Source organism: Lissotriton vulgaris, chromosome 1_1, assembly GCF_964263255.1.
Source record: "Lissotriton vulgaris chromosome 1_1, aLisVul1.2, whole genome shotgun sequence".
Classification (NCBI taxonomy): domain Eukaryota; kingdom Metazoa; phylum Chordata; class Amphibia; order Caudata; family Salamandridae; genus Lissotriton; species Lissotriton vulgaris.
The window spans coordinates 14,170,929-14,315,107 of NC_141685.1; the positions used below are offsets into that span (position 1 = coordinate 14,170,929).

Genomic DNA, 144,179 nt, shown 5'->3' on the forward strand with positions numbered 1-144,179 from the left:
ACCAGGGGCTGCAGCATGCATTGTGCCACCCCTTGCCTGGCCTCCATATTTGACACAACTGGCTGATCACTCAGCTGGGGTAAGTTGGTGTAATCACCTCTTACTTAGATATAGTATCCCTATATCTAACCTCAAACTGGACACATATGTTCCTATCAGCCACTCCTATGGAAGGCCTCATCAATCCTGGAGGCAGAGTGCTTGGAAATATGTGAGATGGTGCTCTAGCATGAGCTGAGCCTGTCTGCAGCTGTCGGGAACCACTCCCTAAGCTGTTCCGGGATATTGCCATGCCATATACTCTTAAGTGCATTATAATCCTCGCGGTTATATGCTAACTTTGGTTTGGCTTTATCAAAACATGTCGAGTAAGGTGTCATACGATTTGGAATACTATCCCCTCGACAGTTCTGTCGACTGGGATAGCATTCCATCCTTCTAGAGGGCCACGACATGTGTGTAGCCTTAATCCTGGTTAAAGTTAACCAGAGCCTCAGCATCACAAAATGGATGCTGCCACCACAGACACAAGTCTGACCTCCTGCTGCTGGGAGTCCTTCCAGCGAGGGAGGCTTGGACAAAGGGTTTCCTGCCTTGGGAGTTGCGAGCACCACCCCAGACAGGATTTTGTGTATTGGGTAGGACAGGGCTGAATAGATTGAGACATGCCGGGGCACACAAGGTGTCCCCGTGCATAAGCCAGTCCAAACCGGTCCTGGGACTTTCCAGACCCAGGCCTGGCGAGGAGCTGGACAAAGGAAAGGGGGTGTAACTGCCCCCCTTCCTGGTCCCACCCAGAGGAGGGACCTAGCAGGTGATCCACCCCTCAGATTGGGAATAAGAGTGGGAGCAGTGCCAGAGCACCTCAGATCATCCTGAAATCAACTTTACACAAAGAAGACGACTGGACTTCGACATTCTGCTGCACAGAAGACTGAAGAGAATCTCCCTTGTGGCCTAGGAGTGGCCACCCTGTGAACACAGGTACCAACCAGCAAATCAACATCTGCTTTGCCGCCGCCTCCCGCCAGAGCCCAAGCCCAGAGCCTGACAATATCCAGACTCCCAGTTTTCTCACAGCCCGATCCACAGTCCCTGCAAAGAAGTGACTCGTGGAGGCATCGAGAGACGTGGGACCGGACATCTTACAAGACACCCGAAGAGCTGACTGTGCAGCTTCAGAGGCATCCTCGACATTGTGCTTTGGGGACTCAGAACCCCCACTACCAAGCAGCCCTTGCACTGAAGATCAGCCCCCCAGCATCTCCACGATCTGCGTGGGGCGCTTTTGCATTGTGCCACTCGACGCGCCATCCCGGCCACTAGCCACGTGGTCAGGGACCATCTTGGCAACGAAACTGAAGAACTACACTGCGGGTCTGGTTGCTCCAGACTTGCCCTAGCTCCTGTAAAAAGGAGCACCCGCTCTGACCTTGCTGGTCCGAGTAGGAAGCCTTTTTCAACTTCTGCGTGGCTTGCATTAGCCAAGGCCTGTTTGCTCTGATCAAGTTGCCGACACCGCCAACAGCGAGAAGCCTGCGTGTGACAGCTCGTAACCAACTCCTGGACATCCTCAACCCCCGGTATCCACGTGGCTGCAGAGAGAATCTACACCTCAATGCCTGTTTGCACCCGACATCACCTGGTTCCAATCTGGTTCCACGGTAGTCACTGGCTAGTGACTTTGAACCTTGTCCCCTCTGCTTTCAGGTCATCACATCTTCAGATCCACCCTTGGATCCACCGGAACTCTTCACATCGAGCCGCCTGCAGCATCTCCAGCTCCAAGCACCATCGACCAGCGTGACGAAACCCGACACTACTTCAACCCTATGCACCGGCTTCCTGTGGGTGAGGTAACTCAGCAACGCCGGTGTTCCCACACTGGTAGACACCTCTAGGGCCTGTGTCTCAAGTTTCAGCTTTCTAGGTCACTCGGAAGGTTCCGAACTAACTAACTTTCTAACTTTTACGCACCATAGACTTTGCATTGGTGAGTGCGTGCACTTTAAACACTGCACCCGAGTCCCGCGGGCCTTTCCCGACTTAGTCACTGCTAGTTAGTCCCGAACAACTCCAGCAATTCCCAAGGCCCTAGGCCTGTTTCCCTTTAGATTGGTATCTCTTATACCACTTTCTTAGTATATGGTTTAGGTGGCCCCTAGGGCTCATCCATATTGTGCAACTTTTGTGTATTTTAAACTGTGTTTTGTTTAACGCTTGTGCTTCTGTGCTCATAAAGAGTTCAGGGGATATTTGTAGTTAATAAATATATATATATTTTCAATATATATCTGTGTGGTGTCCTTTCATTTGGTATTCAAGGGGGTTGTGTATGGTAATAGTGCTGGCTTCACATGCCTTTCAGAGTTTAGCCTAAGACTGCTTTGTCCACGTTACCACTAGTATAACTGGTCTATAAGGTTGACTTACAACCGATCATGATAAGGGTTGCTTGGCATGGTAAAAAGTGATCACTAGAATTAGTGAGCATTCTATACCAGGCCAACTTCTCGCACGCGGGAACACCAGCTTCCACCACTCAGAAACTTTATTTGCTGTGCGCATCAGCGAAACCATCAGCCCGATTACTGATTGTACATATTTATATAGGGAGGAGTCACTTTAGTCTGGTGCTCAATTACATGTGCAGATGTGAGTTTGGTGGTGCCTGATAACTGAAAGGCACATATTTGTTAACATACCATTTCATAAATGTCTGATTTCTTATTCCTATTACAGTGCCTTTTACCTTGAGAAGGCCCATCCTAGACCAGTGTGTGGACAAAACACATGCCGACAAATAGAGTACAAAGGGATTGGGACATGGTCTAGGGACACTAACAACAAATCCTACATCAAACCTCATGTTTAACTGATGGAGAGCAAGGAGCGATATAAAGCGATATACTGAGAAAAAAGTGACCTGGAGAATTGCTGCAAACTAAAGTAAATTAAAAAAACTAATAAAGAACTACATAACCACAGCTGTGAGACCTGGAAGCATATTATTTCTCAATATAGCATTTATTTGTGATTACCTTGCAATACTCACATTATCATCTGCGCTAGACGATATGGGACCTCACAGAAGCTCATTTACATACAAAGGGGGGTGACAGCCTTTTCACAAAGCACAACACAACTTGTTTATGTAAAATGCTTGTACACAGAACAGAGTTAAGTCTTGTGTCTCTTCTTCATTTCCTTTAATATATCCTGCACCTTGCTCTCTTCTTTTCTTTCTCTCATTTCAATTCATCTTAAATTACTCAAATTCACTATTGCTTTATCAGCACGGCACAAGTCGGGGGTCGACACAGTTTGATGGGGTCCCAGTTCCACCTAGCTTCTTAGCCTGCAACTGGGAATTTTTACTTAGTTTCTTGCATCTGCAAACACAGGACTCAGAGTGTTTACAACTATCCACCCCACTAGCAGCGTCCCCTTTATTTATTTGTGTGAGTGGCGCAAGCGAGGAACAGAGAACTTGAAAAAATAGCCCTTCTATTGCTTAATACACTGTAAAAGTGAAACACTTTGGTGCTTAGGGGCTGGAGAAAGAACAACGTCAGGAAACAAATGCAAATTAAAAGCACATTGTATTTATTCGTTGAAAACTGTTTAAAAATGTAATTTCCAAGTTCCTAATATCTATTTAAAATATTTACACTTTCAGTCATTTCCGAGTTTAGTTGCAAACTGATAGTGGGAAAACACATGATGTATAAAAACTGAAACCAAAAACATATTTTTATAGTATTTTTTGTTTCTTGCTTTTTGTTTTTAAAACAGGCCATCGACCTTTCACATGAAAATTATTATAAGGGCCTGACATCACTTTTTGTGACGTCACTACATGTGACATCATTGTGATTTGCATATGATAATGGGCTCCTTCACTATTTTCCTTGGTTGTGCCCTGTTTATTGGCATGACATGGGTCTATAGGTATTAAAAATAAACATATAAATTCACAGGTATTCAGCCTATTTCTCTGGTGATGTCACACATCGACATTTAATCGGCTGCTTCTTCCATTTTTAGGTGAATACAAATCACCTGCCGTACCCCCTCCTTCCATTTCTCCTTCTTTTCCTCCCCCTTTCTTTGTCTCTTTCGCTCTCTTTCTCTCCCCCTCTCTATATCCCACACACTCCTGTTAGCTTTAGCTTCATGAATGTCACTGCCACTTCTGGCATTCATACGACAAATCCTTCAGAACATTTGAGGACAAGGGACAATCAGTGTGAAAGATGAGTTGCTGGGAGTGCAACTGATTGTCCTGGCACATATAGGCTTTTGATGTGGGATTTTGCTATTTCACCACATTCTTCAAACAGAGTCTGCTGCTTACAATGGCTCAATTCTGGTAAAAAGAAGAGTTTGGCAAGTCACAAAATTAATAGCGAGAGCCAAGTCGGAGAGGAGCCACGGTTCACACTTAGTTATAAGGCCCGAGGCACAAGCTGAAAACAGTGTGTAAAAGATGCAGCAAACGTTAGTTAAAAACAAGGTATATGCTCTTTTATATCTAAAAATAGGTTATTTCTTGAACACCTGTGCTTCGCTTTAGTTCATTACATATACTGCAGGGGCATTTGTTAATAGTAATACATACATATTAACAATTAAGATTCCCATCTCCAGAGCCCTGACAAAATGTTCACTCTCAGTGTGCTTGGTTTATACGTTTTATCACTAATCCGACAAGTTAGCTGAAAATATAGTTGTTAGTCCAAGTATTGTTCAGTGTTGCTTTTACAGGTAGTGTGGTCAGGTGCAATTGAATGTTTTTCTTTGTATCTCTTCTTCACCAAATTAAAATGAACAATGTTTCTTTTCTTTTAGTCCACATTGTGCTAGCCTCCCACTGTGTATCCTAGTACAACATGAAGCTCTGCTATGTGAACGGAAGTGAACAATCACTGGAAAAAAACACTTTTATAATCCTGCAAATACTGTTATCTGTTTTTCTTCTTTACTGCTAGTCCGGTCTTCTATCATCTGGTATTTAAATGTCCCACATAATTTGAATGTTATCTTTTTCCATAATTCATTCCTCTCACAATAACCTCACTGTTCTGCTCTTGTCTATGTCCTCAGATGGTTCAATATTATGTTTGATGTTCTTAAGTTCTTTCTGAAGTCTCTGCAACTCTAGGATTATTTCCATATGAGTTAAATGAAGGAGTGTATACATGAGGGCTATGTGGGATCGAAAATTGACAAAAGCTCTTCACACTGTCAGTGCCCTTCAATGTTTTCCCCCGTGTGTGCTTGCTGATGACTTTGCAGCTTTGATAATCGACTAAAGCTCTTCCCACATTCATTGCAGTTAAATGGTTTTTCTCCTGTGTGAGTTTGCTGATGATACCTTAATACTGAAGGGAAGCGAAAACTACTGTCACATTCACTACAATGATAGGGTTTTTCCTCCGTGTGTGTTCGCTGATGTGTTTGGAGGCTTGATAAGTGCCTAAAGCACTTTTCACATTCACTGCACTTGAATGGCTTTTCCCCTGTGTGTGTTCGCTGATGATGAATCCTTAATGTTGAGTAACGACTAAAAATGCTTTCACATTCATTGCAACTGTATGGTTTTTCCCCTGTGTGTGTTTGCTGATGTGTTTTTAGATTTTCTAATCTACTACAGCTCTTCCCACATTCACTGCACTGATATGGTTTTTCCCCAGTGTGTGTTCGCTGATGTCTTTGTAGGTGATGTAACTGACTAAAGCTCTTGCCACATTCACTGCATTTAAATGGCTTTTCTCCTGTGTGTGTCCGCTGATGAATTTGTAGGTGTGATGACTTACTAAAGCACTTTGCACATTCACTGCACTTGAATTTTTTTTCTCCTATGTGGGTCAACAGATGACTCTGTGGGTGTGATGACAAAGTAAAACAGTTTGAACATTCACTGTACTTGAATGGCTTTTCCCTTGTGTGTGTTTGTTGATGTCTTCGTAGGTTTGATAACCGACTAAAGCTCTTCTCACATTCACTGCATTCAAATGGATTTTCTCCTGTGTGAGTTCGCTGATGAATCCTTAATGCTAAAGAGTAACTAAATCTACTGTCACATTCACTACAATGATAGGGTTTTTCCCCTGTGTGTGTTCGCTCATGACTTTTTAGGTCTGTTAACCGACTAAAGGACTTTGCACATTCACTGCACTTGAATGGTTTTGGCCCTGTGTGAGTTTGCTGATGAATCCTTAATGATGAAGAGTAACTAAAACTGCTGTCACATTCACTACAATGATAGGGTTTTTCCCCCGTGTGTGTTCGCTGATGACTTTTTAGGTCTGATAACTGACTAAAGCACTTTGCACATTCACTGCACTTGAATGGTTTTTCCCCCGTGTGTGTTCGCTGATGTCTTTTTAGGTATGATAACCGACTAAAGCACTTTGCACATTCACTGCACTTCAATGGTTTTTCCCCTGTGTGAGTTCGCTGATGAATCCTTAATGCTGAAGAGTAACTAAAACTACTGTCACATTCACTACAATCATAGGGTTTTTCCCTTGTGTGTATTCGCTGATGTCTTTGAAGGCTTGATAACTGACTAAAGCTCTTCACACATTCATTGCAATGGTATGGCTTTTCCCCCGTGTGTGTTCGCTGATGACTTTTTAGGTCTGATAATTGACTAAAGCTCTTCACACATTCACTGCACTTGAATGGCTTTTTCCCTGTGTGTGTTTGTTGATGTCTTCGTAGGTGTGATAACCTACTAAAGCTCTTCCCACATTCACTGCACTTGAATGGCTTTTCCCCTGTGTGTGTTCGATTATGTTTTTGAAGGTGTGATAACTGACTAAAGCTCTTTACACATTCACTACACTTGAATGGTTTTTGTCCTGTGTATGTTTGCTGATGAAGCAAGCTCTTGCTGCATGTGTATGATTCTTCTTTCTTGGTTACTGTCTGTGGGTCGGGTATATATTTGTCTACATCCCATGACTGCATTTCCTGATGGGCCGACATGTCTGATAAAGCACTTGTGTTTTTCTCTCACACTTTATATGTGTGCAGTATTTTGCACATGTGATTTCTGTTTTAACAATAAAAATGCAATAGCCACCAAATATTTGCCACACTCCTAATACGTAGAAGGTGTCTTTATAGGCGATTGTGCCTTTAGATTGGATTATGGCTATGCACGCTTGGGGGTAAAGACGTATCTTCCGTCTGGCCGGTGCAAATTGGGACAGTCTGTTGTATTGTAGATAGAAGTACTCCTCTTTCCATTACCCGTCAGTTGTCTGGCTCTGTTCTGTTGTGCTCTTCTCTGGTTACTGTGGTTTGCCTTGAAAGAGTTTACAATTCACCTAGAGCACGGAATGATGGCTCGTCGTCATTTTTGAAAACAGAGCACTGTGGTAATCACATCATACCGATCCCATGATCAGAGCTGGTGTTGGACACTTGTTTATCCAGGAGGCAATTTGTTTATTTTCCTAAGGTCATTTCTTCGTCTTGTGGCGTGGAGGTGCACAGCTCAGCCTCTTGCAATCACTGGACTGCCCTTGATGCTTCATCCGGGATCTGTCAGTATGTGTGCAGGTTCCTCTGTTGCCGACTGCGCTGATGTTTTTTATGAATACTGTAGCTCATTATTTCTGCTATTATTGAATATTTACAGCATTCGCTTCATTATTGATGGTCATTTCACACATTCAAGGCTTGTTTTCTGTTGGATGTAAAGATATCTAAAATTACTAAATTGAAACATAATGGAATGAGAATTCACAATGTTCAACTGGTTGTAAAAGACATTTCGAGGGAGATTTACCAAATCTCCACACAATGCAGCCAAGCCCTCCCCCCGCGAGGCTGCAATGCGTTGTGCGACAGGGAGGGAGCAGGAGAGCACCATATTTTCAAAGATATGGCTCTCTCCTTCCCTTTGCCTTGCGCTGGCACTGATTGCAGCAGTTAAAAAGTAAAGGAGGACCCCGCACAGGCTTATAGGGGACTGGGGGGATAGTGAATCTTAAAAGACAGGGATGTCCCCACGAGAGAACAGTCTTAGACTGAGTTTCACACCTGGTTCTTAAGTTCTAGGGTGAACATTTCATTCTAAAAAGATATTTATGAAGCATGCCATTAATATGGCGGGAGAGGTAAAGTTACAATGATTTGTACTCGACTTCTATCAGTGTATGATAAGACCAACTACTTGCTTATATCCCTAAAGATGCCAAATTCATAAGGAGATGACTGTTATACACCCTTGTTCAAACTGCAGTTATTAAGTACTCCCCACCATGAACACAATATTTGGTTTTAAACAAAGAGAATAAACAAGACAAATGTCAATAATGTAAAAGATAAAATAAAATAAAATTTTTCACACCATGAGTTACTCTGTCAAACATTTATTGTATATACACATTGTTAAAAATTTCATTGTTACACAGTATAAAAATTTTTCAAAAAAACATCATTAAATACATTTGAATAAACACAGTTAAAAACAAAGAATCACAGGTCGACGCAGCGTTTCGGTTTCTTGGATTAGTACCTTCTTCAGGACAGATTCTACATCAAATTTAAAGATTTAAAAAGACAGAGTTACTCTAAGTTGCATTGGTGCAGTCTATTAAGTTTTCACAAGTTTATGCTTAATCACAATTGTGGTTACTACAGTTAATCTTTGGGCATCTCTAGTACAACACAAACATCTATTTTCACACAGGGTTTTCAGTTTACACACTAATACCATTTAAAAATGTCTAAGGTTTTATTTAAACATTATTCGCTCCTTTGAGACATTGAGTTATGCGAACATATTCACCATATTCTTTCTGCTCATACCCTTTGAACAAAACTAATAGTGTTTACCTCTCCCATGGACTTGAGTGGTCCAATGCTTATGGAGCTTAGATGAAACAACTCCTATTCATGCACTAAAGGTATTTGTAAATTTATTGCGTACCTTAAAACCAGTGGAATAAATTCCCCACCGGACAGCGTTTTCTGTTCAAAATCTTGTTGCCCTCTTACTTCTGGGCTTAATAACAGTTTCTGTTTGGTATTTCACCTTGGATAAGAAATAGATATAGGAAAAGGATATTAACACCTCCATTTCTACATGAGGTGTCCACGTATACAGGGTCGAAATATCCCTGACTCCAAATATTGTATGTGAATATTAAAAAATGATATATACCTTTCATTTACACTTGGTATGCTTTGTCTTTGACTACCAGGATTGCAGCAGCCCTGCACCATGCACACACCTTAGCACCAGAGCGCTAGGGTGTGTGTGTGAGTCCAGCATCGGTTTTGTACAGGAAGGACACCCTTCCTGTACAAAATACTATGCCTAGACATGAGAGGAACCTTTTCCCACCTTCTATGCATGTTGCACAGTGCACCATGCATGCAACGTTGGAAAAGGAAGGAGAAATTAAAGCAATTCGCTTTCCTTGCACCTAGTTACTACTGACTCAACGCAGCTGCATGGATACATCACAGCGGGTTAAACACCTCACCAGTTACTACTGCCGCAACACACCTGCATGGATACATCACAGCTGATTAAACAACTCACCCGTTACTATTGCCACAATGCACCTGCCTGGATACATCACAGCGGGTTAAACACCTCACCCGTTACTACTGCCACAAATGGAGCTGCCTGGATACATCACAGCGGGTTAAACACCTCACCTGTTACTACTGCCACAACGCACCTGCATGGAAACATCACTCCACGTTAAACACCTCACCCGTTACTACTGCCACAACGCACCTGCATGGATACATCACTCCACGTTAAACAACTCACCCGTTACTACTGCCACAACGCACCTACATGGATACATCACACCAGGTTAAACACCTCACCCGTAACTACTGCCACAACGCAGCTGCCTGGATACATCACAGCGGGTTAAACGCCTCACCCGCTACTATTGCCACAACACACCTGCATGGATACATCACAGCCGGTTAAACACCTCACCCGTTACTACTGCCACAACGCAGCTGCCTGCATACATCACAGCGGGTTAAACACCTCACCCGTTACTACTGCCACAACGCACCTGCCTGGATACATCACTGCCGGTTAAACACCTCACCCGTTACTACTGCCACAAATGCAGCTGCCTGGATACATCACAGCGGGTTAAACTCCTCACCCATTACTACTGCCACAACGCACCTGCATGGATACATAACTCCAGGTTAAACACCTCACCCGTTACTATTGCCACAACACAGCTGCATGGATACATCACAGCGGGTTAAACACCTCACCTGTTACTTTTGCCACAACGCACCTGCATGGATACATCAATCCAGGTTAAAAACCTCACCCGTTACTATTGCCACAACACAGCTGCATGGATACATCACAGTGGGTTAAACACCTCACCCGTTACTACTGCCACAACGCAGATGCCTGGATACATCACAGCGGGTTAAACACCTCACCGGTTACTTTTGCCACAACGCACCTGCATGGATACATCACTCCATGTTAAACACCTCACCCGTTACTATTGCCACAACACAGCTGCATGGATACATCACAGCAGGTTAAACACCTCACCTGTTACTATTGCCACAGCTGCGTGGACATACAAACATGCTTCATGGCCCTCTGAACCGGACGCACATGGCATCCATTTGCCCAATCTAGGGACCATAAACCCCCCATGCCCATTCTTTCAACAATGTAGATTGTTTCTGTATTTTAGTTAATAACTACCACGTTTTAGTTTAGGCGTTATATCTTTAGGTGTTCACCTTACACATACACGAAAAGAGTGCCTTGGCACTCACCTGCCCACTGCCTGCTGGGTAAAACCCGCGGGCAGAGACGTCTGAGGACCGTGACATGGTGACAGTTCCTTCACATCACCATACTTACATTTCTATCATGATATGCATGGAATAATTAGTTATAATGATCACTGGGGCAGGCACCGACCGCTGTGTCTTCTTCAGTCAATTCTGATTACACAGCTCACCAGCTGTAGGACCACAGCATGCTATATCACAGGAAATTATGAGTTCAATTAAGTGTTGTGTGTCTGAATGGCATATTCTGGTGCTTAAAACTGTCAGCAGAACACCGGATGCATCCATCCCATGTGCAATAACTGAAATAGCTGGTTGCTTAAAAAAATTTCACAGCAGCAGCCACTTTAAAAGCAACTCGGCCAGCACCCTGGTGGCCAGGCCTGGGATCAAAGGCCTGCACAATTCTCTGTTAGAGGCCAGCCAAACCCCCTCACAACAGCTTCCAAGAACACAGCTAGGATTTAAGAACTCCATGACACCACAAACAGTTCAAACACGACTCATCTGGCGAGCCCAAACTCTCCCAACCCATCCTCCATCCCACACAACGAGCCAGCCCTCACATTCATAAAACCTGGGCACCAGACACTGTGTGCTGTAGAAGCCACAGGGAACACAAGACAATTTGGTTCATACACTTGCTCACTCACTTTGGGGCCTTAGGGAAGGGTAGATCATCAACTATTAAGAGTTAACCTTTTTCCGTTTTTACTGCATTTAAAAACAAGCGCACACACCTCACACTAAAAGTGAAAAATCAAGAGGACAGGAGGAGGCAGCAGGGGCAGGGGAGAGAGGAAGGGGCCTGCAGCTGTTTCCCTTGCGGGAGCGAGCAGGAACCATCTATTAATTACAAACAGATGGTTTCAAAGCTCGCTCCCACAAGGGAATCACCAAACGTGCACACGTTGCCTTGAAAGCAATGAAAAGCATGCACGTTTTTGGCAGAAAAAAGAAATTGATTACTAAATGTCTCCTTCTGTGCGCGCTGCGTACGCAAGACAAAAAAATACTTTGGTGTAATGCGTGATAATATCTATGTACAACTTGTTAGCCACTTACATGTTCTGGAAGTGTATTTATTTAATTTCAATGTGATTGTGAGTTAAATATGAATTTTTCCCAGCAGGTGTCGGCACGGAGGAATTATCTAGACGCTAAGGCTCCTGCTGCTGCTCCGTCTTTAGGACTCTCTGCTGTGCTTTCATTTAACATTAGAGGTGAACATTTGCACCGGTCAGCAGTCATGAGTAAAAGGTCGCTACTCACTACATTCATAAGTTTCCTAGAAACATCTTTATGCGAATGTCAACACACACAGGTATGGAAGAGACCACTGTGGCCACACACAAAGGGCCTCTCTTACTTTAGATATTCCCCGAGCTTTGCAGAGAAGGCAGAGAGAGAGCGGAGTACCCTGCAGAATGGATGCACCTCTAAATGAAGACAAGAATAAACCTACAAGCAGCTGATATCATCCAGAGGAGCCACGGAGAGCGGGCGCAGACGACGCATCCTTTGTGCGGGTGTCACCTTCGGATCAGGCCAGGGCAAGGAAGGGCGGCTTGTAGGTGATGCGGGCAGGCAGCTGCAGTGCGACCACCGTGTCTGTTCCTCACCTCCTGGCTGCCAGTGAAACACAGGCACCGGAGCTGCAAATGAATAATGGCACCCTGCTACCACGTGCTCCAGTCATCATTAGAAGCGCGGGAAGTCGACACCTCGCGTCTGCGCAGTGTGTCTTCAAAGTCCAGCTTTCTGTTTGCCTGCAGCCTCTACCCCACCCTTTCACAACTTGTCACATTGATGGACTCACCCCATAGGATGAGTTGGGAAAGGGAGGGGCAACCATCCTCTCCACTCCCTGACTGATGTGGAGCCCCTGCCCTACAGGGCTTCAGCCTGAAGCGCCTGCGCCGAACTTCACCCCCACTCCATCAGGGGTGGAGCCTGATCCTCAAGGCTGTGTCTTTGCAAAGCTGGGGCTGTGAGCTCCTCAGCCCGGCAAATACTGTACACTTGGGACCCGCCCAGTGAAAATTAAATGTCCTGGCACCGCTACCACTATCACATGACAGGCTTGTCTTTATGATCACAGCAACAACAGTCCCGGTCCGTCCCCAATCAAGAGGTGCGTGTAATTTGTTTTTTGAATAAAATTAAAAGACTTTGTTTTCACTTTTTTAAATAGCTGACCCTAGGAGTGAAAGTAAAGGGGGTGGCTCCCCGACACCCTCACACACAAACCAAGTCCAGACTTCATTCCACCCCATACAGCGCCTCTAACTCCGGCCTCAGTCTTGGGCGATATGCACAGGCCCCGAAGAGAGACACTGCTCCCCTGGATAGACCTCTCGGTGCTTCTCCCAGGAGCTCTCGGTGAAGGATTCTCATTAAGGACAGAGGAGCCCAGAGTTCTAATTAAGGACAGAGGAGCCCAGAGTTCATTCCACCCCATACAGCGCCTCTCACTCTGCCCTGAGCCCCGGGGCGCTATGCGCAGGCCCCGAAGAGAGACACTGCTCCCCTGGACCTGCCCAGAGGCTCCCCCCAGGGGCAGGGCTGTGGCTCGGACCGAGGCACTTTAATACCACACACCAGACACGAGGCTCTACACACGAGGTACGTGTTCATCCCTCAGAATAAGGGAAAATACGGAAATGTCCTGATCCATCTTGCATCTTTCAGCCCCTTTAATGTATGGAATAGCGTCACTTGACAAGGTGAATCTATAATCTATAATCATTTTGCATTTTTCACCCCACCCAAGTCCACCCACCCCACCACTCCCCCACGCAGACAGGAGTACGAGTTAATACATCACCTACTTCCCAAAGTTCTTTACATTATTTCATGTAAGGCAATAAACTGCTTCCATCTCAAATTTTGAACTACAATAGATTTTACTAGAAAAGACTATAATAATCCCGTGAAAAAGATTTATCCTAATGTGATTTGTGCAGATTCAATAAGTGCAAATTCTTACTCATCTTCATTCTCCACTTTGAGTTTGAATCCAGACACGGAGAGGGTCCCAGATTTTCATACCTTTATTACGCTGATTCCTCCCTTTTTGCCTATATATGGCTGTTTCTAGACATTGCTAACCACCTACCAAGCCATTGTTGAAAAGTCGGTGCATTGGCATCCACCCAGGCAGCCGCAATACACATTCGTAAAACTGCCATATGAATAAAAATCAGTTCATGCCCTGCCCTACACCGATTAGTCTCAAAAGTCCCGAGCAGGATTACACACTCAGGGGCTGATTCTGATGCGGGTTGGAAATGCTTCCCGACCGAATCGGGTTGGAAATGTTTCTGACCCACTCAAATCGGGAGAGTCCGACCGACCAAGCATCCGGATGCTTCCAGATATGATTTGGTTGGACTCCCATTGACTTCAATGGGAGCACATGTTCCTAACCGCATCAGAATCAGCCCCTGGGTGGGAATGCTTTCCAACCCGCATCAGAATCAGCCCCAAAGTGTTATTTCAGTTTTTAACACTTCTGATAAAAACTTTGTGATCTCTTTATAAAATGTTTGCAAAACCTGACATGATGCAAAAATACGAACACTATCTGCAATACATAGTGCACACCAAGGACAACATGTTCCCTTCCCTCAACCCCATTTCGAGATTTTGTCAGGTGTATAATACAAAAAGAAACACGTTTTATGAAACTGTGCCTATAATCTAGCAGATATCAAAACCGACTGCAATAACTCATGAGCATAAAAAATTTCTCGTCGGACATTCCTACCTTCAACTTTCATTTTTTGGAGGTTTGTCCATATCATCTGGGAGGGCTGCTTACTCTACTTTGGGTTATCCTTTCAATAATTTAAACGTTCCCAAATTTAGACTGTCCCCCTCCTTTCCGTTCAAGAAGATCTCTCATTTGGAGAAATTTTAATAAATCCCGCCAATTCGAAGTCAAATCTTCTTTCAGTTCTTCGAAGGATCGAAGACCAGTGGGGGAAAAGAAACAGCCAATTCTATTTACTCCCGCTCTCTTCCATTTTCCCATACAAGTGTCTCTAAATACTTCTGGGAGTGTAAACTTATTATTTAAGGGTGTGTGAAATGATAATCTACCAATGCCACATGCTCTCCGCATGGCACTGCATTTTTTAAAAACGCTCAAGATGGTCTTGAGCCGGACTGTCTTGCAGTAGATGTCATGCATCTGATGCCACCGACAGCCACTGGTTTCTTTCCCTAATATTAGTTCAAAGGGGAAGGGAATCTTATCCATCTGCCCTTTGTCCATCATCATTCTTTAGCTCACTCCGCCACCCCAATTCAGACATGGCCATATGCAAATCAGTCTGACCCTGTGCCTCATGGGAACAGTCCAGCCTGAACTGCCAAGCCATGTCTTCCCTGGACCGGAAGCAAGCATCCTAGGACCGGTTTCTGGCTAATCAGCCGTCATCAGCCAGGCTATCTTGAATCCAGTGGCAAAGTGAGCACGGGAGTCACGTCTGGGCATACCCTGCCACACTTACGGCCAACAAAGCGATACCAAAAGGGATGATGGAAGGAGTGTTGAACATTGCAAGCACTCAGCCCCAGTCAACTGATCTGGGTTTAATCCATCACCATTCTTTAGCTCACTCCGCCACCCCAGTTCAGACATGGCCATATGCCCGGAAGGCATGCCAAAGGCAAGCCAGTCTGCGCCCATCCATGCATGGACGATGCCCAGTGACAGGAACCCTGGTCCTCTCCACTCCCGCTACTACCTACTGCGTCCCTCCGTGCCCTCAACCCCAGCCACCCTTCCACAAGCTGGTGCCTCACTGCCCATACAACATCGAGGGAGCGTTCTCTTGCAATTCCTGCAAATTATCATGCACTTACCCACACCCAACACTCACCGCATCGGCACCAGCAGCACCCAAAACCCCACTCTCTCGTAAAGGCTGAGTCCAGCGTCCACTTGGGAGAGAGTGAAACCCCTGGTAAGGGCTGAGTCCAGCCTCCACTCGGGAAAGAGTGAAACCCCTGGTAAGGGCAGAGTCCGGCCTCCACTCGGAAGAGAGTGAAACCCCTGGTAATGGGGTGAGTCTGGCCTCCACTCAGGAGAGAGTGAAACCCCTGGTAAGGGCTAAGTCCGGCCTCCACTCGGGAAAGAGTGAAACCCCTGGTAAGGGCAGAGTCCGGCCTCCACTCGGAAGAGAGTGAAACCCCTGGTAATGGGGTGAGTCTGGCCTCCACTCAGGAGAGAGTGAAACCCCTGGTAAGGGCTAAGTCTGGCCTCCACTCAGGAGAGAGTGAAACCCCTGGTAAGGGCTGAGTCCGGCCTTCACTCGGGAGAGAGTGGAGAAGTGTGGCTCAGGGGTTAGAGGCGGCAGACCCGGAAGCTGAGATCGGCCCTGGACCAGGGTTCAATTCCCCGCCTCGGCGGGTCTTGGGCTCAAAAATTCCACGGACTTGATAATTCTCGCTCTGGTGCCTTCTCAACTCACGGGTTCACACTCTGCGACTCTGGGCAATAGCTTGCTTAATCTTCACAACGGCCCCTCGCGGTGGGATGCCTGGCTTTCACCTTGTGGATACCCTGCCGGGGTTATCTCACAGGGGAATACCAGGACGGGTTCCCTAAGCAAGCGCCGGGAAACCCTTTGTGGGTAGCTGTGCGCTATATAAGCTCAAATACATTTACACTTACATGTACCCCTGGTAAGGGCTGAGTCCGGCCTCCACTCGGGACAGAGTGAAACCCCTTGTAAGGGCTGAGTCCGGCCTCCACTCAGAGAGAGTGAAACCCCTGGTAAGGGCTGAGTCCGGCCTCCACTCGGGAAAGAGTGAAACCCCTGGTAAGGGCTGAGTCCGGCCTCTACTCGGGAGAGAGTGAAACCCCTGGTAAGGGCTGAGTCTGGCCTCCACTCGGGAGACAGTGAAACCCCTGATAAGGGCTGAGTCCGGCCTCCACTCGGGAGAGAGTGAAACCCCTGGTAAGGGCTGAGTCCAGCCTCCACTCCGGAGAGAATGAAACCCCTGGTAAGGGCTGAGTTCAGCCTCCACTCGGGAGAGAGTGAAACCCCTGGTAAGGGCTGAGTCCGGTCTCCACTCCGGAGAGAGTGAAACCCCTGGTAAGGGCTGAATCCGGCCTACACTCGGGAGAGAGTGAAACCCCTGGTAAGGGTGAGTCCGGCCTCCACTCAAGAGAGAGTGAAACCCCTGGTAAGGGCTGAGTCCGGCATCCACTCGGGAGAGAGTGAAACACCTGGTAAGGGTTGAGTCCGGCCTGCACTCGGGAGAGAGTGAAACCCCTGGTAGGGGCTGAGTCCGGCCTCCATTTGGGAGAGAGTGAAACCCCTGGTAAGGGCTGAGTTGGCCGGACGTTTTTGCGTTTAAAGCCTCATCATAGTTTTGGTTCTAACTCGAAGGAATAGACTAAATGTAACCTGATTTCTTGTGCTACCAGTCAAGACCATTATTAGTTGAAACAATTCCATGGAAGGCAGCTCCATAGAGAGAACCCCGTTTGGCTGAAGAATAAAGAACATGATTCATGAATTTTATTGTTCAGTTCATACAACTATCTTTCACAGCCAGATGACTTAACCTGGGGCGTTGAACTATTGAAGGAGAGGGAGAGAAATGTTTAATGAAACTCTTTACGGAATGTATCCTTGTAGCAGTGTCTAGAATTGGGTGTAGCTAAGGTGTTAAAAGGTTAGCGTTGAACAAGTGGCTTCACCTGATCCCCTTTATCTTGCAGCCTAATTTTAAGAGAACCAGTATAGAAACAGAAACCCTCAAAAATGCAGAATAGAGAGAGAGAGAGAGTTCTAAGTTCACCAAACAGGGAAAAAAAAACGTATTCTTCAAAAGCAGGGAAAGTTTTACGGGGAATTCAAAACTTAGGTTCCATCTGAATATTATGTATGCTTTCTTTTTGAAATCTCGCTCCTCGCAGCTCCTATCTCCTAAACCCCTTTCCCTTGCCTGGCCACTCCAATACTCTGCGTTAATACAGCATTCAGAGTTGGTGGGGCCTGGGGGTGGATCTCTCGATCTTACTACAGACCCCAAGAAAGAACTGATTGAGAGAAAGACTCACTGTCCTCCACTGCTGAAGAAACCCCCTCAAACCCTTTAACGCTCGCCAAGCACAGGCCGATCCCCCTGCTACCATTCCCGGTTTATGTCCTGGAGAAAATGGTCAACAGACACTTTGTTGAATACCTCAAGGGCCACCAGCTCCTCAAAACCACTCAGTCTGCTTTGAGCCCCGGCCACAGCTTGGAAACTGTCCACATCCCCGCCATGGATGACATCGGCATGACTATGGACACAAGAGACATGGTGATCTCATTCTCCTGGTCCTCTCTGTAGAGTTTGAGACAGTCTCCCACCCCATCCTTATCCAACGCCTCCAGGAGATCAAAATCCAATGAGACGCACTCCGATGGATCTGCTTCTTCCTGACGGGAAGAACCAAGTCAATCATCCTGACACCGTACACATTGCATGCTGGTGACCTCGTCTGCTGAGTTCCACGCAGATCTTCCTGGAGCCCGACCCTCTTCAATGCATACATATTCCCTTTAGCTAGAATCATCCACTCTCATAACATCAACGTTCTCTCCTACACTGACACACAACTGTCTCTCATGGCCAAGACGCCCAGTACCCGGATGAAGTTTTAGTCCTGTTTGACTGGAATTGCCCACTGGATGAAGATCATCTGTCTAAAACACTGACGGACTTAAACCGTGATCTTTGGGAAAAGCACGTCAGCGTGGGACTCCACCTGGGGCTACTATAGACAGGATGAACATCTACCCTCACCACCCATGCCAAGAATCTCAGGATCGTCGTAGACAGCAAACCTTGAGCCGCCAGATCAACGCCGTCGCCTCCACCTGCTTCAACTCCCTTCACATCCTCTGCAAGACCTTAAAGTGCACCCCTGGACAGGCCTCTCCTCCTCTGCACCCCTGGAGAGGCCTCTCCTCCTCTGCACCCCTGGACAGGCCTCATCTCCTCTTACCCTTCTCTAGACAGGCCTCTCCTCCTCTGCACCCCTAGACCGGCCTCACCTCCTCTTCTCCCCCTGGACAGGCCTCTCCTCCTCTGCACCCCTGGACAGGCCTCTCCTTCTCTGCCCCTCCTCTGGACAGGCCTCTCGGTGAAGGATTCTCATTAAGGACAGAGGAGCCCAGAGTTCATTCCACCCCATACAGCGCCTCTGACTCCCCCTGAGCCTCAGGGCACTATGCACAGGCCCCAAGGAGAGACACTGCTCCCCTGGACAGGCTTCACCTCCTCTGCACCTCTGGACAGGCCTCTCCTCCTCTGCACCCCTGGACAGGCCTCTCCTCCTCTGCTCCCCTGGACAGGCCTCACCTCCTTTGCACCCCTGGACAGTCCTCCCCTCCTCGGTACCCCTGGACAGGCCTCGCCCCCTTTGCACCCCTGGACAGGCCTCTCCTCCTCTGCCCCTCCTCTGGACAGGCCTCACCTCCTCTGCACCCCTGAACAGGCCTCTCTTCCTCTGCCCCTTCTCTGGACAGGCCTCTCCTGCTCTGCACCCATAGATAGCCCTCACATCCCCTGCTTCCCTGGACAGGCCTCCCCTCCTCTGCACCCCTGGACAGGCCTCTCCTCCACGGCACCCCAGAGAGGCCTCACCTCCTCTGCCCCTCTTCTGGACAGGCCTCTCCTCCTCTTTACAGGCATCTCCTCCTCGGCCCCTCCTCTGGACAGATCTCTCCTCCTCTGACCCCTGGACAGGCCTCTCCTCCTCTACACCCCTGGACAGGCCTCACCTCCTTTGCACCCCTGGACAGGCCTCACCTCCTCTGCCCCTCCACTGAACAGGCCTCGCCTCCTCTGCACACCTGGATAGGCCTCTCCACCTCTGCACCTTTGGACAGGCCCACCATCCTCTGCACCTCTGGACAGGCCTCTGCCCCTCTGCCCCTCCTCTGGACAGGCCTCTCCTCCTCAGGACAGGCCTCTTCTCCTCTGGACAGGCCTCTCCTCCTCTGCCACTCCCCTGGACAGGCCTCTCCTTCTCTGCCCCTCCTCTGAACAGGCCTCACCTCCTCTGCACCCCTGGACAGGCCTCTCCTCCTCTGCCCCTCCTCTGGACAGGCTTCTCCTCCTCGGCACCCCTGGACAGGCCTCACCTCCTCTGCCCCTCCTCTGGAGAGGCCTCACCTCCTCTGCACCCCTGGACAGGCCTCTCCTCCTCTGCACCCCTGGAGAGGCCTCTCCTCCTCTGCACCCCTGGACAGGCCTCACCTCCTCTTACCCTTCTCAAGACAGGCCTCTCCTCCTCTGCACCCCTAGACCGGCCTCACCTCCTCTTCTCCCCCTGGACAGACCTCTCCTCCTTTGCACCCCTGGACAGGCCTCTCCTTCTCTGCCCCTCCTCTGGACAGGCCTCTCGGTGAAGGATTCTCATTAAGGACAGAGGAGCCCAGAGTTCATTCCACCCCATACAGCGCCTCTGACTCCCCCTAAACCTCAGGGTACTATGCACAGGCCCCAAAGAGAGACACTGCCCCCCTGGACAGGCTTCACCTCCTCTGCACCTCTGGATAGGCCTCTCCTCCTCTGCACCCCTGGACAGGCCTCTCCTCCTCTGCTCCCCTGGACAGGCCTCACCTCCTTTGCACCCCTGGACAGGCGTCTCCTCCTCGGTACCCCTGGACAGGCCTTGCCCCCTTTGCACCCCTGGACAGGCCTCTCCTCCTCTGCCCCTTCTCTGGAAAGGCCTCACCTCCTCTGCACCCCTGAGCAGGCCTCTCTTCCTCTGCCCCTTCTCTGGACAGGCCTCTCCTGCTCTGCAGCCATGGACAGGCCTCACATCCCCTGCTTCCCTGGACAGGCCTCTCCACCTCTGCACCCCTGGACAGGCCTCTCCTCCTCTGCTCTCCTCTGGACAGGCCTCACCTCCTCTGTACCCCTGGACAGGCCTCTCCTCCACGGCACCCCAGAGAGGCCTCACCTCCTCTGCCCCTCTTCTGGACAGGCCTCTCCTCCTCTTGACAGGCATCTCCTCCTCTGCCCCTCCTCTGGACAGATCTCTCCTCCTCTGACACCTGGAGAGGCCTCACCTCCTAAACACACCTGGACAGGCCTCACCTCCTTTGCACCCCTGGACAAGCCTCACTTCCTCTGCCCCTCCACTGAACAGGCCTCGCCTCCTCTGCACACCTGGACAGGCCTCTCCACCTCTGCACCTTTGGACAGGCCCACCCTCCTCTGCACCTCTGGACAGGCCTCTGTCCCTCCTCTGGACAGGCCTCTCCTCCTCTGACACCTGGAGAGGCCTCACCTCCTAAACACACCTGGACAGGCCTCACCTCCTTTGCACCCCTGGACAAGCCTCACTTCCTCTGCCCCTCCACTGAACAGGCCTCGCCTCCTCTGCACACCTGGACAGGCCTCTCCACCTCTGCACCTTTGGACAGGCCCACCCTCCTCTGCACCTCTGGACAGGCCTCTGTCCCTCCTCTGGACAGGCCTCTCCTCCTCTGGACAGGCCTCTCCTCCTCTGCCACTCCCATGGACAGGCCTCTCCTTCTCTGCCCCTCCTCTGGACAGGCCTCACCTCCTCTGCACCCCTGGACAGGCCTCTCCTCCTCTGCCCCTCCTCTGGACAGGCTTCTCCTCCTCTGCACCCCTGGACAGGCCTCACCTCCTCTGCCCCTCCTCTGGACAGGCCTCACCTCCTCTGCACCTCTGGACAGGCCTCTCCACCTCTGCACCCCTGGACAGGCCTCTCCTCCTCTGCTCTCCTCTGGACAGGCCTCACCTCCTCTGCACCCCTGGACAGGCCTCTCCTCCTCTGCCCCTCCTCTGGACAGGCCTCTCCTCCTCGGCACCCCTGGACAGGCCTCACCTCCTTTGCCCCTCCTCTGGACATGGTAGATAGAGTGAGCAACCCAGTAAACCTTTGGGGGCTTGGGTAAAAACGTAGTAAGATAGGTAAAATTGCCTCCAAAGGAGTTTGTTGTACTAACGAAGTTAACTTACTTATGTAAATGAATTGAGTACAGGTAACTTACTTATCCTGCATAAAATTAATTATGAAGACTTCATAAAACATATATTTAACTAAACATAACAATACTTAACATTAAGACAAAAACAAAAACAAATGGACATGTGTATAGGCAAAAAAGTAAATTTTATCAGAATTAGATCATGAAGGGAAAAATACAAAGCATAAATAATCTGCAAAACAGGGATACAGGATAAATATCCCGAAACAAATCAAGAATCTCTGTAAAGCCTGTGAGTGGCCTATCCAAAATAAAGGTTATAGAGAATTTTCCTTTTGGATAAAGCTGGGAGTCGACGTTTCGGTCTATTATGGGTGACTCTTCAAGACCATCATCAGGACAGTAGACAATTAATATTGTAAATCCCTAATAAAAATAGAATAGAACAATGTAACTATTTCATAATAACTCAATTAAATATTCAATATTACACTATACACATATATACAGACAAATAACATATAACCTAGCTAAAAAAGTAGTCATTATCAATTATGACCTATACTAAAATGTTCTACACAACAGTGACAATTACACAATTGTGACAATGATAACTAAACAGAGAAAAAAATTCTATACATAGACGGCAATCACACTTGTTCACAATGTATCTACTCATTTCAATACATAATTAATTTCGCACCCATGATTTGATATAGTTCAAAATAAAGTCAGAAGAATTGACCCAACTGATAGCTGTTTACCACTGATACAGCATTTAGATTTGAGACACAATACTTCATGAGGTGCAGCTAAATGTGGACAATGTGCCTGCAACTCATAGGGCATTATCGTTATCACATACAGATGTGTCGCATGGTTTGATTACTTAGGTTAAGATATTTAGAGCCCATAGCTTTAATTGCTCACATCTATGCTCTACCTAATACTTATACAGGTAATATGCTGTCGACTAATGCATTGAGTCTTCCGACCGCTTTTCATCTCACAGAACTATGGGCTCTAATATCTGACCCACTTTACCTCCATAGATCGTTCTACCTTGACGACCTGAATTCCTTTGGGATTGTCTCTGTCCAGTGGGTGCAGTTCAAATAAGTGAACAATAAAGCCCCAATTGTCAACTTCTTCATAATTCCATAGGTAATTATCTAACCCTGCCCAATGTGTAATTTCTACACGTAATGACAGTAAAGTGGATATTTACTACTGCCATTGCTTAAACATTACAGATCAACCTCTGCCCTGCCATCAATTACCACCACGCGGAGTTAAGGTTATCAACTTAAGGTACCATCTTAACCTAAGTAATCAAACCATGCGACACATCTGTATGTGATATTGATAATGCCCTATGAGTTGCAGGCACATTGTCCACATTTGGCTGCACCTCATGAAGTATTGTGTCTCAAATCTAAATGCTGTATCAGTGGTAAACAGCTATCAGTTGGGTCAATTCTTCTGACTTTATTTTGAACTATATCAAATCATGGGCGCGAAATTAATTATGTATTGAAATGAGTAGATACATTGTGAACAAGTGTGATTGCCATCTATGTATAGAATTTTTTTCTCTGTTTAGTTATCATTGTCACAATTGTGTAATTGTCACTGTTGTGTAGAACATTTTAGTATAGGTCATAATTGATAATGACTACTTTTTTAGCTAGGTTATATGTTATTTGTCTGTATATATGTGTATAGTGTAATATTGAATATTTAATTGAGTTATTATGAAATAGTTACATTGTTCTATTTTATTTTTATTAGGGATTTACAATATTAATTGTCTACTGTCCTGATGATGGTCTTGAAGAGTCACCCATAAGAGACCGAAACGTCGACTCGCAGCTTTATCCAAAAGGAAAATTCTCTATAACCTTTATTTTGGATAGGCCACTCACAGACTTTACAGAGATTCTTGATTTGTTTCATGATATTTATCCTGTATCCCTGTTTTGCAGATTATTTATGCTTTGTATTTTTCCCTTCATGATCTAATTCTTATAAAATTTACTTTTTTGCCTATACACATGTCCATTTGTGTTTGTTTTTGTCTTAATGTTAAGTATTGTTATGTTTAGTTAAATATATGTTTTATGAAGTCTTCATAATTAATTTTATGCAGGATAAGTAAGTTACCTGTACTCAATTCATTTACATAAGTAAGTTAACTTCGTTAGTACAACAAACTCCTTTGGAGGCAATTTTACCTCCTCTGGACAGGCCTCTCAGTGAAGGATTCTCATTAAGGACAGAGGACCCCAGAGTTCATTCCACCCCACCCAGCGCCTCTGACTCCGCCATGAGCCTCGGACACTATGCACAGGCCCTGAGGAGAGAAACTGCTCCCCTGGACAGGCCTCACCTCCTCTGCCCCTCTTCGGGACAGGCCTCTCCTCCTCTGCACACCTTGGACAGGCCTCTCCTTCTCTGCACCCCTGGACAGGCCTCTCCTCCTCTGCACACCAGGACAGGCCTCCCCTCCTCTGTACCCCCTAGACAGGCCTCACCTCCTCTGGCCCCAGGACAGGCCTCACCTCCTCTGCTACACATGGACAGGCCTCACCTCCTCTGCTCCCCTTGCACAGGCCTCTCCTGCTCTGCACCCCTTGACAGGCCTCACCTCCTCTGCTACCCATGGACAGGCCTCTCCTCCTCTGCTCCCCTTGCACAGGCTCACCTCCACTGCTCGCCCTGGACAGGCCTCACCTCCTCTGCTCCCCCGGGACAGGCCTCACCTCCTCTCCTCCCCCTGGACAGGCCTCACCTCCTCTGCACCCTTTGGACAAGCCATACCTCCTCTGAACCCCTGAACAGGCCTCACCCCCTCTGCACCCATAAGTCAGGCCTCACCTCCTCTGCACCCATTGGACAGGCCTCACCTCCTCTGACCCCTGGATAGGCCTCTCCTCCTCTGACCCCTGGACAGGCCTCACCTCCTTTGCAACCCCATTCACCCGAAATGGACATGCCTCACCTCATTTGCACCCTTTGGGCAAGCCTCACCTCCTCTGCACCCCTGAACAGGCCTCACCTCTTCAACCCCTAGTCAGGCCTCACCTCCTCTGCACCCCTCTGGACAGGCCGCACCCTCTCGGCCCCCAAACATGCCTCACCTCCTCGTCTCCCCCTGGACAGGCCTCACCTCCTCTGCACTCTCCGGACAGCCTCACCTCCTCTGAGCCCCCCCCCACACAAGACAGGTCTCACCTCCTCTGCACCCCCTGGACAGGCCTCACCTCCTCTGCACCCCCTAGACAGGCCTCACCTCCTCTGCACCCCTGGACAGGCCTCACCTCCTCTACACACCTCAGGACCGGACAGGCCTCACCTCCTCTGCACACCTCTGGACAGGACAGGTCTCTCTTCCTCTGCACCCCCTGGACAGGCCTCACCTCCTCTGACCCCTGGACAGGCCTCTCCACCTCTGACCCCTAGACAGGTCTCTCCTCCTTTGCCCCTGGACAGGCCTCACCTCCTCTGCACCCCTAGATGTGCCTCACCTCCTCTGCACCTCCTGGAGAGACCTCACCTCCTCTGCTCCCCCTGGACAGGCCTCTCCTCCTCTGCACCCCTGGACAGGCCTCACCTCCTCTCCACCCTTGCACGGGCCTCTCCTCCTCTGCACCTCTGGGCAGGCCTCTCCTCCTTGCCTCCCCTGGACAGGCCTCACCTCCTCTGCACCCTTGGACAGGCCTCACCTCATCTGCACCCCTGGACAGGCCTCTCCTGCTCTGCACCCCTGGACAGGCATCTCCTCCTTGGCACCCCTAGATGTGCCTCACCTCCTCTGCACCTCCTGGAGAGACCTCACCTCCTCTGCTCCCCCTGGACAGGCCTCTCCTCCTCTGCACCCCTGGACAGGCCTCACCTCCTCTCCACCCTTGCACGGGCCTCTCCTCCTCTGCACCTCTGGACAGGCCTCTCCTCCTTGCCTCCCCTGGACAGGCCTCACCTCCTCTGCACCCTTGGACAGGCCTCACCTCATCTGCACCCCTGGACAGGCCTCTCCTGCTCTGCACCCCTGGACAGGCATCTCCTCCTTGGCACCCATGGACAGGCCTCTCCTCCTCTGCCCCTCCTCAGGACAGGCCTCTCAGTGAAGGTTTCTCATTAAGGACAGAGGAGCCCAGAGTTCATTCCACCACATCCAGCACCTCTGACTCCGCCCTGGGGCGCTATGCACAGGCCCCGAAGAGAGACATTGCTCCCCTGGACAGGCCTCACCTCCTCTGCACCTCTGGACAGGCCTCTCCCCCTCTGCACCCCTGGACAGACCTTTCCTCCTCTGCTCCCCTGGACAGGCCTCACCTCCTCCGCACCCCTGGACAGGCCTCTCCTCCTTGGTACCCCTGGACAGGCCTAGCCTCCTCTGCACCCCTGGACAGGCCTCTCCTCCTCTGCCCCTCTTCTGGACAGGCCTCTCCTGCTCTGCACCCATGGACAGGTCTCACCTCCCCTGTTCCCCTGGACTAGCCTTACCTCCTCTGTATCCCTGGACAGGCCTCTCCTCCTCTGGACCCCTGGACAGGCCTCTCCTCCTCTGCCCCTCCTCTGGACAGGCCTCTCCTCCTCTGCCCCTCCTCTGGACAGGCCTCTCCTCCTCACCTCCTCTGGACAGGCCTCTCCTCTTCTCCTCCTCTGGACAGGCCTCTCCTCCTCACCTCCTCTGGACAGGCCTCTCCTCCTCTGCACCTCTGGAGAGGCCTCTCCTCCTCTGCCCCTCCTCTGGACAGGCCTCTCGGTGAAGGATTCTCATTAAGGACAGAGGAGCTCAGAGTTCATTCCTCCCCATCCAGCGCCTCTGACTCCGCCCTGGGCCTCGGGGCGCTATGCACAGGCCCCGAAGAGAGTCACTGCTCCCCTGGACCTGCCCAGAGGCCCCGGATGCAGCCGTGGCTCGAGGCGCTTCAATCCCAGGGTCTCCAGCATTGTTCAAACCCTCCGTTTAAAGCTCACTCCAGATACGAGGCGCTACACACTGATGGGTGTCACTCAAAGTGATGGAATTACAGAAATGTCCTGATTCAGCCCAGGGCTCTGATCGCTTCAATTAATGATCCATCTCCAAAAGAGTGACCTCTGACCCCTCAGTGTCCTCTCTGTGATCTCTGGGGTATTTCTGGCTGGTGCTGATGCTCGTGTCTTGTGCAGCTGACACTGCCCCCACCCCTCCTGTCCCCCACTCCTGGTTTCTGTCCCTCTGGGGTCTCACTGTCTCTTCTTGTGATAATAAATGTTTAATCGGAGGCGCCTCTATTCCCTCCCCACCGCCCCCCCCCGCCTCTTTGACGCTTTATAAAGAGCCTGAAATAAATACAGAATAAACCACCCCCTGGGCACTGCTGCTGCCTCCCCCTGGGGGCCCCTGTAGGAGGTTAGGAGGGGCCCCCCTCTGCTTCTACTAGGAGGGGCCCCTCTGCTTCTGTATGAGGGAGGGGCCCCTCTGCTTCTGTATGAGGGAGGGGCCCCCTGCTTCTGGGAGGGGCCCCTCTGCTTCTGGGAGGGGGCCCTCTGTTCTGTATGAGGGAGGGGCCCTCTGCTTCTGTGTGAGGGAGGGGCCACTCTGCTTCTGGGAGGGCCCCTTTGCTGCTCCTTCTGGGAGGGGCCCTCTTCTGCTCATTCTGGGAGGGGCCACTCTGCTACTACTTGTGGGGGGGGTCTCTACTTCTGTATGAGGGAGGCAGGCTCGGATTGGGAAGGCGGGCACTCGGGCCTTGTGGGCCGTTTTTTTTGAGCCTCTGTAAACTGGCCCAAGAGATTTACAGTCTTCCCTAATCCCCGACAGGCCTCGGTGTGGCGCTCTAGTGTTTCGCGGGTCTCAGCTGAGACCCGGAAACACCTCCTTCTGGCCAGGCGTGGCCAGAAGGGTATAAATAAAAGTCCGGAGGTCGCTCGAGGCTTCCGGTCCAAACGACTAAGCTGGTGGTCTATGTGTGTTATTCTTGGTCCCGAATAGATAGGCCCCAGTTTGCATATGTATGTGACCCTTCCTCCCTTACACTGGCGACGAGGGTGGTGAGCGATTGCCTGCTCGTGGACCCCGAGAGTGGAGTGGCCAGGTTTCACGACCGGTGCCGTTGTGTCTGAGCGGCGGCTGGTTATATGCGGAGCCGAGGAGGGACGTCAGTACCTGGTGCGGTGGCAGCCGCGTCGTCTACGGTGGCCGGAAAGCAGCGTGAGCTGAGCTGCGTGTGGGACCGGCTGACAGATTGCCCTGTGGATGCGGGTGCTGCAGCGGCGGACCGCCGAGGTGTGTAGAAGGCCCAGCAGTGAAGCGGTGTCAGAGCGCATGCGCTGTGTGCGCGACACCAGCTCCGCGTTTGAAGACGCGAGGAGAGGTCTAGCCCGCTGCACTTGTGCGGGAGACCCTGGAGAGAGGCGCCTGAGTGCGCGGGAGCGGCGTGTGTAGCCGGCGCGCTACGAATTGGCTGGGAAAGGTCCCGGTGCCATAAGGGACCCATCAAGCATTGGCAGCTACAAATAAGATAAACAAAAAGGAAAACAAATTACAACAAGGAAAAAAGAAAAAAACAGAAATAAAAGACTATACGGCCCAAACAGGGAGGTGGACAGTATAAACTGCATACAGGGACACTAGTTGATTTGAGCACAAGGCAGGCAGTAAAAGACAATCACTGCACACAAGGAAGGCCACAACAACAGCCATGTCGGTGGTTCAAGACCCTGTGGCACAAAGAGGCACACAACAAGCGGCAGCCCAGGCACAAGTAGCAGGTCCGGCTGGGCCAGCAGCCATGCCAGTCGTCCAACAGTCTCCACACTCACACATCAGCCCTGTTCCGCCGTTTAGTGCGCTGATTGACCCAGGGACAGCAGCGCCCAGGTGGGCGATGTGGCTCAGCAGGTTGAACAATTACTTCACCGCCACCAGGGAAAAAGACAACGAGGTAAAACGGTCACTACTGTTGCATTTTGGTGGGGATGAGCTACACAAGCTGTTCACGCACTTACCTGACACAGGGGCGGCAACGGACTATGATGCAGCCGTAGATGCGTTGAATGCGCACTTTGACCCCCAACTAAACCCCCACTATGAGCGATTCAAATTTCGACAGTCGCGACAAAGCGAAGGTGAAACCATGGACGCTTTCCATGCGCGGTTGAGGGAGCTGATCAGTACATGTCCGGATGACGACCAAACCAAAGAGGTAACGGCGCAACTAATTCAGGACTGTAAAAACAAACACCTCAGGACACTAATATTGAGGCAGCCCAAGATAACATTGGACGAGATACTCATGTTAGCCAGGTCCCATGAACTGTCTGATGCGAGAGCCACAGCAATGGAAGCGGCCATAAACCCAACAGCGAGTGCCGAAGTCACTGTCAAGACAGAAAGAGTGGACGCTGTGCGGAGCGGCAACCGAGGAGGAAGAGGACGATGGCCGACCAGTAACTCCTGAGGAAGTGGGAGAGGACAAGGGGCGGCAGGAAAGAAAATACCCACGAGAGCGGTCAGACAGCTGAACCTGGAAGAAACGCACCAGGCGAAAGGTGAGAGGACACAGAGCCGACACCCGCAGAGGCTGGATGATTCATCAACAGACGATGAAGCCGAATGCTACTATGTCTCGTTTGTAAGCGAGCTCAAGAGGAGACGGAGACCACAGCCGAAGTATCAGATTCAAATAGACGGATCTACGGTAACAGGAGTCATAGACACTGGAGCCACAATCAATGTAATGGGCATTCAACATTACAAAGCATTGCAACCGAGGCCACAACTAGTACCATCGAAGGCTCGAATCTTCACGTATGGCAGCAAAACACCCTTGCCGTTACGTGGGAAAATGACGGTCCAAGTGAGAGCAGAAGATCAGGAACTAACCACCACTTTTCACGTCATCGAAAGAGAGGCAGACCTGCTGATTGGAAGCCACACAGCTGAGGACCTTAAACTAATAGCGTTTGCCAACGCAGTCAAGGTGCTGCACACGGAAGAGCTTCTGCAAATGTTTCCGTCATTGTTCCAAGGGCTTGGGACCATCAAGAGGCCGCCGGTCAAACTACACATTGACAAGGCAATCCAGCCTGTCGCGCTGAGACATCGGTGGATCCCATTTCACCTTCGGGCTACTGTCGAGCAGGAGTTACGAAAACTAGAGGAGCAAGGGGTGATAGAGAAGGTGACAGGGCCGACACCATGGTTATCGCCAATGGTGATTGCCGAGAAGCCCAAGCAACCAGGCCAAATACGCATATGTATTGATATGAGGATGCCAAATTAGGCGATCAAGAGGGAGAGACATCTTAGGCCTACAGTCGATGATATTTTAACAGACCTGAATGGAGCCCAGTGGTTCTCCAAACTGGATTTAAATGCAGGTTACCACCAGTTGAAGTTGGCCGAGGAGAGCCGCTATATAACAACGTTCTCCATGCACCTAGGTTTACGGAGATATAAGAGACTGAATTTCTGAATAACCTCTGCTGCAGAAATCTTCCAGAATACAATTAAAGAGATCTTATCCGGACTACCGGGAGTACTAAATGTCAGCGACAATATATTAATTCACGCAACGACTAGCGAGGAGCATCACAGAAGACTGAAAGCAACGCTCAGGAGGTTGGCAGAGTTCGGGGTTTCCCTCCACAGAGAAAAGTGCCAGTTTTTCAAACAGACAATAGAATTCTTCGGGTATGTGTTTGACTCAGAGGGGGTCAGAGTAGATCCCCGCAAGTCGTCGGCCATCAAAAGTGCTCCAGCCCCTACGACAGCGCCAGAGGTGCGAAGCTTCATGGGGGTGGCACAATACTGTGCGCTGTTCATACCCCAACTGGCAACCATAGCCGAACCCCTGAGAAACCTTACGTAGAAAGAGAGTCCCTGGCGTTGGACCCAGGTGGAAGCGGAGGCGTTTGACAAGGTGAAGACAGCATTGCTAGACAGCACCACAATGGCGTATTTAAACACCTCGAGACAGACTAAAATACTGGTGGACGCGAGTCCGGGAGGCTTAGGGGAGCTCCTGACCCAGGAGGCAGAACGAGGAGTGTGGGTACCGTTGGCGTTTGCCAGTAAAGCCCTTACTGCCACAGAGTCCAGATACTCCCAGATTGAGAGGGAGGCATTAGCGGTGAAGTGGGCCTGTAATCACTTCCACTTATACATAACCGGCCATCTGTTCCGTATGATCACAGATCATCAGCCACTAGTGCCACTGTTCAAGGGCACGGCCCCACATCCCCCGCCGCAGATTGAGAGGTGGGCCATACAAGTCCAACACTACCAAATGGACCTGGTTTACAGACCCGGAGCGAAAAACCCGGCGGATATCCTGTCCAGACATCCACCGAGTGACTCAGAGTCCGGGATGGAGCAGTAGGTGTCTTTGGAGGAGTTCGTGGATATGGTCTCTCAACTGTCCTGCCCCCAGGCTTTATCCGCAGAGATGATTGTAGCCCAATATGAAAATGATGCAGTATTAAGAAGGGTGAATTATTATTATTATTATTATGTGTGAGACGGGACCTGGAGGGTCGGCCGAGGACAAGGGGAGAGGCTTCCGGGGAGAGCCGTCTCCTAGCGATCGTACAGACAAGTAACTTCCCCCCCACAGATGGACACCACACAAAGATAAGGTTTAACGCTCTTTATAAGCAGTTCTTGAAGTAAGGTAGTACGGTACAAGGAGATCAGGACACGAGGGTCCTCTCAATTCTAGTCTCTGGAAGGGGAAGGGGGTAGCGGGACAGTCTTGTTACCAATCTGGTAGTTGAGATGGAATGATGGCTAGCTTACAATCCTCGAGCTCGGTGTTCTAGGAGGTCGGGCCGCGACAGCGCCAGCAGGTCCCGAGGAGGTCGTAGGTAGCAACGGGCCGCGGCAGCGCCAGCAGGTCCCGACGAAGATGGTGGTTGCAAGGGGCCGCGGCAGAGCCAGCAGGTCCCGACGAGATCGTAGGTTGCAAAGGGCCGCGGCAGCGCCAGCAGGTCCCCACGAGGATGAAGGTTGCAGAAGGCCGAGGCAGCGCCAGCAGGCAGGACGACAGTTCACAAGGCAGGGCTGCGGCAGCACCAGCAGTCCGTCAAGGATGAGTTCTTCACAGTGTCTCTCGACTCCAGGATACAACTGCCTTCCTGCTCTGGAGCTGCCCCAGTTATAGGTCTGGCGCCCTTTGATGTCCGGACCCTCGCACTTGGAGGTCGGGAGGTCCGGGATGAGGGAGTCCAGACACCCAGCAGGGGGGTGGATCCAGCGCCCGGGGAGGCTGGGGGCGATCGGCACCTGGCGGGGGAGAGCCATCGACACTCCTCTCTCCCATTGACCTGCCAAGTGGTCCGTTCACCTCCTGGGTGGATGGTGGTGCCGGGATGTCGGGGCCTGGCCAGGCCCAGGGTTGGGGTCGAGCTGAGGCCACGCGGCCTCGTGGTGCAGTGTCCAAGATGGCGGCTGGGCCCGGGCAATGGTGCTGACGGTGGCCCGGGCCAGTGATACAGAGATGTTCGGGGCAGGCGTCCCGTCGGGGACGGGTTGCGGGTTGCTTCTGTGGGTAGCACCTGGAGAGCCGGTGTCCGGGCTCCGTCATGCGGGGAGGGAGCGAGCCCTGCCTGGGGCCTGTCCAACATGCGTCCCCCCCAGCTGAAGGCGGGGAGAGTCACCCATCCTCTTGGGGACTCTCCTCGTCGAGGCGGAAAAAGCGTGACAGGCCATCCGCGTTGGCGTGGTCTTGGCCCGGGCGATGCTCCACAGTGAAGTCCATCCCCTGCAGGGAGATGGACCATCGCAATAGTTTTGGATTCTCCCTCCGCATCTGCATTAACCATTGCAGGGGGCGATGATCTGTTTGTACCCGAAAGTGGGTACCGAAGAGGTAGGGCCGGAGCGTCTTGAGGGCCCACACTACTGCAAAGGCCTCCCGCTCGATGGTACTCCAGCGCTGTTCTCGGGCCAGCAGGCGTCGGCTGATGAAGGCCACTGGTTGGTCGACTCCCTCGGGGTTCAGTTGGGAGAGGACGGCCCCAATGCCATGGTCTGAGGCATCAGTCTGGACGATGAACTCACGGCTGTAGTCGGGGGGCCTGGAGCACAGGGGCGGTGCACATGGCGGCCTTCAGCTTCTCGAAGGCCGCTTGACAGTCTGGGGTCCAGTTGACTGTTTTTGGGTGTTTCTTGGATGTGAGTTCCGTGAGGGGCCCCACAATGCTGCCATAGTCCTTCACAAACCGCCGGTAGTATCCGGTGAGCCCCAAGAAGGCTCGTACCTCGGTTTGTGTGACGGGTGGCTGCCAGGACTGTATGGCAGCGATCTTGAGTTGGAGCGGGGCCACCAGACCGCTCCCCACTTGGTGTCCGAGGTAGGTCACGGACCCTTGGCCGATTTGGCATTTGCTGGCCTTGATGGTGAGGCCGGCTCGTTGAAGGGCCTGCAGGACTTCTCGGAGGTGGCAGAGGTGGTCTGACCAGTGGCGGCTGTATACCGCGATATCGTCCTGGTAGGCGGCGCTGAATTCTTCGAGGCCCGCCAACACCTGATTCACAAGTCTTTGAAAAGTGGCTGGAGCGTTTTTCATACCGAATGGCATCACTGTGAACTGGTAGTGCCCATCCAGGGTGGAGAAAGCGGATCGTTCTTGGGCCCTGGGGGTGAGGCCGATCTGCCAGTAGCCCGCTGTCAGGTCGAAGATGCTTAGATAGCGGGCAGCCCCCATGCGGTCAACCAGTTCATCCGCTCGGGGGATGGGATGAGCGTCGGTTCGGGTGACAGCAATCAACCCCCGATAGTCGACGCAGAACCGGAGCTCGGGGTGGTGCCCGGGGCAGCCGCTTTGGGGACAAGTACGACTGGGCTGGCCCAGGGGCTGTCCGAGGGCTCGATGACTCCGAGGGTGAGCATTTTGGTGACCTCTTCTTGGATGCAGGCACGTACCCGGTCTGGTACTCGGTACGCCCGGTGTCGAATAGGCGGACTGTCCCCGGTGTCCACGACGTGAAGGCACCAGGGGGTGACCCCGGGGGTGAGGGAAAAGAGGTTTGCAAATTGCAGCAGGAGGGTTCGACAGTCTTGGTGCTGCTCCGGGGTCAGTGCATCAGAGAGTCGGACCCCGTCCACTGAACCATCTTTCTCACGGGTCCTCAGTAGGTCAGGGAGGGGCTCGGAGTCTTCTTCCGCCCCACTGTCTGTAGCCATCAGGAGTCTGAGCTCCGAGCGCACGAAGTGTGGTTTGAGTCTGTTGGCATGGAGGACCCGGAGGGGGTTTCGGGGGGACTCCATGTCGATGAGATAGGTGACAGGGCCCTTGCGCTCGACCACCTTGAAGGGTCCTGTCCATTTGTCTTGCAAGGCACATGGCTCGGTGGGGGACATCACCCATACCTGCTGACCAGGCTCGAACTCGATGGAGGAGGCATGTTGATCGTACCATTTCTTCATGTCCTCCTGACTGGCCTCAAGATTGGCTTTAGCGATCTCCCTGAATCGCCTGGTCTGATTGCGGAGGGTCAGGAGGTACTTGTAGACGTCTGGAGGGGTTTTCAGGGGGGCCATTTCCCATTCTTCTTTAACTAGGCTGAGGGGCCCTCGGACAGGGTGTCCGTACAGGAGTTCGAAGGGGCTGAAACCGAGGGACTTCTGGGGGACTTCTCGGTAGGCGAAGAGGAGGCACGGGAGTAGCACGTCCCACTGGCGGCGTAGGGGTTCCTCCAGCCCCATGATCATCCCCTTGAGAGTGCGGTTGAACTGCTCGACCAGTCCGTTTCCTTGCGGGTGATAGGGGGTTGTGAATCGGTAGGTGACTCCGCACTGCTGCCAGAGGGATTTCATATATTTGGAAATAAAGCTTGTGCCCCGGTCGCTGACGACCTCCCGGGGAAAGCCCACCCGCAAGAAGATTCCCATCAAGGCTCGGCCTACCACTGGTGCTGTCACAGTCCGAAGGGGAACGGCCTCGGGATAGAGGGTGGCGTGGTCCACGAGGACCAGGATGAATCGGTGCCCTTGTGCTGTTCGGGGGTCTAGGGGCCCCACAATGTCTATTCCCACCCTTTCGAACGGGGTGGTGACGACGGGGAATGGTTGCAGGGGTGCTTTAAGTTTTCGGCCGCTCTTTCCGCTGGCCTGGCAGGTGGGGCAGGCCCGGCAGTGGTTGGAGACGTCATTTCTCATCTTTGGCCAGTAAAAGTGGGTTACGAGGCGGTTGTAGGTTTTGTCCTGCCCCAGGTGCCCAGCCAGGGGGACATCATGGGCCAAGTTCAAAAGGAAGTCTCTGAAGCGGAGGGGCACCACCAGCACCCGACTGGCCCCCAACTCTGCGATTCTTTGCTCGCTGTATAGTAGGTCATTGTCCCAATAGATCCAGTGGGCCCCTGCGGTGTCTCCCGCGCTCTGGGCGAGGGCTTGCTGTCGGAGTCCCTCGAGGGAGGGACAGGTCTTTTGCTCCTGCTGGAATTGTTCTTGGGTGGGCCCCCCCTCTTGACGCCACTGAGCCAGGTCTGGAAGGTCCTGGGGCTGAGCGGCCTCTTCTTGGGTTTGTTCTGGGGGGACAGGATGGACGGTGTCTTCCTCTGGAGTAATCGGGGGAGGAGGTGCTGGCCATTCGGGTTCTTCGGGCCTGGGGATGGCACGGGCGGCCATGGACATGGTGGTTACGCACGCCCAGTCCGGGAGGCCCAACATCCCCAGGTGTTCTCTTCTTTCAACGGCCGCCCACGGGGAACTCTCGAGATCGTTTCCCAGGAGGCAGTCCACGGGGGCATCATCGTGGACAGTCACTTTTAGCATGCCGGACACTCCTCCCCATTCGAAGGGGACACAGGCCATCCGACACAGGCTCTCAGAATTGTCGGCCGATCGGACGGGGCAAAGAACGTTTGGCAGGATTTGTTCTGGGGTCACCAGGTGACAGCGCACGGCCGTCACACTGGCCCCTGTGTCACGTAGGGCTTCGGCCTTGCGCCCATTTATGCTTACCCACTGGCTGTATTTTCTGGTGTTGGCGGGTAAGGGGACCCGCGGGATCATGTCTTTTCCCCCTAGGCAGGCCAGGACCATGGCGGCAGGTTCCCACTCAGGCTGCTCCTGTTCGTATTCTTCAGGCTCTTCGGAGATCTGCTCCTCTCCTAGGGCGGCGGCCGCGACCTGGCGGGGCCCGGGAGTCGGGTTCTTGGGGCAGTTCGGGTCGCTGGCATAGTGGCCGACTCGCTGGCACAGGTGGCAAGTAACGTTGGCTCGGAACCCTGGGCGCATCAGGGGGTTTCCCCGACCAGCCGGGGGTGGTGTGTTGTTGGCGGGAGTGGCCGGGACGGCATCTCTGCCCCGGCCCTGGCCTCCTCCTCCTCCTCGGGGACGATGGTGACCTTGGTTGGTTCGGTTCTGCTCGTTTGGCCCACTCCGGGCCACTCGGGTGCTCTCCCATCGGTCAGCCTCAGCGGCGAGCTGCCGGGGGTCAGTCAATTTACTGTCGAGGAGGTGCTGCCTGGGCTCGACAAAGCAGTTGTTGGAGAGGTGCTCCCACACAATGAGGTTGAAGAGTTGCTCGTATGTGGTTACGCGGCTACCCTTGATCCATCCCTCGAAGGCTCGGCTGAAATAGTTCACATATTCTCCCCAAGTCGTACCCGGGATCCGGGTGCAGTCGCGGAACCTCTGGCGGTACATCTCGGGCCTGAGCCCATATCGAGTGAGGAGGGCGGCCTTCATGTGGTCATAGGACGTCATCTGATGGTCCGGGAGCTGTAGTAGGGCATCGCGGCCTTCATTGACAAACCTCCCCCATAGACCGGCTCCCCAGTCACTTCGATCGATCCGGTGGGAGGTCATGGCGATCTCATAGGCCTTGAACCACTGTTGCATGTCGTCGTTCCGATAGTATTCTCGGACGACATCTTTGGGGATGTGGACTTTTTGTTCCGTAGCGCCTGGGGTGCGCGGTCGCTCGGGCACCCCTAATTCTTTGTTCTGTTTTCGCATTTCGATTTCTGCTAGTTGGCGCTTGTGTTCGTATGCCAGCTTTTTCTCTTCGAGTTCTCTTTGTCTTTGCTTTTCTTCCCGCTCTTCTCGGAGCCGTAAGTGTTCCAAGTTCATCTTTTGTTCCGCTAGTTTCAGCTCTCCGTCCAACTTGAGCCGTGCCAACTCTAATTCGTGGAGTCTGCTTTTTTCTCGTTCCTGGATCTCTTCCCGGGAGAGACCCGCTCTCCTTTCTTCGGTCGGAGTGGTGTTTGTCTCTGGTGCTTCGACGTTTTGGTCCCGGGGTCTGGCGGCATCCGTTTCTGCCCAAGATTCTAGGGCGTGTTTGAAGTCTTCTTTTGTGCTCAGACCGGTGGTAGCAATGCCTAGTTCTATGCAAAATTGTTTTAGCTCTCGATGGCTGTAATCTTCCAGTTTTTCCATCTGGAATTTCTCTGTGGATCCGCTCTCTTTGGTTGACATCGTGGTTTAGTCGTGGGGTGAGTTACTCTCTGTACGAATACGCGTTGGTTCGGATCGCGCCGCTGGCCACCAATGTTAGACGGGACCTGGAGGGTCGGCCGAGGACAAGGGGAGAGGCTTCCGGGGAGAGCCGTCTCCTAGCGATCGTACAGACAAGTAACTTCCCCCCCACAGATGGACACCACACAAAGATAAGGTTTAACGCTCTTTATAAGCAGTTCTTGAAGTAAGGTAGTACGGTACAAGGAGATCAGGACACGAGGGTCCTCTCAATTCTAGTCTCTGGAAGGGGAAGGGGGTAGCGGGACAGTCTTGTTACCAATCTGGTAGTTGAGATGGAATGATGGCTAGCTCACAATCCTCGAGCTCGGTGTTCTAGGAGGTCGGGCCGCGGCAGCGCCAGCAGGTCCTGAGGAGGTCGTAGGTAGCAACGGGCCGCGGCAGCGCCAGCAGGTCCCGACGAAGATGGTGGTTGCAAGGGGCCGCGGCAGCGCCAGCAGGTCCCGACGAGTTCGTAGGTTGCAAAGGGCCGCGGCAGCGCCAGCAGGTCCCCACGAGGATGAAGGTTGTAGAAGGCCGCGGCAGCGCCAGCAGGCAGGACGACAGTTCACAAGGCAGGGCTGCGGCAGCGCCAGCAGTCCATCAAGGATGAGTTCTTCACAGTGTCTCTCGACTCCAGGATACAACTGCCTTCCTGCTCTGAAGCTGCCCCAGTTATAGGTCTGGCGCCCTTTGATGTCCGGACCCTCGCACTTGGAGGTCGGGAGGTCCGGGATGAGGGAGTCCAGACACCCAGCAGGGGGGTGGAGCCAGCGCCCGGGGAGGCTGGGGGCGATCAGCACTTGGCGGGGGAGAGCCATCGACACTCCTCTCTCCCATTGACCTGCCAAGTGGTCCGTTCACCTCCTGGGTGGATGGTGGTGCCGGGATGTCGGGGCCTGGCCAGGCCCAGGGTTGGGGTCGAGCTGAGGCCATGCGGCCTTGTGGTGCAGTGTCCAAGATGGCGGCTGGGCCCGGGCAATGGTGCTGACGGTGGCCCGGGCCAGTGATACAGAGATGTTCGGGGCAGGCGTCCCGTCGGGGACGGGTTGCGGTTTGCTTCTGTGGGTAGCACCTGGAGAGCCGGTGTCCGGGCTCCGTCATGCGGGGAGGGAGCGAGCCCTGCCTGGGGCCTGTCCAACATGATGTTTCTTATATAGCGCCAGAATCGACCCCCGAAGGGGTATCTCCGCGCTTGCCTTGGGAACCAGTCCTGGCTTTTCCCTGTGAGATAGCCCCTACAGGGCATCCCCAAGGTGAAAGCCAGGCATCCCGCCGCGGGGAGGCCGTTGTGGAGATTAAGCAAGCTTAATGCCCAGAGTTGCAGAGTGTGAACCCATGATTAGGTCAGGCACCGAAGCAAGAATTATCGAGTCCATGGACATTTGAGCTCAAGACCCTGCCGCATCGGGAATCGAACCCTGGTCCTGGGTCTGACCTCTGCTTCAGGGTCTGCCTGCTCTAACCAGTGAGCCACACTTCTCCACATCGCCATAGAGGCGGGGTCGTGGGAAAACTTCCTGTGCAATGTCAGCAGCTGGAGTGACGCGGACTGCACAAGGCTATCTCAGTTCTGGAAGGTACACCATGAGTTCAGTCGGGCTGGGAATGGATTGATATTACGGGGGTCGCGAGTGGTGATCCTGGCCTGCTTGCATGATCTAGCGACGGTGTTAGAAATGGGATCCCTGGCTGGCCAGGGCTTGCGCCAAAGTCAGTCAGAGACCACCACTCCCAAGTCAGGGCAAGGGAGTTACACGCCAAGATAACCCCTGCTCACCCTCTAGGTAATGTGGCGCGAGCAGCAAGGCTAAACTTGGAGGCGATATGAGTTAAGTATTTGCGCACGCACCCCAGCAACAACACCCAAGGCCCACCACAAAGGAAACTCCACACAAGGTTATATATAAAAATAGCCTTTGTATTACACCAAAACACATTAGATAAAACACACACTTTACAATGTGCCAACAGGCACGGGCAGAATTTACAGGGGGTATATACAAGACAGGGCCACATGGACCACTGTCAGGAATCAGCACTTTTAGAACTTAGCATACAAATCACTGTAGCACAAAAGTAGAACATAAAGTACACGACCAGTAACTACTGGTAACCAGGACCTCACTAGCACCACCTGTACAAGGAGAACAACCACCTAAGTATCACAATACATGTAGGGGTGTAAACACATAACACATGATGCATAACATACATTCAGAGGTGTAATGGAGGAAACACATGACGCCTAAACACATTCAGAGGTGCAAATAACACATGATGCATAAAAACATTCAGCGGTGTAGAACCAGGCACATGACGTGTAAAAACACATTCAGAGGTGCAAGCACGAGCAATTGCGCAAAACTCACATTAGTCACCACCTGTGACTGTCCCTAGGCTCTCTGGCCTTGTTGGGGCTAGGACGCCCTGTGTCCCAGTGTCAGGTGGGCCTAAACGTGGCAGTTGCCCACAAAGTGCTGGGCAACTGGTGTAGATAATGAGGGTCAACGCTGGAGCCTCGCAGACTCTGACCAAATCTACTGTCCCCCAAAGAGCCTCACTGGGCTCTACAATACGCAATGCTCCTGAGCCTTATGGAGCTCTAAACACAATGTGGGCCCTGGAGCCTTGGGGCTCCTAAACAAATGCCCCGAGAAACAAAGGTAGGACTAGCAGGAGGGAGGCGGGCACCGGCAATGTGCCCCGACGCCCCCTCTAGCAGTAATTGCCCCTGGAGCCTCTCAGGCTCGTGAAACCATGCCGCAAGTGCCCCTCGAGCCTCTCGGGGCTCTGCACAGAATGCCGCCTTGAGCCTCACAACCACCCAGGGCCTCGTACTGGAGGGGAGGGGCGGGCACCGGCAATGTGCCCGACTGCCCCCTCCCCTTTGCAGGCACTCACCGGTCTCGTGGCAGCTGACTGGAGAGCTCCCGCTCCTCGGGACTCTCCTCGGTCGCAGTCTCCTCTGCCCGGCGGCTCTTCACGGGAGCTCCCGCTCCTCGGGGGCTCCCTTTCCACACTTCTCCCTCTCTCTCTGGGGCTCTCCCTCGCTCTTGGGAGCCCCGGGGGGGAAGACCAGGCGCCGACTCTCCTCGCACCGGAGCGCGGGGTGGCCTCCCGTCTGCTTCCGGTTGTCTCTATGTCCTGCCCCCGGCCTGCCTGACTACCGGGTCGCGCTGCAGCCAATAGCAGTGAGGCGCTGGGGGAATGGAGGCGGGACTTCCGGGTCACCATAAGCATCGCGGTGGCCTGGCAGGGATCCTGGGCTGCGGCGGTGATTTCCACACGGGGTGAGCTCCTGATAATTTAAATAAATCCAGCAAATATGCGGCGTGGGCAGCCGCTAGGGCAGCAAAATGCAGGGTGGGCACCTGCCTTACAGAAAGCGCTCAGAAGCGCTCTAAGACGATGAACAGCGCTCCCCGGCGCTGCTGGACAATAGAGCGCTCCACAGCGCTATAGGCACAGATAAAGCGCTCCCAGGCGCTGGGAGCACAAGCACAGCGCTCCCAGGTGCCCTAAGCAGGGCAGAGTTCCAGGAAAGTCCAGGCAAAGTCCTGCAGGTGGGCAAGGCGCAAGGCTGGGCCCGGAGCCAGCTCACTGGGTCTCCAGGCAGGGAGACAGTCCAAGTGGTGGTCCTCTGGCCCAGCAACAGCAGCAGGCCCCTCAGGCAGGATCCTGGAAGAGAACCACATCTGTGGGGACACAGCCCTATTTTTATACACCACATTCCTTTGTTTAAGGATGCAGGGTGGGGAGAAACCAGTCGCAGCTGGTTTTGGAGCCTCTTGATGGCTCAACTACCCATTTCATTCACTGGCAGGGCTAGGGTCATCAGTTGCACCACAGGGGGTGGAGCCAGCATTGTCTGGGGAAAACCCAGCCTCATTCAGGACACAGGTACACTTCTCCCCAGCCATCAGCATGTTAATCTCCCACTCACCACCGGGCAGACCCATCCAGCCTTCCTGGAGCCAGGCTCACCAGCCAGCTCCAGCCAATCACACGCCAGGCATATTTTACACTAATATGCCAACTCCTAGAAGTGGCATTTGTACACAAGACACACTCATGCCACATACACCATTGCGAAGCATTCACTCTCACGAATTCGCACATACCAAATGCGAGCATGCACACCTCACGCATCAGGAACTACCAGGGACACAGACATTCCACATGCATTCCTATGGGAGGGCGGCCAACCTCACTCCACGCACTCATAGTGCGCACGCACTTTCCACTGGGACACAGTGAAAGTGCGCAGAAACCAAAAATCACTACCACCAGGTCACCATTAAAAGCAAAAAGTTCAGGGGTGAACCTGCCAGAAGAGCCAGTCCAACATAACCCCCTTCCAGCCAAAATGCAGGGGAGACCAATCACCACCGTGGTGGACTTCCCTGCTTGGGGCGATAGAACATGGACGCGGGCCCGCAACTGCAGGGACACCCTCCTGTTCTACGCCACAGTGAACCCATGGGATTCCTTCTCAAAACACTGTCTGGACCAACTGGGCTACCCCACTGGTACTCCCGAGCTGTCCGCGGCCAGGCCCAGGCCCTGGGCCACCCAGATGCCACCGGTCCTTGCCTATTCGCAGAGCGGGGGGTAGTAACCCCTGGCACATAGTAGCCATTCTCCACTCTTCCTGTCTGCAAGACAGGACTAGACTGCCACTGGTTCCCCAGCCTAGGGTCTACACCCTCAGGCAGACCAGGAGTCTCAGGGAAGGCTCTCCTCCCCCTACCTCTTCTCCTAGGGTTCCTCCTCCTCCGGCGAGAGGTACACCTAGCACGCCATTTCAACCCAGGGTTTAACCCCTCAGGCTGCACCGGGGTCAGAGGTGGGCTTTCCCACCCTCTGCACCCCCTTCCAGAGGTCTGCCCTCTCCCAACTGGAGAAGAACCGGTCAGGACACTGGTTACAGTCGTCCTACCCTTCAGGTCAGGCTGATCCTGAACCTGGCCTCCCAACCTCCGGTCTAAAACCTTTGGTGGAATAATTGCCTGGCACTCCAGGACTTCTGGGGATTCACACACCATCCCCCTGAGGCTGACACATGGCCCATGTGTCGTGTGACTGTCTGCCTGGCGCAGATCTCCCGTCTCCTGTCCACCTGACAGTGCGCAGAGATCCCCCAGCACAGAAGTGGTGTCACCATAGTCACAACACGGGATCCTAGCCCAACTGGGTAGTCCCTGACCCACTGGTGCATCCACTGGGAAACTCATCCCCCAATCACTCTTCAATTCGGACTCCTGTGCCCTCCCAACTGGAGTAGCCCTGCCGGACACTGGAACCCCTGGAGCTCTAGTTACAGATGCTCCAGGTTCCCTAGACACTAGGAGATCCTCCTCAAGTGTACTAACAGGACAGCCTAGGTCCCTAACCTGGTGTTCCCTCAAGAAACCACCCAGGTTCTGAGATAGGGCTTCGGGCCTCTGGGGACTCTCAGCCTCCCACTGACTCCTGCTCCACTGAGCCCGGTAGTCAGCCCCTCCACCCCTCTCACTATACTGGGACCTAGCTGGGCTACACTGAGCCTCTTCCACCACGCTGGGCTGGAAAATACCTATACCACTACGGTTGGACTCACTCACTAGGGAATCTAAAGAACCTCTGCCCTCTCCCAGCGGTCTGCTTCATCTGCAAGCTCACATGCCTCAGACAATCCACACCCCAACAGGTGTTGGCGCAACCCTGGTGAACAACAACTGAGCAGGTGCTCTTTGACAATTAGATCAAACAAGACGTCAAAATCATCTTTTGTATGAACCTTTACCCAATCAAACAGTGTCCCACAACATTCCTCCTCAAAATCTTCCCAAGACTGGTGAGACAGCTTCCTACTGCCCCTGAATTTCAACCTTAACTCCTCCTCTTGGGAAACAGGTACCAGACTTGGGGAACTGGGAGTGGGACTTTCTACATTGAGATTTAAAGAGCTGCCACCACTGGACTCAACCCTCCCTGGGGAGCCCAGAAAATTAAAACTGTGTGAAGGGGATAGTCTACCCTCCAGAGCTACTCTGCCTCTGGTGGAGGCCCTCTCAGCCTCCTCTATCCTTTCCTGCGCTAAGACCCTCTCAGTCTCTAACTGTTGCTTTCTAACACCCAGCTGCACCATAGCCTGGGCATGCCCCAGCCTGAGCTTTTCTAAAGCCAGCTGGTGCTCCCTTTCTCTCCTCCTATCCTCCAACTCCTCTGGGGACAGGGAAAGGGATGAGGCGCTGCCTCCTACGCTGGACCCAGCAAGGGACTCCCTATCTATGGGGTCCTCACTATCTGCTGGCGTCCCTGTGCTCTCATTTTCATCCTCCTCCTCAGACTCTTCAGGGCTCCCCTCAGACCCACCACCCTCATGGTGTGAGACCCGGGCCCTCTCCTCACTGTGCTCACGCTCCTAGTCATCCTTCTGCCATTGGATTAGGTTACCCCTAAGTTGGGACTGGGTGTCTGACTCATTCACTGCAATGTCTCTCTCTTCGCAAAACTCTCTCAGCTCATGCATAAACAGACCCCAGACATTAAAAGCAGACTCCTTCTTGGCAGGATGCTCACAGACACGTCAACATAGGGGACTTAACTGTCAGAGCTGAAGCAAGAGTACCAAATTTACAAAGATTCAGTGAGCTCCCTAGAGAACTCACTCTTCACTTGTCTAGTGCCACACACCATTCATTCACACACAACCCCCCCCTCGGACTGGTAAGGCAGTTTCTACCACCCCTGATTCCTCAACCTGACCACATGTGACACAGGTACCAAACTCTGGGCGCGGGGCAGGGGAACAAATGTACTGGACACAATTAAACAATGATACTCTTTTGGAGAAGAAAATAATGGAACTTCAAAAACAATAATCCCCAAAATGTGGTCATCTAAAATGCAGAGTTTTGCAGTGCGGCCAGTTGCCACTGTGGTACAACGCAAACACAAATCCTTATCCTCACCGCTGCGTCCAATGTTAGAAATGGGATCCCTGGCTGGCCAGGGCTTGCGCCAAAGTCAGTTAGAGAACACCACTCCCAAGTCAGGGCAAGGGAGTTACACGCCAAGATAACCCCTGCTCACCCTCTAGGTAACGTGGCACGAGCAGCAAGGCTAAACTTGGAGGCGATATGAGTTAAGTATTTGTGCACGCACCCCAGCAACAACACCCAAGGCCCACCACAAAGGAAACTCCACACAAGGTTATATATAAAAATAGCCTTTGTATTACACCAAATCACATTAGATAAAACACACACTTTACAATGTGCCAACAGGCACGGGCAGAATTTACAGGGGATATGTACAAGACAGGGCCACATGGACCACTGTCAGGAATCAGCACTTTTAGAACTTAGCATACAAATCACTGTAGCACAAAAGTAGAACATAAAGTACACAACCAGTAACTACTGGTAACCAGGACCTCACTAGCACCACCTGTACTAGGAGAACAACCACCTAAGTATCACAATACCTGTAGGGGTGTAAACACATAACACATGATGCATAACATGTCGCGTTCTAATCTAGGACCCTGATCGATACTGTGACCTTATGCCCCTATACAGCAATAATCCCTTTGTACCCCTATATTGGCATAACCGATCAAATGCAATATTCAGAAACTCATCTCTGGACTCACACGAACAGAGCCACATTTCAGAATCGCTTCCTCTGCAACTTCCTTTGCAGCTCATTAGTGCACATGACACAGCAGAAGCCACTATCTAAGATTCCTAGATTACAGTCCGAGTTCTTCAACAAGAGAAAAACTCAGCAACCTGGGAAATCCCCGCTTGCTATGTTTTGATTAGTAATAGAACTCTAATGAGCACTGAGAGATGATCACTTCCTAGTGACATCTTTATTGACGTCTTATGTCCAAAAACTTACGTCAAACCAGGCACAGGTATAAATATTACCAACGTTGCCTTAAGCAAATGCTGATGATACCATCGCTGATGCAGCTGATCCTAACACGGCTGCTACTATCGCTACTGCTATCGCTGCAAACGAGCGAACGAAGGTGTGGTGCACATAGAAGCTGAACAGCTGTCCCCCTGAAGAGCCCAGCAGATGCAAGCTACCCGGGGACGCTGCCCCTCCTCTTCCTTGACTCGCTGAGAGAGACGCTGTCTTTTCTCCTGCCGAGAAATCCAGCTCCAGCGTTTCCAGCCTACTCCTGCGAGTGACTGGGATATCGAGTCCCTGGAAGGAGATACCAGACCTCCAACATTCTATTTCAGAGGTATGGTGTTGACTAAACCCTTAGAGAGAATTCTTGAAGCAAACCTTGGCAAAACCAACTTAACTAAAGCTACTTACTTACTCCCCTCCCAAGTATTAGGCTTAGTCAGGTACACTGGGGTAGGCGTAGTTAGAAGCACCAGTTGAGTACGTTAGCCTAATGTATATATGAATGTATATATGTTTTATTCATTTTAAACCATTGTATGGCTAAGAAACCATATCAATGCTTTTACAGTATTATTTCGCAATCCTCATTTTACTGTACGCACTTTTTAACAAGTCTTGCAATTGTGGCAATACATTTCTCTTGTACGAGAAGAAAGACTGTTCAATAAATAATACCTTTTTATTGAAAACGCCCATCTCTCTATTCTCTGCATATTGGCGAAAGTAATCTGCACTAAACTGACTGAGTAAAATAACTGTCTATTGTTTCACACAACTCTAGAGATTGACTCTTATTCTAAGGAGCAAAGTTGTCATGTTTATGCGGTTGTTGGAAAACTGAATCCCTTCTTGTCTGTACCAGGGAAGCTGATCACTTCCTATTCAGTCAAGAAAGTTTCCAGTGACCTCTGAGCTAGTTGGTAACAAACCCAATTAAGTTTAGCATAGTCAGTGGAGACCTGGAAGATCCGCACTTCTACGTCCATACTACTGTTTATGTTATTCCAATGCGCAGGGCCTATTGGGAAAAGAGGAACTACACTACATGGCGCCCAAACGTTTGGTAAGGCGATAAACTAACGCAAGACGTTAGAGTAACTCAGTCGTGCATTTTTCACACAGACCCCTTTCTCCCGTAAATACTCCAATAGACGTCTGGAGTGGGTGAAAGGTTAAAATCCGCCCGACCTTAGTAGGAAGAGATTCCTATGTAAAGCTCTGATTTATTCAACGTTGAAGGATACAGTGTTCCAAAATATTGTGCCCCTAATCTTTGTCTCCTTGGAGACCTGCTCTGCAAAACCTGCATTTGTAAAATGTCAGTAGAAAACAACGGAGCTGATGCCACAGTAAATGCGACTCAGCAGGGTCCCGACGGGACTACTGAACCGGGTGCGATAATCATCCCGGCACATTTAAGAAAATCTATAACTTTAAAACTTATAGAAAATGGACTGACCACACAAGGTGGCACAGTCGTCTTCGTGATAGAGGCACACGAATATCGGCAGACAGAGGTATTCTATTCATGGATAAAATTTCCAGCGGCAAACGCTGCAACACATGAGTTCCACTATTATAAAATAGAGGATCCACCGGGAGAGTACGCTCCTTTTGAAGAGATTGAAATCCCATTAAAATTCCAAGAGCACTTGCTCTGGTTTAAAGGCGCCCTAAAACACAATGATCATATTACCAGGCTCGGTCCACTAGGTAGACCAGGAGCAACGTGGCCGGTTCTAGCCAGCTACACACCACATCCGGACATTGATAAAATGTCTAGAGAAGAACTTTTAGCACAGCTAAAAACATTAATTAAAATACATAGGCAATTAGTCCAATATGTAATGCGGACTGCTACAGTCCAATCAGCTGTTAATGTACCACAGCTGACCCCTTATTAGGGGAACACTAATAAAATTACACCACAGTACATACAGTCATGTCTTGGTAAAACACCCATAAAACGGGAACAAATTCCTTTCTGGTTAGCGCAGAAAATTACTCAAATAGAGGCAGTATTTCCGAATACTACCCCTATTGAGAAACATAGGATCCCGACCATCTGCCTTCCTATGGGGGTCGCACCACACATGGAGGACTGTGACACTTGGGGTACAGTCTTTGCTTCCATCTACACAAAAACACATGGTGTTCCGTCAATGGCGGTAATACCAGAAGTGCTAAAACAGATTCAAAATGAATACGGTCCAGAACCTGCTTTAACTCTTGGTATGAAATTACTAAAAGACTTCAAGCAGGTCTCGGTGTGGTAAATTAAGTTTACCTAATCATTTTTCTATATAATTATCAATAAAAGACAGCTCATTCAAATGAGAGGCAGAGTCCGTGGAATCTGAGTCATACGGGCTTTAATGGAACATCCTCGAGGATGGGACATCATGTTCCATCACCTCTAAGGTTCAGGAAGGGACATTCTCTCAGTTTATTAACATCACACAATATATATAGTAAAACAGTATAATTGCATTGAATACAGCAGGCGTGACAAGTGAAAAGTAAGAGATAAGAACACATGTGCGTAACAGGAGGCGTGTAAAAAGGCGTACACATGGGCGTGCACTTGACATGTCAGAGAAACGTCACAAGAAACGTCACATGTGGGTGGATGCGTAGAGAAAGTTGCAGGATCAGCAGAAACCCTTGACCTGTATGCGCGCGCAACTAAGCATGACGTGTAACTGGGGAGAACTGGGGGCTTTGACATTTGCACGAGTGGAGGAGACTGGTGTCTGGGATGTCAGAACGACCTGCACCTATAACATATCTGGTATCTCATGTTTGGAGGATGTAGTGTCTGAAGTAAAAGGTCTCTCGGGCATAGGCCATTCAATGCTGAATACTAGTGCATGCTTACATGTCTTGGTGTAATGCGCGGAGCCATGGGCCTACCATGGTAACGGGAGCAGTAAATCACTTGCAAGGAGGACAGGAAGGCCGGGCCCTTTGCTCTGCAGCCGGGAATATGTTTACCTATTTCACTGACTGGAATGTGTTTTCGAGGAGGCTGAGCAGATAACGGTAGGCAAAATATGATTTTGGCAGGCAGTCCAGGTCGAGCCGGGCACCGCTTCGCTGGCAGGAAATAAGGCAGGGGTCAGGGATGCATACAGCTTTCGGAGACAGGAGAGATGAGACAAAGGGGGCCTCGTTTAAGGGCCTAGCTCGTCTGGGCCAGGAAACATGGAGAAAAACGTGTGCGAGATTCAAAAGTGCACCATGTAAAGACGTTGGCACCATAGGCATAGAAGCTTAATTAACAGGATTTATTTGCATGACTGGATAGCTAACATGTTAAGGATGGACGCAAATCCATATGCGTCTTTCTAGCATGAACAGAACAGAAGTTACACAACATACAAGGAACATGGGTGCATGGATAGGGTGCGAGTGGGGGACACATTAGCTACCTGAAAATTCTATTACCTCATTCCCTCCTTGGACCCTACTACACCCTTTAGGATATATCTATATTCATGAGACCATCTATCTGTTCGTAAAGCATAATTTGTTCATCTTTCTTTATTCGGGAACAGGAACGTGTACTTGGACGGGGAATACAAGCTGTGGCGCACAAGCCGCAAATCGCTGGCCCACATTGCAGACAGAGACAACAACTGAATACTATAGCCAATATTATTCCCAGGAATGATAACAATTTCCATCCCCAGGCGGAAATTACACTCCAGAACCATCCGGACCAAGTCCAGGAGCCTGGATTCTGATGTATCAGGTGAGCTATTTCATGAAGCCGAGTTATGGCCTTATACACGGATGGCGCGTTATTAGGAATAAACACGCAACAACTGGATCCGATGACTCTACAAGCCCCGCCCCTATCTGCCAGGATGACGTCAAGGACAAGGCGATTTTGAAGAACAACAAGTCTCATAGCAGACTGTTCCTCGGTCAGGTTACCTAATGCAGAAGTAGTCTCGTTCACTACTGCTTCTAGAGTTCTAGTTAATTTGCGTATCAATTTACTATTCTGGACAGGACCTACAAAGAAAAAGAATCCTTTATTGAAATCGGTATATTGCTCCCATGTTGTTTCAGTCTGGTCGACAATCAGGGTCTTGATCTCCCTCCTATGTCTTATATGTACAAGACGTGGATTTCTGTGATAATCAGGCGGTGCTAGGAAAACAGGTGGCAATAGGAACGCAATATAACACGTCCCATCCCAATCCAATGGCAGACGTACATAGGCTGTCTGACCACATATGAAATAGGAATGGTGGGAAGCTTTGAAAGTAGACTTTCCTTTATCATGGAATTCGACCACAGTATTACAATCACTGTGTCCTAGATGTACTGAACCACTCTTTCTGACGCATAATTCACCTTTCACGGGCAAAACTGTAATAAACGGCAAGTCCGAATTAGTGTCAGACTGCACATTCAGGATCATGAGGTTGAGTGTAAAATTACCTAATCCATACACTTCATTTTCTAGATCGGTCCCTGTCCTTTGGGGAAGACCTTCTTGGTCTGGGAAACATATTCTATTCATGACTGTATTCAGGTTCCCCCATATCCAATTGCCTTGGGAAACCTTGGACGTACTATCTAGGGAGGACATTAGAGTAAACCATGCACCACATGAACCGTTATGTGTGAACGGGTAAGGAAAGAGGGGCAGAGCTCCCTTGTACTTCTGATAAGGTGGGAGTTGGCCGCATACCCAACAATTCGTGGCATTGCTGGTCTGGTGAGAATGATGCAACATACGGATGAATGTATTGTTGCGCATTGCTAATCGATAGGATAATTCATGTGGGGGCAGGTCGCTGAAAGTGTGCTCTGCGGAAACATTAGAGGAAGCGTGTACGTGTGCATTGAAAGGAAAGAAAATACGTAACATTAGACTTAAGCCAATAATCGTAAGACTCAGAAAAAACATAAAAAGTAACGTAATAATGCAATGACTTCGGAGGTTTTTACAGTATTTCTGTTTCTTGATCTCCTGTCTATCTCTCTCGTCATGTGGGTCTATCTTATACATGTCAGAAACCTGTCTAACCGCTTCACCCGAGGGGGACTTAAACAATTAAACGCTGTCTGACTTACTAGACCTCAACTTGGTACGGTACTCCTCTTGGGGAGTCTTCTCTAGCAGGGGGAGTTTAGAGTCAGTCTCTAGAAGTGGGCAGTCCTTGATCGGAATTTCTGGACACAGTCCGTGAACTTTTTTAAAGTGGCTCGAGTGCAGCCAGCCTTTTCTTCCTTCCAGCTTGACTGCAGTCCTCGTTGACATCAATACCAATTTAGGCTGCTTCCATCTGGGTTCCAGCGGACTTTTCCTATCGAAGTTCCTGACGAAGACATGGTCACCCGGGACGACCTCACGCGGTTTCACTTGGGTGTTGTCTGGAAAGGCAGCCGCGACCTGTGAACGACAAGATTGTAGTGCAGACATCAAGGAAGCCAAGTAATCTGTCAGCATAGTACTATCAACATCTGTAATTTTCTTCGGCATAGGCGTACCCCACATATTGGGAGGCCGCCCGAAAACTATTTCGTACGGAGACAATCCTGTCCTAGAATGGGCTACCATTCGCATGTAAAAGAGTGCAACTGGCAAGGCTACGATCCAATCTACACCTTTTTCTGCACATATCTTTGCTAGGCGTGTTTTCAGGGTCTGGTTGTGTCTTTCTACGAGACCTGCTGCTTCAGGATGTCGGACACAGTGAAACTTCCACTGGTAACCTAACAGGAGTGATACCTGTTTCATGAGCTCGGACGAGAATGGCTGTCCATTATCTGAGTACACGACACGGGGCAAGCCGTATCGCGGGAAAAATTCACGAACCAGCTGCTTGGCAGTGGTCGCGGCAGTGTAATCTGGAACTGGATATGCTTCTGTCCATCTGGAAAGGGCACATACAACTACAAGAACATATTTGAATCCACTACATCGGTCCATCTGGATATAATCCATCTGTAGGACTTCAAAAGGATGATCGGGAGGGTGGAAACCACCTTGTTCCACGGGAACACCTTTGCCTGGATTGAACTGACAACAGATCATGCAGGTACGCACTTTCTGTTTCGCTGCTGCTCGTAAATGTTTGTTGAACCAGAGATTCTGTAAACTGTCTAACATGGCTTTCTCTCCTAAGTGTGCTGGACTATGTGCTGTGTTAATGATGATTTGAACCATAGAGTCGGGGAGGAACCATGTGGCTCTTCCCTTCGTCATCCATCCCTGATCTGTTTGGATCCCTCCTTGTTCAGTCCATTTCTTGATTTCGTCTGTGGTGGCATGTGTCTGTATGTCTAGTACGTCTAGAGTGGGATCCTTAACTGTCAGGCAATGTGTCAATGTAGGTACATCAGTCTTTGTCATGTCAGTCGGAGTGTCTGTCTGAGCTGTGAGTTTGGCTGTTCGATCTGCCAGGTCGTTACCCTGGGAAATATTGTCAGTAACTTTAGTATGTGCTTTGCACTTCATAATGGCTATGGCTGTAGGCAAGTGTATTGCTTCTAACAGAGCTTGAATAAGGGGACCATGTTGTATCTTGGTACCGTGAGAAGTTAAAAAACCTCTCTCTTCCCAAAGAACTCCGAAGTCGTGTACGACTCCGAATGCATACTGTGAATCTGTGTATATGTTTACTTTCTTATTCTTGGCTAGTATACAGGCTTGGGTCAGAGCAATGAGCTCTGCGGCTTGAGCAGATAGTGTGTCAATACGATGTGTTTCTATGACTTCAGTTTCAGTGGTCACTGCATATGCGGCCACTAACTCTCCCGTGCTTGTTCTCATACATGAACCATCCACGTAAAGTGTCAGGTCTGGGTCGGTCAATGCAATGTCTGTCAAGTCTTGTCGGGGCTTTGTCACTGTATTGATGACTTCTACACAGTCATGTGGTGTCGGATCAATCGTGTTCGAGGGTAACAATGTGGCAGGATTTAGTATGTTGCAGCGTCTGATTTCTATGTGTGGCTGGAAAAGTGTCAACTCATAACCTGTCAGTCGTGCTATGGTCAAGTGTTGAGTCTGGGTACGGTTCAGAAGAACTTCCACAGAATGTGGAACCTGTACTGTCAGGGGATGTCCTAACACTATTGAATCGCTTTGTCTGATTGCTAGAGCTGTCGCTGCAACTGATTTGAGGCACGCAGGCAAAGCCTGAGCCACTGGATCCAATGTACTAGAAAAATAAGCACAAGGCTTATGGTGTCCTGCTTGATCTTGTGTGAGGACGGATAACGCTGTGCCATCGCGTTCTGTGACAAAAAGTGTAAAAGGTTTACTGTAACATGGTGTCGCTAAAACTGGTGATTGACATAAAGCTTTCTTCAAGTCATTAAAAGCCTGCGTGTGTTCCTGAGTCCAAGGGAGGACAGTCGAAGTCGCTGCCTCCTGAGTTGTCAACTGTATGAGATGTTTGGCTAGAAATGCATACTGGGGAATCCATTGTCTACAGTACGAAGTAAGGCCAATGAAGGCCCGTACTTCCTTTTGTGTCTTGGGCTGTGGCAGATGTGCAATTAACTGGATATGATCTGGTGTCAACTGTCTACCCCTCTTGGACAGCAAGTGCCCAAGGTATACCACTTGCTGGACACAGAATTGGAGCTTCGAAGGGGACACTTTATGCCCCTTTTCGGCCAGAAAATACAAGACTGTCAGTGACGCGCGCTCGCAGTCACGTTCGGTCCGTGCTGTGATCAATAGATCATCGACATACTGCAGTAGAGCAGTGTCAGTAGGCATATGAATACTGTCTAGTTGTCGTTTCAGTGCTTGACTGTAAATACTAGGACTTTCTGTGAACCCTTGAGGTGCACGTGCAAATTTGAAACTTCGGCTATTTAATGAAAATCCGAATAAAAATTGGCTTTCCGGATGTATTGGGACGCTAAAGAAGGCATTCTTAAGATCTATTACAGTAAAGAACACAGCTTCGGAATCAATAGCAGTCAATAGTGATGAAATATCTGGGACCACTGGGTACTGTGGTACTATACATTTATTGAGTTCGCGAAGATCGATCACCAGTCTGTAGACTGGAGGTGCATTCGGGTCAGTTCGTTTAAGAATCGGAATGATTGGAGAATTACATACATTGGAGTCAGTTTCTACAACTACTCCTTGGGCAATGAGTTCGTCAATAATTTTCAGTAAGGCTGCTACAGCCTCAGGAGGTAATTTGTATTGTCGGATTCGGGGCAGTACAACACCTTGCTTGAGTGTGACACGATAGGGAGAAATATGCATACAACCTACATCAGTTGGACCTTGCGCCCATAAATGCTGTGGAACATTTTTCAATCTTGCATCAACATCTCTCAACAGATAATGACCCTTAAAGTCACGTAAGAACAATCTCACTCCTTCCGGGGAGCAACATATAACAGCTCCTAGAGCTTTCAGTGTTTTAATACCAAGCAAATTTTCGGGACATGATTTCGTAAGTAACAAGTCTGTAGTACGGGACAATGGACCAACTACAAGGGGAACTGGCTTTGATACTTAGTTAACAATAGGCTTTCCTGAAAATCCAAGGGAAACATTCTGTGAGCCTGAGAGGGGTGCCCCTGGAACTTCGTCATGACTGATGGTCGTTCTACTTGCCCCTGTGTCAATCAAAAAAATTTCTGTCTTTCCCTAATACCTGACTATGTACATAAGGACCATCTTGATCTACAGGAACCTCGATAAGGGGCAAGCCAACCTCCCTCTCTAGGCTGTTTCATGTGTACTGCTGATAATCAGGGTAATCTGACTGTGCATACTGGTACATTTGCTGAGTGACGTGTTGTGTTGCGGCAATGGGTTGGGGTTGCGGTACAGCCACTGTCTGTTGCTGTGCATTCTGTGGAGGTTGCGTATTCTGTGGAATATTCTGTGGAACGTATTCTGGTCTAGGCGGACGTGGTCTTTCTTTCGTTTTGCCGGTAGCAATATTGTGTTTGAGAACGGCACATTCATTTATGTAGTGACCTGGCTGTTTGCAATAATTGCAGTTCCCTTTAACAGGAGCTGCAGAATGGCTAGTCTGTGTGTTCTGCGTGTTACCCCTCTTCTGACCATCTGCTGGAACAGACTGAGCTACTAGTACTTTCATTTTCATGTCTTTCATACGTCTCTGTTCATGATCGTGTTCCTCTCTAATTCTGTTCTGGTGGTACTGTAACATCTGTAACATTTGGGAAGGCGTATTTGCTTGCCATGTGCTTTCGACTTTCAATACTCTGTTCTTAACCTGGGGTAAGGAATTCTCGACTAATTTGGTTACAAAAAGATGTGGGTATGACTCGCTACTTGTTTTCAGGCCACTATTAATAATGAAACATTTCTCGAATCTGGAATAGAAATCACTAGTGTCTTCGTCTTGTTTCTGTTTGCAGGCTGAGATTGCATCCCAGTCTTCCTTTTTAACCGTCAATAATCTAGGCAAGACTTGTACTAATAATCCTGGTAATGCTTTAGTTTTGTCCCCAAGACCTAAACCTGGGGTACGTCCCTTTTCCTCGTCTTCTAATTCAGTCCAGTTAATCTTTTTATCTCCCACCTCCCATTCTTTCTCTTTCAGTTTCTCGTAAATCCCTGCTGGCAACAATACTTTTAACATTTTAAGAATGTCGGAATACGTGTAATCTCCCATGAGTAACATGTCTTTTAATTCACGGTGGAACCCTGCAGGATCTTTATCGTGACAAGGTACTATTTTCTTCATTTCTAATAATTCCATTTTTGTCAATGGAGTGTATACAAATACGCGTTGAAGCGCACCCCCTGTAGTCTGGACGGGATGAACTTCTCGTAAGGGATTCTGTCTGTCTAGGTGAAAAGGTTGTTTTACTGAGGGTGGAACAGGAACAAAATGTGGAGTCAGGAAAGTTCTGTATTTGTGACGTTGTTCTAGAATGGTATTAATTAAATCGGTACCTAGGCCTCTCCATCTTCTCAGGAGTAAGTCTTGCAATATGTTATACAATGGACCTGGATCGGATTGCTGATTTTCATATAGTGTGATGAGATGTTGGATCATGTATATACCAGCTAGTCGCTGTTCTTCTGGAGTAAGACTCAAAAATGTTTGCGCTACTGAATCATCTTTATATATACTGTCATTTCCAGCCCATTGGACTGCTGACCGTGCTAGTTCCTGATCACGCATGGTACTAAGTTCATGATAACCTATTCTTTCTTTCAGTATTTTATCAGTGTCTTGGAATACATGTTCAAGAGAACATTGCTCCGGTATCGGGGAAAGGAAACGTTTCTTGTTTTCTAAATGAACGGGTCTGTCAAAAGGTCTGTCAGAAAAATACTGTTTAGGGAGTTTCACTCTACCTACATACGCTATGGTATCTGGATTTTCTACTTGATTATCTATTTCTTCCTCTTCTGAGGACTCATTCTTGTCTGACTCGGCTTCCCTTTCAGCCTTCTGTCTGTTATGTATTGTTATTATTTCTTTACGGATCTTTCTGGACATGGCATCTATACAATTCTGTTTATCATGTTTACAATCTGCAATATTCTGACTCCATTTTGTCAGTACATCCATCTCTTCTTTGACAGCACCTGGCCGATCTTGTTCCCTTATCAAACAATTTATCATGAATCGTAATATTAAACCTTGTGTCTCAGCTTTCTGATATGCCATGGCCTCGCGAATACATTCTGGTCTCTCCCCCGTTCTAATAAAATGATATATTTTGTCTAGATGGTTTGTCATTTCTGGTAATAACATCAAATAATCTGTAACACGTCGTAGACATAACGAGGCTAACATCATGTCTCCTTCCTTGCCAGGTACTGGGTCATATCTACAATCGGTAATATACTGTCTAAGGTTTTCGTATGCAACCGCTTTCGGCGTACGTTGCAATGCGAATTCTCTGATTGTCATTCGTTTTATTGGTGGCGGGGTGCGAAGGTGGCCTCCCACGGCACCTCCTGAAGCGGAAATGTGGGCATGAACTGACTGGGCAGTGGCTGCAGATGACGTAGCGGGTAAAGGTGGCAATTGTAGCGGATGTGCACTCTGTGTCGCATCCGTCGCGAAAGGATTATAAGGACCAATAGTAGGTGGGACAGTAACAGTAGCAGTAGCAATAGGGGAAGTAACAGGCGCAGGAAGCGTGACTTGGGAACGTGGAGGGGTCGTGGTTTGGACAGCGGCTTGGACAGACGGAGCAGGCTGCTGTACATTATTAACGGGTGGTACGGGTACATTGGTATATGCGGGAGCTACGCCATCTAAATAGGAAGAAAGGAAAATGTCTGCTGCGGTCTGTTTGTGACGGAGTTTAGTCGGAACCAATGGGGGTGGCAAGTTACGGGGTACTTCCGGGGTCGCCTTGGGCAGGCCCTCGGCCAGAACTGGATACATGCCTGTAATAAGTGCATTTCTTTGGCGGTCTAATTGTTCTAATCTGACCTGTTCTCCTTCTTCTAGTAACTCTTTTTCTCTGGCTTTTTCGGATTCTTCTCTACTTCCCTCTGCTTTTCTGATTTCCTTTTCATTTCGTCTATGCGCTTCTTTACGCCACAATTCTATGGCATCTTTCTGGGATTGTCTAGCTTTCTTTTTCCACAATGCTTCTTCTACTCTCATGATGCAATCAGCATCCCATGTCCCTGAGACAGGCCATCTATGCTTCTCTTCCAGATCCTTAGTGTAGTCCACCCATAAATCTAAATACAGCACGGCATCTAGGCCATGCTTGTGGTACATAAAATATCCTGGAGTGTCCCTAGGAGGGACGGGAACTGCTTCTTCGAGTATCCCTTTCCTAGTTCCTATCTGACGTAATTTCGAGAACAATGGCATGACTGTAGTGATTCGGACGTGAACACAATAAACACAGTAATAAACAGTAAACAATCATTCACCCCACGACATTAAAACACATTAAAACATTTCGGACTGGAATTACCTGGAACACGGAGAACACATATTCTGAAAATCTCGAGATAATACTGAATAACTAGATGCACTGCTGAAACAGTACAGACAATACCGGTCTCATAAAGAGACACGTCGGCCCGTATCCACCTAAGTGAACACGTCAGGACCAGATCTGTGTACCCAGACCTGTCTTGACCGGGGACAAATTAATGAACCCGTCTAGATGCGTTCCCAGCAACGGTACTCACCGGGAAGCAGAAACTGAAGGCCTCGGAAACTGGACTGGACTGGACTGCGTCAGGTGACGTTTCTCCTACGCATGCGCTTCGGAACAGGTGGGCCTCCGGACTCCTCGGACCTTGCTCTCTCGACTAGGCTCTGGTCGGGATCCTCCGCATTTCTCACCGCCTCGTCTGGACGCCGGACCGCAGTCTCCGTCTCCCCCGTGGGCCCGAGGGAAGATAGCAGGAAAACCCGCAAACGTGCACGGTTTCCGTCGCGGCTGTAGAAGGGGTCAAAGTCTGCGTGACTTCACCGGCGAGTGGGGAAGGGGGGGTTCCTGTTCAGGCGCCAAATTATGTGGTAAATTAAGTTTACCTAATCATTTTTCCATATAATTATCAATAAAAGACAGCTCATTCAAATGAGAGGCAGAGTCCGTGGAATCTGAGTCATACGGGCTTTAATGGAACATCCTCGAGGATGGGACATCATGTTCCATCACCTCTAAGGTTCAGGAAGGGACATTCTCTCAGTTTATTAACATCACACATATATATAGTAAAACAGTATAATTGCATTGAATACAGCAGGCGTGACAAGTGAAAAGTAAGAGATAAGAACACATGTGCGTAACAGGAGGCGTGTAAAAAGGCGTACACATGGGCGTGCACTTGACATGTCAGAGAAACGTCACAAGAAACGTCACATGTGTGTGGATGCATAGAGAAAGTTGCAGGATCAGCAGAAACCCTTGACCTGTATGCGCGCGCAACTAAGCATGACGTGTAACTGGGGAGAACTGGGGGCTTTGACATTTGCACGAGTGGAGGAGACTGGTGTCTGGGATGTCAGAACGACCTGTACCTATAACATATCTGGTATCTCATGTTTGGAGGATGTAGTGTCTGAAGTAAAAGGTCTCTCGGGCATAGGCCATTCAATGCTGAATACTAGTGCATGCTTACATGTCTTGGTGCAATGCGCGGAGCCATGGGCCTACCATGGTAACGGGAGCAGTAAATCACTTGCAAGGAGGACAGGAAGGCCGGGCCCTTTGCTCTGCAGCAGGGAATATGTTTACCTATTTCACTGACTGGAATGTGTTTTCGAGGAGGCTGAGCAGATAACGGTAGGCAAAATATGATTTTGGCAGGCAGTCCAGGTCGAGCCGGGCACCGCTTCGCTGGCAGGAAATAAGGCAGGGGTCAGGGATGCATACAGCTTTCGGAGACAGGAGAGATGAGACAAAGGGGGCCTCGTTTAAGGGCCTAGCTCGACTGGGCCAGGAAACATGGAGAAAAACGTGTGCGAGATTCAAAAGTGCACCATGTAAAGACGTTGGCACCATAGGCATAGAAGCTTAATTAACAGGATTTATTTGCATGACTGGATAGCTAACATGTTAAGGATGGACGCAAATCCATATGCGTCTTTCTAGCATGAACAGAACAGAAGTTACACGACATACAAGGAACATGGGTGCATGGATAGGGTGCGAGTGGGGGACACATTAGCTACCTGAAAATTCTATTACCTCATCGGCTGTATTACTAGCCAATATAAAAGGAGAAGCAGCATCTGTGGCGATCCGCCAAAAGTTGAAGGAAACAGATATAACAGATCAACCAATTGAGCTTGCCAGAATCATAGAAAAATGCTATGAAGAACTAGGTAGAGACAGCTTGGGTGGAAAACCAGTAAAGCCCCAACTGCTCGAAAATCCTGAAAAATTATTTATTAAAAATAATTCAAACACTCCTAAAAAGAGCTGGGATGGAAATAAACAATCCACTCCCAAAGAAAAAGTTTTCCAGTCCAGAGGAAGGTCTCCTCGACGGAGGGAAAGAACTCCGACTCGAGAACACCAGTCTCCCCAGAGGGAGCCCTCTGAGAAAAGATATAACCTTAGAAATAGGGATAATGTGAAAAAACCTGATAGATATCAAAGTATTGATACACGTCCCTCTCGATCTTTTTCGCAGAAATCGGAAAGAAGAGGACGGTCAGACCCAGGAGAGCACACCAAGTCCAAAGACAAGGAACCTGCTCAGAGTAAAAAATCTCAATTTCCAAAAAAGAAGGTAGCCAGTATTAGAGTAATCGAACATGCCGAGAATACTGAGGACACAGTTGAGAAACGGGGAGTGGGCACAGACAATGCTAGACAGTGCAGCAGAAATCAGTATAGCTCGCAAGATCCTGATGAGTCATCTGGAGACAGTGGACACGAATGAATACATTCAGGTTGAAACTGCCGACACCAGAGTTAGCGAGCCCCATAAGATATACGAAATAACATTGCGTATAGAGGGTGATAAGACTAGGAAAATAAGGGGTCTATTTTGGGATAAACTCTCAAAAGGCTATGATATTCTGTTAGCTGAAAAAGATTGGCCCCCAGAGTTTGTCAGGGAGTGCCCTCGTGGCGAAGAAATGATTATGCCTGCCTTCTCGAATCACATTCCGATTCACAAAAAATATACTTATGCAAGGAAATGGGCAGTAGCCCAGGCACCAGCATTATATAAAAATCATGTAGGATGGGATGAGGACTCTCCTCCTCACAAAATCCAGTTAAAAAGTCAACCGACTGCACAAAGGCAGTATCCAATTAAGCAAAAAGCTAAAAAACAAGTCAGGGAGATTTTAGATCAACTTGAATACCAGGAGGTGATTGAAACATGCACCTCTCAAATGAACAATCCTTTGTTTCCTGTCTCCAAACCAGACAATTCATATCGTCTAGTTTTGGACTACAGACACCTTAATGCAAGTTGCAAAACATTTGCAGTACAGAACTCGCATAGTGCTGCACTAATGAATAACATAGTTAGGAAAAAATATAAAACGACATTAGACATATCTAATGGTTTCTTTTGTCAAAACATTGCATCAGAAAGCAGATATTTGACCGCTTTCTCAGTAATGGGGTCTCAGAAAAAATTCTGTAGGCTCCCACAGGGGTTCAAGAACAGCCCAGGACTATTCTCAGCAAGAGTAACAGAGTTACTACAAATATATGGTGATGAGGCATTATCTTATGTAGATGATATCTATCTCACAGACGACGACTTGGAGACTCACTTGAAAAGAGTGAACACCATTATACTTGGGTTCGCAGCAGAGGGTTACAAATTCAACCTTAAAAAGTCTCGAATTGCCCATCTGACAGTATTATTTTTAGGATACGAATTATCAAGTGAAGGAAAAAGCCTAGCGGACAACTTCTTAGATAAGTGCGCTGTACTCCAAGCTCCAAAAACGCTGAAGAATTTACAATCGATTCTAGGCTTTCTGAATTTCGGTAGAACTTAAATTCTAAATTACACAGAGAGGGTTAAACCTCTCTATGAACTAATTAAACCTGATTTTAAACAAATCAACTGGACTCAAAAACACACAGAAATTTTGAGATCACTGCAAACAGACATGTTAGCAAAAACAAAATTAGATACATGTGACAACACACACGATCTTGTAATCCGAGTCATCCCAGGAAGATGCGGATTCACGTACATGACCTCTAATGAGGGGGAAAAGGTACCAATTTCAATTAAATCTCACTTGTACACACAAGCAGACCAAACATTCAGTCCCACAGAAAAAACTGTGAAAGCAGTAGAAACTGCATTAGCGAATGAACGAGAACTAGCACATGGCAAAAGGATCAATATCCTCACAGCGGAATCCGCCTTCGAGGCGCTATTCAGCCCAGTAAACCTGCCTACAGTGTCACTGGATCCGCAATGGATACAGTGTGTAGATTCTCTTGGAGCGGAAGATGTGAAATACTATTTCGCCCTGCAATTCAAAAAACTGAATGATTTAGAATATGAAGAAGAATATCCTCTGCCAATCGAACGTCTGCCTCTCCCACAGTACGCCTGTATAATCTATACAGATAGACTTGTACAGCATTTCAACGTAGAGAGCAAATCCTACGATGCAGCCTATGCGATTGTTAAAGGTCGCTGGCTGAGCGGTAAATTCAGACCGAAAATAACAAAAACTGAATCAGTGAAGTACTGTTCGGCTCAGAGAGCTGAAATCAGATGTTTAAAGATTGCGCTTGAAAATGCAGAACGTGAATTCCAGACACTGATCGTGTGCGATTCTCATTTATGCGTCAACTCTTACAATAATAAGTTGCAGAGCTGGATCGAAAATGATTACAAAGATGACACAGGTGCCTCAATAAAGCATAAATTGCTCTGGAAACAGGTAGCTCTTTTACAGAAAGAACTACAAAAGACTCACGTGATATACACTCTGAGTCATCAACGTGATGGCGTTCACGTTGCAGGGAATTCATTGGCTAATACAGCCACAGCGGAAGCAACTAAACCGGCTTCCGTAGCCACAAAAAAGCGTTCAGAAAAATACACATAGACGGGGAAACTATGCTGGCAGTAAAAACGTCCGTAAAAGGCGACTGTGCAGCACTACCCGTGAACTATCCACTCAATTATGCATACGTAATCGATGCAAACTCCGTTCCTTTTGCTTGAATCCCTAGAGTGGGGGATAGGGTGATTCCAAACATGAAACGGAGAGGTTTCCTATTACAGGAAGCACATATGGGGTTGGGTCTGAGACACCAAACAATCAGGGACTCTCTGAGAGAATTGCAATCAGAGTACTGGTGGCCGGAAATGAGTGAAGGTATTCATGAATTTGCAAAAAACTGTGAAGACTGCAATAGAGATCGCAGTGGAGAACCGGCCAGTGTAGTGTCAGAAGCCCTAATAGAAAGCATTAGGCGATCTATCCGCGCTATCAAACAAGAGAAACGCGTCCCATTGTATGTCATCAAGGCTAAATCCACTTAAAAAATGTGGCCCCCAGCGCTCGGCTGACGCCAGAACGGTTATAAAAGATCTGCGAGTCTTTATCGGCACATACGCAATTTCCATGTTCCATTCTGACCAGGGTCCTGCTTTTAGCTCTCAAGTTTATAAGGAGGCAATGGCCAGCATGGGCGTTGGATTGCGGTATTCTTGTCCATCACACCCCGAAGGGAACAGTGTGGTAGAAAGAAAAAAACGGGACATAAAGCAATCTATAACAGCGAAGGTATTAGGTTTGGGTGCTGGGTGGGTCAAACATTTAATAAGTGTCCAGTTAAGCCTAAATAACTTGCCAAGAAATTCTCTAAAAGGTTTCAGCACATACGAACTATTGTTCGGAACTAGAATGTGAATTCAGGACTTAGATAGTCAGGTATCAGTGGTACAAGATAAGAAAACAGACTTGACATCAAAGATCGTTTGGCTGTTTTACAGGACTTGAACGAAACAAGAAAATCCTTAAGCAACATAAAGTTAAAGCAACAGCCAGCTATCACTGATGAGGCACCACCAGCCCCAGCAAGGCCTGTCTGGATTCCAAAGATTGGGGATCTAGTCAGAGAAAAAATAGCGGTGAAGAAGGAATTTGGGCCTTCTTACAGAAAAGCAGTACCTGTCTTAGCAGTCAACGGAACAAGATCAGTAGTACTACCGCCCCTTGCTGGTAAATAGGAGAACAGAGTTATATCAATCGACCTGGTAAAACCACAAGCATGTGGCCTATAATCAACAGTAGGCCCAGTGGACTCCCGAGAAACAACAGAATACCCAAACTTGCAACAATCCAAGAGGTTCAAACTGAAAGACTAATCACATTCGATCAGCCTGCAGTGCACAGAGAGGAACTATGCAATAATGCCATGGAACTCGTGCCTCTTGAGACACAGATTGAAACAGTTCGTCAAGAAACACCAGTCTACAATGATGTGGCATCAGAATGTGCTACCGAAAGACAAATTGAAAGAACAATTCCAACAATTGACAGACCTGCCTCTGGCTATTTCATCAACTTCGATAACTTTTCTGAGGATCAAAACAACCCAGAAGTGATGCCAGAAACAAAAAAGTCTTTTAAAGAAAAAGCAGCAGAACTCTTTCATCAACTCAAGGAAATTTACCTTATTTCTCCATGGTTAGAGTTCTGGTTTGGTCTAGGTGTATTTTTCCTCCTGCTTTGGCTCATCATGGTACTTTGTTTGGGAAAATTCATTGAGGGAAAATATAGTACAATGGACACAGCAAGTCAGAACATCAACTTAGTCCTCAAACCACACAGATCATCCCACGTGAAGAAAAGAGAACTGTCAACAGTAAATGTCCCAGCCATTCCAATACCCGGTGGGGTAGTATGGGAAAAAACTGACTATGAAATCTATGGTCCGGTCGAAATCCTGAAGTATCCTCATCAATTCAAGGTTTCCTTAAGTGACTTTGTAAAACCTAGTACATTCTATGATGATTGGGACTTTGAAAGTATTAATAATATGATGTCTGATTCAGTAATGCCAGCTAGATTCACAGATCATGATTATTTGCAAGGTTCGTCTAGTTATGAACAGATGTTCTGCTTCACACACTATGGTGATCATTATTTGCATAAATCTGCACAGCCTAGAAATGTTTTTAAGTATAACCAATGGGAACATTGTGCTACACCACCTAAAAGCAGTTCTAAAACATTCTATGGGAAATTTCAGTACTTCTCAGGGTTTAACACCAGTGATGCAGAAACGTTTTTTTATAAACTGTTAGATAAAACAGGATTCAAAACAATGCTGCCAAATACTAAATTGATATATTCAGAAGCATTTTATGAAAAAATGATGACATTTGGTTTTGATTATTGGAAAAATAACATTGAAACAAAAACAATCTGGGGTACCAAAGATTGGCAGGTACAAGGCTTAGAAGCACTATTTCGAGCCTGCATGATCCCAGAACAAATTATGTTTTTAAATGAAACAATTCATCAAACAACCTGTCTTGGCCTAGCTAAGATCAAAGACCTTAACAAACCGTCTAATCCAAAGCCAATACCTGATAATGCAACAACAGATATTGAGATAGACGTATCTAAAATTTTACATTTAAACAGAACACATCCTGATTGGAAAAAGTGGTTAATCTGGCCTACTGACACAAACAACTGTCAAGATAGATTCCTGAACAAAACACAGGGGTTAACAATGACCAGACAAGACTCTAGATACTCCCAGAGACAACATCCAGGGATAGTAACAACATACAGTGTAGGGAAGCTGTGCCTTGAATGGCTAGAATCATCCACACTGGCTGAAATTAAGCAACACTTGTCTTTACTTAAAGATGGTGCTGATTTGCGCGATTTTATTATGGGACCACGCAAACAGCGTCAGAAACGCTTCATAGCGGCCAGCATCTATGCTGCGTACAACGAGGCTTGGAAAGTCACACAAATTGAAACAGCTGAAAAAATACGAGAAATTGATCGTATTAATTTGGAAAGATCACTTTCTGTAGTGGACAATGGGTTAATGACTCTGTCCTCCAGAATATATTCGTTGGACAATATTGTATCATCTGCCATAGATATAATAGACAAAGACTTGCTAATGTTACAGCATGGCCAGTCACAATTGCGTTCTATTGTACAATTAGGCTGGATGCTGCAAAATCTTCGTTCAGGCTATGTGCCTTGGCGTTTAATCAACACAACGTCATTGTTTTCTATCTTTAACCTTACTGATAAACAAATCAGCTTGGCACAGAAAGGAGCAGACTATACAATCCAGAGCATCGAAAAACTTGAAAGATTACCTTTGACAATGTCAGAAAGTCCTGTCATTGAATGGATAATACACGGGATTATCACAATTCTGATAACAACTTTCCAATTTAAAAAGTGCCTTGAATACATACCTACTGGCCAGTATGAACGATTGGGTAAAGGATACATTAAGTCAACATGGAAATTACCATATACACACACATGATATAGTAACAGCAACAAAAATGTATTTCTTAGTGGTGAAAACTGTAAACGTTCACTAAGCGGTATACTTTTGTGCCAGGGTATTAATTTACACGGAGCCTGTGAAGGTAATTCAAACAACCTTTCATGCCACCAGCATGTCACACCTGCAACGCAGATAGAGCCTTTCTTTATACAACTCGCAAACGGGAGTTACATTCTCATAACGGATCACAGATGTTGTGGCCTTTTGCCAGGAAAAGCCTATCTCGTAAGCGTAACATCCATGGTCAAATGCTGTATGCAAGCATTGTTTCCAAACGGCCTTGAAGACATTGAGACTCCCATCTGGCCTCGTCTGAATTTCTCTTCTATACGAATTGATACTTTAAGCAGAATGAAGTCTGTGCTTTTGCAGACAACAGTGCCCATCACGTCATCAAAAGAGACGTATGATCTCCTGGTTGCAAGGACGGCTACAGAGATCCATGACCTTTTATCAACAAATTGCCCCGTGCATTTCACAGAAATGCTTAGCCAACTCCTTAACATGTCTAGTGCCACAGGCATCCCAGGCATCCCAGGCATATCTAAGACGATTTTTACGGGACTGCTAACACCATTTCAAGCAATTCTGGGAATCATTCCTAATTTTGTCCACTCAGTCTTTGGCGGCATACCCCTATTTTTGGGACTCGTAGCAGGCATTTTATTTTTGACCCTCCTGCTCCCATATGGCAAGCCAAAGCTCAGACATGACTCCTACAAGGATGGAAGAAACGATCCTAGCAATACGCTACCGGGACAGAATAACTAGAGTCCTTGGATTGGCCAGGCTGAGAGATCTAAACATGATCTGGTTTCTTTCATTCAGACCGATATGGCAATCCTGCATCTTACCTGTGCTTCAATGTATGCTATGCGGAGATAAGTGCGTGTTGGACATCTGTCTTTCACTTCCATCAGCAGTACCAATGGATATCGATACTTTGCTAAGTCCGATAACGGCTCACGCATTGTGTTGTCCCCAGCGGCTACCAATCCTGATGACCGCATTCGTTGAGACTCCTGTGCTACGACTAGGTGGTGACAGTGGAGCAAGAAATAAAAGCAACATCACCCAGGTACGACCCTCTGTGAGCATTGTCGATCCAGACTTTGATGACAGCAATCATACTCACACCTGCCAAGTTACAGCGCTATCGAACTTGGTCGAACTGTCACCTGATTTTGTAGACCAGTGCTTTGAGAGCCTGTCTGATATGATGTTCTCACCCGAACAGAACCAATAACTTTAGAGAAGCATTCCGACACACAGAGTTCCCATGAACTCTGAATTCGGCCTTCAGTTTTGAACAACAAAAACTGCTAAAAAAAGTTGGAACTCTATTCCCCCGTTCAACAACAATTTTTTTGAATTGAACACTTTTTAAAAATATTTACCTTTTTCTGACACGAAATTCTTTGCTTAAAGTAGACCTATTCATAAAGAACAGAAGCTTCTACTTCTATTTTTTATATATCTAGAGACATAATAACTTTACATCAGCCTCTAGCACATTTTACTGCAATGCATTTCTATGTGATGAAATTATCTCGCCTTTCTTTTCTGTATTAAGAGATATTTCATGTGTAATTTTTTCGCAAAATCGTTCATTGATTACATATGCTATAATTTTGAATGATTTCTATGCTTAAAGACGTACAGTACCAAAATTGCCACGTATTACGAATACGCCATTTCAAATGCATATATATATTTTCGGGTGGGTAATTTTACACATGCGTCTTTTGCTATAGTTTTAGTAAATTGATGGACATAAATTCGTGGAGTGGGTGTCGCGTTCTAATCTAGGACCCTGATCGATACTGTGACCTTATGCCTAAGGACCCTAGTCAGGTTGGACATAGACGGGGAGCCAAAGCACCTCGAATAGACCACTGCAAAAGTCTTACCCCATGTCTCACAGTCAACAAGCTCAGGGGCCAAATCCTTCGGCAAACTAAGCGTAAGAATCCGGTGTTTTTCACCAGGAGTCGTATTAGGAAACACAGCCTCCAGCTGGTCGAATTTCTCGGCAAGCAAGAAAGGAAAGTCATCCTTATCCTGGGGCTTCTTGCCCATTACGGAATTCACCATGACAGGACTGATTTTCAAACCAGCCTGACCTGCTTGAAGCTGCACACCCCTAGGGGCCGCGCCTTGAACATTACGACTTGTGTAACGAACAAGTGCCCTAATCACTTCAACCGTGACCTCGTGAAGACGTCGCAGGTCACCTACGTTACAAGTGGCGCGATTAGGGTGAGGAGTAAATCCAGCCAAAGCGGGCCAACTTGTGCCCGGAATGGACAAAGGACCTAACCTCGGAGCCGTTAAAGAATGGGGTAGGGCGCGACCAAACCAAACTCCATGCTGCCAAACATCGATAGGTACTTCCTGTGCCCTGTACGGAGCATAAACCACAGGTACAGCAGAGGGAGTGTACGAATGGAACACTCCAGAATTAGCGTCTACCGCCGGGAATGTCACCCACGAATAAAAGAGTTCGTAAGGGTAAGCATGTTCCGCACTCACCACCATAATTACAGCCAAGCCTTCCAAAGGGACATCATAAGCCCGCAAATGGTCCCGCACCGCAATGCGACTATGCAGCGGAATGTCCACGACTTGAGCCATGACTGCATAGGAACGTGAAAAAACAAAGATTACTTTGTAGCACAACTGGGTAGTAATTCAAGGAAACCGTTTTAGATAGATTCAAGCTTGAAAGGACCTATTTCAAAAATAGGTAGGTTTTTCCGACACCGCCGTTTTTTGTTTCGGAAACGGGAATGAAGGGGTTAAGGTTTGTATACTACTGGAGTGTCATGATATAAGGCCAACAACGTATGGGCGCCATGTAGCAGGGTTTCCGTTCTCCCACAGAACTATGCACAGAGATCTAGGGCCCGATGTAGGTGGCAAATACCGATCGGAAACGGCCAAAATCGGCCGTTTCCGACCGGTATTTGGCACTTTGAGATGTAGGGGGCCAGTATTTACCTATTCGGAATATTTACTGAATCGGTAAAGTTACAGAATCTGTAAAATACCGAATCGGTATTTTTACCGATTCGGTATCTTCCAGATGTAGGTGGGACTCTTCTGAGTCCCACAGGCCTTTCAGATTCGGTATTTTAACACCCAATCCAATTGGGTGTTACAATACCGAATCCAGGTGTGCATGCACATGTGTGCATGCACACCTATGCCATGTGACAGACAGACATGCCCTTAGGGCATGTCTGTGTGCCACATGGCACACAAGCCAATATTGGGGGTGCTAGAGGGTGTCAAAGTGACACCCCCTGCACCCTTGCAGAAATCGGCAATTACCGAATCGGTAAATACCGATTCGGTAATGCCCATTGATTCCTATGGGCTTCAATGCCAATAGGAATCAATGGGCATTACCGATTCGGTATTTACCGAATCGGTAAATACCGATTCCTTCCGATGCGGTAATATTTAAAATAAAATTACCTACATCTGCCCTTCTCTTTTTTCCCACTTCTTAAATACCGATTCGGTATGAATCGGTATTTAGGAAGTGGTAAAAAAGATTTACCTACATCAGGCCCAAAGAACCTTAGTGAATTAGGGTGACCCAAAACTCACCTTAGTATCAGAAATCCCCTTACCGAGCTAGCTACAGTGTCTCATTGGTCATAACGAACTCCCAATGACTTAGACAAACCAGAACATGAACTTTGAATACCTCAGGTATCGTGGAACACATGAACACTCTTTCGCTCTATAATCATTTCAAACCGGAACAGGGAGTAAAAGAACACACGTGCAAGTTTGAAATATTTATTTTTCAATGCAAGGTTCTTAAACGCAGTATCTTATATAATACCAGAATACTTATTATAAAAATCAGAGTTATCAGCATAGTCACTAATCCATAGTAAGCGAACGGTGATAGCATATTATAATGCAAAAATGAATAGAAATCTGTATCACCTATATTTCGCGCACCCTATTTAGCATACTATATTATATCTAAGAAGGTCTCATTTGGGTTTTAGCAGGGCGGGCCCATACCTCTAAATGTCAGTAGGAGAAGATCACATCATCAGCTACCAGCTCTCTGCATGCGAAGCACCATCAAGTGGGATTGTGCATTCTCAGTAACTCTATCTTAAACCCGCGTAGAGCCCAATGTTGGCAGCACCATTATTTGTGTTATGTCTAATGTGGTGCGAGGATCAGGCCTCCCAGCAACCTTGTGTTAGGTTATTCTTAGAGGCTTTAGCTCTCAGTGTGCAGACAGTGTACCAAGTGTACCAAGCACGACTGATATCAGAGCAATAACATATTATTCTCAAATAAATCACATCTTTCGTCTAGGTTGAAAGCTACAATAATAATTATGTGCCGTGTGCAAACTGAAGCCGAAGGAAAATATGTTGTTTAAACATTTAATAAACTCATGCTAACTTAATACAATATATAGAAAAGCAGCAACTATATGACAACATTACATGCACAGAGCCGATGAAACCCAAATCCCAGGCGTGCCATAAACAGAGGGGCAAACCTGGGCCCCAGGACGGGTTAGAGGAGGGGAGCTTACAAAAAGAGCCGCAAGCTAACCAATTCAGCTCCCCCATCGGTTCGGTCTCCCCCTATGGGGCTGAGAAACACAGCAACAACTGCTTCCTTGTTCCCGGTACCGAGGCAGTTCGGGAGCAGGGAGTGGCTGCAGAGGCACAGAGCCGGGCCGGTGACAGGAAATCGAACAATTAGGAAGCACAGTGCGAGGCAACACAGAAAGCAAATGCCAGGCACGGGGAGATACAACATGAACAGCACCATCGCCGAGACTCGAACACTGCTCCCCAATCGAAGTCGGCTGAATGACTCTAAGAAATGCTCTTAGAAAGAAAAACCCAGCAAGCGGGACTCACCCAGAGTGGGGGCCAACCCCAGGAACAAGGCCCCCACTCCACCTTCTCCAAAGCAAGGAACAGCAGGAGCCCATCGAGCGAGGCACGTCTCCCCGGCCAAGCTCGGGAAGACGAGCCTGTGACCCGGAAGCAACTTCCTGGGAACTCCAGCCCCATCCGCAAAGGACCGGTAGGTGCACGAAGTGCACAGCAGAACACCGGCTCCAAGACAGACTGACTCCCAGCAAGCCCGGCAGGCCAGGAGGCAGTCCAGGGAACTCCCCCACCCGCACAGCCAGGCAGCCAGGCGGGGGGAAGAGAGAAGCAACGCCACTCTAGCCCAGCAGGAGCAGCACCAGCACACCATCCAATCTGTCGACAGACAGAAAACAAGCATTTACAATGCAATGGTCTCGGCATTATTAAAGGTAGAGCTATTGGCATTGCTCATGACTTTTTTTTTTTAATCATAAATAAATGGCATTGTCATTTACAATGCCAATAGCTTAATCTCTCGCAAATGCATGACCTATTGCATTTACACCCACACAGAGCCACACACACAAAGCCACCCACACACACATACAGAGCCACCCACACAGAGTCATTCACATGGAGCCACCCTCACACAGACAGAGCCACCCACACATAGAACCACCTACAAAAAAAGCTATCCACACAGAGCCACACACACACACAGAGACACACACACACACAGAGCCCCCCAACACAAACAGAGCCCCCCCCACACACACACACAGAGCCCCCCACACACACACACAGAGCCCCCCACACACACAGAGCCCCACACACACAGAGCCACACACACACAGAGCCTCCCCACACACAGAGCCCCCCCCACACACACAGAGCCCCCCACACACACACAGAGCCCCCCCACACACAGAGCCCCCCCCACACACACAGAGCCCCCCCACACACACAGAGCCCCCCCACACACAGAGAGCCACCCACACACAGAGAGCCCCACACACACACAGAGCCCCCCAACCACACACACACAGAAACCCCCTCCCACACACACACACAGAGCCAGACACACAAACACACAGAGCCCCCCCCACACACGCACAGAGCCCCCCCACACACAGAGCCCCCCCCACACACACAGAGCCCCCCACACACACCGAGCCCCCCACACACACACACACAGAACACCCCCACACACACACACAGCCCACCTCACACACACAGAGCCCCCCCCACACACACAGAGCCCCCCACACACACACAGAGCCCCCCCCACACACAGAGCCCCCCCACACACAGAGCCCCCCACACACACACAGAGCCCCCCACACACACACAGAGCCCCCCCCCCACACACACACAGAGGGTTCAGAGTGGGGAAAGAGGTGGCGTTTTCTTGCTGTGCTGAGAGTTGGGATCAGCCCCGGGATTCTTGAGGGGGCTAGCGAATTGCAGAGACAGTGGAATTTCGACAAAGTCAGAGTGGAAGAGGCATTTAGAAACAGAAATCTGTTCATAATCAAAGGCCGCATAAGAAATACAGAATAACATGTTGTTCAATAAATAAAAAACAAACTGCAAATAAATCCAGCTGATTGAACTCTAAGCATCGACAGAGCGCTAATGATGTTTTGATTGGGAGGGTCAGCAACCCAGAGATATCTTTTTTTTATTTCAGTAATTTTTTATTGAAAATAAAGACATATATGCAAGGTGCAGAGAAAAGGAAAGAAAAACGCGGGGGGGTGGGAGCGGGGAGGCCATGCAAACATTGTCTCTATTGGCCTGTGCCTGTACGTCCATAGTCCATGTTCTCACGCTCGTTTCTTCTTCTGAGGAAACGTCCTGAACAACAGGTTGCACAACTTCCTGTTCAGTCCTTGCATTCAGCCCGACTCGAAGCTCGTTAACCCCGTCACCCTGAGCTGGGAAGGAGGGTACAGAAGAAACACTGCATTGACCAGAGTACCAACAACTTCTGCTCATGATAGGTGGGCCAGACACTGAACCGGAAACCCGAGTGGGTTCGGTGCACCGCCTCTGTCCGACCTACATATGAAAGCATGGCAGACATTCTACACAACGTTTGACTAAAACCAGTGGGTGTGGGAGTGTTGGTTGCAAACGGATTACTGGTCCGAAACCTCTCTGGGCTGTTCAGTGAGGGGAATGCCCGCCTCTAAAGCAGGTGGTGCATCTGCAAGTCGTGAGTTCGAATCCTGGCGAGGCTGACTCAGCCCGCCATTCTTTTGAGTCGATTACTATTAAGCTGGTTAACAGTATGTAATATTCTATGTACTTTATGTGTATTTCATGCTCATGATATTGCATTCCTCCCTATGTATATTCCCTGTGTTCTGTTACTATGGTTCTTGTAGAATGGTGTCATGTTCACTGTGTGCATTCCATGTTGGGAGCACTCTGGCTTTGACCACGACATGACTGGATGGTTGTTGTTATACTGCTAACTCATTAAACAACCTCTACACTACTACTTTGCCTCCCGTGGATTTCTACACAGTAACATATGATTCACATCGTATAGAAACAGCAGACTGGACTGCTGTGTGAGGCGATACATAAAAGGAAATTGTAGTGTTACATAACCATCAGTAGACGGACGGACGGTGGTGTTAGCTAACCCCTGACGCTGTCAACGTTTCAGATCTGGCGATGGAATGCAGACCGTGTACATATGATAAAGGCTTGTGAAGACAGCTTTTGAACAAAAACCGGTTTAGGGCCAGACCTGGGACCCTCCAGGGTTCGTGACGGCAAGGCGGTGTCGTATTACAACAAATGGCTTTGTGGAAGGATTTTGCAAATACACAACACATCACCACATTAGTAGTCTGTCCCAAGCCCTAAATATACGTCACTTCTGAAAATGGGAAACGTGAGGCATTCAATGCAGTGTACCGCCCCTTCGTGGTACTTTAATCAGGTCTCCCAGTGAGCGATTCTCACGAGACATACGAAAGGCTCCTCACAAGAGACAATCCAGCCGTCTTTCAGGAACATTCACCAACTCTCCCAGTTCTCTGGAAAGCCAACTGTGCCCACGGCAGTATCCATGTTAATGAATGGAATTCACCAGCACAGCTACACGTTCAAGCCTCCATTCATACTATGCACACACTAATTCAACCAACCTCAAAACACATTTAACCTGGTTTACAATGGAGTACAGAAAGTGTCTAGGTGGGTAGGAGCAGGCATGTGGACATGCCACCAACAGTGGGCCCGTTTTCTCCGCAGCTGAAGGTCACTGCTCCAGTCTGGTAGTCGGCAACTTCAAAGCAGTTTTCAGACCTTTTTAGCCGTTTTTTTTAGACCTCCCACCGAAGTAGACGCAATTGTTGATGGGACTTAAGACTAATAGCCCAACATCAATACACGCCTAGACGTTTTAAAGTCGTGCGAGTTGAAATGGTGGTGCTGGGACCAATGCACTTAGCTCTGCAGCAAACGGCAGAGTGATTATAAAACAGCATACTGCAGCCAACCATACAGATAGGCCTGCCTTCTAGTTTCGTGCAGGCATCGTGATAAAGAAGTACTTGCCACCCCTTCCTCTGCAGTGGCACTGCCTGTGATAAACACAGGAAACGTGCAATTGGCAGATAGGAGCACCCCATGCGCCATGAGCCTATGAAAGGACCACGTCCGCCTTGGCAGCTCAAAAGGCTGGTGGCGCTAGAGAACAGGCTTTTAATGTAACCAAGAGCAACACAGAGCAGTTAGTGTTGCGGGAAGCCGGGACTCAGCCCATAAGAGTGGACGAACAGCTGGTATGATGGGGCATAAGAGCCGTCTGGGCATGCGGAGGATGGGCATCTTATGCTGGGGGTTAGCTATGAAAGAGTATAGGAGCGGCTGCCCACAACAACAACACACGTGTGACTATAGTATACTATCAAGCGTGCTTGGCACCCCACATGCCATTCAGAAGGAATCATTTACAATTAAGTTAAACATAACCGATTAACTTACGTTGCTCTCCTCGTCACAATATCGAACACGCAGACCGCATCCGCAAACCGCATCTGTTGGATGCACACATGTTAATATATCACATGCGAGCAGGGTGCCTATTAAGTAAATTAAATGTATGGAGATGCCTCGGTCATGTATTCACTCTGAATGCAGGACAGGGGCATCTCCATAAGGTTAACTTACTTAATAGGCACCCTGCTCGCATGCGATATATGATTTATGTACTGGAGGGGGGCCGGTTGCTTAGTCCTTCTCTCCATTTCGTGTTTTCAGGATGCTCATGTTATCATAATTGAGGTTACCCTGTGGTTTACAATTAAGAGGGATTTCCAGAAAACCCACACGGCCCTGTGACAGGCAGACACATTTAACAAGCATTTACAATGCAATGGTCTCGGCATTATTAAAGGTAGAGCTATTGGCGTTGCTCATGACATTTTTTTTAAAAAATCATAAATAAATGGCATTGTCATTTATATTGCCAATAGCTTAATCACTTGCATATGCGAGACCTATTGCATTAGCACCCACACAGAGTAAGTAGTAGAGTAGTAGAGTGAGTAGTTGATAGTGAGTAGGAGAGAGTTATTAGTAAAGAGAGTATTAGAGAGCGAGTAGTAAAAAGTGAGAGTGAGTATTATATAGTGAGAGAGTGAGTAGTAAATAGTCCTAGAGCCACACACATTTACATGCACAGCCACGCTCTTACATATACAAAGAGTATTTTTAGTTTCAGTAGTAAAGAGTGAGTAGTATAGTGACTCATTATGAGTGAGCAATGTTGAGTAGTAGAGAGTGTAGCAGAGTGTGTAGTACAGTATTACAGTAAGTACTATACATTAGATGCTATTTAGTAGAGTGTAACTAGTAGAGTGAGTATTGAGAATATTAGAGAGGGAGTAGTAAAGAGTAGGTAGTAGTGTGTAGTAAGTTGTGTGTAGTAGACATTTTTTTGTAGAGTATTACAGTCAGTACCTCACAGCATTTTTTCTCATTACTAAATCTATTAGGCAGTATTAGAGAGTTGTAGAGTAAGTAGTTAAATATTAGAGTGAGTAGTAGAGAGTGAGTAGTAGAGAGTATTAGTAGAGAGTTATGAGCGGTACTGCCAAGTGAATATAAACAATACAATTAACCGTTGCGACGGAGACTAATGTGTATTAAACAGCCGAATAAAAAAAAAAAAAGCAAAGATAATCAAAAGTAAAAAAAAAAATACTTTATTCGGTTTCAAACATAAACCACAAAAGTATACAAAAAACATGCAAATTGGTCCAAAAAGCAACAGATTATACAATTAAAAAGGACCAAGGATTGGCAATAAACAATACACAAGGTCAAGTTAAAAGTGATATAAATATGTTTTTATGTTAAAAAGCATTTCACAATTAAAATTTAATAACAATCATATCTATACAACCAGTTAAAAAAGAGTTGCGTGCATTATGTTATTACTTTGCCAAATTAATTTTTTTACTTAATCTTGTTACAATTGTCAAAAATTTAGCAATGTTGTAAATTTCCCAAACACTTGGTAATAACTGGAGAAATAACAACGCAGGTTTCACTTGGTAGAACCCTTTTCCCTTTAATAAAGGTACAATAAACTTTTTCCTAAGGGCGGTGCAGTGTTTACAGAAGAACATAAAATGGGCAGTGTCCATAAGGGAAAGCCCGTCACAATTACATAGCCCCAGATCATTTGAGTTTTTCCAGCCAGTGCGGCCACTGATCAGTAGGTGGATTTTATTCAGCCGGAATTTAGTTAGAAGAAATCTGTGGTTTGAGATGTTTACCACTTTTAAGTAGAATTCCAGCTGACACCCTGACGTCACAATCAACTGGTGCGTTCTTACTGTGGGCTTTACCAGTTCCAAACATTCTCTGTCCATCCTTCTGATTTCCAAGAAGGCATTTTTTACCCAATTGACATCACCCTTAACCAGATGGGATGGATTAGTGAACATCTCAGGGCGTCCCAACCTGATTGATAAAAGGTGGACATATTTCAACCAAGGGATATAGTCCCAATGATCCAGTGCTAAGCAATTGGTAAGGATTTTATGGTTTACTGTCAATTCTGGATTCAACCATACAGAAATCCAGTTCAATAAAGGGGCCATAGCAATGCGGTCCTCCAAGTAATCTATACCACATTCCTGGTGCACAATATAACCAGCCGTGGATCTCGGTAAAGACAAGATTGATTTAAGGAAATTGTCCTCTACTACCTGGAGGGTCTTGGCTGGTTTATATCCCCACAGATCTGCCCCGTACATTACAATGGAAATACATTTAGCGTTATACACCTGCAGTACCGCCTCCAAGGGTTTAACCCCTAGTTTACGGGAAAACCCCAAAACCGCAAAAATTGAACGTAAGAAGACTTTTTTCTTCTCCTGCAACTGGGAACATTGATCGAAAACAACCCCCAAGTAGGGAAATCTGGACACCCTTGACAATCTATGCCCATTGCAATGTAGAGCCTTCATGTTTCTCTCTCGCCTGCTTTTGTGGCTCACAACCATTACGTGTGATTTACCATAGTTCACGCTAAGATCTAAGGAAAACATAAAAGTATAAATAGCATTTAATAGGCGTTGGAGACCCACTGCAGTACGAGCCAGCAAGGCAGCGTCATCTGCATATAATAATGCTGGTAAGTGAAGATCCCCAACCATGGGGATATCTTTACTCGATGTATTTAAGGTCATCCCCAAGTCATTGATGTACAGAGTAAATAATAAAGGCGCTAAGATGCACCCTTGTCTAACGCCGTTAGAGATATTGATCTTACCAGTGGTGTTGCCTTTGCGGTCATACCTCACAGAGGCTGTGAGATCCCTGTGGAGGTCAGCCAGGAAGTATACAATATTAGCGTCTATACCAATTCTTAAAAGTTGACCCCAGAGCTTGGACCTATTGACTCGGTCAAACGCCGAGGATAGGCCCATAAACGCTATATATAAGTTGCCTTTCTTGGCTTGTGTGTACTTCCCTCTAAGTAGTTGCAGGTTCAGGCTCTGATCTATGGTACCTCGCCCTTTTCTAAAGCCATACTGAAGGGAAGAAAGAGTGTTAGTTTCTTCTAACAAATCAGTCAGCTTGCACAGTACTACTCTCCCAAGAACCTTTACGGCGGAATCAATAAGGGAAATGGGGCGATAATTTCCCGGGTCACCTCTGTCGCCCTTCTTATAGATCGGCACGATCACTGACTAAGACCATGTCTCCGGAATGCCAATACTCGAAATTCTGTTAAAAACATTGGTTAAGATCCTGGACCAGAATGCTATGTTTGATTTAAAAAGATCGGAAGGAACACCATCCGGTCCGGGGGCCTTGTTACTGGTCATTTTCTCAATTGCATCGGCCACCTCGCATTCCTGAACTATCAGCGTATAGGGGAGCCTCCTGAAGGTGGTCGATGCCTCATCCCCGGAAATCTCACTCTCATAGACTGACTTAAAATGGTGTAGCCACTTGTCCTCCTGAATACCACAATCCAGTTCGTTATTATCAGAATCGGAGAAGTAGGACTGATTCACCACAGCCCAAAACTTTGCACTATTTTTTAGAACGTCAGTAGATGTTAACTCTGCCCATGCGTCCTCTCTGATCTCTCTGCGCGTCTTGGCCACAGCCTCCTTATACTTTTTCCTGAGCGTGGCAACAAGCTGCTTATCCACTGGGCTGGTTTTAAGGGCCAGTTTCAAGTTTTTGTTAGCTGATGAGCAATTATTATTGAACCAGCCTACCCTCGCACCGTGTGTGCTTTTGCCAATGCTGGTCAGGTTAGTAGCAATCTCATGGCACACTTTTTGGTATGCCTCCAATATTTCCCTGTCTCCGGCATCGGGATTCATACATAAATCCAGCTCCACCCCACTACTATTGCGAAGGTTAAGCAGAAACTCACTGGGCACTATCTTTCTCCATCTAATTCTGCGTGCTTGATCTGTGGGCCGGATGTCATTTTTGTCCACCAGATTTGCCTTGGTCACCGGCATTTTAATGACTTTTTTACCATTAACAGAACTGGATTGTGGTCGCTAAAATGTGACCTTAAAACCGAATAACTAATAGTGTGGCTATGGATACTACTACTAATAAAAATAAAATCAATAATTGACCCGCTACCATGTCCCTCAAAAGTGGGGATCTCCTCACCATCCCTACTGGGCGAAGTAATCCCATTTTCTGCCAACAGGGTTTCCAAAAGGGCACCCTGGTCTGAATGTTCAAAGTGGGTTTCTTCCTGGTCTGGGGGGCCCAAAAACACATTAGAAGTACATTTATCCGGGCACTCGTGGAGGTTAAAGTCTCCCAGTAGGAAAATAATGCACTCTGCCTCAAATGACTCTTTAAAGTTTAAAAGAAAGAGGTTGAGCATTTTTAAGTTGCTGGTTGGTTCTATTCTGTCATAAGAGTTATAGAAGTTTACCACCAGAACATTATGCTTGCCTTTACATATGATATGTACTGCCAAACAGTACGGGCTACCCGTAGCTATTTCTTTATATGTTCCTGGTATTCTAGCAGAGATCAACGTGATCAGTCCACCCCGCGCCCGTCCCCGGGTAGAGGGAACTGCCGGACCATGAAAGGTCGTAAAACCGTCTAATGTCAAAGCATTACGTGTGTCCCAAGTTTCCTGTATTGCGATGATATCCATACTACCTACAAGATTCCGCCAAATAGGGTCATCAATTTTATTTTTTAACCCAGCAATATTCCATGTGGCAAGTAGACACTCCCCCGCCCTTCTTGCATTAATGTCTACGGGTATAGAAACAATATTTCCAACATTAATACCAGGGTCATTCACTACAGGCAATGTGCTAGAAGAATTAATCAAGCCTTGTGTGTTGGTGATGATGTTGGCCTCTGGTAATGTAACCCGGGGTGGGGTTACGGGGTCCTTTGCCATGGGTCCCTCTCCATGTCAATCTGGCCATCCTAAATTGGCTAAGCATGCTAATCAATTTGTTCTAGGGTTTTGTTCTTAAAAATAAACAGCTCACACAGCTCTCACAGCCCTCACAGTTCGCATTCTTCACACGGCTCTCACAGCTTACACAGCTCTCACAGCCCACACAGCTCTCACAGCCCACACAGCTCTCACAGCCCACACAGCTCTCACAGCCCACAGTCCACACAGCTCTCACAGCCCACACAGCCCTCATAGCCCACACAGCTCTCACAGCCCACACAGCTCTCACAGCCCACACAGCTCTCACAGCTCACACAGCTCTCACAGCCCACACACCTCTCACAGCCCACACATCTCTCACAGCTCTCACAGCCCACACAGCCCTCACAGCCCTCACAGCCCACACAGCCCTCACAGCCCACACAGCTCTCACAGCCCACACATCTCTCACAGCTCTCACAGCCCACACAGCCCTCACAGCCCACACAGCTCTCACAGCCCACGCATCTCTCACAGCTCTCACAGCCCACACAGCCCTCACAGCCCTCACACCCCACACAGCCCTCACAGCCCACACAGCTCTCACAGCCCACACAGCTCTCACAGCCCACACAGCTCTCGCAGCCCACACAGCCCTCACAGCCCACAGAGCTCTCACAGCCCACACAGCCCACACAGCTCTCACAGCCCACACAGCTCTCACAGCCCACACGGCTCACACAGCCCTCACAGCCCACACAGCTCTCACAGCCCACACAGCCCACACAGCTCTCACAGCCCACACAGCACACACAGCTCTCACAGCCCTCACAGCCCACACAGCTCTCACAGCCCACACAGCTCTCACAGCCCACACAGCTCTCACAGCTCTCACAGCCCACACAGCTCTTACAGCTCTCACAGCCCTCACAGTACACACAGCCCACACAGCCCTCACAGCCCACACAGCTCTCACAGCCCACACAGCTCTCACAGCCCACACAGCTCTCACAGCCCACACAGCTCTCACAGTCCACACAGCTTTCAGAGCCCACACAGCTCTCACAGCCCTCACAGCCTACACAGCTCTCACAGCCCACACAGCTCTCACAGCCCACACAGCTCTCACAGCCCTCACAGCCCACACAGCTCTCACAGCCCACACAGCTCTCACAGCCCACACATCTCTCACAGCCCTCACAGCTCTCACAGCCCTCACAGCTCTCACAGCCCTCACAGCCCACACAGCTCACACAGCCCACACAGCTCTCACAGCCCACACAGCTCACACAGCCCACACAGCTCTCACAGCCCACACAGCTCCCACAGCCCACACAGCTCTCACAGCTCTCACAGCCCACACAGCTCTCACAGCCCTCACAGCCCACACAGCTCTCACAGCCCCCACCCCCCCCCCACACTGCTCTCACAGCCCCATCAGCCCACACAGCTCTCACAGCCCACACAGCTATACACACAGAATAGGGTTTTGTGACATAAATGATGCCCACAAACACCCCAGGGCCAGAAGAAAATCCCCCCAGGAGCCCCCGGACAGAAGAGCCCAGCTCAGCCCCGCAGGGGCCTCAGATAGAGGAGCCCAGCTCAGCCTCAGGGTCCCCGGATAGAAGAGCCCAGCTTAGCCCCAGGGGGCCCCAGATAGAAGTGCCCAGCTCAGCCCCAGGGGCCCCTGGATAGAAGTGCCCAGCTCAGCCCCAGGGGCCCCGGATTCAAGAGGAGCTCAGCCCCCCGTGGCCCCCGGATGGAAGAGCCCAGCTCAGCCCCGGGGCCCCCGGATAGAAGAGCCCAGCTCAGCCCCAGGGGCCCCGGATAGAAGAGCCCAGCTCAGCCCCCAGTGGCCCCCGGATAGAAGAGCCCTGCTCAGCCCCAGAGGCCCCTGAATAGAAGAACCCAGCTCAGACCCCAGGGCCCCCCAGATAGAAGAGCCCAGCTCAGCCCCAGGGCCCCAGATAGAAGAGCCCAGCTCAGCCCCAGGGGCCCCCGGATAGAAGATCCCAGCCCAGCCCCAGGGACCCCCGGATAGAAGAGCCCAGCTCAGCCCCAGGACCCTGGATAGAAGAGCCAGCTCAGCCCCAGGGGCCCCTGGATAGAAGAGCCCAGCTCAGCCCCAGGGGCCCTCGGATAGAAGAGCCCAGTTCAGACCCAGGGCCCTGGATAGAAGAGCCCAGCTCAGCCCCAGGGCCCCCCAGATAGAAGAGCCCAGCTCAGCCCCAGGGACCCCCGGATAGAAGATCCCAGCTCAGCCCCAGGGGCCCCTGGATAGAAGAGCCCAGCTCAGCCCCAGGGCCCTCGGATAGAAGAGCCCAGCTCAGCCCCAGGGCCCCGGATAGAAGTAGCGTAGGAACGAGGCAGAAGTGCGGTGGTGGCGAATTCCGGAACATATCCAGTTCTTGAAAATACCGGCGACATTTTATGCCCGTTCGAGAAATGTTTTAATATACCAAGAGATATACGAAAAAAACAGTGAAATAGCCTGACAAAACTTAAAGAAGACACCCCAAGAGAAGGAGCTCCTAAATCAGGAGAGAGGAAACATCCACAGCTAAGCTTGCAGAACCAAAGTGTGATGCAAAGCAGACCCTATTCTGGAACATCTCCTACATCATTTGGGGATACGGTGTAACTATCCACTTCTTGAAACCCCAGCATGAGAAGTCCTGAGGAAGGTGCCACAGAATCAATTGTACTGCACCGAAACGCGTCGACGCATTGGTTTTTGTTTAAAAGAATCCAGTCAGGGCCGGGTAAAACTTTAGATGGATGTTCAACCTTTTCACTAAAGCTTTACAGTAGTGGTTCAGGCCATTGGATCTGGTTATACTCAGTGGCAGAGATATCTGGGAGCCACATTGACACAAGGGGTTTTGTGATTATATGTAGTTTTGTTTTTGGTCTATCCATTGTCAATATGTTCTAGATATGTCTTTATTGGTTGTGTATTTTATTATTGTGTCTGTATAATATGATTATGCTTGTTTAACACTGTTCTCAATTAACTTTTATTCTTTCAAGGTATTTTTCCTTGGATTTTAAATTGTATTGTAAAATTGTATGAAATTGCTTTGCTTTTTTTATTGCTTTTTTGTATCTTGCTTGACTTTGTGCTTTTAATAAATAATAGATTGTTAACGATTCTATTTCTTTGTGGAAACCCTTTTTTATATTCTTTAACACATATTGCACTGTGTGACCTTCTTCCCTAATTAGATAGGTTAGGAGTCACCGTTTATTGAGCTGACTCCAGGGATCTCCCTTTGACTAACTGTCTCCTTACCCTGTTCCCTGGTGAAAGTGGGGTACCCTCTCCTTTTGAAACCCCGGATAGAAGTACCCAGCTCAGCCCCAGGGGCCCCCGGATAGAAGATCCCAGCTCAGCCCCAGGGGCCCCAGATAGTAGAGTCCAGCTCAGCCCCAGGGGCCCCAGATAGAAGAGCCCAGCTAAGCCCCAAGGCCCCTGGATAGGAGAGCCCAGCTCAGCGCCAGGGCCCCCCAGAGAGAAGAGCCCAGCTCAGCCCCAGGGGCCCCTGGATAGAAGAGCCCAGCTCAGCCCCAGGGTCCCCCGGATAGAAGAGCCCAGCTCAGCCCCCACGGGCCCGGATAGAAGAGCCCAGGTAAGCCCCAGGGCGCCCGGATTGAAGAGACCAGCTCAGCCCCAGGGGCCCGGGATAGAAGAGTCCAGCTCAGCCCCAGGGGCCCCAGATAGAAGAGCCCAGCTCAGACCCAGGGGCCCCGGATAGAAGAGCGCAGCTCAGCCCCAGGGCCCCCGGATAGCAGAGCCCAGCTCAGCCCCAGGGCCCCCCGGATAGAAGAGCCCAGCTCAGCCCCAGGGTCCCCCGGATAGAAGAGTCCAGCTCAGCCCCAGGGGCCCCCAGATAGAAGAGCCCAGTTCAGCCCCAGGGGCCCCGGATAGAAGAGCCTAGCTCAGCCCCAGGGGCCTCTGGATATAGGAGCCCAGCTCAGCCCCAGGGGCCCCCAGATAGAAGAGCCCAGCTCAGCCCCAGGGGCCCCGGATAGAAGAGCCCAGCTCAGCCCCGGGGCCCCTGGATAGAAGAGGCCAGCTCAGCCCCAGGGGCTCCAGATAGAAGAGCCCAGCTTAGCCCCAGGGGCCCCGGATAGACGAGCCCAGCTCAGCCCCAGGGCCCCTGGATAGAAGAGCCCAGCTCAGTCCCAAGGTCCCCCGGATAGAAGAGCCCAGCTCAGACCCAGGGTCCCCTGGATAGAACAGCCCAGCTCAGTCCAAAGGTCCCCCGGATAGAAGAGCCCAGCTCAGCCTCAGGGGCCACCGGATAGAAGAATCCAGCTCAGCCCCAGGGACCCCCGGATAGAAGATCACAGCTCAGCCCCAGTGGGCCCCGGATAGAAGAGCCCAGCTCATCCCCAGGGCCCCGGATAGAGGAGCCCAGCTCAGCCCCAGGGTCCCCGGATAGAAGAGCCCAGCTTAGCCCCAAGAGCCCCCAGATAGAAGTGCCCAGCTCAGCCCCGGGGCCTCAGATAGAAGAGCCCAGCTCAAACCCAGGGGCCCCGGATAGAAGAGCCCAGCTCAGCCCTCCGAGGGCCCCTGGATAGAAGAGCCCTGCTCAGCCCTAGAGGCCCCCGGATAGAAGAACCCAGCTCAGACCCTGGGCCCCGGATAGAAGAGCCCAGCTCAGCCCCAGGGTCCCCGGATAGAAGAGCCCAGCTCAGCCCCAGGGCCCCCCAGATAGAAGAGCCCAGCTCAGCCCCAGGGCCCCAGATAGAAGAGCCCAGCTCAGCCCCAGGGGCCCCAGATAGAAGATCCCAGCTCAGCCCCAGGACCCCCGGATAGAAGATCCCAGCTCAGCCCCAGGGGCCCCTGGATAGAAGAGCCCAGCTCAGCCCCAGGGCCCCGGATAGAAGTACCCAGCTCAGCCCCAGGGGCCCCGGGATAGAAGATCCCAGCTCAGCCCCAGGGGCCCCAGATATTAGAGTCCAGCTCAGCCCCAGGGGCCCCAGATAGAAGAGCCCAGCTAAGCCCCAAGGCCCCCGGATAGAAGAGCCCAGCTCAGCGCCAGGGCCCCCCAGAGAGAAGAGCCCAGCTCAGCCCCAGGGGCCCCTGGATAGAAGAGCCCAGCTCAGCCCCAGGGTCCCCTGGATAGAAGAGCCCAGCTCAGCCCCCACGGGCACGGATAGAAGAGCCCAGCTAAGCCCCAGGGCGCCCGGATAGAAGAGCCCAGCTCAGCCCCAGGGGCCCGGGATAGAAGAGTCCAGCTCAGCCCCAGGGGCCCCAGATAGAAGAGCCCAGCTCAGACCCAGGGGCCCTGGATAGAAGAGCGCAGCTCAGCCCCAGGGCCCCCGGATAGCAGAGCCCAGCTCAGCCCTAGGGCCCCCCGGATAGAAGAGCCCAGCTCAGCCCCAGGGTCCCCTGGATAGAAGAGTCCAGCTCAGCCCCAGGGGCCCCCAGATAGAAGAGCCCAGTTCAGCCCAAGGGGCCCCAGATAGAAGAGCCTAGCTCAGACCCAGGGGCCTCTGGATATAGGAGCCCAGCTCAGCCCCAGGGGCCCCCAGATAGAAGAGCCCAGCTCAGCCCCAGGGGCCCCGGATAGAAGAGCCCAGCTCAGCCCCGGGGCCCCTGGATAGAAGAGCCCAGCTCAGCCCCAGGGGCTCCAGATAGAAGAGCCCAGCTCAGCCCCAGGGGCCCCGGATAGACGAGCCCCGCTCAGCCCCAGGGCCCCTGGATAGAAGAGCCCAGCTCAGTCCCAAGTTCCCCCGGATAGAAGAGCCCAGCTCAGACCCAGGGTCCCCTGGATAGAACAGCCCAGCTCAGTCCAAAGGTCCCCCGGATAGAAGAGCCCAGCTCAGCCTCAGGGGCCACCGGATAGAAGAATCCAGCTCAGCCCCAGGGACCCCCGGATAGAAGATCACAGCTCAGCCCCAGTGGGCCCCGGATAGAAGAGCCCAGCTCATCCCCAGGGCCCCGGATAGAAGAAGCCAGCTCAGCCCCAGGGGCCCCCGGATAGGAGATCCCAGCTCAGCCCCAGGGGCCCCGGATAGAAGAGTCCAGTCCCGCTCAGCCCCAGGGGCCCCAGATAGAAGAGCCCAGCTCAAACCCAGAGCCCCCGGATAGAAGAGAGCACCTAAGCCCCAGGGCCCCCGGATGGAAGAGCCCAGCTCAGCCCCGGGGCCCCTGGATGGAAGAGCCCAGCTCAGCCCCAGGGGCTCCAAATAGAAGAGCGCAGCTCAGCCCCAGTGGCCCCGGATAGACGAGCCCAGCTCAGCCCCAGGGACCCTGGATAGAAGAGCCCAGCTCAGTCCCAAGGTCCCCTGGATAGAAGAGCCCAGCTCAGACCCAGGGTCCCCTGGATAGAACAGCCCAGCTCAGTCCCAGGGGCCACCGGATAGAAGAGCCCAGCTCAGTCCCAAGGTCCCCCGGATAGAAGAGCCCAGCTCAGCCTCAGGGGCCACCGGATAGAAGAATCCAGCTCAGCCCCAGGGACCCCCGGATAGAAGATCACAGCTCAGCCCCAGTGGGCCCCGGATAGAAGAGCCCAGCTCATCCCCAGGGCCCCGGATAGAGGAGCCCAGCTCAGCCCCAGGGTCCCCGGATAGAAGAGCCCAGCTTAGCCCCAGGGGCCCCCAGATAGAAGTGCCCAGCCCAGCCCCGGGGCCTCAGATAGAAGAGCCCAGCTCAAACCCAGGGGCCCCGGATAGAAGAGCCCAGCTCAGCCCTCCGAGGGCCCCTGGATAGAAGAGCCCTGCTCAGCCCTAGAGGCCCCCGGATAGAAGAACCCAGCTCAGACCCTGGGCCCCGGATAGAAGAGCCCAGCTCAGCCCCAGGGTCCCCGGATAGAAGAGCCCAGCTCAGCCCCAGGGCCCCCCAGATAGAAGAGCCCAGCTCAGCCCCAGGGCCCCAGATAGAAGAGCCCAGCTCAGCCCCAGGGGCCCCAGATAGAAGATCCCAGCTCAGCCCCAGGACCCCCGGATAGAAGATCCCAGCTCAGCCCCAGGGGCCCCTGGATAGAAGAGCCCAGCTCAGCCCCAGGGCCCCGGATAGAAGTACCCAGCTCAGCCCCAGGGGCCCCGGAATAGAAGATCCCAGCTCAGCCCCAGGGGCCCCAGATATTAGAGTCCAGCTCAGCCCCAGGGGCCCCATATAGAAGAGCCCAGCTAAGCCCCAAGGACCCCGGATAGAAGAGCCCAGCTCAGCGCCAGGGCCCCCCAGAGAGAAGAGCCCAGCTCAGCCCCAGGGGCCCCTGGATAGAAGAGCCCAGCTCAGCCCCAGGGTCCCCGGGATAGAAGAGCCCAGCTCAGCCCCAGGGCGCCCGGATAGAAGAGCCCAGCTCAGCCCCAGGGGCCCGGGATAGAAGAGTCCAGCTCAGCCCCAGGGGCCCCCGATAGAAGAGCCCAGCTCAGACCCAGGGGCCCTGGATAGAAGAGCGCAGCTCAGCCCCAGGGCCCCCGGATAGCAGAGCCCAGCTCAGCCCTAGGGCCCCCCGGATAGAAGAGCCCAGCTCAGCCCCAGGGTCCCCTGGATAGAAGAGTCCAGCTCAGCCCCAGGGGCCCCCAGATAGAAGAGCCCAGTTCAGCCCAAGGGGCCCCAGATAGAAGAGCCTAGCTCAGACCCAGGGGCCTCTGGATATAGGAGCCCAGCTCAGCCCCAGGGGCCCCCAGATAGAAGAGCCCAGCTCAGCCCCAGGGGCCCCGGATAGAAGAGCCCAGCTCAGCCCCGGTGCCCCTGGATAGAAGAGCCCAGCTCAGCCCCAGGGGCTCCAGATAGAAGAGCCCAGCTCAGCCCCAGGGGCCCCGGATAGACGAGCCCAGCTCAGCCCCAGGGCCCCTGGATAGAAGAGCCCAGCTCAGTCCCAAGGTCCCCCGGATAGAAGAGCCCAGCTCAGACCCAGGGTCCCCTGGATAGAACAGCCCAGCTCAGTCCAAAGGTCCCCCGGATAGAAGAGCCCAGCTCAGCCTCAGGGGCCACCGGATAGAAGAATCCAGCTCAGCCCCAGAGACCCCCGGATAGAAGATCACAGCTCAGCCCCAGTGGGCCCCGGATAGAAGAGCCCAGCTCATCCCCAGGGCCCCGGATAGAAGAAGCCAGCTCAGCCCCAGGGGCCCCCGGATAGGAGATCCCAGCTCAGCCCCAGGGGCCCCGGATAGAAGAGTCCAGTCCAGCTCAGCCCCAGGGGCCCCAGATAGAAGAGCCCAGTTCAAACCCAGAGCCCCCGGATAGAAGAGAGCACCTAAGCCCCAGGGCCCCCGGATGGAAGAGCCCAGCTCAGCCCCGGGGCCCCTGGATGGAAGAGCCCAGCTCAGCCCCAGGGGCTCCAAATAGAAGAGCGCAGCTCAGCCCCAGTGGCCCCGGATAGACGAGCCCAGCTCAGCCCCAGGGACCCTGGATAGAAGAGCCCAGCTCAGTCCCAAGGTCCCCTGGATAGAAGAGCCCAGCTCAGACCCAGGGTCCCCTGGATAGAACAGCCCAGCTCAGTCCCAAGGTCCCCCGGATAGAAGAGCCCAGCTCAGCCTCAGGGGCCACCGGATAGAAGAGCCCAGCTCAGCCCAAGGGACCCCCGGATAGAAGATCGCAGCTCAGCCCCAGGGGCCCCCGGATAGAAGAGCCCAGCTCAGTCCCAGAGCCCCGGATAGAAGAACCCAGCTCAGCCCCAGGGGCCCCCGGATAGGAGATCCCAGCTCAGCCCCAGGGGCCCCGGATAGAAGAGGGCAGCTCAGCCCCAGGGGCCCCAGATAGAAGAGCCCAGCTCAGACCCAGGGCCCCCGGATAGAAGAGCCCACCTAAGCCCCAGGGCCCCCGGATAGAAGAGCCCAGCTCAGACCCAAAAGGGCCCCACGGATTGAAGAGCCCAGCTCAGCCCCAGGGGCCCCTGGATAGAAGAGCCCAGCTCAGCCCCAGGTTCCCCCGGATAGAAGAGCCCAGCTCAGCCCCAGGGGCCCCCAGATAGAAGAGCCCAGCTCAGCCCCAGGGCCCCGGATAGAAGAGCCCAGCTCAGTCCCAGGGGCCCCAGATAGAAGAGCCCAGCTCAGCCCCAGGGCCTCGGATAGAAGAGCCCAGCTCAGCCCCAGGGGCCCCAGATAGAAGAGCCCAGCTCAGCTCCAGGGACCCCCGGATCGAAGATCCCCGCTCAGCCCCAGGGGCACCCGGATAGAAGAGCCCAGCTCAGCCCCAGGGCCTCGGATAGAAGAACCCAGCTCAGCCCCAGGGGCCCCCGGATAGAAAATCCCAGCTCAGCCCCAGGGGCCCCGGATAGAAGAGTCCAGCTCAGCCCCAGGGGTCCCAGATAGAAGAGCCCAGCTCAGACCCAGGGCCCCCGGATAGAAGAGCCCAGCTAAGCCCCAGGGCCCCCGGATAGAAGAGCCCAGCTCAGCCCTAGGGCTCCTTGGATAGAAGAGCCCAGCTCAGCCCTAGGGGCCCCTGGATAGAAGAGTCCAGCTCAGCCACAGGGGCCCCCAGATAGAAGAGCCCAGCTCAGCCCCAGGGCCCCGGATAGAAGAACCCAGCTCAGCCCCAGGGGCCCCAGATAGAAGAGCCCAGCTCAGCCCCAGGGACCCCCGGATAGAAGATCCTAGCTAAGCCCCAGGGCCCCCGGATAGAAGAGTCCAGCTCAGCCCCAGGGTCCCCCGGATAGAAGAGCCCAGCTCAGCCCCAGGGTCCCCCGGATAGAAGAGTCCAGCTCAGCCCCAGGGTCCCCCGGATAGAAGAGCCCAGCTCAGCCCCAGGGTCCCCCGGATAGAATAGCCCAGCTCAAGCCCCAGGGGCCCCGGATAGAAGAGTCCAGCTCAGCCCCAGGGTCCCCAGATAGAAGAGCCCAGCTCAGCCCCAGGGTCCCCCGGATAGAAGAGCCCAGCTCAGCCCCAGGGGCTCCGGATAGAAGAGTCCAGCTTAGCCCCAGGGCCCCCAGATAGAAGAGTCCAGCTCAGCCCCAAGGTCCCCCGGATAGAAGAGCCCAGCTCAGCCCCAGGGTCCCCCGGATAGAAGAGCCCAGCTCAGCCCCAGGGGCCCCAGATAGAAGAGCCCAGCTCAGACCCAAGGGCCCCAGATAGAAGAGCCCAGCTCAGACCCAAGGCCCCCGGATAGAAGAGCCCAGCTCAGCCCCAGGGTCCCCCGGATAGAAGAGCCCAGCTCAGCCCCAGGATCCCCCGGATAGAAGAGCCCAGCTCAGCCCCAGGGTCCCCCAGATAGAAGAGTCCAGCTCAGCCCCAGGGGCCCCCAGATAGAAAAGCCCAGTTCAGCCCCAGGGGCCCCGGATAGAAGAGCCCAGCTCAGCCCCAGGGGCCCCTGGATAGAAGAGCCCAGCTCAGCCCCAGGGTCCTCCAGATAGAAGAGCCCAGCTCAGCCCCAGGGGCCCCGGATAGTAGAGCCCAGCTCAGCCCCAGTGGCCCCAGATAGGGGAGCCAAGCTCAGCCCCAGGGGCCCCGGATAGACGAGCCCATCTCAGCCCCAGGGACCCCCGGATCGAAGATCCCCGCTCAGCCCCAGGGGCACCCGGATAGAAGAGCCCAGCTCAGCCCCAGGGCCTCGGATAGAAGAACCCAGCTCAGCCCCAGGGGCCCCCGAATAGAAGATCCCAGCTCAGCCCCAGGGGCCCCGGATAGAAGAGTCCAGCTCAGCCCCAGGGGTCCCAGATAGAAGAGCCCAGCTCAGACCCAGGGCCCCCGGATAGAAGAGCCCAGCTAAGCCCCAGGGCCCCTGGATAGAAGAGCCCAGCTCAGCCCTAGGGCTCCTTGGATAGAAAAGCCTAGCTCAGCCCCAGGGGCCCCTGGATAGAAGAGTCCAGCTCAGCCACAGGGGCCCCCAGATAGAAGAGCCCAGCTCAGCCCCAGGGCACCGGATAGAAGAACCCAGCTCAGCCCCAGGGGCCCCAGATAGAAGAGCCCAGCTCAGCCCCAGGGACCCCCGGATAGAAGATCCTAGCTAAGCCCCAGGGCCCCCGGATAGAAGAATCTAGCTCAGCCCCAGGGTCCCCAGGATAAAAGAGCCCAGCTCAGCCCCAGGGTCCCCCGGATAAAAGAGTCCAGCTCAGCCCCAGGGTCCCCCGGATAGAAGAGCCAAGCTCAGCCCCAGGGTCCCCCGGATAGAATAGCCCAGCTCAAGCCACAGGGGCCCCGGATAGAAGAGTCCAGCTCAGCCCCAGGATCCCCCGGATAGAAGAGCCCAGCTCAGCCCCAGGGTCCCCCAGATAGAAGAGTCCAGCTCAGCCCCAGGGGCCCCCAGATAGAAGAGCCCAGTTCAGCCCCAGGGGCCCCGGATAAAAGAGCCCAGCTCAGCCCCAGGGTCCTCCAGATAGAAGAGCCCAGCTCAGCCCCAGGGGCCCCGGATAGTAGAGCCCAGCTCGGCCCCAGTGGCCCCAGATAGGGGAGCCTAGCTCAGCCCCGGGGCCCCTGGATGGAAGAGCCCAGCTCAGCCCAGCTCAGCCCCAGGGGCCCCAGATAGACAAGCCCAGCCCAGCCCCAGGGCCCCCGGACAGAAGAGCCAAGCTCAGCCCCAGGGGCCCCGGATAGACGAGCCCAGCTCAGCCTCAGGGGCCACCGGATAGAAGAGCCCAGCTCAGCCCCAGGGGCCCCGGATAGAAGAGCCCAGCTCAGCCCTAGGGGCCCCGGATAGAAGAGCCCAGCTCATCCCCAGGGCCCCGGATAGAAGAAGCCAGCTCAGCCCCAGGGGCCCCCGGATAGGAGATCCCAGCTCAGCCCCAGGGGCCCCGGGATAGAAGATCCCAGCTCAGCCCCAGGGGCCCCAGAGTAGAAGAGCCCAGCTCAGCCCCAGGACCCCTGGATAGAAGAGCCCAGCTCAGCCCGGCTCCTGCAGAGATTCCCTCCAGGATTATTCAGTCTATTTCTACAAACACAGCAGAAGGTGCTGACAATCTCCTACCTGAGCAGAGATCTGAGCAGACGTGTCCAGGCTCCCTTCTCCTCCTGGGGGCCGGGGGGTGGAGCAGATATGGGATCTGAGGGGGTCTGTAGATGAAGGTAACTTCTCACCAGACAGGGCTCCTTTCTCCTTGGCAGCAGGCTGCAGACACCAGGAGAGGTAGGAAGTGATGTCACCCCCGCTGCTGGTGCTGTCTCTGCCGCCGCTGACCCGGAAGAGGAAACCCTTCTCCTTTCATCCCATGTGCAGCTCAGTGGTTTCATCAGCAGGCGAGGAGCGCCCTCTGGTGGCCGCTGATGGAATCGCTACCTCCAGGCTGTAACAGTGAACACATTTCACTCAAACAAGCATTTATACCTGTAAAGACCTAGGATTTCAGATGTCACAGACGTGCATGTTTTTAAGGGTCAGACAGTCCAAGTACAGGGCCTCACACTTGGCTGTTGCTGTAAAAAAGTATTTATAGCTTCACTTCGGATGCGCATCTTCCAAACACTGATGTAAAGGACTTAAGAGTATTTACAGAAAGGTGACAACTGGAAGTGACAGTCTGTATTTCAATGAATATATGAGTATATCGGTCAGTTTTGCAATTAAACTGGGCAGCTTATTTATTTATTTTTAATAATTTATTAGCAGGATTTTCAAATCTACAGCGTGGTACATAGGAAAGTAAACAGAGGAAAATACCATGTAGTTTTATTCACCAGATCAGTGACAATGCTGCATAGGTCATGAGTCTTATTTCCAATTTTCATGTGTCTGTGGCTTATTCCTTATATTTGATATGGTTTTATATCCTCGAACAAGACTGAAATTTAGGTTATATTTAGGTTTTGAGTTTCTGATTTAACCCACTCCGTGCTCGCGCCGACCTTCAACCATCACGAGCACTACCTCGCAGATGCTGCACAAGTCCGTTGGCCGACGCAGCCCCGCCCACTCATCGATTCTCACGCTCTGCGGAAGAATTTGCACTGTAGTTAAGCGGTTAAGAGCACAACTGTTTCCTAAATTATCAAGATAGCGGCCTCTTCCAGGCTTTGTTGTTTTGTTTACAGTAACCACCTCCCTCTTTCAACAAAGATTCACTGACAAAAAAGAAAATAATTTATCTTTGAAACAGTTACTTCCTGAGATAGGGCAACCAAGTATGAACCAGACATTTCTCACACAGTGTGCATTGTGTCTTAAAAATGAATGGGTGTTACTGGTCTGAAGAACAGGGGAGGGGCATTTCACTACTCAAAAATATTGTTCTCCTTCACATAGACCCCTATATCATAATACGCTCGTCATCAATACACCATTGATTAGTGAGGGTGTCAACTCTTTGTAGCATTGTCATGCAAGCAGCCTTGAGTGCCTCGACAGCGACATTAGTTTGGACGTGTATACATCAGAGCCCTCAAGCCTCACTCATCATGAGTGACACTAAGACATTTGGAGGTCGATCTGAAGTCTTACACAAACCTGGCCCATTTTTCCAAACTATGGGGATTAACTAGAACTTCACACATGACTATTCGGCACAGAGCAGACCCTCTGTCCCACATTTTGTTGGCAAAACTTTTCTCATATTTCACCATGAGTACTGCACACAGTTCAGTAGAATGTTAAATTGAATGTCTCTTTTAGCGAGACTTGGTCGTTAATTTGATCACTTTACATGTGTTCTGATCATGTCTGTAAATTCAGTAATGTCTCTTCCTTTGGTATTGTCAAAGTCACATGTTAAGTGACACCACTCCCTGTGTATATTTTTTATACCTCATTTCCCTATTGATTTTTAATACAATGAGCATAAAACAGGGATGGAAGTTTATGGATTCAGCAGAGTCCAAGATACTGCGTAAACTAGAACTTGTGAGAAGACATTGATAACAGGAAAAACAATAAATAAGATAACCCCTCCAGATAGAGGTGATGTGGCCAAAAATATCCTGCAGATGATCAGGGAAGGAGGACAAAGGGGAACACGAGGGGAAGGGACGTGGGAACAGGAGAGAAAAGTCAGGGTGCCAGGCCCCATGGTCACCCCCAAAAAGCCAACTCCCAATATGAAGGCCATAGCCATACAACTCTTACCATTGTGTGTTAAATTCTGGAATATTGACATTTTGTGAAGCAAGGTCAGACAGGCCATTAATTGTGGTACCTTCCCTAGGTTGGTCATCAAGGTATCCCAAATGGAGCCGTAGCAGCACAAAGCACTGTACAGTCCCCTGGAAATGCAAAATGCCACAGGCGAGTGCGCCACACCTTCAGCACCTCCAGCACTTGGAATCGTCTGCCATATCTGCTTTATAGATCCACTCCGGCGTCCAGTGCCAGTGGTGTAGGAACTTGAAATAACTGAATTTCAACCTGACCGCCTGCAGGAAACTGCCTTGGTCTTCCCAAAGGTCGTGCCCGTCCTGTTCAGACAGTGAGAGCCACAGTCTCTGCTCCCACAAACATCATACATTGTGGGCAGTGGTGCTTGAAAAAAGGCTGTCCGCAGCTGTAACATACAATCCCACCATATTGTCCTTGAATCCTTTCCACATCAGGATATGATGCAACATTGGGACAGTCTCAAGATCATAAGGGGAGCCCCTAGCATGTGCCGCAGGCTCTGCATGCGCTGTTGGTACTGTCAGAGACGCGATTGTGGCAGCCCATAATCACGCATGAGAGTACCAAAGGGGGCCAACTCACCCTCCCCTACTATATCGTCCACAGAGCGTATCCCTCTGGCCCTCCACTGTGTAATGAGAGTTCAGATCATACTCGGCTCCAAGCAGCTGCTTGAGAAGAGCAGGGATCAGCAATGCGTTATGCGTCTGAGTCAGATGAAGCGTGAGGTCAGTCAACCAACACTGTTATGCCTCACAGTGGCACTTATAGGCAGCCAAATCATTCATCAAATTGCCTCTCAGGGGCCATCCTTCTCTCTCACAGCACCTGTGCAGAGGAGATGGACCTCCAAGTACTGGCTCAGATACTGGCACCGCCTATGCTTGTCTTCAGGGAGGGGGAGCATGACGGCCGGAAGCTAACGGCCGTGACGGAGCTCCTCCCACCTTTGTGCATGGCGTCTAACTTTCTCAGCGCGCTCGCGGTTTAGCGAGCTCCGATGTTTGCACCGTAGACAAATTACCTGGAGACCCGGAGGTTTTGGAGAGGGTGCACTGTGGCGGGTAACGCTTTTATTTGTGATTGCACTGCAGCACAATCTTAATCCGAGGTAAGGCGGTGAATCTGTCAGCACACCAGCCCTCACGGAAAGCTTTCTCCTTTATGAGATACCCAACGCTCTTCTCCTCTCATGTTCCCGTTTTGTTAGAGTGGGAGGCCTGCTTTGTATGCTGGGGGGGACTCTATTTGACAGATGATCTGTGATATATAAAAACGGCGGGTGCAGTACTCGAGAGTTCAATGGTGTGTAATTTACCTAATTCTCTTTCCCAATTGTTGCCTGAATTAATCACGGCTTTCATACTTCCCGTGATTACTGGATTGAATCTTTCAATACTATCTCTGGGACAGCACACTGCGACAGCACACTGCTCCATTCCTGGATATTTCACTTTTTACTCTTTCCGCGCCCATTGTCACTATGTAATAATGATGTAGGAATACCTTCCTTTAAGAAAATTGTTTCTAAAAAACAAAATAACAGCTGCATCCACTTTCTGGTGTGTACCAGACAGAAGCATGGAAATTTTAGCTTTTTGGCAGCTTTTTGGCAGCTTTCCCTACGCGGTGCTTGTAAGTGAATAAAGGGTCAGGTAGGGTTAGGTGAAAATAAGCTGATATTGATATTGGACACTAGAGAGGGGAAGATACCGTAGGCGGATGGTGACAAGAGAGGGTGGTGCGCCCTTAGAGCCTGCCTGGGTCCGGGAATTGGGCGATGTTAAGTCCTGGAGGTGTAATCTGGGGAGGCCGCAACAAAAAATAGGCAGAAGGATAACCTATTCATTGAGAACAGTAAGCCCGCCCCTTGGCAGAATACAGGTTACTGGGTGCTTTTTGAGGAGCGGGGGTTGTCACCACAAACCTATAACCCTCATTTTGGGGGTTTCAGCACTATTTAGAGACATCACTCTTACTCAGCAGTATAAAGAGAGAGTAGGAGACTTCTATAGCGGCATCGTAGATATTGTACCCTTCGTCCCTACAGTGTCTATCTATTACCCAGGGACTTCTAACAGTGGTGGAAGAGGGGAGCATTGTATGGAGAAAAATAATCAGGACAATACTTGCCTACACCCCAGCCTCTCACTAGATAAGTCAGATAAACCAAGGTCTGTGGTACCTAGGACTATTCCTCCAGCTGGCAGGTATACCCTCCGCAACCGGGCTTCTAACTTAGTGCCAGGTATCTCTAGACCATCGACCCCGCCCCCGGTAACTCTTATCACAGCAATATCACAGAAAAGAAAAGTGAGAGGGAAAGGTGATTACAGTGGATCAGACACACCGCCAGGAAAAGGGAAGAGCAAGAAAAAGACAAAAGGCGGGCCGCCAGCTGTAGTGAGAATAACTCCATCATTGAAATCCTATTATAAGGTTCTCTCTACCACTACATCAAGCGGGATAAAAGAAATGGCAGCGGCAAAGGCAACAACAATCACAGTAAATGAAGATGCAGAAGCAAATAGGGAAGAGGCTCCCTCAGAGGAGTCGGCCAATGTGAATCCCTCATTTCCATCTGTATCCACACCTATTCAGTCCTGTACATCTCCGCAACCGTCTTCATTTTCTACAACAATGTGCCTGAAACAGTGCATCCGACTGTGGAACTCTCTAATAGCTTTTCGGCTCTGGATATCCAAGATATAGAGCAACCGGATGATATATCTGGGTGCAAGGAGGACGTTCCTAACGGTACCCTCCCGGACATTTCAACATCTACATCAATTGCCCCACAAACTCTGGCAGATATTTTATTGGGTCTAAGAGAGGATATAGGGAGAAGGTTTACCACTTCAGAGGCTAATCAGACGGCTATTCAGGCCTCTTGTGAGGCACTTGCCCAAAAAGTGGAAGAAGTCTCAAAAAGGACAGACACCCTAGAAGCAGAAATGCCTAAGATTAAAGAAACCCTTGCTACATCCGTAGTTAATATTGACAAATTGGTCCAGCAGAATCGGGAAATGAGAGAAGACCTCGAAAGACTTGAAAATCAATCGAGGAGAAACAATTTAAAATTTCTGAATATCCCCGAGGACCTTGAAGGGAAGGACATCAAGGCATTTATTGTCGCAGTGCTTAAAACTACAATTTTAAAAGATTCCTCTGATTCTGATCAAGAACTAATGGATGACATCCAGAGAGTCCACCGTGATCCGTTCAGGCGAAATACAGCGAGAGAGCGTCCAAGAAAGATCTTGGTCAATTTTCTTACATATGCTATCAAAGAAAGGATTTTGTCACTGGCCCTCAAAGTAGGCTCTATAAAATCAGTGTCCTTTTCTACACCTTTTTCCTTTACATTTCGCTCTGATATATCACACATTACAGCATCAAGGCAATGGGAAATGGGTAAGAGAATGACAATATTCAATTCTTTGGGGGCACGTGCTCAACTGAAATTTCCTGCCTCACTCCGGGTGATGTGGAACAACCATATGCATATCATCCGATATGTGGAGGAAGCAGACAGTCTGATCGAAAAAATAAGAACAGATAATAAAGGACCAAGTGGAGAAGAATGGCAGCTAGTCGAGACCTCAGGAAAGGGGCGAAAGACATAGTTACAGTAACACGGGAGAGAATTCAGTTGGGCAATTAATTGTTAGATCCGAAGTATGTTCCACACCCATTCCAGGTAACAATCGATATGGAGAACTTGATCATTTATAACTTGTTTTTCTTTACACATTTTCCAACAAACATGCACTGGGTGGGGGGAGGATCCGTCTAAGAGCGGAATGCTCAGAAAAGAAAGGAGGGTTCCCCAGGGAGGTAGTGAGGGTTCGGGGGGGCAAAAAGGGGGGGAGGGGGAGGGGGCAGAGGGGAAAAAAATAGAAATATGTCCTCGTTTTATAGACACTCACAAAGAGCCCAAACTAAACAACATTGCATAGATGGTTACATCGCTATTAAGGCAGGAGGGAGGAGAGGCAAATCTTTCTATGACTCATAACAACATGGATTTTATATCCTGGAATGTTAACGGTCTTCGCTGTATAAGGAGACGCAGGGTGATTTTAAAATATCTTGAGCAGTCTACGGCGAAAATAGTCTTGCTGCAGGAAACCCATTTGAGTTTTGGTGAGAGTAAGGAGGTTTTTGGGAAACTTAAATGGATTGGAGCCTTCTGTTGCTCTGAGCAGTAAACACTAAATAAGGGTGTAGCAATTTTAATCAAGGCGGCCTCTGGAGGCATAATAAGGTCATCTGCATCTGACCAGTCAGGGAGATGGGTTCAAACGCAAGTTGACGTAAACGGAAATGCCATTACTATTGTCTCTTATTATGGGCCAAATATAGACGACCCAGCCAGCCTGCAGAAGGTACAGCTCAATCTTGCCGAAGTACGCTCCCCTATGATTATAGGGGGTGATTTTAATATACTTCTTGATCCATCGCAAGATCGCTCTAATTTTCATCGGGCAGTCACCACTCCGAGATCTCGCTGTGCCATGACAAATATGATACATGATCTTGGCCTAATTGATTCCTGGAGAGCCAAGAATGTCCTGGAGTCAGGTTTTACATATTTTAGTAAAAAGCATAGGCATGCATCAAGACTGGACTACATTTTGATGGATAGAGTCTGTCTAGAGGCCTTACGAGATATCAAAATCTTACCCAGTATTCTGTCCGACCATGCCCCTATTTCCTTTTCAATCAATATGGGGAAAGCTAGGATCTCAACTAGTCGTAGATGGACCCTAAAAAGGACAGTATTAAATGATCAAGAAATAGTTGCAGCGATTGGCGTCTCCTCTAATAACTATTTTTTGGATAACACAGGGTCTGCCCCATTTGAATTTGTCTGGGACGCCTATAAGGCTCATATTCGAGGGCAGTTTCTCAGCCTAACTAGCCTTAGCAATAAAAAAGAGGCAGCTAAATTTAGGACAATAGAAGAGAAAATCTCATCTTTGGAGGCGCGGAGATTAGGCACCCAAGAGGATGCCTTGGCACAAGTTTTGGCTGAAATAGAATGTCTACGCCTAGAATATCGAGGTTAATTAGATCAAAAAGTCAAGGCCCAGTGGGCTGCATATTCAATGGAAAATTATGAGTTTGGAGAGAAGGCCGGTGCAGTATTGGCTGGAAAAATAAGAGCAGACCGGGTCAGAAACAATGTTAATAAGCTAATAATTGATGGCCAGGGAACTATATCTTATAATCAGGAAGATATGGAAAAATGTTTTTTTTCCCTCTCTTCGAATTTATATCAAGAAGAGGCCTCTCCAGATTCCACCATGACTCGACAGTGGTTGGAAAGTAAGGCTCTCTTAGGCCTAACAGAGGATGGCCGCAAAATGCTTAATAGTCGCTTTACAGAAGAAGAGATAAAACTGTGTATAAAAAAATCAAAAATAACAAGGCAGCAGGGCCGGACGCCCTTCCAGGTGAAGTTTATAAAACGCTTCAGGATCTTTTGGTACCAAAACTTTGTGAATTATTTAATTATATATATAGTGCTCACGGTAGAATTCCGTCGTCTTGGAAAGAGTCTACCATTGTGTTAATTTTAAAACCAGGGAAGGATCCCCTTAAGGCGGACTCTTACAGACCAATCTCCCTGCTGAACGCAGATTATAAGATCTTTACTAGTGTTTTGGCAGGGAGATTTGCCAAACTGGTCCCGTCTCTGATCAACCTGGGGAGATACATCCATGAGTTAACCTTACAGTTGATCGGTAATATTGATCTTGCCATAATGATGTCGGAGCCTTTAGCAGTGGCAGCCTATGATGCGGCGAAGGCTTTCGACCGTGTCAATTGGGGTTTCCTATGGGATGTTCTTACTATTATGGGGTTTGGAGAGACCTTTATTCAAACTATAAGAGGATGCTATGAGGGTGCTTCGGCGGCAATTCTACTGAACGGCTCTTTATCGTCACGTTTTGATATAAGGAGGGGTACAAGGCAGGGGTGTCCCATTTCACCCCTCTTGTTCGATCTCTATATCGAACCTTTAGCACAGGCATTGAGGCTAGATGATCAAATTACACCTTTTAGAATAAAGGAATACTGCTGCCAGTTGGCATTATACGCAGACGACTTACTGGTTTATACTAGTAAACCAGTAGAGGTTTTCCCCAGAGTCGAGGAGATTATGGAGGACTATGGTCGATACTCCGGTTATTTAATTAACAATTCAAAAACAGAAATAATGTGCTGGGGTGTCGACCAGTGGGAGAAAGCAACAAGCAGCCAGTTCAGGTATTTAGGCATATTAATTACACCTGATCTTAATAATATAGCGAAAATAAATTTGAAAAAGGTGGCTAAAGATATTGACCATCTATTTTCTAGATGGGAAAACCTTCCCTTAACCATATACGGGCGCGTTAATTTGGTCAAAATGGTTATTTTGCCCAAAATAACCTATCTATTTAACGCGATTCCCTTAACATTCCATGATAAAATCTTAAGGAAGATCCAAGGGAAGATAGGTAGTTTTATCTGGGCAAATAAGAACGCCCGGATGTCCTGGAAAAAACTGAAAAGAAGATTGATAAAGGGGGGGTTGGCACTCCCTGACATTGTGTGGTATGCCTTCGCTTTCCAGCTAAAAAATGTTCGCACCCTTTTAAGTAGTCCAGACAACTCTCATTGGATTTAAAGAAATTGTAATTGGGTTGTAATTTTACAAAAAGGTTCGCCTAAAGGTATTGAAATCGGCCTTGATTCTTTGGAATAGAGTTAAGGGGTATTGGGGTATAAAATATTATTCAGATTTTGCCCCTATATGGGACTCCCCGGGTACTCCGCAATGTCTCCAGGATAGCCTATCTCTATCAGTCAGGAGAGCGGGAATAACAATCTGGTCTGACCTAATATCATCAGAGGGGGTACATCCTTTGGAGGTGTTGCGGTCTAGGATTGGGGATTCCCTTTCAACATTTAAATATATCCAACTCTGAGAAAAACATAGGTGGAAACTGGGACATCGTGTTTGCACTTTTGGCCCCAACTCATAGGAAGAAAGAAGTGGGGTATTTGTATAGGAAGCTGATTGAGGCGGATGAAATTCGAGCTCCACCATTACACCATGTATGGAGACTCTCTGTCCTGGAGGTCCCCTCAGCTGATCTGTATAATCTCTCCCTTCACTATCTATATAGATTTGTTAAATCTGATTCTCTTAAAAAGAATCACTACTATGTTATAAAAAGGCTTTACTACACTCCTAAAAAAATCGCAAAATTTGTCAACCCACCCCCTGTATGCCCCAGATGTGACATGCCAGAGGCCGATGATATGCATGTCTTTTATGAGTACCCTATTATTGGCTCTTTTTGGGCTACTATCGAGAGGACACTGGAGAGTGTCTTTAAGATGAAACTTAGTTTCAATGTTGCAAGGGTTTTTTTGGTTTGGACACTGATCTTACAAATGGGTTAAGGGAGACACAGGTAGCTTTATTTTTTACTCTTATCTTAATTGCACGTAGGGAAATATGTAAAGTCTGGAAGGATGTTACCCCTCCCCTACACGAAAAATGGCTTCAATCTGTACTAAGAATAGCACATTTAGAAACTAGTACAGCACACAATAGGAACAGCGCAGTATGGCAACCTCTGATGGAATGGGCCAAGGAAATGAGGCTGGTAAGAAATCCCGAAATTGTCCAATGATTACACCTGGCCCCAGAATAAAGGGGTAGCCGAGTCGGCTCTGGGTACAGCAAGAACTTCAACCCGGGGCGCCCAGGACAGACAGTGGGTTGCGAGTGTTCATTTGTACGTGCCAAGGTGAGATGAGGACAAAAAAAAAAAAAAATGCTTGTCTTCAGGGGATTTATACCATGCTGTATACATACGCCAACGGGCATTCTGAGCTGTCAAGTGCCGGAGCCCTGCTATAAAATTTAGAAGTCAAACTGAGCAAAGCTGACAGCGCGTGTGAAGGGGCCGACTCAGCAGCGCGTGTTCTGCTTTAGCTACATTCAGGGACAGCACTCCAATCCGTCGCGCGAGACGGCAATGATTTGCCCAGTGGTCGAGCTGTTTGCCAGGGCCGGTTTCAGTTTCTAGTCGGGCCGTGGCTCGCGCGGTCACAATAGCTTGCATTATGTTGTCGATTTCACCTTGGTCTGGGTTCTGGCACAGGCAAAAAATAGTCCTAACTCATTATTGGTAGCCGAGTCAGCCCGTGTCTTATCGCTGTGCGCGGCTGCTCCTCAATTGGTGATAACATAACTGCCGTCACCTGCAGACAGCGCCAGGCAAACGTGGATCCATGAGGCTGCACCTTGCCTGTTGATATGTTCTGGCAAGGCTTGCCACGCTTATTCATGTCTGCCGCGAGGCAGACATTCCAGCACCTCCGAAAGGGCCACCAGATTTGCAGCAGGCAGCAGCAGTGAATGTACTCTTTCCTGGTGTGCTCGAGCCTGCCATAGTCAGGTCAAGAGAGCAGTCGGTCTGCTGCATCCTAGCAACAGATATCAGAGTGACAACTCGGACGACTCCATATCTGCAGCCAGCAGACCCTCATGCAGGTGGATTTTCAACAGCCCATAGCTGGGGCCTCAGCACACGCACCACTGCCACGTCACCAGTGAAGCGCTCTGATGAGCAGACACACTCCCCCAGGGCACTTGTGAACTGGCAGCCTTGGGGAGTCCCGCACTTAGGCCCGAATCAGAAATGTAAACTGAAACGAAAGTCTAACTTTGCAACTTTCGGTATTCACAAAGGGCATTTATGTGTAGTAAAATTAGACTTTTGTCTGAGTTTAACTTAAGTTTTGGTCTTAAGTCTAACTAAGTGCAAACTTAAGTTAACCTGAGAAAAAGTCTAACTTTACTACTCGTAAAGGCCCTTTGTGAATACCGAAAGTCGTAAAGTTAGCCTTTTGTCTCAGTTTCCCTTTGTGAATCGAGCCCTAAGTCTGTATTGAAGTTCACTCTGACCGCTGCAGGCAGATGTTTTAACAGTCGTAGGCCGTAATTCCAATTAGTTTACACCAAAATGAGTCATAGGCATAGTTTTCCTAATTTATATCTCACTCATTTGAAACGGACAAAAATGTTATGCATGGAGGTTAACTTGTTCCATCCCCAAAGAGTGAATGAAACATGCACGAAAAAATATGAGATGAGTGTTGTGTCGTCAGTGAATTCTTAGAGTTTCTCGTTGCTCAAATGGGTGTAATTTCTGATATTTATGTTTCCCTATATATTTCATTGCTCTTGCGAAAAAGTGCCACTCATAGTTATTGAAATGTCACTCATAATTACGCTGGAATTATGAAAATGTCGCACATAGCAATCTGAAACCTTGGCAGCTCTGTGGATGTTTTCAGGATACGCTCATTCGAGTGCAGCCTCACACTTGGCTGCTGCTGTAGAAAAGTATTTATAGCTTCACTTCACGTGAGCATCTTCCAAAACCTGATATCGAGGACTAAAAGTATTTACAGAAAGTTGGCAACTGGAAGTGACAGATTGTATTTCATGGAATAAAAGAGAATATTGGTCAGTGGTAAATGTAAATGTAAATGTATTTATATAGCGCAAATCGCCCACATCGCAGGCATCTAAGCGCTTGCTTAGGGAACCCGTCCTGGTATTCCCCTGTGAGATAGCCCCAGCAGGGTATCCACAAGGTGAAAGCCAGGCATCCCGCCGCGAGGGGCCGTTGTGGAGATTAAGCAAGCTATTGCCCAGAGTCGCAGTGTGAACCCGTGAGTCGAGTAGGCACCGGAACGAGAATTATCGAGTCCGTGGAATTATTGAGCCCAGCCCCCGTCGAGGCGGGGAATTGAACCCTGGTCCAGGGCCGATCTCAGCTTCCGGGTCTGCCGCCTCTAACCCCTGAGCCACACTTCTCCACAGTTTTCTCATGCAATTTTTAAGAACTTTATCAGGTTTTTCAAATGCACAGTGTGGTACATAGCAACGCAAACCGAGAAAAATACCAAACAGTTTTATGCACCAGATCAAATAAAGTCTGTGGCATAGTTCATATGTCAAAGCAAACATTTTAAGGAAAGCTTGCTAGTTTTCCTATGTCTGTGGGAAATTCCTTATATTTAATATGGTTTTACATCTTCAAACAAGATTGAAATCGTGGCCCAAATTAGGTGTAGAGTTTTTGGTTTAAGGGCACAATGGCTGTTGGACTTGGCCCTCTCTGCAGGGTGATCCCTGAACTTTTTGCCTTCCTCCAATATTCTCTCTGACCTGTTTTTGTTGGTTTAATGACTCTGGGCACTTTACCACTGCTGACCAGTGCTAAAGTACATACACTCTCCCTACTGTAAATTGTTACATTGATTGGTGTCCATGTTTGGCTTATTTGGTTTACTGTCAGTCCCCAGTAAAGTACACCAGGAGTGCCAGGGCTTGTAAATACAAATGCTGCTGGTGGGGTTGCTGCACTGGTTGTGCCATCCACAGAAGCGGCCTAGTAAAATGTGTCTAAGGTCTGCCATTGTAGAACCTGCATGCAGTCTGGTACTGTCATGCTGACTGCGCAAGTATACCTACTTGCCAGTCCCTAAACCTTCCCTTAACTTCATATTAGTCACCCCTATGGTAGGCCCAAGGGCAGGGTGCATTGTAAGCATAAGGTAGGACAAGCCCTGATGTGTGTGGCATGTCCTAATAGGGAATTACTGCCAAATTCGTTTTTCACTATTGCAAGGCTACCTGTTCTCCATAGGCCAGAATGGGCAGCTGGAATTATTACACTCTATAATCCTAACAGACTCAGAGAGCATGGTAGAAAGTCAAGTTTAGTATGCCTGGACTCAGAATAATAAAATACATATTTTAGTGAAGTTTATTTTAATATCCTGTGTTTGCAAATACTACTTTTAGAAAGTTAGCATTTGCTTGCCTAACCATTTCAGCCTGCCTCTGCTAGGATGTGTTTAGCAATGGGCGGGGCAGCTTACTCTTTTCTCTTCTAACGCTTCTTAAGATGTTCAAAGCACAGATGTGCCACTGGTGAACTGAAGGCATGCCCATCTGCGCCCGTCCGGGTCCCGTAAGCAACCAGATTCTAGCACATCAGACGACCTCAATGGGAAGAGCAATTGCTCCTGCTGCAGATAATGTCTTACCAATGCCCAGTGCTTCAGGGGCAAAGAAATGCATATGACAAGAGAGATCACTAATCGAAGGTCTACAGGTTAAACCTTTCAGCACAATCGAAAGCACCTGAAAGAGAAAGGAATCTAGACTCTTCATGAAATACACATCAACGACAGGAGAAATAACGACTGAGAAGGACTCCTCCACCAGGCCCCATGCACACTCAGGACCGCATATTTTCTATTCACTACAGATTTGTTACTAGAGATGACTGCATCAAAGAGCTGGTACTGGATGTCATTGCTGATATATATGTTTTTCTAGGTTGATACAGTCCCCATGTTTTGTCTGCAGTCCACCTTGGTCCAGTTTGATATTTCTGACTCATGTACGCTGTTGTGTGGTTCCTTTAAATCTATATAGGATCTGCACGTTTAGACAACATAAACTGGGGTTGGTGTCCAGACTGATTCCAGACACCCCCACCGGGTATGTTCGCCTGTATTCCAGCTAGCTCACAGTGCCACTATGAACTCCTCTTACCAAGGAGAGAATAGTTTCCGTCAACTATTGAACATGATAACTCTGTCCCATCAAGTATCATGAAAACAGTACAGTACTTTTCGCACAGTCACTCGTGCTCACTTTGTCTCAGAGAGATAAACAGAATAAACAGTGGGGACGTTTCAATAAGCATTTATTGAACAAGCATGTGTGCTGAAACAACCATAAGACAGAAACAGATATAAACGATTATAAGCACCAACAGAGTAAATGGATGGTAGATTCCTACCATAGTGCTAAAACAATGAACATATTCAAGCATATAAATGCATAACAGTAATAATACGTACTCCTACGATGCAGACGCTAACTAGATGTACCTAAATGAACCTAGCATGTATGTATGTGTACAACCAAGAATCCCCCTAACATAAAACCAACCCTATTACCTGGTGTGAGAGAATGAAGGATCCCGTCTTTGTCTCGAGATGGACACTGCGCGAGGGATGTCTGACCACTGCGTGATGGAGTGTCTGCGTGCTCTTACCTCAGTGTCTCGCGTCAGGGTATCAGCATGAAAGTCTTTCTTCTCTGCCCACCCCAGTAAAGATATGGTGTTCATATACCCAAAAGATACCCTCAGGGGTTCTACCTTGCTGCGTCATGTCGGCCAAGGATTACGAAAGGGATGACCTTTTTACATAGTTATTATGCAAAAGATGGTAATCCTGCTGTGATTCTGAGAACCGTCATGCATAATAAATGAGGCTAGATTTCTAGGAAAGCGACACAACATTTATGCAGCACCTAACTAGGTAAAAGTTTAATACCAAAACCCGTTATGTAGTACAATGGCGCTTAGAATCTTACCTCCCCAACAGAGCGGAGCCGTGAGGGAAACTGCTGGGGGTTTATCCATCATCCCACGCACTGTGAGTGAAACGGCCAGCGAGACCAGGGTGACGGCACTACATCTCCCAGCAGCCCTGGGACACAAGGCGCACCCGTGACGCCGCAGCCTGCACCCGGAGGCGCTTGAAATTCGGCGAGTGCGCCCCGCAGTGCAGGACGCTTAGAATCTTACCTCTACAACAGGGCGGAGCCATGAGGGAAACGGCTGGGGATTTATCCACCAGCTCACGCGCTGTGAGGGAAACGGCCAGCGAGACTAGGATGACGGTACTACATCTCCCAGCAGCCACGGGACCCCAGGCGCACCTGTGACCCCGCAGCCTGCACCAGGAAGCGCTTGAAATACGGCGAATGCACCCGGGATGCGCCCGGGCCAAGGGCGGGCCCGTCCTTTCCCATCACTGGCCGGAGGTGGCTGGGCTGGGCCACCCTTCTTGGCATTTTTCCTTGGGAGTAAGGTAACTTTTCACGATGCCTATAACTAGTGTTCCTGCTCGTACCCAAAGAAAGCATGCATGTACTGTTAAAAGACCTCGTATTAATCCAGTCACTTCCCCAGTAACCGTGCCCACAGCAATTGACTTAATGCTACAGAAGGCGATTGGGGTAGTTACTACGGAAATTGAACTTATGGAAAGACGTTTATCTATTACCCCTGACTTTTCTCCTTTTGTAGAATTGACTTCTGCTAATGTTGTAAACCTCTCTGAATCATCTGTACTTGAATATCCCCCCTCGCAAGACTCTGTGTTAACATTCTCACCCAAAGCGGAACCTGCTAGTAAGGGTACTGTCAAAACACTCAAGAGAGAAAGGAAGAGAAAGCAGGTTAAAAATAGGGGACTTAAGGGGAAAAAGGCAGGAGAGGGCAATGTAGAAGGTACTTTAAATGGCCCCAGGTCAGAGAACCGTCTGGGCAATAACCTTGTGTCTTTGGCATCCCAACCATATCCATCTTGGGCCCAAGCGCTATTATCAGATCTCCTCACTCAATGTAGGATTATTGTGAAGGAAGAGATTGCCCCACTTTATGATCATGTTCAAAACCTACTAGCCAGCGTGGGTAAAATTCATGCCACTAGGCAACAAAGTGCTAATACCAACCCATTATCTAGACAACAAATAAGGGCTGAGATCCACCAGAATCCTCCTGAGACTCAACAAATTCAATCCTGTCTAGAAATTATTTTGGCCCCGGCTATAGTTAATCCCAAAGATGTAGCTTCTACTACGCTAGATAAGACTATCCCTCAATTGGTTGGACAAGCCCCGATAGAGATCCATCTCAAAGCAAGGAGGGAGGACCAAAACCAAACCCAACTTGCAATGAGGAAATGGGTAACACATCTACGGAGGGGAATAGAGGTGGGATCCCCCCACATAGGCAAACACAAAAGCTGTCCCTTCCAACTATCTATCTCCAGCGGCAGCACCTTATGTAGTTATTCTGGCTGGAATTCCAGAACTCAAGTATGGCCAAAACGAGTCTCAACTAGATCTCAGAAATAAGATATTGTTCTTGTTGGCTACTTACAGACAATTCCCCTATATCAGGGCTGGCGAGATCTTGATCGTGCGTAGGGTGGCTTGGGTGGGTCCCACAAAAAAAACAATCCCTGGGGACTGCGTGATTATTAATATTAAGTACCCTGAAGCCGTCCATAGACTGATAATCCTTCCTTCCCACCCTTTGGGCCAACAAACTGCCATCAGAGCCCTTCCTCTGGACCTTTTCTACCCCTCCTGCCGAAACATTGGTGAAGTTTATTTTCCCCGAGACCATGGGAGTTGGCGTATGGATTCCTACATGATTCCCCCAAACGTCCCATCCATATTTAACATACCGGTGTCAAATCAGTTCGCCCCTTTGGCGGATGTGGACTGACTGAGAGGCCCGGAAGTCTGTCTTAACTATAAATCTGGGATGAGGGCGTCTGAATCTTTGTTTGATCCAAACCAGGACCAGAGACAGGCTCTAGTACACATGGGGGAGGGTATGGAGCCACAAAAACAGGAAACTTCACTCTGTTAGAGGCTACACAAATCTGGTGGTTCTCAAATGTCTACCCATGCACCCTTAGCTCCTGCCCACTCGGTTCCTCCCGGGGGGACATTTTGCAGGAGAATAAAATTAATATTCTGTCCTGAAATGTGGCAGGCTTAACCAACAACATTGCTTGCCCTGATTGGGGGTCTTTTATAGATAAATATGATATTTGCCTACTCCAGGAGAAGTGGGCAAGGGAGGAGACAGCAAGGCTGGGCTTTGCTTCATTTAATCTTCTGGCATCGATGGGGAAGAGGGCTAGACCCTATGGGGGGTTATCCATATTGGTAGCATCACCCTTGGGCTGCACAGTGACACAACTACCCACTCCACCTATTGATCTTCAATGTGTCACACTCAAGTTCCCATTCAATCTCAGGGTGACTTTCATTAATGTTTATTCTCGACCTGTTAGTATTGGGAAAGAATCTGTAACACTGGCCCTACTTGATACCCTTATTCCCACCGTTTCTGGCAATAGCCTATTGATTATTGCTGGTGATTTAATTGTCAATACGAGCCCTTCCTGCCATTGGAAACTATATAACTATAGAAGAAGATGAGCTATGGTCTATACCTGAGCTCCAAATTGCTCCAATTAAGTCCTGGTCTCCATTGGCTGCCAATTGAATTCGATAACTTTGGCCCATTCCACGAGAGCCTGCAATAGTCGTACTCAGTCCGATGCGAGGAAAGGCCACGTTTAACTGCATTGGCCAAGCATCTTGGATAGATTACATCCTGGTCGAGACAAGGTCATGGCATATGGTCACCGATTTGAGATTTTATCACAACATGACAGTGACCATAACGCTTTGGCTTTAAATTTGAGTATACCTGACACTGGCATCTCCGGTGGGAGTAAACCAAGCCAGAATAGTGAACTGAATCTCTCTAACAATAGGAGAAGGCTGAAATGGCCTGCCGTAAAACAATCTTTAGATAAAATGAGTGCCCTATATTCAACTGCCCTTAAGACCTTTATGGAGGTTAGTGGTTGTATTGAGCTTAATAAAATCGCTAAACTACATTTGGGGCTGGTGGAGGCACTGGCTGATCTACTCAATCCGGTAGTGACTAGGCACAGGACAAACCAGAAGACTCAGTCATGGTTTGATGATAACTGTAAAATGGCAAAGTCTCTTTTGATTCAGTCAATTAAAGCCCCATCCTGGAGATTAGTCATAGTGAGGAGGCAGGAATACAAGCAGGCCATTGCAGAGGTCAAGCAGCAATGGGAAAAGAACAGATGGGATAGTATATAAACTGCCCTGGGTAAAAGGAATATGCGGGAGTTTTGGGCAATCGTTAGAACTGGCAGTAGCTATGGATATGTTACAGATGAACCGAATATTGCACCTGAGAGATGGATGGAGCACTTCCTGACGCTGTATTCAATGAAAGTAGGCTCTTCTGAGAGCATGGTAACGCCCCAGAATATCCACAATGACTTTCAATATAGACTGGAAGATGCCCACACACTGACTAATCTTACACCAGCTCTAGGCATAAAAATTACATTGTTGGAGGTGGAGGGTGCGATAAGGAGACTCCCGGCAGGAAAAGCCCCTGGTATTGATAAAATCCCCGGGGACTTGTATAGGGACCAACCTGAGATCTGGACCGCGTACTTCTGTCTGAGGTTTAATGCCATACGTCAGGGTTCCCCCATACCCGAAACTTGGTTGGGGCAGAAATCATCCCAGTATTCAAAATGGGATCCCCATTAATCCCTGCAAACTACCGCCCGATCAGTTTGATCGGCGTGAGTCAAAAACTCTTTGGACTTATTATTCTCGAACGCCTCCGAACCTGGATGGAGGAATCGGAGATATTGAGCCCCTACCAAGCCAGATTTAGGGAAAAACCATCTACCGTTGACCAACTTTTAAGATTGCAACTCTTGTATTGGAAAACGGTTAAAGTAGAGGGTGGCAGCCTCTTCTTAATTTTTGTTGACCTTAAGACGGCATTCGATCTGGTACCCCGGGATACTCTGTGGGACGTTCTGGCAGATATGGGGATTCCAAATTATTTCCTTAATATTCTTAGGAGAATCCATTCTAAAAACTTTGCGCAGGTCAGAAGTGGTAAAAGGGGTGCCCTGACTCCTAGGTTTGTGGTCAACAGAGGAGTGAGACAGGGATGCATCTTGGAGCCTACCGGTTTCTGTCTCTTTGTTAATGCCCTAATTTCCCATCTCAAAGGGGTCAAAGATATTGATACACCCAAGATACGTGGCTAAAAGGTAGTGGCACTTATGTTTGCCGATGACACCCTCCTTTTGTCCAAATCCCCGATGGGAATACCGCGTGCCCTAGATAGCTTTGCCAGTTTTTGTGAGAAAAGTGCGCTGGAGATTAATATCCCAAAAACAAAGTACATGATCTGTAATCCGCCAAAGATCACTCGGTCCAATCCTTCTCTAAATGGCACTGCCCTGGACAGGGTCACTGTATTCAACTATCTGGGCATTACCCTGAATGACACTATGGAGTGGGGTCCACAGATAGCCAAGGCCAAACTTAAGCTGGTGCAGATGACAGGAGGGGTTCTAAAATTGCCCCGGGAAACCACCGCCAAACCAGTTGCCTCCATTCTGGAAATTTATAAAGCACAAGCCAGGGAAGCCATTCTGTCGGGGCAGAACTGTGGGGTCGCCGCCCAACTGAACATATCCTCAAGGTGGAAAACTGCTTTTGAGATCTCTGTTGTCTCTTCCAGTTAGCACTTCCCTTATCCCTCTAAGAATGGACCTAGATATTAGACCCATAGATGAGGTAATTGGTCTTCCCCCTTTAGCACACTGGCGTAGAATATGGGTAACTCCAGAATTGAGGTACTTTAGAGAGGAAGTCGAAGAACTTATGGGACTCCCAGGAACAGATAAAAACCAATGGTTGGCTCACATTAGAAAAGAGAGCAAGAGGCTGGGTTTCCGTATTTTTGGAGCAAACCTGAGGTAGCGTGCATGAAGGTGTCCCGCGCAGACCTGGTGAAACTCCATCGTAATCAACAACTGGAGGATGTTGTTACCAACTCCGCGCTGGGATCCCTAACTTTAGACTTCTTGAGACACAAAGGTGAGTACAACATTGAGCCATTTCTGGATAAGATTGTCCCTAGCGAAGCAAGGAAAGTCTACATTCAATTCAGACATGGCACATTCCCAGTTAGGGTTTTTTCGCATCAATGGTCTGACAACAAATCGCTAGAAGGCCCAGCAGAGGAGTCTGTGCCCCATGTTCTTTTTTTCTGCCCATGATATAAGAACCTTAGGCAGCGATGGCTCATTCAATTGTGTAGAAATCTAGGGCTCAACCAGTATCACCAGGCACTCAGGATCTTAAAATGTGATACTTCCCATAAAGTTGTATTCTCTGTTTCGTGTTATTTACATGCAATGTGGCGGAGGCGCTGGTCATTCATTAAGAACTAGTCCCACGGTCAATGTTCTGTCTAGTCCTGCCCGTTGTGTGATATCTGTCTCCTGATTGCACAATGTTTTTTAACTTGTATATATTCTTTTTATCTTTTTAACACCTTTTTATCTTTCTAGCTTCTATGAAATGAAATCTGTTTACTTTTGTAACCAATGGTTTTACATATAATTGTCATGATGCTTTTATTGAGTGTATTTTGTATTTTGCATCTTTTAAGGTCTCTGACCGAAATAAAGATTACTTGACTGACTGAGTACAATGGCAGGGAAAATGTAGGTGAAAGGTTAGGTGACTACCCAGGCCTATATTGGGGTACATTACAAATCATAACACACACTCCTCCTCTGACCTGATGATATACTAAAACTAGGGAATGTCCTGCTAATCAATCATAAAAACATTGTTAAAAGGTTCAGATTAAAGATTTCTAAAGTTTATAAAAAGAAAAATGTGTAAAAAAGCTCTATAAGTCCTTTAAAAATCTGTATAAGTCCTTTAAAATATGTTCACACATAAAACTTGAACAACTGAGTGAGTCTAAAAGCCATGGTGCTCAGTAATAGTATCGAAGGAAAGAAAACAAAAGATTTTGCTTAAAATTCCAATTTTGATTGTTTTGGAAAAAAGCCGAATTCTTCCCAGCACACTGAGAGCCACATGTTTATGTGTCCTGTGTGGGAGATGCGACATTAATGCTGCTTGCTGTATATACTAATCCTCTGCACACGTTCAAAAGTAAATCCATAAAGTTACATTAAATATCACAATGATGATGCTTGTCTTTATATTTTCAGATGTCTTTAATTCAAGATCTGTAATCCTTCTTAGTGAACACGTGTTCAGACTGCTGATTTGCGCGGTGAACACGCCACGGCCTGGAGATCTGAAGGGTTCCACCTATATATTGGTGGATGGGGCAACTCTTCTAAAAGAAACTCCCTTATATCTGGAAGCATATTTAGCTCTCCGGGCAAGAGACTAAGGGCCATATGTATCAAAAAGTCATTTTGCAATTCTCAAAAAGCGATTTTTTGCGAATCGCTATTTGAGAATCGCAAAATGCTATGTATGAAGGATTTGCAAGACATTTTGCAAAGCCTCCATATTCCGTAATTGCGAATCTCAAATTGCGATTCGCAATTAAGGAATACCTCCCCATTCATTCCTATTGGCCTTGAGGCCCATAGGAATGAATGGGAAGACATTTTCAATTTGCGATTTGTAATTAGCGAATCGCAAATTGAGAACGCAATTTCAAGGGTGCAGGGGTGTCCAAAGGACACCCTGTTGCACCCCTGAAATAAGCATGGGTGCACATGTGGCGCAAATACATGCCCTAAGGGCATGTATGTGCTTCACATAGCAAAGGTGAATTTTTCAAAGAAATCGCAAATTACCATCCACTTGAAGTAGGTGGTAATTTGCTATTCCTTAAGGCGAAATTGCACTTTTTTGGTGCTTCTTACATTGCATTTAAGGATTCGCAAAATTTGCAATTCCTTAAATGCAATCGCAAAATAAAGAATCGCAAATGTTGCGATTTCTTATTTTGCACGCAGATTTGCTTCATACATACCATTTAGCAAAAATGCGTTCGGAAACGCCGAAATTCTGCGAATTTAGGCGTTTGCGAACGCATTTCTGCTTGATACATATGGCCCTAATTGGTCTAAATCCCAAGGACCGGTACTTATAGGATCCCCTTCAGGGTTGGAATTATCACCAGAACTAAGAGACTTCTTGAAACTGACCTCAACCCTGAAGAAGTTGCATGGTAATCACATGTACAAGCGGCAAAACACGTGTTGGCTAAGAAGGCTTTAAGATCTTGAATTAAAGACATCTAAAAACATAAAGACAAGCATCATTGTGATATTTAATGTAACTTTATGGACTTACTATTGAACATGAGCAGAGGATTTGTATATATAGCATTAGTGGTCTGCTGGCCACAAACTTGGGCATCCGGTGTTTTTCCCCTACCTTATGCACCGTGCCAGATTATCTGCTTTAAGTGATTTGTACTTGTGATAGACATTAGAGCGCCATCTTTGCCTATTGCTGACCACCGACTGTTTAACTAATATCACTGCTGCTTGCATTCGCAGACGATGGTCCCTGTAACACCTCACAGATCAGGTCGATTCAGCAAAGATGATTTTCTTCAGTTCCGACAACCAATGCTAGGGAAGTATTCGAAACATCCAAAGCCTGTGTGCCTGTAGTAGAGCCGGTATCCAATCCAACTGGAGCTAAAGCATCCCGTAGTGGCTCTAAGAATGCCGACATCAACATGGGAATATGCCGAGGACACTGCACTGCGTAGGCCTTTAACGGGTCCAGAGATACATCCACGTCCCCAAAGGCCACGTCAGAAACGCTTATTATATATACGCTATCTATAATGAAATTTGGAAAATCTCTCAACAAGAAGCTGCAGAGCGATTGCGTGAAATTGACAGAGTTGACTTAGGAAAGGCTTTGGCTGTGGTTGACAATGGTGTGACCACACCAACATCCAGGATTTATTCACTGGGCAGCATTGGATCTTCTGCTATAGATATAATGGAACAGGATCTGTCCATCTTACAACACGGACAGTTACGATCCATTCTATTATTAAGCTGACGCTACAATCTTTGCACTCTGGTCATGTGCCCTGGCAATATATTACCAGTACGTCTCTATTCTCCACATATAATCTATCAGAGAGACAAATGAGAATGGTACAAAGAGATGCAAAATATACAATGCTGCATATTCAGAAATTACACTAATTACCTTTCACTGTGGCAGAGTCACCGTCCACAGAATGGTTAACTCATGGCCACATAACATTGCCAGTTACAAATTTCTGTAAAATCTTAGGAGCAGGATGTTTGGTTAATGGGGGATAAGGGTGGGGAGTAATTTAAAAATATTTATTCAATTTCTTTAAATATATTTTTGAATTTATGTAAAAAATTAGGAGCAGGATGTTGGGTTTATAGGGGGTAAGAGTGGGGAGTAATTTAAGAATGTTGGTTAAAAATACATTTTAATAGAACAAATATCGAAACATAAATATATTTTTCAAAAATAAAATTTGCATTCTGACACGTTTTAAGCTTTTGAAGGTTCATTTTTAGGTGCTAATATTTTGATGTAAATTGTATAAAATATTTTATAAATATTTTTTTTTATTGATAAAATATTTAAATAAAAACAAGTTCAAGTTCAAGTTCAAGTTCAGGAATTTGTATAGCGCACTACTCACCCAGAGGGTCTCAAGGCGCTTGGGGGAGGGTGTGCATTATTTATCGAATAGCCAGGTTTTAAGTTGTTTTCTGAAGGAAATGTGGTTCTGTGTAAGGCGGAGGTGAGAGGGGAGAGAATTCCAGGTTTTGGCTGCTAAGTAGGAGACGGATCTTCCTCCCATGGTGGATCTGTGGATGCGCGGAATGGCGGCGAGGGCTTGATTGGAGGATCGTAGTTGGCGGGTGGGTGTGTAGAAGGACAGTCGTGTGTTGAGGCATTCGGGTCCTAGGTTGTAGAGGGCCTTGTGTGTGTGGGTGAGGAGACGGAACGTTATTCTCTTGTTGACAGGAAGCCAGTGGAGGTCTTTCAGGTGACCGGTAATGTGAGCTTGATGAGGGATGTCCAATATGAGTCTGGCTGATGCGTTTTGGATGCGTTGGAGTTTTTTCTGTAATTTGGCTGTGGTTCCGGCGTAGAGGGTGTTTCCATAGTCCAGTCGGCTAGTGACAAGTGCGTGGGTGACAGTCTTTCTTGTTTCGGTGGGGATCCAACAGAAGATTTTTTTGAGCATGCGAAGTACGTTGAAGCATGAGGATGAGACGGCGTTGACTTGTCTGGTCATCGAGAGGGAGGAGTCTAGGATGAAGCCCAGGTTACGTGCGTGGTCTGTAGGTATGGGTGCTGTGCCCAGGGCCGGTGGCCACCATGAGTCGTCCCAGGCAGAGGGGGATGATCCTAGGATGAGGACTTCCGTTTTGTCCGAGTTTAGTTTTAGGCGGCTGTTTTTCATCCATTCGGCTACTTCTTTCATGCCTTCGTGAAGATTGGTTTTGGCGGTGTTAGGGTCTTTGGTGAGGGAAAGAATCAGCTAGGTGTCGTCAGCGTAGGAGATGATGTTGAGGTTGTGTTGTCGCGCGATGGATGCAAGGGGACTCATGTAAACGTTGAAGAGGGTGGGACTGAGTGATGAACCTTGTGGTACTCCGCAGATTACTTCGGTGGCCTCTGATTTGAATGGGGGTAGGCGGACTCTCTGGGTTCTCCCGGCAAGGAACGAGATGATCCAGTCCAGAGCTTTTCCTTGTATGCCGACGTTGCTGAGGCGTTGTATGAGGGTGCTATGACAGACTGTGTCGAAGGCGGCAGAGAGGTCAAGTAGGATGAGGGCAACTGTTTCTCCGTTGTCCAGTAGCGTTCGGATGTCGTCTGTCGCTGCAATGAGGGCGGTTTCGGTGCTGTGTTTGGCTCGGAAGCCGGACTGTGAGGTGTCGAGGGAATTGTTGGATTCAAGGAAGGCGGCGAGCTGGCTATTGACGGCTTTCTCAATGACTTTGGCAGGAAATGGGAGGAGGGAAATGGGGCGGTAGTTCTTAAGTTCAGAGGGGTCTGCTGTGGGTTTCTTCAGGAGGGCGCTGAGTTCGGCGTGTTTCCAGCTTTCTGGGAAGGTAGCGGAGTTGAAGGAGCAGTTGATGACATCACGGAGATGTGGTGCGATGATGGAGTCTGCTTTGTTGAAGATGTGGTGGGAACAAGGGTCGGTTGGCGATCCTGAATGAATGGAGTTCATTAGGCGGATGGTGTCTTCAGTGGTGATTGGGTTCCAGGCGCAAAGGTTGTTAGAGTGCGGTTTTGGTTCGGAGGTGGGTGGAGTGGACTGTTCTTTGGATAGGTTCTCAAAGCTGTTATGTATGTCGGCGATTTTGTTGTGGAAGAAAGAATATAACGAATCGCAGAGGTCTTGGGAGGGCGTAATGTCGTTTGAGCCTGCGGTGGGGCTGGTAAATTCTTTGACGATGTTGAACAGTTCCTTGCTGTTGTGGGCGTTGTTGTCCAGTCGATCCTCGAATGCTGATTTCTTGGTGGATCGAATCAGTTGGTGGTGTTTGCGGGTGGCGGTCTTGGAGGTGGACAGGTTGTTAGTGGTTGGGTTGTTTCTCCATGTTTTCTCGAGAGTACGGCATAGCTTCTCGGATTTCTTAAGGTCATCGTTGAACCGGGGGGCCTTTTTGCTACCCTGTTTGGTCTGGTGGTTTTTCAAGGGTGCTAATTCATCAGCGCTGTGGGTGATCCATTGTGTGAGTTTGGTGGCAGCTTGGTTTGGGTCCGATGATAGGGCGGGAGGGTTTTGGTTGAGCGATGTGAGGAGTTGGTCGGTGGTGATTTTGTTCCAGTTTCTTCTGGGAATAGGTTTTGTAGCTGAAGTGAACACAGCTGTGGTCCGTCCAATGGAGAGCTGTGGTGTGATCGAAGGAGATGTGTTTGCTGGAGGTGAAGATGGGGTCGAGCGTGTGTCCGGCTACGTGGGTGGGGGTGTCAACAAGTTGTTTGAGTCCGAGATTGGCCAGGTTGTCCAGAAGGGTGGTGGTATTGCTGTCGTTTTTCTTTTCCAGGTGGAAGTTGAGGTCTCCCAGTAGGATGTAGATCTTGGAGGAGAGGGCATGTTGGCTGATGAAGTCAGTGATGTCTTCATTGAATTGTGTGCGTGTTCCTGGTGGTCTGTAGATGAGGGTGCCTCTAAGTGTGGTCCTGGGGTCAGTGTGGATCTGGAAGTGGAGGTGTTCGGCGGTAGCGAGGTTATCGTCGGTGCTGGTCGTGATTCGGATGGTGTTTTTATGGACGATGGCGATGCCTCCTCCTGTTTGGTTGGTGCGGTCTTTTCGGATGATCTTGTAAGCGTCCGGGATGGCTATGGCGATGTCGGGCGCTGATGATGCGTTCATTCAGGTTTCTGTAAGGAAGGCGACGTCCGGTGATGCAGTGTCGAGTAGGTCCCAGAGTTCAGTGGCGTGTCGGTGGACCGAGCGGGTGTTTAGCAGGATGCACTTTAGGTGGTTAGAGTCGGAGCTGAGTTTGGAGTTAGTGGATTTGGTGTGGGTCTTGATGCAGGCGAACTTGCAGGAGTGGCAGGCGGAGGGTCCGTGGGTGCGTCCTGGGGCAGCTTCGCAGCATTGTGGTGTGCATCCGGGGTTAAGGGCAAAGAGGGTGGCGGCATCATACGTTATGCGGGTGGAGGGGATTTTGAGGGGGACAGGGGGTCTGGCGCTGGGCGCGGTCCAGGCGTGGACAGGCGTAGACGGGCTTACCTTTGGCGCACCTTCGGCGCGCATGGGGCGCGACCGCTGCGCGTGAACGCTGCACGCAAATGCATCTGTCATAAGTGGAGAAGCGGAGGGGGGCAGGGGGGAAGGGCGAGGGAGGATTAGCTGGGAGGCGGGGGCGAGGTGTAGAGGACGGGCTCCAAGGCACAACAACAACAAAATGGCAGCAGCAAAAACGAAACTAGAGAGAGGCTGGAGCACAAAGCCAAATTAAGCAGCTTAGACAATCTGTGAATAAAGCGCTACAAAAAATGTATGCACAAGACAAGCAATGCACTTTTAAATCAGAGCAACACAGCGAGCGCTACAGCTATAATTATTTCTAGTATTCGGCAAAGCTTATCGCAAAACAGCGCTATAATAGTCAGCAGCCAGCAGATGTAAAATAATCAGGTGAGAGCAAAGAGCGCAGCCCAACGATACCAAGAGTAGAGCAGGGAGCGTGGGGAGCGACCGCTACTGAGAGCGTCAGGACGGTCACAGCGCTTCCGAGGGCGGGAGCAGGGCTATGCAGTCAGTGGGAGGGAGGATCAGCTGGGAGGTGGGGGCGAGGTTTAGAGGACGGGCTCCGAGGCACAACAACAACAAAATGGCAGCAGCAAAAACGAAACTAGAGAGAGGCGGGAGCACAAAGCCAAATTAAGCAGCTTAGACAATCTGTGAATAAAGCGCTACAAAAAATGTATGCACAAGACAAGCAATGCACTTTTAAATCAGAGCAAAACAGCGAGCGCTACAGCTATAATTATTTCTAGTATTCGGCAAAGCTTATCGCAATACAGCGCTATTATAGACAGCAACCAGCAGATGTAAAATAATCAGGTGCCATACCAAAAGAACCAGCGGAAACCAAGTTACTTGAAGGTTGGTTGGTTTCCTGGCGCCAGCTCTAACTGCAGTGGTTTAGGGAACGTGACTCTTCCCCCTTCAAGAGTTTGACACCAGCCGCTGTACTAGTGATATGTGTACTGTCAATAAATTACTGTAAGAGGTCCAAGGGTCATAAGCATTCAACACACATGCTCTTCCAGAAAAAGGGCTGCCTGCCTCCTATGAACACTAAGCATTTCTGGACAAAAAACAGTGAAGTTTCTGCCCACACATGGGATTGAACCAGCCTTTGTGGATCAGCCACTCTGGGCCTGCGATCGGGGTCAATCAGCAGCCCTAGTTTTGTTCCATTTGCCTGAAGTGTTCACCCACCCATCTTCTACAGGTGTTGTTGAAAAGGGTTGGAATAAGGTGGAGTTGACAGAAGGAGTGTCTGTTGTTTGCTTATAAGTCTTCTACATGTACTGCTGGAGAGTCTAGAAAAGGTTGAGTTTGTGAGAGAGTGCTTAGTGTTCCCTCGCCAGCCGTCTGCAGGTCCTGCTGGAGAGTCTAGAAAAGGTTGAGTTTGTGAGAGAGTGCTTAGTGTTAACTCGCCAGCCGTCTGCAGGTCCTGCTGTAGAGTCTAGAATAGGTTGGGTTTGTGAGAGATTGCTTAGTGTTCACTCGCCAGCCGTCTGCAAGTCGTGCTAGAGAGAGTCTAGAATAGGTTGGGTTTGTGAGAGATTGCTTAGTGTTCACTCGCCAGCCGCCTGCAGGTCCTGCTGTAGAGTCTAGAATAGGTTGAGTTTGTGAGAGATTGCTTAGTGTTCACTCGCCAGCCGTCTGCAAGTCGTGCTAGAGAGAGTCTAGAATAGGTTGGGTTTGTGAGAGAGTGCTTAGTGTTCACTCGCCAGCCGCCTGCAGGTCCTGCTGAAGAGAGTCTAGAATAGGTTGGGTTTGTGAGAGATTGCTTAGTGTTCACTCGCCAGCCGTCTGCAAGTCGTGCTAGAGAGAGTCTAGAATAGGTTGGGTTTGTGAGAGTGCTCAGTGTTCACTCGCCAGCCATCTGCAGGTCCTGCTGGAGAGAGTCAAAATAGGTTGGGTTTGTGAGAGTGCTCAGTGTTCACTCGCCAGCCATCTGCAGGTCCTGCTGGAGAGAGTCAAAATAGGTTGGGTTTGTGAGAGTGCTCAGTGTTCACTCGCCAGCCGTCTGCAGGTCCTGCTGTAGAGTCTAGAATAGGTTGGGTTTGTGAGAGAGTGCTTAGTGTTCACTCGCCAGCTGTCTGCAGGTTCCTGCTGGAGAGTCTACAATAGGTTGGGTTTGTGAGAGAGTGCTTACTGTTCACTCGCCAGCCGTCTGCAGGTCCTGCTGTAGAGTCTAGAATAGGTTGGGTTTGTGAGAGAGTGCTCAGTGTTCACTCGCCAGCCGTCTGCAAGTCGTGCTAGAGAGAGTCAAGAATATGTTGGGTTTGTGAGAGAGTGCTTAGTGTTCACTCGCCAGCCGCCTGCAGGTCCTGCTGAAGAGAGTCTAGAATAGGTTGGGTTTGTGAGAGTGCTTAGTGTTCACTCGCCAGCCGTCTGAAGGTCCTGCTGGAGAGAGTCTAGAATAGGTTGGGTTTGTGAGAGAGTGCTTAGTGTTCACTCGCCAGCCGTCTGCAAGTCGTGCTAGAGAGAGTCAAGAATATGTTGGGTTTGTGAGAGAGTGCTTAGTGTTCACTCGCCAGCCGCCTGCAGGTCCTGCTGAAGAGAGTCTAGAATAGGTTGGGTTTGTGAGAGATTGCTTAGTGTTCACTCGCCAGCCGTCTGCAGGTCCTGCTGCAGAGAGTCTAGAATAGGTTGGGTTTGTGAGAGAGTGCTCAGTGTTCACTCGCCAGCCGTCTGCAAGTCGTGCTAGAGAGAGTCTAGAATAGGTTGGGTTTGTGAGAGAGTGCTTAGTGTTCACTCTCCAGCCGTCTGCAAGTCGTGCTAGAGAGAGTCTAGAATAGGTTGGGTTTGTGAGAGTGCTTAGTGTTCACTCACCAGCCGTCTGCAGGTCCTGCTGTGGAGAGTCTTGTATAGGTTGGGTTTGTGAGAGTGCTTAGTGTTCACTCGCCAGCCGTCTGCAGGTCCTGCTGAAGAGAGTCTAGAATAGGTTGGGTTTGTAGGAGAGTTTAGTGTTCACTCGCCAGCCGTCTGCAGGTCCTGCTGTAGAGTCTAGAATAGGTTGGGTTTGTGAGAGTGCTCAGTGTTCACTCGCCAGCCATCTGCAAGTCGTGCTAGAGAGAGTCAAGAATATGTTGGGTTTGTGAGAGAGTGCTTAGTGTTCACTCGCCAGCCGCCTGCAGGTCCTGCTGAAGAGAGTCTAGAATAGGCTGGGTTTGTGAGAGTGCTCAGTGTTCACTCGCCAGCCGTCTGCAGGTCCTGCTGTAGAGTCTAGAATAGGTTGGGTTTGTGAGAGAGTGCTTAGTGTTCACTCGCCAGCTGTCTGCAGGTTCCTGCTGGAGAGTCTACAATAGGTTGGGTTTGTGAGAGAGTGCTTACTGTTCACTCGCCAGCCGTCTGCAGGTCCTGCTGTAGAGTCTAGAATATGTTGGGTTTGTGAGAGAGTGCTCAGTGTTCACTCGCCAGCCGTCTGCAGGTCCTGCTGGAGAGAGTCAAGAATATGTTGGGTTTGTGAGAGAGTGCTTAGTGTTCACTCGCCAGCCGCCTGCAGGTCCTGCTGAAGAGAGTCTAGAATAGGTTGGGTTTGTGAGAGTGCTCAGTGTTCACTCGCCAGCCGTCTGCAGGTCCTGCTGTAGAGAGTCTAGAGTAGGTTGGGTTTGTGAGAGAGTGCTTAGGGTTCACTCACCAGCCGTCTGCAGGTCCTGCTGGAGAGAGTCTAGAATAGGTTGGGTTTGTGAGAGTGCTTAGTGTTCACTCGCCACCCGTCTGCAGGTCCTGCTGGAGAGAGTCTAGAATAGGTTGGGTTTGTGAGAGAGTGCTTAGTGTTCACTCGCCAGCCGTCTGCAGGTCCTGCTGGAGAGAGTCTAGAATAGGTTGGGTTTGAGAGAGTGCTTAGTGTTCACTCGCCAGCCGTCTGAAGGTCCTGCTGTAGAGTCTAGAATAGGTTGGGTTTGCGAGAGAGTGCTTAGTGTTCACTCGCCAGCCGTCTGCAGGTCCTGCTGGAGAGAGTCTAGAATAGGTTGGGTTTGTGAGAGAGTGCTCAGTGTTCACTCGCCAGCCGTCTGCAGGTCCTGCTGGAGAGAGTCTAAAATAGGTTGGGTTTGTGAAAGAGTGCTCAGTGTTCACTCGCCAGCTGTCTGCAAGTCGTGCTAGAGAGAGTCTAGAATAGGTTGGGTTTGTGAGAGAGTGCTTAGTGTTCACTCTCCAGCCGTCTGCAAGTCGTGCTAGAGAGAGTCTAGAATAGGTTGGGTTTGTGAGAGTGCTTAGTGTTCACTCACCAGCCGTCTGCAGGTCCTGATGTGGAGAGTCTTGTATAGGTTGGGTTTGTGAGAGAGTGCTTAGTGTTCACTCGCCAGCCGCCTGCAGGTCCTGCTGAAGAGAGTCTAGAATAGGTTGGGTTTGCGAGAGAGTGCTTAGTGTTCACTCGCCAGCCGTCTGCAGGTCCTGCTGGAGAGAGTCTAAAATAGGTTGGGTTTGTGAAAGAGTGCTCAGTGTTCACTCGCCAGCTGTCTGCAAGTCGTGCTAGAGAGAGTCTAGAATAGGTTGGGTTTGTGAGAGAGTGCTTAGTGTTCACTCGCCAGCCGTCTGCAGGTGCTGCTGGAGAGAGTGTAAAATAGGTTGGGTTTGTGAGAGAGTGCTTAGTGTTCACTCGCGAGCTGTCTGCATGTGCTGCTGGAGAGAGTGTAAAATAGGTTGTGTTTGTGAGAGAGTGCTTAGTGTTCACTCGCCAGCCGTCTGCAGGTCCTGCTGGAGAGAGTCTAGAATAGGTTGGGTTTGTGAGAGAGTGCTTAGTATTCACTCGCCAGCCGTCTGCAGGTCCTGCTGGAGAGAGTCTAGAATAGGTTGGGTTTGTGAGGGAGTGCTCAGTGTTCACTCGCCAGCCGTCTGCAGGTCCTGCTGTAGAGTTTAGAATAGGTTGGGTTTGTGAGAGTGCTTAGTGTTCACTCGCCAGCCGTCTGCTGGTCCTGCTGGAGAGAGTCTAGAATAGGTTGGGTTTGTGAGAGAGTGCTTAGGGTTCACTCACCAGCCGTCTGCAGGTCCTGCTGGAGAGAGTCTAGAATAGGTTGGGTTTGTGAGAGTGCTTAGTGTTCACTCGCCACCCGTCTGCAGGTCCTGCTGGAGAGAGTCTAGAGTAGGTTGGGTTTGTGAGAGTGCTTAGTGTTCACTCGCCAGCCGTCTGCTGGTCCTGCTGGAGAGAGTCTAGAATAGGTTGGGTTTGTGAGAGAGTGCTTAGGGTTCACTCACCAGCCGTCTGCAGGTCCTGCTGGAGAGAGTCTAGAATAGGTTGGGTTTGTGAAAGAGTGCTCAGTGTTCACTCGCCAGCCGTCTGCAGGTCCTGCTGTAGAGTCTAGAATAGGTTGGGTTTGTGAGAGAGTGCTCAGTGTTCACTCGCCAGCCGTCTGCAAGTCGTGCTAGAGAGAGTCAAGAATATGTTGGGTTTGTGAGAGAGTGCTTAGTGTTCACTCGCCAGCCGCCTGCAGGTCCTGCTGAAGAGAGTCTAGAATAGGTTGGGTTTGTGAGAGTGCTCAGTGTTCACTCGCCAGCCGTCTGCAGGTCCTGCTGTAGAGTCTAGAATAGGTTGGGTTTGTGAGAGAGTGCTTAGTGTTCACTCGCCAGCTGTCTGCAGGTTCCTGCTGGAGAGTCTACAATAGGTTGGGTTTGTGAGAGAGTGCTTACTGTTCACTCGCCAGCCGTCTGCAGGTCCTGCTGTAGAGTCTAGAATATGTTGGGTTTGTGAGAGAGTGCTCAGTGTTCACTCGCCAGCCGTCTGCAAGTCGTGCTAGAGAGAGTCAAGAATATGTTGGGTTTGTGAGAGAGTGCTTAGTGTTCACTCGCCAGCCGTCTGCAGGTCCTGCTGGAGAGAGTCTAGAATAGGTTGGGTTTGTGAGAGAGTGCTCAGTGTTCACTCGCCAGCCGTCTGCAGGTCCTGCTGGAGAGAGTCTAAAATAGGTTGGGTTTGTGAAAGAGTGCTCAGTGTTCACTCGCCAGCTGTCTGCAAGTCGTGCTAGAGAGAGTCTAGAATAGGTTGGGTTTGTGAGAGAGTGCTTAGTGTTCACTCTCCAGCCGTCTGCAAGTCGTGCTAGAGAGAGTCTAGAATAGGTTGGGTTTGTGAGAGTGCTTAGTGTTCACTCACCAGCCGTCTGCAGGTCCTGATGTGGAGAGTCTTGTATAGGTTGGGTTTGTGAGAGAGTGCTTAGTGTTCACTCGCCAGCCGCCTGCAGGTCCTGCTGAAGAGAGTCTAGAATAGGTTGGGTTTGCGAGAGAGTGCTTAGTGTTCACTCGCCAGCCGTCTGCAGGTCCTGCTGGAGAGAGTCTAAAATAGGTTGGGTTTGTGAAAGAGTGCTCAGTGTTCACTCGCCAGCTGTCTGCAAGTCGTGCTAGAGAGAGTCTAGAATAGGTTGGGTTTGTGAGAGAGTGCTTAGTGTTCACTCGCCAGCCGTCTGCAGGTGCTGCTGGAGAGAGTGTAAAATAGGTTGGGTTTGTGAGAGAGTGCTTAGTGTTCACTCGCGAGCTGTCTGCATGTGCTGCTGGAGAGAGTGTAAAATAGGTTGTGTTTGTGAGAGAGTGCTTAGTGTTCACTCGCCAGCCGTCTGCAGGTCCTGCTGGAGAGAGTCTAGAATAGGTTGGGTTTGTGAGAGAGTGCTTAGTATTCACTCGCCAGCCGTCTGCAGGTCCTGCTGGAGAGAGTCTAGAATAGGTTGGGTTTGTGAGGGAGTGCTCAGTGTTCACTCGCCAGCCGTCTGCAGGTCCTGCTGTAGAGTTTAGAATAGGTTGGGTTTGTGAGAGTGCTTAGTGTTCACTCGCCAGCCGTCTGCTGGTCCTGCTGGAGAGAGTCTAGAATAGGTTGGGTTTGTGAGAGAGTGCTTAGGGTTCACTCACCAGCCGTCTGCAGGTCCTGCTGGAGAGAGTCTAGAATAGGTTGGGTTTGTGAGAGTGCTTAGTGTTCACTCGCCACCCGTCTGCAGGTCCTGCTGGAGAGAGTCTAGAGTAGGTTGGGTTTGTGAGAGTGCTTAGTGTTCACTCGCCAGCCGTCTGCTGGTCCTGCTGGAGAGAGTCTAGAATAGGTTGGGTTTGTGAGAGAGTGCTTAGGGTTCACTCACCAGCCGTCTGCAGGTCCTGCTGGAGAGAGTCTAGAATAGGTTGGGTTTGTGAGAGTGCTTAGTGTTCACTCGCCACCCGTCTGCAGGTCCTGCTGGAGAGAGTCTAGAATAGGTTGGGTTTGTGAGAGTGCTTAGTGTTCACTCGCCAGCCGTCTGCAGGTCCTGCTGGAGAGAGTCTAGAATAGGTTGGGTTTGTGGGAGAGTTTAGTGTTCACTCGCAAGCCGTCTGCAGGTCCTGCTGGAGAGAGTCTAGAATAGGTTGGGTTTGTGAGAGTGCTTAGTGTTCACTCGCCAGCCGCCTGCAGGTCCTGCTGAAGAGAGTCTAGAATAGGTTGGGTTTTTGAGAGAGTGCTTGGTGTTCACTCGCCAGCCGTCTGCAGGTCCTGCTGGAGAGAGTCTAGAATAGGTTGGGTTTGTGAGAGAGTGCTTAGGGTTCACTCGCCAGCCGTCTGCAGGTCCTGCTGGAGAGAGTCTAGAATAGGTTGGGTTTGTGAGAGAGTGCTTAGTGTTCACTCACCAGCCGTCTGCAGGTCCTGCTGAAGAGAGTCTAGAATAGGTTGGGTTTGTGAGAGTGCTTAGTGTTCACTCGCCAGCCGTCTGCAGGTCCTGCTGAAGAGAGTCTAGAATAGGTTGGGTTTGTGAGAGAGTGCTTAGGGTTCACTCGCTAGTCATCTGAAGGTCCTGCTGGAGAGAGTCTAGAATAGGTTGGGTTTGTGAGAGAGTGCTTAGTGTTCACTCGCCAGCCGTCTGCAGGTCCTGCTGAAGAGAGTCTAGAATAGGTTGGGTTTGTGAGAGTGCTTAGTGTTCACTCGCCAGCCGTCTGCAGGTCCTGCTGAAGAGAGTCTAGAATAGGTTGGGTTTGTGAGAGTGCTTAGTGTTCACTCGCCAGCCGTCTGCAGGTCCTGCTGAAGAGAGTCTAGAATAGGTTGGGTTTGTGGGAGAGTTTAGTGTTCACTCGCCAGCCATCTGCAGGTCCTGCTGGAGAGAGTGTAAAATAGGTTGGGTTTGTGAGAGAGTGCTTAGGGTTCACTCGCCAGCCGTCTGCAGGTCCTGCTGGAGAGAGTCTAGAATAGGTTGGGTTTGTGAGAGAGTGCTTAGTGTTCACTCGCCAGCCGTCTGCAGGTCCTGCTGGAGAGAGTCTAGAATAGGTTGGGTTTTTGAGAGAGTGCTTAGTGTTCACTCGCTAGTCATCTGCAGGTCCTGCTGGAGAGAGTCTAGAATAGGTTGGGTTTGTGAGAGAGTGCTTAGTGTTCACTCGCCAGCCGTCTGCAGGTCCTGCTGGAGAGAGTCTAGAATAGGTTGGGTTTGTGAGAGTGCTTAGTGTTCACTCGCCAGCCGTCTGCAGGTCCTGCTGAAGAGAGTCTAGAATAGGTTGGGTTTGTGAGAGTGCTTAGTGTTCACTCGCCAGCCGTCTGCAGGTCCTGCTGAAGAGAGTGTAGAATAGGTTGGGTTTGTGAGAGTGCTTAGTGTTCACTCGCCAGCCGTCTGCAGGTCCTGCTGGAGAGAGTGTAGAATAGGTTGGGTTTGTGAGAGTGCTTAGTGTTCACTCGCCAGCCGTCTGCAGGTCCTGCTGAAGAGAGTCTAGAATAGGTTGGGTTTGTGGGAGAGTTTAGTGTTCACTCGCCAGCCATCCGCAGGTCCTGCTGGAGAGAGTGTAAAATAGGTTGGGTTTGTGAGAGAGTGCTTAGGGTTCACTCACCAGCCGTGTGCAGGTCCTGCTGGAGAGAGCTTAGAATAGGTTGGGTTTGTGTGAGAGTGCTCAGTGTTCACTCGCCAGCCGTCTGCAGGTCTCGCTGAAGAGAGTCTAGAATAGGTTGGGTTTGTGAGAGTGCTTAGTGTTCACTCGCCAGCCGTCTGCTGGTCCTGCTGAAGAGAGTCTAGAATAGGTTGGGTTTGTGGGAGAGTTTAGTGTTCACTCGCCAGCCATCTGCAGGTCCTGCTGGAGAGAGTGTAAAATAGGTTGGGTTTGTGAGAGAGTGCTTAGTGATCACTCGCCAGCCGCCTGCAGGTCCTGCTGAAGAGAGTCTAGAATAGGTTGGGTTTGTGAGAGTGCTTAGTGTTCACTCACCAGCCGTCTGCAGGTCCTGCTGTAGAGTTTAGAATAGGTTGGGTTTGTGAGAGAGTGCTTGGTGTTCACTCGCCAGCCGTCTGCAGGTCCTGCTGGAGAGGATTTAAAAATGGTTGGGTTTGACAGGGAGAGAGTCACGGTATGGCTGACCTTTTCCATGGAGGGGCACTGTTAGCAGATAAATGTGCACACTGTTGCTAGCAGTACTAACAGTGTTGATCAGGGCTTGGCATTGCCCTCACCGTTCCTTTGTAAAGTTTACTAGTTTCCATTGCTACAATGTTTTACATCTCAAACCTTGATTTACAAACCTGTGCTGGATATACCCAGCTGGCAGCACATCTGGACATGGTAGGAGGGGGCCTGATCCAGTCACTTATTGCGATCAGTGAGGATGATTAAGAGGTGATGAACAAGTTCAACATTAAAAACCATTGGCTTTGAGTCTCTGTGCCCTCCCCTTTAAGGTTTGACTAACCAATAGTGTTACATCAGGCCCCTCACACCTCTCTGATGAGGAACACCATAGACCAGTGGTCTTAAAACCTTTTATTACCACTCCCCCTTCCTCCCAGCAATCATAGGGCGCCCCTAAGAATTTTTCACAATTATTCTATTTAATTGGCAATGTTTAAATATAACTAGACTTATTTAAGCATTGCAGTTAAGTTCTGTTTTAAACATGCAATCAAATGCATGATTGCCCAACATACAGTTCTAGTCAGGCAGGCCTTACTATAACTTAATAGCCCGCTCCCGAGGGCCTGCGGCTCAGCCCTAAAACTCAGGTTCAGGGTCTTTAACAACCGGTATACCCTGAGGCAGAAATACTATAAGGCTTTTAGAATATTCCACCCACTGAGGGTAGAATGTTCTAAATTAAAAAGGGAAGGTTGGAGCTCCGGACTTATACCAGTCATTACAAACCCGGAGCTACTCGGTTGTCTTCGATGGAGCTCCCAACATTCCAATGTTCTAATAACATTATTTGAAGTGGAGGTTTTGAAGAACATTTGGAGTCCCGTCCCTTTTGACACATACTCCCAGCCAGGATATAAATGACAAAACATGTTAGTGATGACCCACTGGAGAGCAGCTTACTGCCGCTCATTAATTTCAGCTTAAAATAAAGCACTGTTATCAGTATAATTTTTTTGGGGCAAGAGCCTGGCGCCCCCTCTGGGATCACCTGAGGCCCCCCTAAGGGGGCCCACCCCCAGTTTGAACACCTCCACCTTAGACATACATTTCAAGCATTCAATTTTAAAATCGCGTAATTCATGCATACAAGGATTTTTTTAAGACAATTAGAGCTAAAAAGGTGTGTTAAACTTGCTAAAAAGTGAGGTGTAGTTAAAGTGTCTGGCTAATGACCGATTACCTAAAATGTTAAAAGCCTTGGTTGACAAGATACTCATAGCATTACTTTAAAAAGCTGGAGAGGGAGACTTAGACATACATTTTCAAGCCGTAAGTAAGAACAATTAGTATTAGGTAAAAAAAAGGTCAAATAAACTATACTGGGTGATCAAATGTTCATGAGTTCATCGTGGGGCTGCGTATCGGTACGACAGGGGAAAGGGAGGTTTGCAGCCCCGTATTTGCCCAGTGATTTGGCCGCTCTGGTGGCAAATTTGGAGAATTGAATGTTCAGCTTTGGATTTTCAGAGCTCATGGCGGCTATTATCGCCTGGCGACATGTACGAGTTCCGAGATTGTTCCATGCGTCACGCAGTAAGTTCCTCTGTCATTAAGCATTGCGGGACATGCGCATGCTATGTGCTCCATTGCTTCAGAGTGGTAACCGCATTTTCTACATTCGGTACTGACATTTGGGCGCCGACATTTAAGTAAATGCTCTAAAAAAGGCCATTCTCCCAATCTCAGGGCCATACATTTTAACATCCAAAAAAGTGCGAACGTGCATGATAAATAAGATGATTCAACCCCGGGTTTGAAGTCATAAATACCCGCCCAGGCAAGTTTCCTTCTGGACAGTTTTGCCCTGTCTGAATGAAAGGAGCATAGCCGGACACTTCTCTCAATAACAGTCTTTAACGCCGGCTGTGATGGATTAATTCCCCAGTATTCCTTGACGCCTTGAGATGATGTTTTTGGCTAGATTGGCTGGTCAATATTTAATTCCAAAGTCTAACCTCCAAGCTTCCTTCCTGGAAATTGCACAGTCTACTGCGAAGCTTGATAAATGCGCCAACCTCGACACCATGATGGTCTAATAATCCAAGTTCAAGTCTGATTTGGGCTGGCGACGAGGATCTTGGCAGGCACCATGCTCGTTCAAAAATTTTGGTGGGTAATTTGTTCAGAGGGGTACTTAATGCGGCCATCATGATCTCATGCCCATATGATAGGGAGTTGGTTATCTTTGCCTTCATCACCTTTAACAATCGGGTAAAGCTCGGGCCAAGTACTTGTCTCGAAAGTTTTGCTGAGGCAACCTCGCGTGACCAGGCTTTTGCCTTTACTGCCTCTTTCTGCTTTACAAAGGAGCCTCTGGCGTCCCAAAAAATTCCCAAATATTTGTAATGAGATACTGTTTCAATGTTTGCCTTATTAAAGAACCACCCACCTCTCTTCTGCTTCCGCTTCCCAAAAGAAATGATTTTTGTTTTTTACAAATTCAGTTCAAGGGAGTTTATTGCTCTGTAGGGGAGCAGCTGATCAAGTAAACTCTGTAGTCCTACTTTTGTATGGCTCAGTAACAAAAGTTCGCCAGCATATAACAGATTGCTAATAAGGGATCCGTCTATTTGAGGGGGATGAGAATGGACTTTGGCAAGTTAAGGAGATAAGTCTGAAATAAAGTTGAAAAGGAGTGGAACCAACATGCAGCCTTGTTTGACACCGCTATTGGTCGAAATCTTCCTTGAGACATGGCACCCATCTCCCAACTTTATTCTAATCCAGGTTTTCGAATGAAGTTGAATTACGGCTTTTAAGAGGGGCGGAGGTATGCCCCAGCTCTCTAATATTTTGCCAGAGACGGCCCCACGGCACCCGGTCAAAAGCTGCTTTGAAGTCCACAAAGCAGCAGTGAAGTTGGATACCTTGGACTCCTGCTTTCATCAAAACAGATAATGCAAGTAGGTTACTAGTTGTTCCAGAGTTCCCCATGAAGCCGGTCTGGTTGAAGGGAAGGCGCTTTGTTGATTCGGTCCAGGCCAACAGCTCTTCCAGCAAAATACTGGCATAGTATTTAGATTCGATGTCAAGGAGAGCTATCATTCGGAAGTTCTTGGGGCCATTTCTCTTTCCACTTTTATAGATTGGGAGGATAATAGTGCCTTTCCAGGACTCTGGGATGTTGTGGTTTAGCCTACAGTATGAAAACAGGGGGGCCAAGAGGTCCGACCACAAATCTATGTCCGATTTAAACAGGGCTTGAGGAAGACCGGTAGGCCCAGGAGCTCCTTCTGACCTTGCTTTCCTGATTGTACGGGCAATGTTGTTTCTTAACACTTCTGGTGTCATCAAGGTCTCCGTCAGTGGGTCTTCGCTTTGCTCCTTTCCGTCAAATGTTTTTGCTTCCCGGACATGATTCGCTAAGTTGTTAGGCTCGGTCTTACCTATGCGTTTGGCTCCAAAAGGTAATAACTCTAGATTAGTTGATGGTGGGAGGGCTAGAATGACCGCCCCTGTTTGAGTGGTCGCGGAAATGTTTAGATAAAAACAGAGTCCATTCGTCTGAGGTTATATTTGCGCTAACATGCCCACTTCTACCTAAAGCACCCCTGTTAAGTAGAGACCAGAATAACTTTGTTTTGGAGTTCTTGCTTGCGTGAACCAGCTTCAGCCAGAACTGATCAGACGCTATTTGTTTGTCCCTGTATATAGATGATTCAAAGGCGTTTTGTGCTTGCTTGAAGTTGGTAAATAAGCTTGTGTTTCCTGGGTTTTTCCTAGCCAGGCGTAGGGCCAAGTTTCTTTGAGATTTTAACTTTTTTGTCACTAATGAAATGCGAGGTTGTGTAATGTGCTGACGAGTACGGCTCGTAGACGGGAATTCGGACTATTAATGCAAGGAGGTTCAGCACTATATGATATAGTAAACACATGCCATATTTTCATAATTCCAAAATTGATTAGCACACAAAGAAACATCCAAGTCCACGGTGTATTTTATCTTGAGATGACTTCTCTTTATTTTTCTTTAAAAGGATTCTTTCTTTATTTTTCCAAGAGCAAATGTTCATAACCAATAACCATAGCCAGGCTACTTTTAGTCCACTTTGTGCTAGTCTCCCATTGGTTTCCTGATATTTCAAATTTTTCCTTGCTGTAGGGAAATAAACAATAGCACAGAATAGACACGTTCAATTCAATTCAATAAGACTTTATTTCGGATATATTTCAATCCATAAAAGTACACAAAAAATACAGTAAACATTTCATAGTTAAAATCACATTTTCTGAAAGACAAATAGTACATATTTCATTAATGAGTAAGTAGGCGAAATCCTAATCGGAGTGCAAAATAGTACTGAATTTACAACAAAATACATAAGTTCATCATCCATCAGAGCTATATAATCACTCGTCTAGGCATTTTCTTATTTTAACACGTTCATTGATGGTGATGGTGGAGTGCTCGCTGATATTTTTTTAGGTTTGAAGATTGACAAAAGCTTTTTGCACGTTCACGGCCATGATATGGCTTTTCTCCTGTGTGTCTTTGCTGATGAATCCTTAATGTTGAAGAATCTCAAAAGCTATTTCCACATTCCCTGAAATGTTATGGTTTTTCTCCAGTGTGTGTTTGCTGATGTCTATGTAGGACTGATAAGCGACAAAATCTCTTCCGACATTTATTGCACTGGAATGGTTTTTCCCCTGTGTGTGTTTGCTGATGATACATTAATCCTGAAGAGGAACTAAAACTACTTCTACATTCACTGCACTTGAATGGTTTTGTTGTAGAAGTTCTGCACATACAGAACTATGCACAAGAAAATAGGCCGTTAGTGCAAGATTGGTTGTACTGCACTTACACCTAAGAACCCACAATCCCTAGACCGACTAGCTATAGTGTCTCATTAGCTCCCCAGACCTTCTGAAGATACCTAATGCTTAGACAAACCCAGAACACGGACCTCCCGACCTCTCAGAATCGCGGTAGCAATGCACACCCTTTTGCTCACTCACCCTTGCTTATCCATACCAAATAATACAGAGTCTATGTAAAGTTTAAAATGTTTATTTTTCAACTGTGAGTTGTTCAATAATGCCGTAAACGAGCTAGCACCAGCAGAATAACACATAAGATAAAAGCAATGACCAAAGTTACAATACCATAAATAAGAAGGGGGAGATCATTCTGAATGACCAGTGGATATTAGGGCTATAGCGCCTAGACCACCCTCCCCTGGTAGGATTATGTATATTATATAAAAGAAGATCTCAGGGCCAATTCTGGGGAACCCCTCACCTTAGAACGCAGGAGTAAGGTTAGATCATAGGCTCAGCAAGGCTCGAGTCTTCCGTCTGTCTCGAGAAAGCTGCTGTGTGTTAGTATAATGCAAGCATTTCTCAATCGTGCCAAGAAGTGGCTAATGTTATGTCTAGGTAGTACGGACTGAGCAGAACTGGAAAGCACAGTGGCTTGTTTTTCGACCGTGTACGCCGAGAGCAACCTATAACAATATGAGCTCATGTGGGCACAAAGGCGTCTTGCACAAGAAGATACAGAGTGTCTCGCGCAAAAATAAAAAGACACACAGCTAAACTGGTTGCTGACTCAAGCTAACTTTAGCAAAGTATAGCGCGGCCCTAGGGGCCACACTACAGTTTTCCCCCAGTGTGTGCTCGCTGATGCCATTTTTGGTTTGTTAATTGACAAAAGCTATTCCCGCATTCATTGCACTTTAATGATTTTTCCCCACTGTGTGTTTTCTGATGCTGTTTTAGGCTTGATAAGCGAAAAAAATCTCTTCCCACATCCATTGCACTGGAATGGTTTTTCCCCAGTGTGTGTTTTCTGATGCTGTTTTAGGTTTGATAAGCAACAAAATCTCTTCCCACATTCACTGCAATGGTATGGTTTTTCTCCAGTGTGTGTTCACTGATGAATCCTTAATTTTGAAGATTCACTAAAACTACTTCCACATTCACTGCAATGGTATGGTTTTTCCAGTGTGTGCTCGCTGATGTCTATGCAGGTCTGATAAGCAACAAAATCTCTTCCCACATTCATTGCACAAACCAGCCACCCTGCCTCCCTTCCCCAGCAACAGGGATTTTCTACATCAGAGGGTGCTTCTGTGAGCTGTTTAAACTGTGTTTTACTAGGGCCTGTGCACTTCGATTTTTGGCCAGCAGGGGGAGTAAAGTTTTATTCAAACAGTATTGTTAGATTTCGAGTTAGTGAGGCCCTTACCTGCTGAAGTCCAAAGTGTGGATTGTTCCTGTCTGTCTCCTCGGAGATTCTGAGCAGGAAAAGCAGATGCCCAGCCCCCACCCCCAGGCCAGCAGACCATTGGCTATTCAGCTACCAGGCAAATCTGAGCCCTCCTCTCACACCAGCCCAGGCCCCTTAAGGCCTTGCTGGGTGCATCCCAAATCATTCTCCTCCATCTTGTGAGTTGCAGCCTACCTGTGCCCCAGATTGCAGTGAGCAGAGTCCAGGAAGTGGTAAGGAGACAGACTAGTGCTATCTCTTCCCAAGACAAAAAGTTGTTTAAAAAACGATTTTCACTTTCTGTGTTTACTGTCTTTGCCTGTGGTTGTTACAGTTAACAATTGTAGTTTTAGCCTGCCTGTAATGGCATATTTTATCACCTGTGTTGTGTTTTAAACTTGCGGTTTTCCCTGCCCATGATTGCCTGCATTTAGAGTGTTGAATTGTGGGATTTGCAGTCTAACCTCTGTAGTTTGTCCCTCTCATTCCTTGGTGACAATTCCATTTTCCCTCCAAATTTCCCCTTTGCTCTGTGCTAAGACCTGTGTGTTAAAACACTGCACTCCCAGGCACCATTTTGTGCTCGCAAGCCAGTGAACCCCCCCCCCCTCCCGCCCCCCCAGCAACAGGGATTTTCTACATCAGAGGGTGCTTCTCTGAGCTGTTTAAAGTGTGTTTTTACTAGGGCCTGTGCACTTCGTTTTTTGGCCAGCAGGGGGAGTAAAGTTTTATTCAAACAGTATTGTTCGATTTTCAAGTTTGTGAGGCCCTCACCTGCTGAAGTCGCAAAGTGTGGTTTGAGCCTGTCTGTCTCCTCGGAGATTCTGAGCAGGAGAAGCAGCTGCCCAGGCCAGCAGACCATTGGCTATTCAGCTACCAGGCAAATCTGAGCCCTCCTCTCACACCAGCCCAGGCCCCTTAAGGCCTTGCTGGGTGCATCCCAAATCATTCTCCTCCATCTTGTGAGTTGCAGCCTACCTGTGCCCCAGATTGCAGTGAGCAGAGTCCAGGAAGTGGTAAGTAGACAGACTAGTGCTGTCTCTTCCCAAGACAAAAATTTGTTTAAAAAACGATTTTAACTTTCTGTGTTTACTGTCTTTGCCTGTGGTTGTTACAGTTAAAAATTATAGTTCTAGCCTGCCTGTAATTGCATATTTTATCACCTGTGTTGTGTTTTAAACTTGTGGTTTTCCCTGCCCATGATTGCCTCCATTTAGAGTGTTGAATTGTGGGATTTGCAGTCCAACCTCTGTAGTTTGTCCCTCTCATTCCTTGGTGACAATTTTGTTTTCCCTCCAAATGTGTCCTTTGCTCTGTGCTAAGACCTGTATGTTAAAACAGTGCACTCCCAGTTGCCATTTTGTGTTCACAAGCTAATGAAACCAGTTCCCCTGCCTCCCTCCCCCAGCAACTGGGATTTTCTACATCAAAGGGTGCTTCTGTGAGCTGTTTAAACTGTGTTTTACTAGGGCCTGTGCACTTCATTTTTTGGCCAGTAGAGGGAGTAAAGTTTTATTCAAACAGTATTTTTAGATTTCGAGTTAGTGTGACCCTTACCTGCTGAAGTCCAAAGTGTGGATTGAGCCTGTCTGTCTCCTAGGAGATTCTGAACAGGAGAAGCAGCGTCCAACTCCCTGACCAGCAAAGCTTGTCTGAGGTCGCTTGGACCTTATATGGTCTGCTAGTGGTTGGTACATGTGTAGACTGATTGGTGGTTGTATCTGTTGTTTCTATTGGATTAGGGTTAATGTCCTCATTGGTTGGATATTTAAGGGTTCTGATTGGTTTCTGGGTCTGTGATTCAATCATTGTAGGGTTGGGACCAGGGCTAGGGTTAGGATTTCTATTGGAAGTAGGGACTAGGGCTTCTTATGTTATTGGTTGTTGGGAGTAGGGTGGGACTAGGGCTAGGTTTAGACCTTTAATTGGAAGTAGCGATTAGGGCTTCTGGTGTTTTTGGTTGCTGGACTAGGTGTGGGACTTAGAGTAGGGTTAGGCTTTCTATTGGAAGTAGGGACTAGGGCTACCTGAGACATAGGTTGCATGGACTTGTTTTGGGACTACTGGTAGGGCTAGGGCCTTTATTGGATGTGAAATGATTGGGTGCTTGGACTAGGGCTAAGATTGGCTGTAAGGTTTAGGGCTAGTGTTATGATTGGATAGTGTTAGGGCTAGGCTTCCCATTGGCTGAAGGGGTCACCTGATTACTAGGGCTATGAAAGGCCAGGGTTAGGGCGTCTCAGCCCGGGCGTCGAGGCTAAGGGCGGAGAAGACAAGGGCAGTTCCATGTTTAAGCCTGTTAAGGACCGAGAGGACAAGGGCAGTTCCCTGTTTGAGCCTGTTAAGGGCGGAGAGGACAAGGGCAGTTCCCTGTTTGAGCCTGTTCGAGACTGGTCGGGACTAGGGCCAGAAATGCTGCCCTTTTTCTTTAACTGCCCTAAAACAAACCTTTCTAAACTCTTTCCTCTGAGTCCTCCCCTCCAAAACTAATTTTTTCTCATCCAAAAGCCTCCTCCTATTGCTAAGACCTAAAAAAGAAAAAAAATATATCTTTCACTCTTTTATCCCTCCACTATACTTTTCAATCGAAATTAACATACTAACATGTTCACTTCTTAAATTCCATATTAAACTATACTAATTTACTACCCAAATAACTGAATAACATATCCACTACTCGAATTACTTCATATATATATATATATTTTTTTTTACTATACTAATTTTCAAAAGTAATCCTTTATGGGTTCTGGAGTGGCGTGCTACTCGCTAGAAAAGCACTTCAACACCCATCAGGGGTAACAAGTGCTATATGAATGCAAATCTTTTTTCCCCTTTTATCCCTCCGCTATCCTTCTCACTCCAAGTAACTGACTAATATCCACCACTGAAATGACTTCATATTTCACCATATTAATTCATCACTAATGCTTTGTAGGCTTCCTGAATAGCGTGCGTTAACAAGCGCTACATAAATACAAACCTTTGTCCTCCTATATCCTTCTGCTATCATTCCAAATCCAAATAACTGACTAACCTATCCACCACTTAAAATGTACTCGCATGTTTCACTATACTAATTCAAAACTAATCCTCTATGGGTCCCGGAGTAGCGTGCTACTTGCCGAAAAAGCGATTTGACGCCTCGTCTGGGGCAGTAAGCGCTTTACAAATGCATTTACAATACAATACAATTGCACTTGAATGGTTTTTCCCCAGTGTGTGTTTTCTGATGCTGCTTTAGGTACCATAATTTACAAAAGCTCTTCAGACATTCACTGCAATGATATGGTTTTTCCCCGGTGTGTGTTTGTTGATGATACATTAATCCTGAAGAGGAACTAAAACTACTTCCACATTCAATGCAATGGTATTGTTTTCCTAGCTCTAGGGAAATAAACAATAGCAGACAATAGGCACTTTTATAATTTTTCAAATATATGTGTTTTTCTTCTTTCCTACTAGTTCAGTCTTCTATCCTCTGCTTTTTATCTACTGGTATTTGATTGTCCCGCATAACTGTAATTTGATCAGTTTCTATAATTCCTTCATCTCACAATAACGGCACATTTTTGCTTCAGTGCACACCAACGGATGGGGCAGTATTATTGTTGATCTACTTAAATTATTACCAAATTCACTGCAGCTCTATGTTTATTTCTATATGTGTTCAGTGATGGTGGAGTTCTTACTGATGTCTGTGTAGGTTTGAAAATGGAAAAAAGCTTTTTGCGCGTTCATTGCCATGATATGGCTTTTCTCCTGTGTGTGTTTTCCGTGAGTCTATGTAGGTCTGATAAGCAACCAAATATCTTCACACAATCACTGCACTAGAATGGTTTTTCCCCTCTGTGTGTTCGCTGATGAATCCGTAATGTTGAAGATTCACTAAAACTACTTCCACATTCACTGCACTTGAATGATTTTTCCGTGTGTGTTCGCTGATGCCGTTTTAGGTGTGATGATTGAGAAAAGCTTTTCATACATTCACTGCATTCAAATGGTTTTTCCCCGGTGTGTGTTTTCTGATGCTGTTTTAGATGTGATGATCGAGAAAAGCTCTTCATACATTCACTGCATTTAAATGGTTTTTCCCCTGTGTGTGTTCGCTGATGTCTTCGAAGGTTTGATAAATGACTAAAGCACTTTGCACATTCACTGCAATGATATTGGTTTTCCCCTGTATGTGTTTGCAGATGATTCCTTAATTCTGAAGAGGAACGAAAACTACTTCCACATTCACTGCAATGATATGGTTTTTCTCCAGTGTGTGTTCTCTGATGCTGTTTTAGGTGTGATAATCGACTAAAGCGCTTCAGACATTCACTGCACGGATATGGTTTTTCTCCAGTGTGTGTTCGTTGATGAACCTTTAATGTTGTTGAGTCACTAAAACTACTTCCACATTCACTGAAATGATATGGTTTTTCCCCTGTGTGTGTTCTCCAATGCTGTTTTAGGTGAGTTAATAGACTAAAGCTCTTCAGACATTCACTGCACGGATATGGTTTTTCTCCAGTGTGTGTTCGTTGATGATTTTTTAATGTTGTTGAGCGACTAAAACTACTTCCACATTCACTGCAATGATATGGTTTTTCCCCTGTGTGTGTTCTCTGATGCTTTTTTAGTCGAGATAATAGACTAAAGCTCTTCAGACATTCACTGCACGGATATGGTTTTTCCCCAGTGTGTGTTCGTTGATGAACCTTTAATGTTGTTGAGTCACTAAAACTACTTCCACATTCACTGCAATGATATGGTTTTTCCCCTGTGTGTATTCTCCGATGCCGTTTTAGGTTGGATAACTGACTAAAACTACTTCCACATTCACTGCAATGATATAGTTTTTCTCCAGTGTGTGTTCTCTGATGCTGTTTTAGGTGTGATAATTGACTAAAGTGCTTCAGACATTCACTGCAATGATATGGTTTTCCCCCTGTGTGTGTTCTCTGATGCCTTTTTAGGGCTGATAAATATATAAAGCTTTTCCCACATTCATTGCACCTGAATGGTTTTTCCCCAGTGTGTGTTCGCTGATGACTCATGAGTTTTGATGATTCCGTAAAACTACTTCCACATTCACTGCAATGATATGGTTTTTCTCCTGTGTGTGTTCGCTGATGCTTTTTTTAGGCCTGATAATTGACTAAAGCTCTTCAGACAATCATTGTATGTGTATGGCTTTTTCCCTGTGTGTGTTCACTGATACAGTTTTAGGCTTGGTAAATATACTCTGTTTTATATAGCAGAACCCCCGTTTCTTTTAACTTTCGGTTAACTGTGCTTTTCGCTGGTTGCTGTGGAATGGCCTGAAAGAGTTTAAAATACACCTCTAGCTCTGACTGGTGGTCTGATATCACTTTAGGAAGCAGAGTACTGCAGTAACCACCTCATGATCAGAGCTGGTATTGGATATGTTTATACAAGAAGTGGTTGATCAGTGTTGCCTTCATTTTCTAGAGGTCACTTCTTCATCTTGAGGCACGGAGGTGCACCGCTGAGACTCGTAGAACCACCGAATTGCCATTGACGGTACTTCAAAGATCTGTCAGTTTATGTTGAGGTTCAGCTGCCTCTGTCGGCACTTATGTTTTCCTGAATACTGGAACTCAATGTTTCAGACTTTGCTTTTGCAGATTTACAGTATTGTCTTCATTATTCTTAAACATTTTGTGCAATCAAGGATTGTTTTCTGTCGGATGCAAAGAGATTTCAATCACTTAAATGGAAAATACCAGAATGTGCATATACATTTTTTAATTGATTGTAAAAGCATCTCATTTATTACTATTGTTGAAACTTATGAAGACATATTTAAGACACATTTAATCATACAGACATATGTGCATAAAAGTTCCTTTGAACATGCCACAATCTTATTTATTTTAGCTAAGGTGTTCATAGAGTAACTTAGCCAAAAAAGGGTGCTCGCATAGCACACATATACTAGTTACAGCTTTAGGTAGAAGCATACGGTCAAGGTTTTATTAAAACAAGAACAGCTCTTAGAGTATGAGAAGGATCAGGAAGACTCAAGACAGCAAGGTGGATATCAGGATGTTGTGCCATACATCAAATCTTATTGTTCACAGAGGTGCCTAGTTTCATTCACTACTAACTCTTTTTTCAGGAGGGTTCCCCTCGCTGTAGTCTCAAGGCTTGATTAGGGGGGCCTTTTGTGGGCTGATTGTGTTTGGGGCCCTTGTGGCGTAAAGGGGCTCTATCTAGGCCTTGTAGGCCCTGCATCATGTAGCGACCCTCTCCCCATCAAAAGTCCCTGCCCAATCTAAAATGGCTGTAGGATAAACAGGAGAAAACCCATAGACCGAGACCGTCTGCCATCTACTTAATTGCTAGTCTACTACCTGCTCCCCTAGACATAACTCCACAGTTACTGGTCCTTTACCTATATGCGCCTTTATCACTAGCCACTAGCTCCCACCCTCGCCCATTTCTGCTTGCTCTTCCTGCGAGCCACTAGCGCGCCCCTAATTAAATATGGCCTCCCCACCCCCCCTCTGATTAGCCTTTTTCTTACCCCCACAGCACTGCTCCCTTGACAACCCAGTCCTGATGATGATCCCGACTGACGGGGATCGAAACGCCGTCGACCACACAGCTTAATTTTATGGCGCCCTTCTTGTTTTGTACTCCCAGGAAATTAACTCATTCTTGTTTTAAGTGATTACAACTTGATCCCTGGAGCCATTACTTTGTATATTTTACCTATTGTCACTACGCGCCGACCACGCTGTTTCACCCCAGCACTTGCACTTTCACCACTATTCACTGTATATATTTTTGTATATATCACCTTCACCAAGTGCCATCGGGTTGTCACCCCATTTGTTGTGTACAGTGCTGTATAACTGTATAACTTTGCAACAGACCCGCCATGCTCTTCAAAGTGGTGAATAATACCCGCCTTTTTCTAAAACTGCTGTGACTCCTTATTTCTTTCCTTTGTAATGCATATTGCGTACATTTGTTGAAACTGCCTTCCAATTGATACCTGTTGGGAATTGTTCTTATTTACAGTATATACCCATCCCAACTCGGTCTATGGGTTTTCTCCTGTTTATCCTACACATATTAGGAGCAGCTGCTCAGCTGCGAGAGTAGTACCCCAGTGTACTTCATTGCTTATGCCTCATTAATATAGGCACACATCTGTATAATACCTGTTGGCTTACACAAGATGTCTAAGGAGTCCCTCACCTATTCGGAAGAATACATTCAATCACGCCTGGCTGGTCCCTCCTTACTCTCAGGAACGTCAACTCCGACGTCCGCCGTCCCACCCCCCAACACCTCTCGTGTCCTCTTGGACAAACTTGAAAAGCTCAAAAAGAAGCAGATCAGAACTGATTTACATGCACGAATGCTAACGGATTACTTGCGCTCAGGAGTGATCCCCCTAGGGTTACAAATCCGCAACACCCCTGCCATCTTTACCCAGGACCCTAAATTCAGAACCAACTTTAGCTATCTAGCCACCACCTGCTCCAGACACTGGATGGTCCTTGGGATAGACACAGCCATCGAACACAGCCGTCTGGAACTAGAAGAAATCGACCAACTGGAAAAACAAATCCAAGCAGATACCACCATCACTGACGCCAAAAGTCTACTGGAGAAAATCAATAACACCATCTCCACCTTCAATACCTTTGAATTGAACAAAAAAGTGAACAAAATAGAAAAAGACATTAAAAACTACAAAGTAGAAAATACGTATCCCTACCTAAACGAGGAGTTCTACAACACACAACAAAACCCCCCAAGAACACACAATTGGGGTCGCTTCAGAAATAACCAACGGGTTACCTTTTCTGTTTCATCCAACAGCTCTGGAGACGACACAGGCGCCTCTATATCCGCCTCTACCTCAGGACCACAACCACTCTTACCACCTGTTTTTTTAGGCCGAGGCCGAGGAAGAGGGCAACCACCACCTCAAAACCCCAAAACCAGAGGAAGACAATACCAGCCCCAAGCACCAGGTTACAGACAAACACGCAACCGCTATTACCAATGGGGGCCCCCTCAATAAATACTACCAACAGTTCAAACGTTATGACAGTCCCCATCTTCAATCTGTCTAATCACATCTTGACTCATGAAGAAACCACTCTATTGTCCCGTGGATTATCTTTTGTACCTACTGTAAGAACCAATTTCCTGGAGTTGCAATCCAATCTCCTCAAATTCTTCAGAAGAATCCGGCTGAAACAATTTTTTGCCGACAAACCAGACTCCGGCACGGGTCCCATCTCACCCTTCCGGCTGCCCTCCACCTTCAATCCTCCATCCAACCAGATGCCACCCGAAATATTGGCTTTTGAAAGACTAGTTATGAAAGAAGTCATGGACCTTAAAGCAACACCTCGGTTCATCCCGTACAATCTTCCTTTAACAGAGAAGGAAGCGCTCATGTCTCTTAAAAACAACAGTGAGATTGTCATAAAACCTGCAGACAAGGGTGGAGGCATCGTCGTGTTAAATAACACCCAATATGACCAAGAGATTGAACGTCAACTCACCAACATTGAACATTACCGTATCCTATCTAAAGACCCATTAACAGACATAAAACAAAAGATCCTATCCATCACGACCACAGCCAAGGACCGGAACATCATAACAAAGAAGGAATTTGAATACCTCAATAATCCACACCCCATAACTCCTGTCCTGTATGTTCTCCCCAAAATACATAAGGACGCCAGGAATCCCCCCGGACGCCCCATTGTATCTGGCTGCGGATCAGTGCTGGAACCCCTTGGCAAATACCTGGATTCGATCATTAAGGAATTCGTACCTGTCACAGACACATACATACGTGACACGATGGACCTTATCAACACCATAGAAGACCAACCTTTTGATCGAGAGTCCCAGATACTAGCCAGTTTGGACATCGAGTCCCTTTATACTAACATTCCCCATCAAGAAGGACTCGAGGTCATAAAAAAGCTTCTCACTTCCAGACCACAACCCACTCAGATCCCCTCTGACTTTATTATGGATCTCCTACGAGTTGCCCTACAGAACAATTATTTTATGTACAAGAACAACTTCTACCTGCAAGTGAAAGGAGTGTCTATGGGCGCCTGCTTCGCGCCAAACTTTGCTATTTTGTTTGTTCACGAGATGGAAAAAACTTTGATCCTTAATTCCATCAATCCATACCGGCCCCAAATCCATCTGTGGCGCCGGTACATAGATGATATTCTATTAATTTGGAACGGAACATCAGACTCTCTTGTACTTTTTGTTGACTGGTTGAATACCGCACAGGAACATTTAAAATTCACCAGTGAATGGACCAAAAATGACCTACCGTTCCTTGATGTCACTATTCATGCGGAAGACGGCGTCTTGGGTACACTGCTCTTTCGAAAAACCACGGAACGTAATACCCTTCTACACTACTCAAGCAACCACCCTAGAAGCCTGCGAGATGGCCTACCTTATGGCCAGTTCCTAAGGATTCGCCGCAACTGCAAATGGCGTAAAGACTACTTCAGGGAGGCAGACATACTGGTTATCAAATTAACTAGCAGAGGTTACCCCAGACGCCTTGTCACCAAAGCCAAGAAACGAGCCTGGTACAATCATCGCGAGGATCTATTGGTTCCCAACACCGACAAGAAGACCATGACCCGGATTCCCTTCGTATCAGTATACAGCCCGGACAGCAACAAAGTGTCTAAAATAATCAAGAAAAATTGGCCCATCTTACGCTCTGAAGAACTATTTCAGGACCCACCCCTTTTTTCCTACCAGAGGGGCAACAACATCGCCAATCACCTGGTACGAGCAATTACCTGGCCATCCAACTCAACCCAAAGAAACACCATCACTGCGGCTTGGGGTATGGACCCAGTTCTTGGACATTTCAAATGCCAATCCTGCAGCGTATGTGAGTTAACCACAAATACAAAAGAATTCCTCTTTAATGGGCAATCCCATCAACTCACACACCACTCTAATTGCAAAACCCAGAATGTCATTTATGCCATCCGTTGTCCATGCGATCTCCTCTACATTGGCCAAACCACCCAAATGGTCAAGCAACGCATAATCCAACATAAAAGCAGGATAAATTGCAAGGTACTAACAGCTCCCCTAGTTGCACATTTTCTGGACAAATCACATGCAGACACTGATTTAAGATGGATGGTCATTGAAAAACCAACACTACCTATCAGAGGTGGTAACATGACCGCCCTCCTCAATAGAGCAGAATGCAAATGGATCTCACGAGTAGACTCAGTCAACCATGGGCTAAACACCTTTGATGAGTGGAACAACACCATCACAGTCTGAAGGACCCATTTGTCTACTTCTATCTGCCCTGCTATAGCTTTTTCCGCCTCTGAAAGGGCATTCTAAAAGTCTTCCATACCAATGGTAATCTTGCAGCCTACCCCTGTCGATTCCAATCTAGGTGTGATACCATTGCTGACCTTATCTCCCTTCACTGTTCAGACTTAGGCACAATTGTACCCTCTCTTATATTGCTGAACACTACGTTCCATTGTGAATCATTAATGCACCTTGTCTGATGTACATTAATAGTAATGTCTGGTTTACCTTCAATTTATTGTATTTCTGTACCATTACCTCTGTGTTCGAGGTTGTCGAATTACCATTACATCCAGTTTACCCTGGTGCCTTGCCTGTGACCTTGACCTGCCCCAACTCGTGTCCATTAGCACACCAACCCGGCATTTACACCCCCTGGTCTGCCCGTGTGTTTGCTATCTCAACTGACAGCCACACACACCCCCTGTCCCGACTTTGTTCAGATGACGCGCACCATTTCCTGTTTACGCAGGTTGCTACCGCAACCACGAGTCACTCCTCACATCCCGCCCCATCCCGCCCCTTCCCACTATGCGCGCGCAGTGCCCCGTCGCCCAGCCCCGCCCCCTTCTACCGGCGTCCTTTTCTTAAACGCTGTCTTCGGACCGCGCTCAGCTCCGGCCTTCATTGCCAGAAGCCGCCCCTTGCAACAGCCGATCCGACGTCCTGATTCACTCAGGTGAGCCACTCGTACTACGTGTGCGATCCCTCGCTGCCTCGGACAACCCGCCGGCAGTTCATTGACTCTTGCTCCCTTCTCACCCTCTCTCAGACGCCGATCACCCCCGCTGCCTCAAGCCCTCCAAATCGCCATTCAGGTAAATTATTTGCTAACCCTTGGGACATGTTTTTTCACTCCCTTGCCCCCCGTTTTTTCTAATGCATGCCTCCCTCTTTGTGCAGCATTGGATCACGAATACCAGCCCCTCATACCGCATGAAATTGCCTTTGGCGGACATGTAAGTTTACTTGCTAAATGTGGTCTACTCTTGCGTCTGCCATATGCCCCCACTCACACTGAGTCC

The 144,179-nt window shown here is 48.7% G+C and overlaps 2 protein-coding genes across 2 annotated transcripts in view; both read right to left on the minus strand.

Moving 5' to 3' along the window:
• Nucleotides 1-3,585: 3,585 nt before the first annotated feature.
• LOC147736965 (uncharacterized) lies at nt 3,586-90,944 on the minus strand. The gene is made up of 2 exons (XM_086954122.1): nt 90,789-90,944; nt 3,586-7,702 (listed from the first exon to the last, which is right to left on the minus strand). Exon 2 carries the CDS (start codon nt 6,994-6,996, stop codon nt 5,248-5,250), a length of 1,749 nt encoding a protein of 582 aa, XP_086810248.1. The 5' UTR covers nt 6,997-7,702; nt 90,789-90,944; the 3' UTR covers nt 3,586-5,247.
• A 45,280-nt stretch (nt 90,945-136,224) lies between these two features.
• The window catches only part of LOC147736966 (uncharacterized), a 158,749-nt gene continuing 150,794 nt past the window's right edge, over nt 136,225-144,179 (minus strand). Inside the window, exon 4 of the mRNA XM_086954249.1 lies at nt 136,225-137,900. Coding sequence (XP_086810375.1) covers nt 136,614-137,900 — 1,287 coding nt within the window. The 3' untranslated portion in view covers nt 136,225-136,613. The remainder of the gene's footprint in view (nt 137,901-144,179) is intronic.

Excerpts from the sequence above, each read along its gene's own strand:
- LOC147736965 (XM_086954122.1), bottom strand. The coding sequence starts at position 6,996 with ATGTCGGCCCATCAGGAAATGCAGTCATGGGATGTAGACAAATATATA.